The following is a 144,179-nucleotide window of genomic DNA, read 5'->3' as shown; positions in this document are numbered from 1 at the left end:
ACCAGCTCAGAGGTGCTCTACCAATTCTGTGACACATTTTAAATAACAGTTTTGTATTTGTATAAAATTCTTACTTGATTCATTCTCAGCTGCTGACAAATCATCGTTCCAAAGCGAAAGTCTCTGCAGTATTAATTTAATCAAAACCATTATTCAGAATTTCCAAACGGATTTTTTTTTCTCCCAGAATCACACAAATGCATAAACACTTCATCTACAATATCTACATGTTTAGCTGTAAGGGACTGCTGTAATTACTTTAGCCGCGGATCATGCCACGAAGTACTGGTTTCAGGCACTGTCCTCACGTGAGTGAAATTAAGATATATTCAGAGATTTTTATTATGGTCTACAGGGATCCTGTACACGCAGCATTCAAAAACACAACACCACAAGAATAGTACTGATCTTAGCCCACCCAGCGTGTATAAATATACAGTATCCATGACAAACCAAAACAAGCTATTTCATTACTTAAAGGCCTAATGATGCTAGATGGACAAGGCAAGAAAGGGATGGTAGGTGGGCAAAGAATTACTGACATACAGAAGCCGGTTGGTTTTCTGGGGAAAAACTGTGCCAGGTATAGAAAATACATGACAGAAAGCACAAAGTTGTGGGCAGGGGACAGATCAGAAGCTAGTAAACTAGTACAGGAAGGTGACATGGCAGTGAAGGCAGCATCTGTAAGGCCCTGAAGGTGAGGTTGGGAAGATTTCATGTGATGCAGCTAAACAGGAAGCTGATGAGTGGCATAAAGGGAAAGCAAAACTACTACTGGATCACTTCGTCTACTGTCATGTCAAGTCTCTATTAATTCACAGCTTACAGATTTACCAGCTAACACATTCCTGACTGCAGATTTCTAACTGAGCCAACTGTGCAGAAAGTTTTCAGTTTGGCTCCACTGAGAATGCCTTTCTGTTCGTAGCGCAGAGCAATGCAGAAGGAGAGGGCTCTCGTTTTCTGTCATTGCCTTTGTACGATGTTCGACACACTGATGGTGGCATCCTTATTGAAAGGCACCATGCTTTGTGCAACCCTGTGAGGGACCCAGATGCAGAAACAACCCCAGGGTTATGCTCTCCGGATAACGGAGACCAGGTGCGTTGTGGTCATGAACAGCTTTGCCACTGGGGAGAGGAAAGAGGACTGTGCCAATTGCTTTGCTCCAACAATATTGCTTCCCAGCCTATTTATAGTGCAATTTTAACAGCCATGGAGGACACATTATTTGGCTGCCCAACTTGGGGAACACAACTAGCAATGAAGGAGGGGGAGGAACAGCAGAGGTAATGGAAATCATAACACACAGGCTACAAGATCATGAGAAGTCTCTTTTGTAACTCCGTGCAGCAAATAGGGGTAGAGGGGGTGAGTTTGGGGTTCAGAGCATAATCTGGACTTAGTCTCAGCCAACTAAATGCAAATTAATTCCTCTGGGAGAAGTGGAGCTATTCTGCATTTATACCAAAAATAAACAAGAGCCGAGTCTCACCCAACATAACTACTTCTTCTGCTGATTTCTTTTGGCTTGTTTCTTTCTCACCCGACAAAATGCTGCGTAATGGGCAAATGAACATGGAGTTCTCTTGCAATAAATTGGATGAGTAAACAGAGAAAAATCAATTTCTTTAGGATGGTTCCTACTATGAACAAAACCAGAATGCCTAACGAGTGCTGGAATGATAGATGGAGTTCAAGGACACAGTCTATTATTACATTATGTTAAACTAAAACAGCTTTGTTGATTTCAATACATTTATTCCAAATTTTGCAGAGATAGAGAATGTGACTGGAATATATGCAGCCTACAAAGTTGTGGAGTAGGTTCTGGAAAGTGGAGGGATTTCTGCTTGTTCTGACACTTAGAACTAAACTAATCAATTATATAATACATAAGAAAAAAAAAAAACCCCACATTGCTAACAATGGCTATGCCAGATGAATTAATAGGAAATTTCTCTAATTTAGGAGGTTTAAAAAATAAATTCTTACCTGGATTGGAACTAAAGAGAGAGAAATGAAACTTTACAAGGACATTAAATAAATCATTTAAAAATAGCAAAACATGCTCTTTCCCATAACATGCAAGTGACCAGCAGAAGTCACGTGTGTAAGATATTCTCTAGCTCAGAGTTTAATCGGAAATTAAAATTAATGTTATATACAATAATTAGGACAGATGTTCTCCAACTTTTTTTAAACATTTCCCTTTGAAACAATAGTTTGCTTATCCTGTTTTATACTCTTCACACCTATTAAACAAAAAAACTTGTGTACATAATTACGAACAAATCCAGACTCCTGCTCCAAAACCCTACTTCCAGCAATTTATAAGGTTTGAGGTGGGCTGTCCGGCAGGATCCTCCATCCTTCTCAGATCCCTCACCATACAGCCTACCTCAAACCTTACAAATCACTGGACTGTGACAACAATTTATCAGAGGTACGTTAAAGGCAGAAATTAGCACCTGCATTAAGGCCTAATCAGGGCTTTTAAAAAATCTTCCCGTTGCCAAGCTGTTACAGAGTTGCCCCCTGGCAAATCTGAAGATGGGCACCAGACGAGAAAGTGCTCTTACCTGGAGCACTAATTCCTACAATGTTGTGAAAGAGCACTGTTCAGCTGATGAACTTCTTTTGTAAGAGAACATCTTTCATATCAATGCTAAAAAAAGCACACAAATGCTTAAAAATTCAGGAGCCATCCACTGACGTTAGGATGGAGTGTTTAAGTCACACCAGGAAGTTACCATTTCTGGGACATTCCTCACGGTGCAGATAAGGATGATTGGGTTCTTCAGTTTGCCAGTGGCTGATGTTTCTGGTCTGCAGACGGCAGGGGAGGAAGCAAGATATTGCTGCTGCCGATGGCGCATTGAAGCGGAAGAGGTCCTGTCTTCAGACTGCAAACATCTTTGTGGAGCGGACTTTGCAGAACTCCACTAGCAGCACAGCTGAAGATGGCATTTCTAACACACATTAAGGTCTAGTAACAGGGCATTCTCCAAAGCGCTGATTCTTATGTCTTTATTCCTGACAAGGAATAAAAGAAAGTCTGTATCCCTGATATTCCTGATCCCTTTATTCTGATTCCTCATGTCTTTATTGTATCCTACAGGGCAATATCAGAGGAATGATGGAGCATATCAAAACACGTGTGTGTATTTATTTGTTCATTATTTCACACTTTTACAAAACCACAATCTTGAAAAAATTACCTAGAAAGGGACTGTCTGTCTGCAGGCATATGGACCCCGAGGGTTATAGATGACTCAAACTTACAAATTTTTCACTTAATTTTGAAACTGAGATTTTCTTTTTTTCTATCCAAATGTAAAAAAAAAAATACTGCTTCTTACTTTATACCTACTCACATGTTTAGCTGTTATTTTAAAAGGAGTTCCAAAATTTCCTAACTGTTCACCAGTAGTTGTGGTTTCCAGTGACACCTCCTGTGCCAGTCCCCTCCCGAGTAAAAAGGGAGAAATCTCTATGAAATGTTCACAACATTTTCCCAGCCAGAGTCCCAAAGTCAAAACCCAGTTTTGCGAAGCATGTAAACACACATTTAATTTTAACCTCTGTTCCCAGAACATGTATTTAAAGTTAAAAATTGTGCTGAATGGAGATTGCCGTAAGCACATCTTCAATGCTCTGCTGAATCAAGTCACAAATGCTGATTAAGTTGGAAAGCTAATTCTTATCACAAGGAAGCTGAATACAATCTTGGAAGACATCTACATTTTAAGGTCAGATCCTAAGCTCTGATATACATTTTATATCTGTAACATCTCAGAAAACGTATAAACACACCTGACAAACTGGAATGCAAGTCTGTTGGCCACTCCTGGTTACTAGACAGGCTATCAGATTTGCATCACACACACGTATGTGCATTTCCTGGCTCCCCTCAGTACGTGACCTACTTGAGCTTCCTATGTGGAAGGTTATGGTTTAAGAAGCAAAGTTCACGAATCCCCCTTTTTATACACCCCACCCACAGACAGCATGTTTGTGTATAAAAGCTTCTGTGGAACATTTCACACTTGCAGCCATTGCAGCGGACATTTTGAAATTATTTGCACATGCCAACAGCTACCTGAAAGTAAAACCACGCCATTAGAGTAAATTCAGGACATTCCCTTTGTCAGCCACAGAATACAAAAAATTCTCCTGTGACTTTACTTTGGTGCAATATCCATTGGCTTAATGAGATTATACAGCGAGCAAACCATGGCAAGGCTGGATTCAAGATTTGCAGGGAGGCATTCAACGTATCAGCCCTCCACTAGGAAAAAATATTAATCAGCTTTGCAGGAGACCTTTGTATGTAGCACAATGCCTCCTAGATCACTGAACAAGTCTGTCCCATTGCCTACCACATATATGTAAAATACACGCTGCCTCCCATCCTCTGAGCACAATTTGAGGAGCAAAATCACCTCTCCTCCTGTCAACCCCGACTGGGCAATGAAACCCGTTATTACCTCACTGCTCGCTCAGCCTCCTCGGAGAGCAGTGTTCAGATTTCTTTTCTCCGTGGTACTACATCAGTCACTATTACCAGCCTTCAGCCTTTGCTAGATCTATTACACATCATTCTGTAAATATGTTCACAAAAGTTACTTTCCATCCCAGGTCAGGATTCAATGCGTATCAAGAAGACCTATAAAAGGAATAGAGCCATCAGACGTCACGTCATTCTGAAACAACCCCAAAAAAACAAGTCGGCATTTTGGAGGAGACAATAGGCTTTGAACGTGGTAATTACCAGCTATTCCTGATGACTGTACATAGGAAAAGCCACAACCTCTACTGTTCATGGAGGCTGCAGATGTAAACCCTTCATTATTGTTTCTGCTATATAAATGTTCTTTTGCTTTTCCGTGTATTTAACCTTTATGATGGCAAAGAGATTCAATGTTTAAATCAGCTTTAATTATACTTTTTCTTGACTGTTGCAAGAAGGTCCCTTGAGTGTCATCTTTATTTGTGTAAAAGGCAGAAGAATTTGCAAAAATGGGTTTTAAAACACTACTTCTGGCCCTCAAAAGTATTTCTCTCACAGGACACAATAGACAAAGAAATGAGACAGAGCGTTTGTCTGGAAAAAAAAAATAAGATGGAAAGAGTTTTCAGGAATCCAGTTAAAACACAAAGCGTTACAAAGATTACAGATGGCACTGCAACCTGAGAGGACTACACAACTTGGGCAGACCCCTTTCAAGGCTATCTATCTAAATTGCCTCTAGTGTCCAGGACAACAGAAGATTCGTAAGGCACAAAGCCATTTTTGCTTCTCTCCTAATGCACCCTTTTGTGGTGCATTAGATTTTACGTGCAAGATGACTGTATTTTTAAAGACACTTAAGCACCCTAATCTTTGGAAAACAGAAGCCCAAAGAAGACTTTTAAAAGTCTGGCCCATTATCAGCTGGAAACCAGATCAGATTCAAGAAATTGGTAAAGGCAATTTCAGTCACTTCTTTCTTTTCTCTGTTCATCATCAATACATCTTTTTCATATATTTGTCTAATTTAGACTGCAAGCTCTACTGAGCAGGGAATATGTTTTTACATTTATAGAGTGCCCCATAAATTTATGGCACTAGATGTGTTTTTATAATAATAAGTAAGAAAAAAAAAATCAATTATTTCAGTGAAATGATACTTTCCTCACACCAGCAATTGTTATTAACGCCTCCAGCAATAGCTGATGCTGGCTATATCAATATCAGAGCCTCAGAAACATCCTGGAAATTGTGCTCATGTGTTTCTGTAGTGTTTGCATTTTGGACTCTCGGAAAGTAATAAAGCATTGCAATACAAGATGCCTCTTGGCTCCTTGCTGACATAAAGGCACTCCGCTTATCAGTGAATTAAAGGCAATTTCTTACATTCATATGGCTAAATCATTACTGATACAAGACCATTACATCAAATGACTAAGATACGTGCAAGTGCAACGCACTCAGCTTTTGTTTCATTATAAATTTCTTTGAACACTGATATAACTGCTGTATCTCCTCTTGTATAGGCCTTTTGTCCTTTCTCAGCTTTTTTAAGTGCTTCTCTGGCCCACAGGACACACTGTGGTTTCAGGCATATATTTTACTCCAGTGGTATGCATGCAAAATGAATGCAAAATATGCAACCAAGATAAGCCCTGGCAGATCTGGAAAGCAGAGCAGAAGAAATCATTTTGTTCCTAAATCATTACCTTTAAAATCTCTTCCACTTGATAATTACACAACCAATAGAGGGAGAAAAGCACTTTTCTTTACCAGAGGTGTGTATTTTCCTGTAATCGTGTAGAACTCTCCAGGATGCCTACTCCCTATTCAAATCCTTAGAAATTAATTGTTTTATCCACCCATTTCCACAGGACAAGGCCACTAAATAATGAGACCCATAAACCTTTATAATTAAGGAAATATATGGATAACATAGAAACAGGCAGAGCCTTTGGTGGCATAAAAGGACACCTCTAGCTAGTTAACAGGAGTAGCCCATGCATTCCTGATCGTAAGTGCAATGATTTTAACAGCTGGTCTCACAAAATAGATCACATATAATTAATACATTTGAAACAAACTTGAGTTGCTAGATTGGGGCACTCTGTTCAAGCAGTGGGAGCATTCGTTAAATTGCGCATCAGATATCCATTGTCTGAACGTGGTACTGATAGTCGCATTGTAAAGCTGATTCTCTAATATTCTTGGGATGCAATGTACTGCATTTTTTTCATCATTTCCTCTACATGTAAGCTGATCTCCTGCGTTGAAGCAGTACTATTTAAAACAAAAGGGTTTGATTTATAGCCAGTCCCCAGCCTCATAAATCACACCTGCAGTGTGGTGCTCTGAGCTCCCTGTGTTCTGCCAGCATTTACCTTTTATAAATGATTTGGGTTTACCTCCCATTGTGATGGAGCCTAATACAATTGCATTCTTCTCTCCCAGCATTCACTCTTGCTGTTGCTCATTATTCCCACTGGGAATTCAGACCTAGTTTTTGCAAGCTTGTTAGGGGGGGAGGGGATTGGCGGTGGTGTGGCTTTTTTAAATTAAGGAATGTTGAATTAAAAATTTATGTTCACATTCTGTAGCTTTTTCTATCACTAGACATACTATGCAGTGGACTTTTTTTCCTCCCCATTGACTATGCTTATATTTAAGCTCCCATTTGCTAAGCTAATGATTTGGAACTTAAGCAGGACAGCAGCTTGAAATGTCCAATATACAGAATATTTGACCTTCAGAGTAACCCAGGTATGCACATCAGCTGATGTACAAACTGCATAAGGAGCTTAAATTCTCATTTAAAAAAAAAAAAATAGTCTCTTGGGGAACTCAAGTCATTAAGTGCAAGGATTTTATTTTTAACTCTCAGAGTCTACTGAAGTGTTCAAAAGATGTTTATATAATATTTTGCAATTGTGTCTCAAGTTCTCAACCATGTAACAGTTCTAGTTGGTCAAGCACACTTCAGACACTCGGAGATAACAAGACTTGCTCCTTAGAGCTGACAGCCTTAAATCCTGATTCAGGGAATTATTCCTAAGTCATGGCACCCTTCAACTGAGATTGATGGGATTTCTGCACATGCCTTGATTTCCTCTGTACCAAAACAATCAACGATTTAATTTGTTCAATTAATGACCATCATCACTGCCCTTTTTACTATTAAAGAATACTGCTGCTACCATACCTACAGCCAACAAAGAATTAATTGTAATTTGAGATTGGTAAAAGCCACAAAATCTAAGTTACATTTCTGTCACAAATACTCAGTACAGCTTAGATTCAGTTTTGGAATCCAGTCGTCCAAGCATTTAAAACAGAGTCTGTTATTTGATGAGATGGTTGCAAAATTTAGACTTGAGATTTGGAAGGCTGCAATGCATGTCAACTGAGATCAGGCTCAGACCTAAAGTAGTTGGAAAAATATTTCTGAAATGAATAGCAGTTATTCAGAAAAGCTACTCCTTTTCCAACATAACTCACAGGTGGACTGGAATAAGTGGACCTGTTCCAGTTCAATGAAGGATTAAGCTAAACACTTCTATTTTCAAAGCAGATTAAGTGAAACAAGAAGACATTTCGATTCCCGAATTAGAACTGTCCACACATGCACTTATGGAGGAAGAGCTTTTGCACTTTAAATGCAGACCTTACTTTCATCCAAATTAACTTTCAAATGAGGGCAGCAAGCCTTGAATTATTGTGTCCATTGTCTGAAAACTCATATAAAAGTATTTGTATGAAAAGTAGGCTTCCCAAGTTCATAGTGTGGGCATAAAGATAATCAGTTGTAACAGTTCTTGCTAGGTAATGACTAGCCTAATTTTTAGAACCTATTTTGGATTTGTAGTGTCTGATGTGTAAAAACTAGTGATTCCAATACGTGCTTCCAAAAAAGAACTTAGTGAATTAAAATGTTCTGAACAACTGTTTTAATTCTCCAGCAGTTCAAAACCAGACTTTATTCTGAGAAAAAAAAGCATCTATAAATTGACTCATAATTACTGAGAAGCCAACACCAAATTGTTAATACCAACATTTGTTACCTCAAGTTTAAATATCTTGGATTTGTAACCCAAATTTGATAGAGCCATGAGAAGAGATGGTAACTCTGCAAATATTATCCATCTGATATTTTATCTTACTGCAGGACAAGGTAGGAAAATCACTGCATGAACCTCCTCCCTCATTGCAATTATTGTTCTATCCACAGGTTAGTTTTACCATTGGATTTAACTGCAGTAGAGTCCAATTATGCAAATCCTGGTACACATGCATAAGGTTAAATCACATCTCGCTGTCTAGCCTTGTGCTGGCCCAAAAGCAACCCTGCAAAGTATGTAACTCCATGGACTGTTACAAGTCCTCTATTCCGATTTGTTTTATGAAGTACCTAGAATCACAGAATCATAGAATCATTAAGGTTGGAAAAGACCTCTAAGATCATCGAGTCCAACCTGTATATATTCAGCCTCTCATGAAAAGAGGTCCAGGATTATGAGCTTCATTCAGAACTAGCTTCACATGCAACCATGTCCACTGAAATATTAGAGAGTTTTATTGTGGGTTTGGTCCAGCAGTATTTCAAGACCTTCTTACCCAACTGCATGTAAGGCAGCATAGTCATGACGTATAACATATCCTTATACACTCATTTCAAACAACCCTAAAATTCCAATGTTTCTTCCTGAATGCAATGTCTTTATACAAGTTCCTATAAAAAATAAACCTGCAACAAAAAATGTTTTTGTAAAAAAAGAGAATTTTAGTTGAATGCAGAATGCCTGCTCCTCCATCAAAGTAGTCTTTTGGGTTAACTTTGAAGCTTGATCTAAATATTAGCAAATGTGCAAGATTTATTGTTGTCTTTACACAAAGCAAAAAGGCATTAAATATGCCCCAATGTCTTCAATGAATGAAACTCATTTCAGTAAATGTAGATATGTTTCAGTTAATGGCTTTGTTTATAATGTGAAGCAGCAATTATAAGCTATGTCTGGAATATTGATAGACTCATCCAATCACCTCTCAGATACTGGCATGACCAATTTAAAGGGGACTACTAAACTTATGCCTGCTAAATTTCCATTTGCACACACAACTGCAGTATACTTGGAAATGTGCAGTTTGATTTGCATACACAGCTTTGACTTCTTCACGGACAGTGCTGAAGACAGGTATCTAGAATTCTACTGGAAATTTGTCCCCCTGTGATTCCTTACATGCTAGTATTCTTGACATGGACCATCCAGCTGTTTTCTGAGTTCACATTTATATAATAAAAAGTCTTGCAACCCATTATGTTATTGGAATCCAAATGCCTGCCCCAAATGCTCCTGTAATAGACCTGATACTTTGAAAATACATTTAAATATGTAGACCTAGCAGAAGAGGACTGCCTGTTTCCACTTCTGCAGCTCATTTACCCCTGGGAGAAATAAATAAAGAAAATTTAACCAAGAAACTTGCAAAAGAAATATCTGATAGATCCATTAATATGCAATAATAATCAATAAGAAGGGCTTTCCTGGCAGTAAATGACTAGCTGGAAGAACCATTAACTGTGAGAAATTTCCAATCCAGAGTGCAATCTGATCCTGAAAACACTTATTCACATTATTAGTCCTTATTGTTACAAATTAATCCTGATTTGTGAGAGACAGATTTACTCATTAAAGTAGCATCCTGTCTAAGTACCATAACATACCTATTGTTTCTTAGATACATTAATAAAGTACCATTTTTAGACCATTTGTTAAAAAGTTCTGCAAATATTACTTACAAAATTATTAAAAAAAAAAAAAAAAAGCAGTTGCTTTCTTAAGAGCTTTAAATTTTAAAGTTGAGTTCTACATTCCCACGGATACACTGCTTTGGTCCTAAAATGGTCTTGCTTCAGCACAGTAAGCAGTAGGGAAAAGGGACTTACTCTCAACATTTCAATAGGCTTAGCACCTTCATCAGCTAAGTGCTCCTCCAGTGGTGCCCGATGCGATACACTTTTTATTTCTTTTTCATTCTGAGAAAGAACTATTTCTTGTTAGTAGTCCTGCAGTTGATCTCAGCACAATGTAAAAATAAATAAGCAACTGTGTCATTTCTCCCCAGTACACCGCAGGCACCTTTCTCTGGCTGGGTCACATGCTGTCAGGTGGTTGCAAACTACTTCCATCATCCCAGATCATTCGTACAACAGTAAGTATCATCACTGACCTCCCCTCCAGAAATGTGAAGTTTTTAGTTTATACACAGAACCCCATTTTCTAGAAGAATTCTTAGAATGATGGAATGATTATCAAAGCAAATAACAATCAAATGCCTTTGCTGTAAAAAAAATGAGTTATTCTCAGATGTTGCATCAATCCCATCTTACCCAATTGTACGTGTGGGGAATAATTCTCTGATGCTACAGGTTGCTCTGCTTTCTTGATCTTTGATGAAGATGATCCACAGGATAGGTCTCAAAGAAATTTTTAAGGAAAGTGCTGGACAAAGAGAGCAATTTTGGAAGAAAAACAGCCTATAAAGAAAAAAAATTTTCTTTAGATGCAAAGGAGGCAGAGAAGGGTAATGTATTTCTCAAAGGGTCAGTAATGAAATACACAGCTTTTCATCTCTATGTCACTAGTTCAGATATAGCTGAGGTTTGTCAGTGATCAGAAGCGGTGAGTCTACAAATACTGGTAGGCTGCAAAACATCCAAGAGGCAGATTATTTACATCAGCATAGGAGACAGAAGGGAGGCAAAATAGGATTAAATTAATGTTAGCTTTCAAAATAACATGAAAACACATCTCTAGACAGAATACAGTTAAGAGAAATCCTATCTTCAGGGTGACATGGACCAATGACCTAACAGTTGTTTTCTACAAGATGTTTTCAGATTTAATAGGACCATTGCTACAGTCAGGTCAAATGAAAATTTTCCCTAGGCTAACTTCTAAGATTGCTGCTGGTCTTTCAAACATTCATCAAAACTCCTCTATCATCTGGTCCATAAAAAATTAATCATCTATGTTAGCTAGGTTCAGAATGGTCAGCAAAGTTCTTTTTAATTAAAATATGATTGTCAAGTTTGATATTTAAAAAATTATTACTACATTCACTATTTTTAAGGTATTTCAAGTGATGCTGAATCTCAATGACTGTGAAGCTAGCCTGTGCATCCTGTACCACCATCAACACCATTGTTTTTGCTTTTTACTCTCTTCTTTCAAGTTTCATGTAGCCTCTTCATCCCTGGGGCTATGTCATCCTATCTACTGACTAGTACATTGGATTCTGATACTGCCTGGGCTTTCAGGACACTGCTGCAGAGCAAATCACCATCATGATCAATATCTGGGGAGCTGTGACATTGCTAGATGTGAGCTTGGCTCAGTGACTCCGTTAGCGCCATCAATACACATCCAATGGCCATGTGAGCAGCTATGTGATGTAGTAGCAGTCACTTCAGAAGAATCATTGACTGACTTAGTGCACAGACACAGAACTGACAATTAAATGAACTAACAGCTTCAATTTACTTGCCATGATCAATTCAAGCTACAGTGCAGTCATGCAGGGAAAAGTTAGGAGCAGCATGACCAAGCCTGAACCACAGCTCCCATTTTGTGACACATAGTCTCCCAATAGAGACTTTTTCTGTCAAGGGCAAATAAGACATCTTCAAAATAATTTTTCACAGTTAATCTTAAAGGTGCTCTTTCAGACACAAGGAAAAATATTTTGGCCAAGGAAACTATGGAACAATTAAGTGGAGCAGCTGCTGAGTGGGCTGCAGATCTTACTTGCAGCAAGCAGGGAAACCTCCTGCATCTAGAAGGGAGTCTACTGAGTATTTGCATATAACCCATACCTGGGTCTGATTCTTTGCTGCCTCGCATAATGGGTATTTAAATCTGAGCAAGGACTGTGAAACGTGGTCACTCTGAGCAGACTTTTACAGCCACTTTGCAGCCCACAGAGCAGGACAGTGGAGAGCTGCCAGCCAGCCAACACAGCAGCTCTGTGCCATTACATGCAGTAAAACCTACAACATTTACAGTATGTTTTTCCATGCTCCTCCTCATCCACTTTTTTCCTTCATCCTGGATACAAGAATGGTTTATTTACTTTTCATATTCCTATCCTGTCTGAAAGAGGTACAGCACTCTTTAAAACTGATAAAACACTAAGTCACACTGAAGTGGTTTTGTGAAACTCATCCAAGTTCTTCAGTACAATTGACGTGGTTTCCTTTTAACATAGATGTGACAGAGTTGAGTAGACTCCCTGGAGACTTCACAGTTATTTTCAGTAGCGATAAGAGCCCATCCCAAACATAACTTTCAATCTGTTCATCTCTCCTTGAATACTAAGTAGCGACTTTTCCTCTTATAATGTACTGAAACCAACTCTGTATAATAAAACCACCTTCAGCACTCCAATACCACCTGAATTACTTTCTAAGATATGTGTCCTAATGCCACAATTGCTGCCATTGTTAGATGTAGATCAGGCCAAAAGGATTGTGCACTGCCTTTTATCCAACCCTACCAGCATGGGAAGCTCCACTGGGAGATACACATTTGTGTCAGAGGCAGCATCTTGAAATTTAAAAGAAATACTAATGAAGAGAGGATGCACTCAGAGGACAACAGAGGTTTAATGCAAGCCAGAAAGTGTTGAGAGTCCTAAAAAAAAACCAATTAACTTTTAAAATAAAATGCCAACTTAGTAGTAGTTCTATGTAACAGCATCAGTCAAAAACAACAGACAGAATGTACACATTTTTTTTTTGGTCAGTGACTCATATTGTTACAGGCAAGTAAGAGAATTCCCCACCATTGGTCTTTTAACCCATTTGTATAAATATAGGATCTCTGCAAATGCAATGCAAATTCAGTTTTGGTAAAGCCATGGTTATTATGGAAATAGTAACTTTGATTTTCCCAGTAACTGTCTGCGCATAATCTCACTGAAGTCTTACACTACAACAATAAAGTTTGGAGACTGTTTTCATGGTGTTCATATTATTTTTTTCCTGGACTGCAAGATTATTCTAAAGAAAAGAAAACAATTAAGATGCATTGTTTGATTCTGATCACTCATTCAAACAAATGCATCATTTACAGAACACAGTCGTCTCACATTTCACGTGCTCCAAGTTTATATAACAGTGTGCCCCCTCTTTCCAACAATTTGCATGCAAAGTCGGAAAAATTTCTCTCCTACTAGGAAAAAAATCCTACCCACATACATGCTAGATCCCTTTTAATGTCTTTTCAAAAGGAGATGGGTCTCAGGATAAAATGCAAAGACATGAAAGGCCCAAAGACTGCATACAATTCTCTTGTGAAACAAGAGACATGATGCTCTGACAGCATAGCCAGCCTTTAAGCCTTACTATACGTCTGCAATCCAACCTGTCTTCAGTCCCGCAGCACAGCTGCAGTCCCAGGGGATGGTTTCCCCCAGGCCCATAATGCCAGGCTGGTTACTGGCTCTGACACCGCTGGCACCAGCCCTTTCACAATTCCATGCGTCTCAGCCCCTCTTCCGAGTGCACGTATCCGAGTGCCGGTGCCAGGGGCTGATCAGCCGCAGCAGCCGGCACAGAGCACCACGACGACAGTGTGTACCTAGAATGTAAAAGGGGATCTGAAGAATAACTTACTCTGACAGATAACAGAGCCAATTAAAAACAGTGACACGATGTATGCGCAGCTATACAGAAATCTATGACAAAGGAAGAGAAGTGCAGTGCTATCCTGCTATCTCTGCTCAGAAGAGAATTTCTACTGACTTTGCTGCGTATTTTATCAGTTGAAAAGTAGCAAAGACACAGTATTTTGTCGTCTTAAGAGATTTCTCAGTTGCATGACACATGCATTCAAATGATAACAACTTCAGTTTCCTATTACTATGAATGCATTAAGCTATGTTTAATAACAAGCACAGCATCATAAATATTCCTGAAACCATTTTGTTTATCTTCTGGCATTGAATTTGATATGACTAGAAACACTTCAAAATTTGTTAAAATAATTTGTAAGCCAAATATTATCATCATGGAAGCTCATGTAAGTGCTCATGCCCATGTACTGGAAAAATATTAATATCACATTATATTTGGCATGATTATTGGGTGGTAGTAAAACATTGTAGAACAGGTTGTAAGAACAATTTAGAGTGGTACCAAATGGTTGTATTATTAAATGTCATCATATTGCTTAAGACAGGAAGTACATGGTCTTTTTCTACTTTTTAAATTATTATTTATATGGACTTAGCTGTCCTCTGTTAAATAATATCATATAACCATTGACCCAAAAAAGCAATGGATCAGCTAAACAACATAGAAAGACTTAGCACCTGTGTACAACACAGCAGTCTTTTTGCAGTTTGTGTACCTAGGATGAAGTACCATATAACACCACCAGTGCTGTTCAGAAAGAAGTGTCTCCAAAGGAAATTAATTAGAATTACTTTAGCTGCCCCATTCTAGGACTGCAGCCTAATGTCGTATTTTGCCAGGAAACCAGTCCTGATCTCTTCCTATTCCTATTGCTTACTGAGGGCAGACAGGAGGTGCAGAGGGATGGACACTTTATTTTGCATGCATTATTGACTTCTCAGTTCACAGTTTACCATCAGTTTGACTTCAACGGGAGTAGTGACCAAAAGGAAGACAAGACTTGGTGTGTGACCAGCTCAAAAGACAGTTCATCCTCTGACTACTAAATATTACGTAGAATATTAAGAACTAACTTTTGCAAAACCCAACTGGTACAGACTTTGTTGCAAACTGCTGAAAGGTGTACATTACCACTGTTTACACTACCACCCATTTACTAGTGTTCACCCTACCTCCTATAGTCTTCACACGTCCTCCTTGGAGAGGCGGTCTGAATGCAACAGTCCCTCCTGCCCACTCAAAAGCTACACCACCAAGAATCAAAACAGTTCTCCCTCTTATTCTGTACTGAAGGAACTAATAATTTTTTTAATGGGCCATACAACTCACTGCTGACACCAAAAGCAACATTCCCAAGAACAAGATTGGGTAACAGATTTTGTTCAATGACTTTAAGCCTTTGAATGACAAGATGTCAGCAGCCCTGATCAAGCAGTCATAGAATCACAGAGTCATAGAATGGTTGGGGTTGGGAGGGACCTCTGGAGGTCATCTGATCCAACCACCCTGCTCAAACAGGGCCACCTGAAGCAGGTTGCCCAGGTCCACGTCCAGATGGCTTTTAAATATCTCCAAGAATGGAGGGTTCACAGCCTCTCTGGGCAACCTGTGCCAGTGTCTGAACACCCTCACAATGAAAAAGTGTTTCCTGGTGTTCAGACAGCACCTCCTGTGTTTCAGTTTGTGCCTGTTTGAGCCCATAGCCTGATAGAAAGATGACAGGGAACAGTCAGCTGGGGTACTGGGCAGAGTGGCAAGACAAGCAGACATTGCTATATGGGAAGTCAGAAACTACTCCAAACCTTTCTATGCACAGTTATAGGCTTCATACACGTAGGGACCAGTTTTCCACTCCTGCAGTGGTCCTGTCATAAGGTTTGTGATACAGCTTCTGTGACAAGCTCAACTTGCACCCTTCATGCTCTCCTATCCCTACCAGAAGATCAGCCTCAGTCTCTGTAGTGATGGGCACACTTAAATAAATTACAGCGAAACTTCTGCAAACTATCATCTAGAAAAGACCAAAAAGCTTAATTTTCTTCATTACGGAAGCTTGGAGGCAGGAGTTGGAATCTTTGCTCTGTTTTTTTTTCTCTGGTAAAATATCAGTTTAATGTTTTTGGAAAGATTTTGCCTTTTTCTTTTTTTTTTTTTTTGTGGGCATATCATCAAAGCCTATTAGTGTAATACTTGCTATCATTCATTTACTGGAGAAAACTCGTTAAACACATGTCACTTCAAAACTGCGTGACATAACATGAAATTGAAATGACCTTTATTTTGGCACACTACTGCACTGAGTTAGAGTATTACTAAGTCCCAAGCGTTGCCTGTTTACGAATGCCAGTCAGGCTACTACTACGGCTCTAACGTGCTCGGAGATTGTGCAGCCTGTGAGCAACTGTAACTAACTGCAAATAGTGAAGTAGCTGTGGGGGAAGATCCACAGCTTACCAGGGGAAAAAGCCACTACTTTGAGACAATGGATTAATTTGTGTTGGAAATTTGACCAAATAGAAGTGGAAACTTTGACCAATTACTCACTTTTGTCAGATGCTGTTTCAGTGTTTGGCCTCCTGTCTTGCAATCTGTGAACTTGCATCTTGGGTCTAGGTTACTTCTTCCCATCCATATGGTTCTCACACCAAGTCTGTAAGAGTGACAGCTGAATGAGTCACGGTCATGCTTAACTTCAAGCACAAAGGTGTCTAATTCTTAGTCTTAAAAATGCACATGACTGCATCATAAAAAGCCACAGGCTACAACACAGATCTTCAAAGCACTGCCACAGCATGCACAGATGTGTACGTCAAACCTCTTGCACCCACCGTCCCACTTTCAGGACTCAGGATAGTCAAACAAGAGTCAGATTTCCACTCATTTCCTGAGGTTGCGCAACAGCTCTGGACAGCATCAGATGGATGCTGTGGATCACTAAGTTTCTGTCCCCTGGACCTTTTAACACACATTCAGCCGTCTCCCTCTCTCATCAGGGGATTCCTCCTGAAGAGGTACTGAGCTCCAGGACAAAGACATGACTGATTCTTATATCTGTTCCAACAAGGGGTCCATGGCTATAGCAAATGCAGCATTTCACTGTGTCCAACTGAGGTTCTTCTCCTGAGGCCTAACAACACAAAAGACATTTTGTAATAGCTCCCTTTGAAATCAAATTAGTAATGTTTCAAGGCGTGACCCGTAAAGGGCTGCTGTCCAGAATCTACATGTGTTTGACAGATACCTCTTCCACCTAACGGGCCTCTTCAAGAACACAGATGGAATCAAGATGTGTGAACAGAGCCCCAAAAAGAGAGCCATAGGATATCAGGATACACAGCAAAGCACTCTATCTCAACAGATAAAAAGGAAACAATATCAGATACAGTGTGAAATAGCTCACTCCAGCTGGTAGGACAGATTCTGACACCATTATACAGGTGAGATTATTGCAGAGGAAGATGCTATTCCATATGGGCTATATTTTGCTAGCTTTTGCATAAAGTAAACTGTATAACCTTGTGCCAACTCCTTATAAAGGTCATACAAAGTCACAATCTCCTTTTCACACATGTCCATACACTGCAAAATGCTAAAAGTTACTGTGGGCTCTAGCTCTGTATACTCAGGTACCCTGGTGGGCTGGAGACTAGAGTCTTTACGGAGTAGCTTATTTTTACCTAGCTAGCTAGCCAGCCATTTGTTAGCTGAACTTATGCACAGTGTGCATTTGGTTTCAAAGGGCTAATAAAGATCAGGGGACAAGATTTCCGAGATAAACACTAGTGTACCTCATGGCACAGAAACTTGTGGGTCTTGAGGGTAAAACAAAATGAATGGAAAAGTTAGAAAAGATGAGTTTTCAAGTTTGCCATGATGTATTTGCTTATCTGCCAGAAAACTAACCACGCCATTGTCCTGCAGGGTGAATCTCTCTGAGCAGGAGTATGAAGATGAGAACTCTTTCCCATAGCATATGAAAATGGGAAAGCATTTGGTGGTTGGCCTTTCCAAACACCCAAAGGTCCCATTTGACTGTATAGAGAATTAATTTAAAGCAGGGCAACTTCCTAATGCAGGCCAAGCCTCAGATCCATAATTCATTTTCACATGAATTCACAGACAAGAAAAAAAAATCACTCTAGTATATCAAAAAACCCTATAGCAGCCAAATAAAATGAAACGTCTGCTGGCAGGAATTCCACCAGCTACTTCTTGTTGCCAAAGTCTCCCATTTGAAAAGGGGACACAACTAGAGATGAACTATGTGTACTTTACAAGATGAAACAGAGTCCAAGGCAAGGCCCCAGAAACAGGTAGGCTGTGCAATCTACACTATGTGTTAGGACCAGCCACTTCTGAAAAGAAACCAGATACTTTAGGCTAGGTCTAGGATCCAAGGCTAAAACACTACAGAGAAATGCCTGTGATTGACAATGGCAGAGTTCACTGATAGTATAACTCAACTTATATCAGACTCCCAGTGGCTCATTTCTTCAAGCTCTGCCTCTGCTAACAACAGGAATGGCAATCATTTCAGGAAATGGAACAAATTTGTGCCTTCTCACAAAAAGGACAGAGGAGCATGCAGGACTCTTACACAGTTCTGAGATAAGGTTATAGCCAAGATTTGGCCTATGTTCTTACATGTTAATATTTTCAGCTGCATTTGATTACTTAAAAACACCCTAAATCACTGACTAACACTCATGGTTTTCACACTGTTTTTCCAGGAAGTTGCTTTAGTGACCAGGAAACTGTCACATTGATTACAGAACTACATGAGAGTGCCATCCTAATAAACCTGGAGAATGACATCCTCATGAGATGTGCACAATGCAAGATTCAAATACTGATATGAAGGACCAACCCAAAAGAGGCAGGAATTCAGCTCACTCTCCATGTTCAAGCAGATGTCCCTGCTTGGACTGCGAAGGCGGTCAGTTGTCGCATTGACTTTGGTCGTTAACAACTGTCCCTCAGGCCAGGAGTGAGAAAACCAAACTACTACCACTAGAATTTGACAGTGAATGACTTTGCACATGAACGCTAGTGTGGCCACAGCGTACTCTCTTAGATTAAAAACCTAGTTAAACCTTTGATTAAAGAGTTAGTAAATGAATGGTAACCTGATCATTCTCATCATATCTTTAACAGCAGCAGAGCAACACCCTCCCATTGTATCTGAAGCAGTAACTAGTGTTCTCCATATGACTTGTAAATAAGCTTGGCCCTGGAAAGTGTGCTATTGGAGTAGTGGGTAAGTGGAAGCTTTAAAAAAATCTTTAAAAAACCCAAATGCATTAAAACTAGGACTAAAGTCCAAAGGCAATGATCAGTCTGTCTCACAGACCACCACTCAGGTCAGGGAACATGAGCTGATGCTTACACACTGAGTTCCCCCCTAGAGTGGTACCTCTTTCTTTTCAGTCTCTCATGACATATTTACAGCTTTGTCTCTCAGCAGTCCCTACTGAGACTCCAGGGATCCACACTGGCCCGTCATGAATGTTATTTTTCTTTTGCTACTACTGCTTAAAGCCAATAGAAGATATTCAGCAAGGAATTAAGAGTCTGTGTTAATGTGATTTCTGTCATCCCCATATATCCTGGATTAAGTTAAACATATTCTTTCTCCCCTTTCCTGTTTCAGCACTGCTTCCAAATGTATATGGTATAGAAGTAAGCTTGCATTAGCTACATCTGTACTAGAAAACTGAACAAGCCTGGGACTGTTCTTTGGGATTACAGCTACTGGTTGCAGATAGTTCCTATTCATACTATTTAACCCTCTTAGCCTCTAAAACAAGATGGTCAGGTACCTGTTCAGAGTGGGTCCCTGGTTGGAGCTAATCCCAGAACAGTGCCCGTAAATTATTTGGGAGAATCCTAGTTGGCCCAGGTCTAAAGCCTGCCAGGGACTCTTCTAACACTTCAAGTGTAGACAATGCAGTGCTTGGGAATGTTTCCTCACAGTTTTTTTTTAATAGTATAGACATTGCTGTAGAGAACAGAAAAAGAAACTCGAAGTCATACAGAATCCAATGTCTAGTGCTTTAGTTTTACAGTTGCTTTCTTTTGTTTTCATTTAAACTCCTGGTCAAAATCGCCTTACAACCTACCAATATCATATCCTACTGGTTTACAAAACTATTCAATGCTCCTATGAACACCTTGATTAGCTGTAAATGTATTATCAAACCTAATTCATTATACTAGACACAGGAAACACTATGGGTACGTAAATTATACAATCACACCCATAAATGATACAACCCTTTCAGACCAGAAGGGGTCTAACTGTCTTTCAGACCTCCATGGAGAAAGAGACCGAGTTTCTCCTAAGGGTGCATCCAAACTGTATCATTCAGCAGATCTAAACCAGAAATGGAGTCATATTAGAGAGCAAGCAAGCATCTACAGGTTTCTACTCTAGGACAGAGTTCCCCAGCTCTTGTGTGAGTGTGACAGGTCCCACACTAAGGTCACTGGTTATTGGGTTATTCAAGCATTCACTGTTGATGTAGAGTCAATCAGTTCCTGCTCAGATATGCAGCTAGGCCACATCACCCCTCAGTTTCACTGCCCTTTCTCAAACAGATATGCAGACACAAGGACAGTGGTTTCAAATCCTTACAGGAAAAGATCTTCTCTGCTCAGAGACAAAAATCCCTATCCCTCCCTGGTATCATTACTTAGTAACAGTAACTCCAAGGTGTTGAGACCACATTTAGCTTTACGGAATAAAACATAACAAGCTGTCAAAATGTGCATAAATAAATTAGAGTCATTATTCCAGCTTAAAGTTCTGAGGACATAAACAATCCTCTTGAAGTTCACTGTGACATATTCTGCAGCGGGAGCCAGGCATTAAAATTACATCCTGTATACAGAGAGCTGTAAATGCATTCTTTCTTAGGGCCTGGCACCGCAGAGCAAAATCAACAGGCCTGCCTTGGAATAGAAAATAAAGCAGTCCAGGGCCAATTCCCTGCCCCTGAGCACAAGTTTTATGGCACAGCCCATGTCCATATGGCTAAACTCTGTCCTTCTGCTCACTCCCCAAAGAGGAGTCCTCATCCGTATCTGCCTGCTTGGAATGGTCCCTGGCTCATGTTGCTGCCCTAACCCATATCCAGACACCATCGGGGAGTGTGCTGGCTGGCACAGGCAAAACCATGCAATGGAGCGTGCTAACAGTTAAACACCACAGGTCACTACATGCCACTACTCCTGGCCCTGTCCAGGTTATCAACACAGATACAGTCTGGGAGTTCTGCTAGGACATTGCCCTAAAACATGTTTACCTTTCCATAAGTGACTTCCAGTTGCATAATAAGAAATGCAGTAAGCGAGATCCAAAAAAGGCACAAGGAATGAAGACATACATACATTTTGTGTGTATAGGGACATAAAGGAGCTGTACCAGATAAGATCACAGATCCATTGTGCCTCCAGCACTAACCAACAGCACAAACTTCGGAAAAAGTATGAGATCAGGGTAAGCGTGCAGTGATACTTCCTCAGTACACTCTCCTCCAGCACTTTGTGACTGAGGGACTTCCTGAACCAAAAGTGGTATCTTGGTATTTAATAGCCCTCTGAGGATTCTTCTGAAAGAAAATGAACTCTGGATTTAAATGCTGCATAATTAAAGTGTCAGTGAAAATAGGCTTTAGCAATGTGAATTATAAACAAAGAGGAAACCTATTCATTCAGAAAATGCATTTTACACCAAAAGAACATCAAAACAAGGATGAACAAGGGTAGTGTCATTACAAGACAGCGTCAAGCTGAAAGCTACAATCTCTGAGAGCAAAATGGCACTGACATCTTCACAGAAGGCTTTTGCTTGGGCTTAGTGCACACAAAACAAAACCAAAACAAACTTCATAGCATATTCTAGGCAGAACCTGCTGTGACAGAAATCAAAACAAATGGCTAGTAACTCAGCAGCAAAATGTAGGATCTTTTCTATTTTGCAACCAACAATTTTTATAGCAAAATTTTCTCCTGATGTTTTTTGGTATGCCCCTTTAAGGTTTTGAAAAACCACCATAGCAGCTGCGTCTTTGAGTCCTGTTGGGTATTTCTGAGCTACTTGCTAAATCCATATTAGGAGCTGAGGCAGCCGTGGCATATGAAGAACTGTTCCATTCCTGAGTGGGACATTCCATGAGATAAAGCATTCTTGCATTTTGTCCAGCAGAAATACTGTATTTCCACTGAAAATGCCATACTAATAAGCTCACTAGTGATGTTTTTTCTAGAAATAAATAAGACAGAAAAACTTCTGATGCTCTCTGTCTGTCTCCCCTTTTTTTTCTCCCCCTCTTCCTTTCTCCTCTTCAAAATGGGAGCAAGTTGATCAAAACAAAAATCTAAATGCATTTTTTCCCCTAATAGTAAAGAAATAGATATTCCCTTACTTTTGTCTTGATGTATCAAAAACATACCAAAGGAAAATCATCCTGCTTTCCAAAACTTGTTGTTGACCATGGAGAGGAAAGACTACCTAGAAACACACCTAGCACAGAAAGGTTCTTGCTTGCTCTGTGCTTATTCACAGCTCGATCACAGCCATGCAGGTGCAAGTTTTAACATCTGTGATCTGACTCCTTCGAGACTTCCCCTCACCTCCACGTACTTTGTAAACATGACACAAAAGCATTCCAATATTTTTATTTGGGAAATTAGGGAAAACATATAGAAATTAATTTGGAGCAGATGATGGAGCAATTCTGACTAGGACAGAAATCAAGAAGAATGCCAAGTCTTCAGCCAAACTTGGGAAGGAGGTATAAGGTGCTGCAATGTGGAATTCCCACATTCTATATATCACCATCTGATACATATATTAGAGGAATGCTCGTTATGTGACTTGATTCAGTTCTGCCAAAAGCTTCCTCATCTGCAAAATGGTGACAGCAGTACTGCCAACCTCACAGGAATTCTGTGAGGACAATGAACTTCTTTGCAGTGCTCCTACACCAGGCAAATATTAAATGAAGGATAAGGGAGTCCATCACCACCCTATGGCCTCCTCATATGTCAAAGAAGTATATAGGACTCCTGGCATGAAAAGCAGCCCTATTCATTCTCACTTGTAAATACTGTTGTTATTGATTATCAGCTACTCAAAGGAGCAAAAACATAAGTCCAAGGTTTTGCCAGCAAAGGCTGTGAAGCAAAAGCAGTTGACGCTGTGATCAGGAGATACTGGCCAGGGCAACACAGAAAACACAACATCCAAAGACACACAGGAGTAGGATGGGATCAATTTATCAGCCAACAAACTCAATATAATTACCACTAGCTAGAAACATGCTGGCCGCAGTACTATTTAAACCTAGTAAATTAGATTTCCTTTCACCAGGAGGAACAATATTTGCTCTGGTTCTCTACTCTGGATTGATAGGAAGGTAAGGAACCATGCACGTCACAGGGGAAAGATCTGTGATCATTTTATCTAAGCCAGCATTGATCTGGCTTCCTCAGATCACTAATCAGCCTCAGATCAGAACACAACCACTATACCGATGCAAGACATAAAAATACACTGGTTACAGTTATATGTGTAAGATCAAATTAAATAGGGAAAGGGGAGGAGGGGAGTGCATGGCAAATAAATCTAATAAAATCAGATCAGAATACATTTGGGTTGCAAAGCATTTAAGCAAAAAATCTGGAAAATAAAAAGCGTGAAATGATCCTTTAAACTAACCAATAACTCTAGGAAGTCAGCCATACATCAAGGGCTTAATGTTCAATACTAGCTTTATAGGGAAGGGAAGTATTTTTATGCTGTGGAAACTATAGTGAGGGTAGCGGGTGACACAAGCCCCTCAAAAGCATTGCATTTGCAAAGGAGTTTCAAACATCCTCTCAGAAGGAACAGTTTTACATGACAGTGTCTCCAAGCCTCTTACACCCCATTAGTGATCTCCAGGTCTTGGAACATACATAGGAAAAACAGAGGCATCTCTACAAGGTATCCCTGGAAACAGGCTAATACACAGGAGGGGCAGCTTTACAGAAAGACATCATGAGGTTCCCCATTTCTTTTCCCCTCAGCCAACATCGTGGCAGGAGGAAGGGCAGACATAATAAATATGGGAATCCCCCAAAAAACTAAGAAAGGCTTTTCTGAAAATACTATGTGTACGTTATATCCTACTCCTTTCCCCTCTGGTGGTTACAGTCCAGATTACATAGGCACGCCTTATCACTGAAGACAGACAATTAAATATGGGAACAGAAGTCAAGCAAATGGTCTGCATTCTTGTGAAACCATTTCACCATTCTTCCACAAACAGGAAAATATTTAGCAAGAGGTGTGCAAACCGGGCCCAGATGCAAGAGTGCGATTGAAAGGTGGATGTCATCTGCTGAAAGCAGATCTAGACAGAAGGATTCAGCACAAAAAATATTTCCTTTTTCCTCCAGACTTAGAATTTTCTTCCTCTGGCCTGAAAACGTTTGTTACTTTTATTCTGTAATTTCAAGTGTTTTCTATTCACACTTCCAGCAACAAACTGTCAATTGCAGTCCCATATTTACAGTAGTTCTCAGAAAAACCTATTGACCACAGCAAAATATTCCCCTGCTTGCTCACATAGACCAAAGCATTTGAGCCATTGGAAAACACAGCAGAGAATAAAACATTCAGCTGTTAAAATCCATTTGTGCAGTTAGTTTCTCTCTAACAGCCCTTCAGAGTTTCAGTTCAGTGACATGAGAAACTCCCAAATCTGGAAAGCGGTCAGTCTGCAGAGAAAGTACTTTCCAACAGCTTTGATGTGTTCTGGTGGGACTCCACATTACTCCAGAAGCTCCGGGGACACACTGTAGTAATAAAGGGTTGAAATTTGTCCTTATATTTTTGCACCACTAGAATCCTGCATAATCCTCATTTTGAAGACTTAAGTGGGACTTAAGCAGTACATAGCCTCATACCAGGTCTTCTTTGTGTTGGCACAAATTTCACCCAGGCAAGACAATATTTGCTCAGGTGCAGTACCTTGGGTGAGAGTTAATCCCTTTCATTTCTGACACAATAGTTATTATGTACAATAACTAATAAAAGCCACTCTTGAGATCGACAACCTACACATTTTCAATTTCCTCTCATGTACTCTAGCCTTTCATAAGTTCCTTTGATCCTGCATAGGTGTCAATCTTCGCGTGCATATAGGTCACAAGAAAGTTCATCTCATGTTAATAGCCCAGTCACCTTCGGACGCATTGATTTTAAGCCATTTCCGTTTCCAAATTTCAATTTATCATCTTATTTCAGTCACCCATTATGCTCAAAGACGCCAAGTTACAGGGACTAATTTTGCTTGGACTGCCTATTAAAGAGGAAAAAGTCAAGTCAAATATCAAAGCTTCCTTCTTGCCTGGCCAGTTGGAGACACACACGCACACTGTACCCTTCCCTGTCAAAGGAAAGGTGGGCCATCTGAGGCAGGGTTTACTAGGGCTCCTAACCCTGGAGCAATACTCCTGAGACAGGGATTGGACAGAAATCACACAAAATGCAAAACTGAATCATGCAGGCTCAGGATGCCTGGTGAAATCTGCACCGAGGACTCGAATCTGGGGAAAGGCAGAGGGCTGCCTGATGTAGGCACCCCTAGAAGAGCTCTGATGAGGGCAAGGTGCCGCCTTGGGCTTCTGTGCGGAGCACAACCATCCCCTCTTCTCCCTCCAGCCCCAGAGGCTGAGCACAGCCCTTCACAAGTGTACAAACTGGACCTGCCGCAGCCTGGACCCTCCCACCAAAGTAAGACGTCCTCCATAGTTTTTCCCCTTTTTCCACAAACCACCAGTACCCAATCAATGCACCGAAAGTCCTGCCTTCTTTGCTGTTTCAAACAGGACCAGATGCTGCCCGTGACAGTGTGCAAGGCAAGAGGGACGGGACTTAATCTTTTCTGGGAAGGCAAACCTTATAGAAATGTTTGTTTTCACTCTGCTGTTCAACATTCCAGCTAGTGGGAAGCTTCAGGAACTTGTTCCAATAGCTTGTTTCTCCTGCTCCCTCCCATGGCAAATTGAAATCAATATTTTTAGATTCTTGTCATTCCCTTAAAGACACTCTCTCTCTCCCCCCTCCCCCCCCGCCTTTCCGAGGTCACACAAACTTTGCTTTGGACTCTAAACTATTAATTTTTCACATTACTCATTTTAGGTGTCTGAACAGCTTCTTACTCATCAGGCCATTGAAGGAAGTGTTCCTTTTTTTTTTTTTCCTTTTTTAAGACAAAGAAGAGATACATATCTCAACAACAGAAATGAAGTGTCCTCCGTGCCATTGCAACAAAGTGTGTCCAAGCCTGATTTGCAGTCCCCCCCTTGGCACGCACTTGCTGGCTTTGCTTCATGCTCACTCAGAGCCCTTTATTTCTGTAGGTATAGCAAAAAAACTGTGCCAATCAAGGAAATCTGGGGTGCCTTTTTATCCAAGTAAAGTAATTGCAAGGTATCATAGTGAAGTTGAATTCATTTCTCACAGGCCACTGAACACTGTGCCACATGTTAATGACTTTTGGTAGCCACTAGCTTAAGATCACTCTTAACTAGAGCTTAAAGGCTGCATAGCCCAGAGTCAGCCTCCAGAGCTCAGCAAGGACTCCTGTCAGCAATGCCTGGAAAAGAGATGAGCCATGTAACAGAGGAAGTGGCTTGTGAAGCAAGAAGCAGCCTTCCTCGTTTACCAAAAGTTCCCTTTTCTGCTCAGCTCCTCTCCCAGACTCGTTTGGACTAGCAGAGGAATATACCAGTGCAGCCCTACCTGTCAGCAGGGGAGAATGTTTGTACATCTGATTCCTCTACCAGAGCTTTGCTCTTGGATCTCCTCAGGCTCCTGATAACCTCCTGATGTTACCGCAGCTGTTTGTTTAACATAAACCCATAAAATTCTTGAGGTTGCCACATCGCCCTTTTCTCCTCTCCACACCCAGGACCTCCTCATCTTCTTACATACAGTAAATAATTCCCTGCAGGGTCCACATTTATTGTGATAACTAATAAGCCCATTAAAACTTCAGCTCTGACGCACACTATACAGCAAACTTCAGTGCACTGCTGTCAGGTAAGACTTTGCTGATGCATTCAGACTTTACCAATAAAATAATATTTGTGTTCCCGCAACCATCTACTGAAGTCTCCCAGAATGCCATAGCAAGAGCTACAAAGTATTTTTAAGGGGGGGGGGGGGGAAAAAGAGAAAATATTTTTCCCCATAGAGACTTCAGCAAGTCTAAGCTTATGTAGACAGGGTGGAAAGCGTTTTGCAAAGGCAAAAAGCAGATGTCACAAAGCCAATTTTGTCCAGCTTAGCTATACAATTCCTTTGGTTCAGAACAAATCGGATGCAAGTAGCACCATAATCAAGTATTTCTTGTTTGGCCCCTGGGTGGACAGAATACAGCTGAAATCCAGATGATCCACATTTTTTACGTCAGGTAAGCCAGGATCACATACAGGGCAAAACAAAGCAATTTGGAAATGCCCCTATCTAGACTTCAGGTCTGAAAAATATGCTGAGCTGCTTGTGCTTGTTTGGAAACACTCTTAAGTCTAAGTCAGCAAAAAGGTCTTTACTTGCTGCATTGCTTCATGCCTACCTGGGACAACATCCTGTGCAATTGTTTGTACAGCTGGATAGAGCATTCAGGACGTCTGTTTGAGGTGCGAGTCCTAATTCTCCTCCCCTGTGGACACTTGAGAATATATTCTGTGACAGACTATATCATGCACAGTTTCTTCATTCAGTTTTCTCTCAAGCTGAGAGTACCTTTTTGATAAATACATAGGCCTATGTTTACACAAATGCGTAGGCATACACAGCAAAAAGAGAGAGAATTAAAATACTAGTCAATTTGTATTAAGAGCCTTTGTTTTAATAATACAGATATCTGAAAGCATTTTTTTGTACATACCTTTCTGTAAGTCCACAGCCCATTTCCCAATCAAAGACAACATGTTGCCCATGCAACAGCAATAAAGCTGTCATACCGCCTTCGGCTGTAACTTGCAATCTGTCCGTATCCAATACTTCACTGAAAAAGAAAAGGTGCAGGTCCTAAATCTGGATGAATTGACTGGCAAAGGGCTATGCTACCTAAAGTTCAGCTCATTTTTTTCTTGGTAAAAGCATTTAAATCCTCTAATGTAGATTTATGTCATTTTGTCTGGGTGTCTTCCCCACAGAGTCTTCAGAAATTAATCATGCTTTCTCCACAATCATAGAAATATCCCCAAGTTAGCATGAAATTACTTTTCAATTTTTTTGCTTCATTTTTTCCACCTCTCCCCTCTCCTCAAAAATACCTGTCCTGGCTGAAAAATATCACACATGTATTTTACTCTTACGGAGAATTTTATCTGTGATAGTCAACAAGATTCTGCAAATGATTATTAAGACTGTAACATCTTCAGCATTTCTTAAATTGTTTTACAGACTTTCCTGCTGTTTGGTCAGACTCATGGACACCTGTAAATTCAATATCCTTAGACATATTTTCCTATTTCACAATTTCAAAAAGTTCCAGACTTGTGATTCATTTTGAGATAAATGGCCAGCAATAAACTACTCCCTCTTTTTTTTTTTTTTTGCTATGTTTCATGTTTCATTAGAAGATGCAAAACACCCTGACAAACAGGAACTGAAAAAGAAAATATTGGAGCAGGGAGCTGTGTTTGTAAAGATGTCAGTTTAATATATGCAAAATGAAAGATATTTTATAAAACCTGTTAATAAAAAATATTCCCAAGCTAAACCAAAGTCAACTGCAGCATTTCTGCTCTACTTTAAACAATATTAGTTTCATAACTAATTATCTCACAATTACTAATATTTTTCCTTGATGAACTCAGTGCTGCCCCATCCTAATGAAAGTGCTGCAAGGTAATACAGCAGTTACATGACAATGCAAATAGGACCCATTCAATTTGCACAAAAAAAGGTTGCAAGGAGCAATTAGCACTTCATTAATATGATATAAAATGCTAATTTGCCATGTATCCCAAGTGACTCAAAACTCCTTTCCATCCATATGTGCAAATAATAGTTAATATGATGCAGTGTGTGTGAACCAGGTTCATGGTGCATTAGCTGGAATCCCTGTGTCAGTTTTCTGTATAATAGCTATTAGTTAATATGAACAGTAGCTCATATTTAACCTATGACAGCGGTGTTAAATGATAAAAGGATCTGTTGGCAGCAATATCTCATAATTCCACCCCTGTAAAGTTCTCCCTTCCTTGCTATCAGGATGAAGTATTGGAAACTGACTTCTAATCTAATTTATAAAGCAGATTGGAATGAAGTGCTTGTAGCGCTCAACTCGGCTGCTCAGCATTTTGAGAGGCAAGATCATTCCTGGTGAATTGCACAGCTCAGGCATTCAAGCACTTGCTGGCAGCTTCTAATGATCAAAGTATTTGACTTAAATAATTGATTTATTTATACCAGTAAAGAAGCTCCAGGGGGTTGTGAATATTATGAGATATAATCACACCACTAGAGAATTAGAGACACTCAGATGTGCCTTGCGCCTGCTAATGCCCTGTGGGTGTGATTAGGATATCACACATCAAAGGAATTTGCTCTAAAATTTTTCATATAATAAATTAATAAAAATAATTTATTTAAATAATTCCACTGATTTAACGGGACAGATCTGATGCAAGATGCAGTACGCAGAGAACTACAATGAAGTGTGTTGATCTAGGACAGTACAGGAGCCCTGACCAGTTAACACCCAAGTACCAGCAGAATCCTCAGGCTAGCGGGTCCCTTACGAGGTATCAGCATCATCTCAAAGCTTACTGTCTGTGATGAGCATTCCCAGAGATTTTAGCCAACCTGCATTGTCTGAGATGGAGTAAAACAGTGCTCCTTCAACAAATCCTTTCAGGAGAGGAAATGTTGATTAACAGTGACATACAAGGAGGTACAGCATGCTGGCACAGGCAGGCTCAGCAATGGCTGCAATACCTCACGGAGAACCCAGGCTCTTCTGGCCAGATTATTTTTTAGGTATTTTAACAGCTATCTTAATGGTTTATATGGCTTGACCATTGAAGACTACAAGTATGTTACAGTCTTTAATGCACTGCTCACCCTCGCATACAAAGACAGTCGGGAAGTGTCCTTATTTCAATTGTACTCATAACAAATTGAGTTATACAGAGAGCAACTACCTTGCTCAAGGGCAGGCTAAGAGTCTGTGGCAGACCAGGGGATTAAACTTGTACTGAGTTTCTGCAGTATGCCTCTATTCCAGAAACACACTGGCTTTTCCACAAGGATATTACAGAGCATATCACAGCAACAGGCAATTCACATCATGTTATCTTTAACCTCGCGTGCTGCAAGGGAAGTATATAGATGTTCCACTTCCAGAAGAAGTACAATCAGGGTATTCAGCCCCCTGAGCTGGAAGACAGGGACGGCGAGCAGGATAAACCCCCCATAATCCAAGAGGAAGAAGTTAACAACTTGCTACGCCACCTGGACGCTCACAAGTCTATGGGGCCGGATGGGATCCACCCGAGGGTACTGAGGGAGCTGGCGGAGGAGCTTGCCAAGCCACTCTCCATCATTTACCAGCAGTCCTGGTTAACTGGGGAGGTCCCGGACGACTGGAGGCTTTCCAATGTGACACCCATTTACAAGAAGGGCCAGAAGGAGGATCTGGGGAGCTACAGGCCGGTCAGCCTGACCTCGGTGCCGGGGAAGATTATGGAGCGGTTCGTCTTGAGGGTGCTCACGAGCCATGTGCGGGACAACCAGGGGATCAGGCCCAGCCAGCACAGGTTCATGGAAGGCAGGTCCTGCTTGACCAACCTGATCTCCTTCTATGACCAGGTGACCCGGCTAGTGGATGAGGGAAAGGCTGTGGATGTGGTCTACCTGGACTTCAGTAAAGCCTTTGACACTGTCTCCCACAGCATTCTCCTAGAGAAGCTGGCGGCTCACGGCCTAGACAGGTGCACTCTTCGCTGGGTAAGAAACTGGCTGGATGGCCGAGCCCAGAGAGTTGTGGTCAACGGAGTTAAATCCAGTTGGCGGCCGGTCACGAGCGGTGTTCCCCAGGGCTCAGTACTGGGGCCGGTCTTGTTCAATATCTTTATCAATGATCTGGGTGAGGGGATCGAGTGCTCCCTCAGTAAGTTTGCAGATGACACCAAGTTGGGTGGGAGTGTTGATCTGCTTGAGGGTAGGAAGGCTCTGCAGAGGGACCTGGACAGGCTGGATCAATGGGCTGAGGACAACTGTATGAGGTTCAACAAGGCCAAGTGCCGGATCCTGCACTTGGGTCACAACAACCCCATGCAACGCTACAGGCTTGGGCAAGAGTGGCTGGAAAGCTGCCCAGAGGAAAAGGACCTGGGGGTGCTGGTTGACAGCCAGCTGAACATGACCTGGCAGTGTGCCCAGGTGGCCAAGAAGGCCAACGGCATCCTGGCCTGTATCAGAAATAGTGTGGCCAGCAGAAGTAGGGAAGGGATCATGCTACTCGGCACTGGTGAGGCCGCACCTCGACTCCTGTGTTCAGTTTTGGGCCCCTCACTACAAGAAGGACATTGAGGTGCTGGAGCGTGCCCAGAGGAGGGCTTCGAAGCTGGTGAAGGGTCTGGAGCACAAGTCTTATGAGGAGCGGCTGAGGGAACTGGGGTTGTTCAGTCTGGAGAAGAGGAGGCTGAGGGGAGACCTCATCGCGCTCTACAACTACCTGAAAGGAGGTTGTAGCGAGGTGGGTGTTGGTCTCTTCTCCCAAGTAACTAGCGACAGGACGAGAGGAAATGGCCTCAAGGTGCACCAAGGGAGGTTTAGACTGGACATTAGAAGAAATTTCTTTACTGAAAGAGTGGTCAAGCATTGGAACAGGCTGCCCAGGGAAGTGGTTGAGTCACCATCCCTGGAAGTATTTAAAAGACGTGTAGATGCGGCACTTAGGGACATGGTTTAGTGGGCATGGTGGTGTTGGGTTGATGGTTGGACTCGATGATCTTAGAGATCTTTTCCAACCTTAATGATTCTATGATTCTATATCCTAGGACCCACAGAGAAGCAATTACGGCAGTGACAGGAAACACAAAGGCATCCTTTTAGAGAAGAGATGTGCATAACCCCTGTAGATCCTTTCAAGGAATATTTGGGGGCAACTTGTGCCTTGGACAAACTAGTACTCCAGGTGCAAAATATGATGGCTGTCCTTGGGTTGCAGAAGGAATGAGTGAATAAGATTTTTTGAACCCACGTCTCAACTCCCCTGGGGTCAGGCCTAGCCTGTCTTATATGGCTTTAATGACCTCCAAAGATGTTGCAAAAGGACTCCAGAACTGCAATGCTGCTTAAACAAGTCACGCAAGTTCTAAGTAAAGAAATCAACAGCAATTATAAATTCCTGCAAAAGCACCATCTCTATCACTAACATTAGAAAGAGAGAGGCTTCAATGGATTCGTTCATGCCTATGGGAAAAGCCTGAGACTGTGTTGAACTCTTCCACACTAAGGCTTCATTCGCATCCTCGCATATCTGTTCTGATTTTGGCACAAGAAGCATTGTGTGTGCCGACTGGGCACATTATCAACTTATGCCACAGAATGAGGTACCCAGGAGTATATCACAAATCAGATGTCCACCATATCATGCATGTTTTTATTGCAATGAAATTATTCATTTCATTTGATCTGAAATCAGCATCAAATGCACCCAAAATTCAGTCTCTCTCACTCAGCAAGTTCAAAAGAAACTCTCCTGTCTCGGAATTTCAGGATTTAAATTGAGCCTGGAGTCACGCAGTCCACTACCAATTAGCCTGACAGTGCTACATGTAGCATGTTGTGTTGAAAATAAATGTACACATTTCTTTATGTTTATAAAGCTCTTTCCCTTTCTTCACTTCATTTTTCCAACATACACATAATAAATACAGCCTGGCCTACAGACACAGCTTCACTAAGGTGCACAACAAGAGGACTTTTTTCTCCCTAGCAGTAAAGAATACAGCACCATTCACTTGATGGGATGTGGCAGAGGCTATGAGGGTACAGCCCTCACATTTAGGTGGGGCTGAATCTGCCCATATGGTCTTGTAACATGATGTGTATTTGCTTTGTCCTACTTAGATGTTCCTCTTCTGCCTGGGTTCTCCCATGCCAATTTACCCTTGTAGAATCGAGTTGAATACAATTACAATGAGGAATCAGAAAAACTCAGAAATAGTCTTCATAACTAGGCCCACCTTTAAAAAATAAGTACAAAAAGTCAGTAAATCCCTGACATACTTATCATCATGAGAGACAGAGTCATGTCACCAACTCCGACCCCAATTTCAAATTCTTCCTATTTTCTGTGACTGCCAACTTGAGCTTCAACAGCTACCTGGTCTAAGGGAGTCCCACGTTGACTGGGAAATCTCAGATGTGATCCCAGCTTAGATTATAACACAGTTCAGTAATTCTGATCCTAATGACATCCCAACACGCATCCCACAGCACAGCTGCCTGTTAGTTAAAACTGCAAATACCAGTAGTCTATCCTTGAAGCACACTGTCAAGTTTGCAAGCAGCCAGTGAAGATCAAGGATTATTAACAACATCAGCTCTCAGAACTGAGGGGTTTTTTTAAAGTGTCTGTTTTGTTATCTATATTATCCATCACCTGTGTGTTATTCTCAAGGATAACAACAGCTACACCACTTTGAGAAAACCAACTACTTAGGAGCCCAGAGAAGTGAATCACCAAGAGAGAGCTCACACCAGAAAGCAGCCCCTGAACATCTCAGCAGTGAAAATACCTATTCTGATTAGAGACAAAACTTGAGAGTCAAGGAACTTAACAGTATATTAAAAGCTGAAGCTTATCTATATGCTAGAATTTTCCATGTTTATTTATAACTGCAAATATTATTTATATCTATACATGAAGGTCTGTAAGGGACTATGAAATTTGCATACAACATTGCCTTTTGCTTTAGCTGAAGTGGGAGGTGGATAGCATTTCTCAAAACCAAACCTCAGCAGAACAATAAGCAACACGGAGGGGCCTGGCATCTACTATTAATGTAACAACAGCATGCTGGCTGGCAAGCCATGACTGAGCTCAGAGGCAGGAATGTAATTACATGCCAATAGAGGTGTATGAATCACAGGACAAAGGTAACTAAACAGGAGCTTTCATGAGCAGGACCTGACCTTGAAGGCTTGGCTGTAGTGAATCAAGGATGGTAGTAACTAACACACGTTCTGTTGAGACAGACCACAGCCAATAGCCTGGGAGCCAGGAGGAACATTAAACTTGGGGTGGTAGTGGCTCATCTTCCCAAGGATACAAAGGTGTCATATTTGCACAAGCTGAGTCTCCAACTTGCCTCCATCCTCATCCTCCATTGCAGGAATTCAGTCTGAAGGTAACAGACATGAATCACCATGCCAAATCACACCCAAGTGGAAGATGCAAAGTCAAAAAATATCTAGAGTTGAGAGAGAAAAATTTCAGGGCATAAGAAACCAACAACAGATGCAGCAAGGGCAGTGGGCTTTGTAAATGAAAAGTAGGGGCCAGCTGTCCTCTGATGAGCGGCTTTCCCTTCTGCAGAAAGCCACCATTCCTTACAGCCTCTCTCCCTGCCTGAATTCAGTTAGAAGCCGCTGTCCTTCATCCCAGTGGTTGTGTCCCAGGCATTGTGAAATCTTAGTGCTGGCAGCGTTTGCAGCTGTAGGAAGTCAGATATAAGCCCTAGTGCCACCAGTATGCTGGTGGAGCCTGGCAGCCCTATCACCAGCTAGGGCCTTCAGCACATAAAAAAAACAGTTAAATAAACCACAGACTTGGTGATCAGCAACAGACCTGCCTGCTCATTCTGCCTGGAAATGAAATTCCCTCCTTCTGAGCTGGCTGCTAACACGCCACTCTTATCCGAAAAATACCTGACGTAACATGGCATCCTCCGCCTGAACCAGCCAAGCTCCTCAGCAAAAGTTTCAAATCTGGAACTTGAGTTAGATGACTGAATCCACACTTACTCCCCTGAAAAAGAGAGAAGGATTTTTAGGGGCACTGACCACTCAGCGGCTCTGAAAGACGAGCGGTATGAGAGATGTAAGTGCCAACGCGAGGCACTGCAGCTCAAAAGTGTCACTGGTCTGGCCACCCCCTAGTCATAGAGGGAGACACCGTACCTTGCGTGGCTGCCTGCTTTACATTCCTCCTCCCCACTTTGTGGGCCAGTTAGGCCTTCATTTTGAGTAGATGTTCTGCGAATTGAATAAACAAAATGTTAACTGCGGGGCCATATTCAGTCCTTGGTGTATGCTTGTAAAGATGGAGCCAATACCATCCAGGGAGGAACCCAATGACACACTTCCATCCAAGGTAGAAAGAACATTACTTATCTTTTTAGGGCTTTATACTGCTCCTGATAACATCAGCACGAAATTTGTCTTTGGTTTCAAAGGGAGTAGAAAGCTGCACTACAAATTTTAAACAGAGTTAGCAAGGTGTTTTTCTTAAATCTTGCCTTTTCCAATAAACTTACAAAATGAGAAAAGCTTCTTTGTAACTGATAAAAAGACAACAAACATAGAACTCATTACTCCTTAGCAGCCATTGTACATGACAGAAGCACTGTTTTCTAAAGGGCACCCCCCTTTTGATGAAGAACTGCAACGATTTCTAGTAAAATGTTTAAATCTAACTCCTCATTATTCGACGTTCCCCACCCCCCTGCCAGCCTGACAGCCTTGGAGCCTGTGAAAGGAGGAATGTAATGAGTATACATTAATGTTATATACTTTCCACAGTTCTTGTTCTGGTGTGACCAGATTTATGTACGGAGTAGTTTGAATGTAATCCATCACAATTATACATAGCGTTGCCTTCAACATTTCTGCAGGTAGCACCATCTCCAAACTCTCCTAGCTGCGGCTGTATGAAAGGAACTGAGATGTGGTGACACAATGTTCATTTGTTTTGGTGGCAAGACTCAATTAAAACAACATAACAGGGTTTAAAAAAATACTAATCTGTGAAAAAATGTGAAAGTGAGTTAAGTAAAACTTTCAAATATTCCCTTGTTCAGGACAAGCTGTGTGGGCTGACAGCTTCTCCCAAGGGAGCGAGAGGTCTTAGAAAAAGCCCTGCTGCGAAAGGACTGGCTGTTAAGGCAAATCCCCACCAGTCAGAGCCCTGAGGAGGGTGAAGCCCAGCTATTGATGCCCAAACACAGAGAAGACATTGTAAAGGAAATATGGGGGATGAGAATAGCAGTGGAGGAAACAAAATAGGGACTGCCGCCCACACAGGGGGACAACAAGCCTGTGAAAATAAGAAACTGCTTTTTCACTAGACAGATTTTTAAGACAGACAGACATGTCCTATGGCTTTCAAAATGCCACCTGGGCCGTTAGGGAACTCCATGCTATCACTGCTTGAGGCATGGAGGGAGACAAGAAGGTGGGTTATTAAAAGTAAAACAGAAATACAAGGAGGCTTTTTTGCAAGTAAGAATCATTTCAGTTGCTGCTGTCTTCGGTGGGGACAAAAAAAAAAAAATAAAGTGACCTCAAGTATTGCTGACTCCCCATTTTTATCCCAAGTTTTGCATTAGCTGGTGTTGTTCTCCGAGCCCCAAGATCGTCGGGTCTTGTCACCAGAGCTCTCATTTTTCAAAAAAGATTGCAGTCCAACCAAGTCATGTTTTAAAGCCTTTTCTTTTCACGCACAAGCTATACTCATGAATGTAATGCAAACTGTTAGAAATAAAGTCATTTTAGACAGTCTCAGTTGGGAGTGGGTGAGGGAGAAGGCCCATGTAAGGAGCTTTGAGTCTCTGGAGCTAAGAGTAGCTTCACAGAGTTAGGATTGCTGAAGGGAAGAAAAGCTCTCTCGTTGTTGGTATACGTTGTCCAGACCCATAAATGGACTGTAATTGAAGGCAATAATAATAATAATTTACATTTAGAGAGTGCTTTTCATTGAAGAACTTACAGGTAATTTTACATATCTGCAGTTCTCATATGCCACTACAGTTCTCTGAATAGTTACTCCTATAGCTGTTTCATGGAATACTGTACAGGAGCCCTGAAAGTCAAAATGCTATGCCTCAGGACACAGTCAAAGCTGCTAAGAGGACCACAAAAGCCTTCCTCCCAGACTCCAGGTCTCACGAAAAGTCCCCAACATATCTGTACAGGCAATGCTGGTAAGTGATATGACTATAATGACTAAAGACAAAAGAAAACATTGAAGAAGGATTCAACACTAAAGACAGACAAGGAGTTTCCTTATTTAGTACTGTAATATTGTATCTCTAAGTCTTTTGTACTGCTCCTAAGTTCTTCTAATACATGAACTGTGAGAGAACAAATTACTGGAGGCCTGCACATGAAAGAATATGTCCCATGTGTGAGGTTGGATTTACTTCCCCAGAACTTTACTCCTCCAGAACCTTTTTCTATGAAACAAATCCACTAAGGGAGAGGAATCTATTTGCAACCTCCATTCTTCACAGTGAATTGCCTAAGATGGAGGTTGTTCCCACAAAGTAAGCAGGGTATTCAGCTGTGGAAGTATAATTAAAAGACATCTGTACAGTTCTTGGAGTCCTCAAAGAGAAGATGTGGCCAGCAAGACCCTGGACAGCCCATTAGCAGCCTGGTTTTCTTATGACATGAACTTTCTTGCATACCCCATGGCAGTTTCCATTAAAAGCAGTGCTGCATTTGTTTAAATTTGCATTAAGAACAGTAATGCTTTGTTTCTTAGAAGGCAAAATCATCCCAGCAATTACTTTACTAGACGAGCATCTCTGCTTTCATTTTAAAAAGTAAAAGAAACTGTCTCTGGTGTGTGTGGAGAGCTGCAGGAACTACATGGAGTTGACAACACTGAATCTACAAAAGAGGTTGAAGGCAACTCACAGCCCTGAGACAATGCCAGCAGGGCACTCGTAGAGAGGTGACAACAGGACAGACCCATGGCCCTACAGTATCCCAGACAGCCCTGCCCTGACCCTCTGGTGGCCTCCAGAGAGTCTGTGAGAAGGGATGTGTGCCCAAAGAGCATTGCTCCTTACCCTTCCCATTTTCTACAGCTCCTGTCTGGGCCCAGTAATGCTGAAGTTCAGCGCTCTGTGCACAGTTAAGCAGAATAAAATGTTAGGTTTAGCATCAATAATGGCTAATACAGCTCACCTCCAAACACTCCCACTGAGCTGCACAGCTCCAAGTGCCCCGAACGTGACATCCCTCTCACGCGTACAATAGGGCTTTATCTTGAGACACCAAGACAAACCTGGGAAAGGGATGTAGCATGTGTTGCTTTAACATATTCAAAGTTTCTTTTGGATCTCCATCTCCTGTGTTGACACTTCTGTGCTCAGGAATTGACAGCAACAGCGCACAACCCAGTTGAGGTGATGCTGGATGGGCCATTGTGTTATGAAAATTATGAATTTGCCACATGGTGCTGCTTAGGAACTCCAGCCACAGGCCCCACAGCACTGTGAGCACTCTGTGAACTGTAATAAATGAGGCAGAACAGATCATTAGCTACCGGACTTACGACAGATCATTTCTTGTAGAGGCAGCATATATTTGTGTCAAAAATGGGTGTGTTCCTTTTGAACAAATCACTCAGAGAGAGACAGCAGTGTTTCTGTTTGCAAAGGCCTCACACAAAGAACTAACACCATTTCCAAATAACTACCTTAGTTGACCACACAGCAGCAAGTACTGCTGTTGATGCTGATACAAAGAAAAGTGCACTAACACAGGAAAAGTTTGGGAATCCCAGACTCTCCTTTCTCAGGTCCCAGTTGTTACTTTATTGCTATTACCATCTCGGAATCCCAGAGAAAGAGCTAGGGATTTAAAACAGATTATCAACATTATAGCAATTTGTGGAACTTGGATGTAAGTAGAAAAGTTGTAAGAGGGAAGTCTTTGGAGGAATTACTTGAAAGTCGGTCTGTGTGCACTGCTGGAATGCTTAATGCTTCTCCAACAAAGTTTCAGTTTAGTTTTACAAGCATGGCATCCTTTTCACATTAGCACATGGTATGTGAAACATCACCCTGTTTTCCCAAAATAGCAGCTCTAATGAGTTTCATGGTAGATGTCCTGCTGATCCAACATGGGTTTATGAGCAATACAAAGAATCAATAGGATGCTTGCGCTCCATGCATCAGCCCAAGTACAAGCACACTGCAGAATGCCTGCCTTCTGCCCACACAAGCGCTATTTGCTGGCTAATGAACAAGGAGACACAAATACAGTCATACTACAGCTCATGAATAAGTTCAGCTGAAATAATAACATAAGTTGAAATTGTCCAACAAAATATTTCAAAATGCAATAGACTGGATACAACTTTCAATTGGAAAAAGGATCCGGCGGTACATGGATCACAAAGGTTTAGCCTCTCTCCTCCAGTGGAAATACGAGAGAGAGAAGAGAGAGACAAAAAAGTAGCATGCCCTCTCCCTTCTTCCACTAAATGTACACAAGCCCCTCCACAAGCCAGCAGCAAGCTTGGGCTCCACCTGAGGGCATCATCTTGGCATAGGGACACACATCAGGCTTATACGCAGCACTGAATCCCTAAATGGGAATATTAATACTTATCCTCCATACTTTAAGGCTCCTGTAACAGGGCACAGGAGTTATGCAAAGCAACACAGCTCATGAGGAGATGATACCAATCGCTGATATAACTGGAACTTCAGGTGCACTGAAGATTAATTTCTCTGGCAAGGTGGACCACATTGCTTCTTATGGAAGTATAAAAAGGCAGTTGACATACTGTGATCCCCATTCCTAACATATGATCAGACACATCCTACTCTTGTCTTCAAAACATCACTATTTTGCCACATGACAAGAAACACTCACGCAACCAGAGAGAGAACTGGAATGACAAAAAATTGCCTTGGTCCATGACCAGGGTGAAGGTGCATGGCCATAGCCCCATCATGTGACTGAGAGAGATCCTGATAATGTGACTAGAGCAGAAGTATCCCAAGCACACGGCTATTAAGTCCACGAGTCCTTATACCACAGAGTCCAACATGCTGCCATCATACAAGGCAAGAGTTTTTCACATATGACAATTACACAAGAGGGAGTGCCCCATCAAAAAACTACTCCTTGCCTACAGCTGCAGGGACTTTGAGACAGCAGGGAGCTGCCCTCGAGCTGGATGAATTATGCAGCCCAAGTTGGATATGACTTGCAAGACCTTAATTTGGGCAAACCTACTGTAGAGGGACAGAGGAGAAGTATTGCATATATTGCATAGTTTCTAAGCTCTCCCCACCATCTGAAGAAGCTCAGCAAGGTGAACTGCTGCATTCCCAGCAATTTTTCCCTACAATATCTATTTCCCAGGAGGCAGGGACTGGGCCTAGTTAAAATAATCAGGTCCCGGCTCATAACATCTTGCCCTCCTTTCTGCACTGGGAGCACCATTATGCTGGTACGCATTGCTCAGCCTCTCACTACCACACGTACAATTAAGTTCAGCTTCTACAAACCCTACCTGTAATTGGAGCCAGCTGCAACCTTTCTGACACATACTAATTGCCAGTAATGATTTAAGTGCAGTAAATTCACATGCTGCAATTGTTTTAAATAAAAGAATCTCTCGTAGCTTTTCCCTGAGAAAAATCTGTTAATCTTTGCTGCTGACTTATCAAATCCTCCAGTCACCTGTTTGCCATCATTTTCATGAGCTGATAACGTGTTTATTAGAGCCATAATATGCAGGTGGAAGCGTAAAGGTCTCATTTGGTGGAGTACAAATTCTGTCCAATATATCTGTATGGAAAAAGCTTGGTTTCACCATTCAGCTGTGCCTCAGAAAAGAATAAGATCCAAAATAGTATCTTTTATTCTTTTCAAATGGAATATTATTTTTTTTAAACTCAATACATATCTCAAAATACCATTTGGATGAGTATGACAGGTTGGTTTTTGTTAAGCCCCCAACATCATCCCTTCCTATGGTGAATCTATCCAGTCTTAGTTAATTTCAGCTTAATTGTATTACCCTTTTAATTATTTTTCATATATATAAAAGCAAGTTCTACAAAACAATAAAATGTCGTGTTGATTCTACAAGGCTGGTTTAAGAGTTCTTTCCACAAACTATTTTAATTTCCTCAGAAGACATTACCTGAGATATTGCAGACAATACATTTCTGGCAGAATGAACCCCGTATCTCCCTGGAAGTTTTGCTCTCCCTTCTGCGGAGTTTGAAGTTTATGACTGGGTTTTGAGTTGGGTTTTTTGGTTTGTTGGGGGTTTTTTTTGGGGGGGAGAGGGGGGAGGGGTTGTTTGTTTTTTAAGGCATGATAGTGAAATTGCTACAGTTTGGAAATCAGTGCACGGGGTTTATCAGTCTACTTTTTCCACCAGTGAGTTACTCAGAGTGGACAATGACATAGCAAATGGATGTTCTGCTGCAGCTGAGTTCACTGGCTCTTCGGCTGGTTTATGCATGTGATGTACTGAACGCCCTCGGCTCCTGGGGCAGTGTGTGCTAACACCCAGCCTTAAATGGGGCCTACCCCAGGTATCTGCCATCTCCAGAAAGATGTTCATAACCCTTGCTTCCCCTGTGAGATTGCAGGAGAAAAAAAAATGTATGACCAGAATGTGAGGTGAGGATGTTCAACCAAATATCTTTAACTATATGAAAGAGAAGAGAAATAAGTACCAAAAGAAAAGTACTGATCAGCCACTCAAGGAATCAAGGCAGATTTTTCATGTGAAAGAGCAAGCCTGAATCCGAAGACAAGATATATGAGAAAGAAAAGAAACTGTAAACAAGAAGCCAAGTGAACACCTAAATTATGTTTGGGACAGCCAAACTTTCCAACTGCAAGAGGCATCTGAGTTAGAACTCCTTGACTTGGCTCCTGAGAATGTAAAGTAGGGGCCTAATTCTAGGACAGTATGTGGTTTACTATAAAACTAATCTAGCATATAATAATTTCCTTCCACAATTCCCATGACTTGTGGCACAGACCCAAAACCTCTTCCATGATTCACATCCAAACCTCCCAGGAGAGATGTGATGGCCAAATTGTTAGTTTTAGTGCATGAGTAGTTTGGGTGAAATGACAAATGCTAACACTCCGTCATACTCTGGAGAAGAGATGACCACAGTTATGAGTGGACGGCAGAGCTCCACTGATGGCTTATTATTAGCATCTTGAATATGCGTAAAAAGCGTTGCATTTTTTTAAGGTAAATAACATTTTCCTACCTAACCGGCCAGTCCTCAGGGACAATTTGTTAGTCATTCCGCAGCATGGGCCAATTCCTCTTTTCCAGAGAGGAGAGCAGAGCGTCTCAGCAGATCCAATAGTCCAACGAATGGGATGACGCTCCGAGGTGCCTTACAACTCCTAAAGTCTGCTTCTGTGCCCAGTAATCTCCCGAATCTGCATTTTATACAAACTCTGAGCCAGTGCTGACCATGCCCAGACTAACACCTCCTGGAATAGCTTTCCCTACTGCTGAAAACCTTGCCAGAGTAAATAATGTACCAGTTTGCTGATGCAGCCTATTCCAGAACTCCTCCTAGCTTTAACCTTTCCAAATAGTCTCCGAATCCAAAAATACAACTAATCTGTGGCTTCAACTAGTCAAATTATGCATTCCAAATTTCACGTTTGTTGTTAATTATCCCCTTTTTCTTCCTGTTTGCAGATTAATCATGGATCAATCCATCAAATCATGCAGAGAAACAAGTCCCAGCCTCATGGTCTCTGCTCACTACTCATTGCTCCTGATACAAGAGTGATCACTTATACCATATGTTATTTCCTCCTTGTCCCTGACTACATGGCTGAAACTCTTGAATTGGGGAGAATACTGACAAGTATTAACTAATATATGCACCTTTGGCACAGCTTTGCAGGAGGGAGAAAAAAAAAAAAGGTATTCCTACAAAAATTTGCGAGCATTCTGGATTCACCAGTATTTCTAAAAATAACTCCTAGATATCCCAGTCTTAGCAAACAAAAAAATTAGAGAATACAAAGAGGAAAAAGATGAAGAAAGAAATGGAAAAACCTTGCAACGTTTGACTGTAAAAGCTATCACTGGAGAGATCATATTATGCAGTTAGCTCTATCTAACCACCTCACCTAAAACTTGTGGCAGTTAGAGATAATTCAACAGTGGAAAGCAGAAAGGCAGAGGTATGCCTCAGAGGAGCAGCAACATCCTTTTTTTTTCTCTCAGAGCAGTTCCTACTTCACGTGTGGTGTCCCACACGCCCAGTGGACCACGAGCTCTGAGCGGGAGCAGCAAGCCAGTTATTCCTGTTTTTGAAGGGGAAGTGAGGGCAGAGAAGGAGGAGGCGAGAACGGTGGTGACCACTGGAGAAGTAGAATTTGAAGAGCAAGATTTCCTGATTGAGGTTAGGAGAAAAGATGACTAAAGAAAGAACTATGTCTCCTAGGATATTTTCCGACACCTCCCAAAATCGTATCTAAACAGTACCAGTCTTATCAGATAGAGGCACTGAGAAATGGAGGTGAGCCAGCGGACAGCCACGTGAGCAAAAGAGGGCAGGGGACAGGCAACACAGAAAGCTCACGCTACTGCAGAGCAGGGGAAAGCATACAGTGGCTACTTCCCAGGCAGCCCCTTAAGCATGGAGAAAGGGGAGGAATACCACAGAGACCAAGACGGGCCATGCCTGAAACCCTGGGTGCTAAACATTCAAGGACACAATGGAAAGGAGTTGCTTAGAGCCATTACAAACCCAGCAGTGCTGATAGGAATAAGAGTTCAGTCCGGGCCAAGGCACTCCAGCCCAGCTTGCCAAACTTGGAAGTGGATCCATACAAACCCAAGCAGCCTCTTACCCTCCTATCTGATGGGCTCTTAATGCAGTTCCCCTATCTCCCACATGTGAATAGACAGTTGTAATGTTATGTTCTTACTTGCTACAGAATACCAGAGCTGTAATAGCAGTGGAAAGGCTGGAGAGAATTCAGGACAAGGACCAAGGATTTAAGAAAAATGTCTGGTTAATTATCATTAATAAAAAACCCTTCACAGAGCAGTAAGTTTTTGTATGCTATTTATCATGTGAACTTTCCTTGCAAACAAACAACTGCTAGCCCCCTGAGGACTTTTCCAACAGTCACAGAAGATATCTAATGAGGCAATGTTTAAGAGACCTAATTATAAGAAAAAATAAACCTTGATAACCATCTTATCCCATGTACAGCTCAAATATGACTCAGAGTTTATTTTAATAATCCTCATAGGTTAACACAGCACAGTCCAAGCTGCACTGCAGCAAAGCAGCTACTGAGAGATCATGAAGAGGAGCTGGGAACTCACCCACAACAGGATGCCTGACCAAACGGAGGTGAAAGAACAGAGACGTGCTATGGAGGGCTGAAAATAGCAGCCTTAAGAAAGCAGGGCTTTGCATTGCAAACTAATATCATTATATCAATTTTGGCCACTTTGCTCTGATCACCTGTGTCAACAAGGCATTTCCTCTGTTCTGTACCTTGAGCCACATTGCTGCACCTGCCCTTGAGGGAGGAGTTATTGGATTAACCCAGCTTCCTCTTATCTGTGTTTACTCACCAAAACTACTCTGCAGAGAAAACTCCCTGAATCAGTCCCGAAGCTGCAGTTTCACTCATATGCAAAAACCCAGATGTAGCATTAAACATGCAGAGCTAAAAAAAAAAAAAAAAAAAAATGACCTCATTGTGAGTAACCACCACAAGCCAAGCTGGGTGAAGTCACTGGGGATTTTTCTTTCCAGCACGCCCACACCGCTGGGACTCTTTCAGAGGGACAGACACCTGCAGTGCTGCTGGGCACAGGCAAACCTTTCTTCACCACGTTCCCTGAACTAGGGGAGAAGAAAGTGGGTAACCAATAGAACAGACAAGGAAACGAGTTCAGACACGTTACTTTTGCTGCATGCGCTGGGCCAATAGCAAAAAAAAAGAAGAAGAAAAAAAAAGAAAAAAAATATGGTGGAGTCATAAGGAATTCTGCTTGCTAACACCACTGCTGGCTCTGCTCCAAACCCATGACCCTTACAGCATGTTACTGTAGGATTGCTGGGCAAGCTGCTAGAGTCACTGAAGCAAGAGAGAGAAGTCCCCAGATTTCCTACTGTGTGTAATTTCGTATAGCGTGAGCTAACCATAAACCCCCTGAGATACCTCTTGGTTTTAATCTTAAAATGGGCCCAAAAAAAGAAACAGAAGAAAAGAAAAAAATTTTAAAAATGAAAACCACAAAACCTTTAGCTTTAAAGCAAATAAATTCTGATGGGCAAAGATACCAGGCTTCAGCAACATTTTGTTACGTAAAGCAGCCGTTCAATCCAGAACTGGGAATAAAACCTCAGGGCTGACTGCCCAATTTCTGAGACCGAGCGAGATGCAGTTCCTAATGAGTCTTCCCACCAAACAATCGGCTTCTTCAAGGTGAGCAGAGATTTCAACTGAAGGATAAACAGGAAACTGTTAATGACAATCTTAAAAGGTTAGATAAGAAAACAGGTGCCAAAGTACCTTATATTTATCTACTTGGCTTTCACCTGCAGATACTTGTCACCACTTACTGCCTCCTCTGTGGACCTTTAATGACCTACCATACTGCTTACAGAAGCATTCAGGTAAGTGTTCAAGAACTGTAAACTTGTACCTACTTGTGAAAAAACTAAAAAAAGTTCTCCTTAAAGGCAAAGGAAGCTGGCCATTTCTCTCACCTGAAGATGGTGTTTCGCCTCTGCTGAGGCCATTCTCTAACAATATTAGCCTGTACTTATGTCAAAAACAGTGACTTGCATCTTAAACCCAGGAATCCAAAAGTTATTCATTCAATATATCTGCTGAACTTTTAACATACTGATTTCTAAGGGGCAGAGTTCCCTCCACAGCATCCTGAAGCTCAGGAAGGTCTCATCGTGACATAAGGGCCAATTCAAAAATCACCGAAGACAAAGCATACCAATGTAACTGCTGCGGGTTTAAAGTTGCATCTTGCAGCTTTCCAAGCCCTTGTGCCATTTCTGCTGAAAGATGAGTAAACTCTGGTCAAAACCAGCCTACACCCACTAGTATGCCCAACTGCAGTTTCAAAGAAATGTGCCACCATTTTCCAAAAGTGGGCAGGAGAGTAGGGTATCAGCACACTGAAACATTTTCTCAGCCTATATTTCTAACTACTTATAGCAGTACTTCTGAAGTCCCCTTCTTCTATCAAGTGGAAAATTTCTGAGATTCCAGAGGCCCACACGTGACTTGGCTAGAAAAATGCAAGGCCCAACCTTTTAGCACACAGGCCACCCACATGAAAAGATCACTCACAGGACCTGGGATAAGAAGTCTCAACTCACAAACAAATCAAGAGTTTGATCTTGGACAGGTTTGGCAGAGTTTAGAGTCACATCTAGGGAGTCAAACAGACATGCTCAGAATACTCTGGCCCTTTGCTGCTAAAGCTTTGTGATATGAGAAGACAACGACCAGTATTGAAGAATAACTCAATAACAGGAACGTAGAGTGATGGCAGAGGTACACTGGAATGCTAGACATTTTGAGTTGTAGAGGAAGAAGAGGTGGGAAAACACAATTTCTCACCAGGGAAAGGAAAATTAGGACAGAAGTGAAAAAGATTAGTTGACAAGCAAACAGCGCGCTCAAATAAAACCTGCTGAATTGAGACGTTCTCCATACCTAGAACATAGAATGTATCTAAGGTGTTGTGATGCCTTCGTACCACATCATTTTCTGGCTGTAAGTTTACATAGCTGCAAGGCAACAGTTTTCCCCGATAAAATCATTCAGCAAGCAGGTTTCTAGTGATTCACTCGACTTCTAAAATAAACACTATCACAGCTGATTATAAGCACTTACCCATGCTGTAACTGCTGTCATGTTCAGATACACAGGAGTATAACACTACCTTCAATAACAACACCAGGAAAATGACATTAGTTTTCTGAGTCAAGCAAGGTCTTACTTTCAGCTCGAGGGCATTCATCTGTCTGCCTGTAATATGGGAACTTTTGAATGTCATCTCCAGGCAAGCCCAATGTTCAGGAGAAGTTCTACAAATCAAAGCACAGCCCATATGATTTTGATGACAACCCGTTCATCCAAAGAGAAAAGTGCAGGATGCGTGCAATCCCTCGCCTCTCCCCAGCCAAATCAATACCTTTATTTCCCCCTGCAGTGGCTTATATATTGAAAAGAAAAATAACAGTTGCTATTAACCTTCTGCTTCTCACCCCATTACAGCTAAAATGTGGGCAACTGAATAATCTACTACTTCTTTTTGCTCTGTCTGGGAGATAAGACTGGTGGGAAGCAAAAGCGTATTCCCAGCTCCTAGCACAGGAACAAATAAGGGACCTCCAGTAAATGAGAGGGAAATGAGAGATAAGAAAACCCCTATTTCCTGGCAGAGGTGTAAATTGGGATACTCCAAGCGTAAGAGGGCAAAACTGCAGCCAGCACGAATGCCTGAAGAAGCAGTAGATGGGAGAGGAGCCTGGAGAGAGCCCACAAGGGGAGTGCATGATGCAAGGAGTTCTCGGTGCCTACAGCACATTCAGGGCTGGAGAATACACACCACGTGCTGATTTCCAATAATATTACATCCTTCCAAAACTAGTTAAAAGGGCCCCTCTGACAGCCTGAGAACTTTTTTACGAGCCAGGTTTGGTGAAAGCAGTGGGTTGAAATGAATTCACGAGGGACACTGGACTTACTCTGTGTCATGAGGAGAGTTGGAGAGGCAGAAACAGACGGGGTGGGCAAAGGTACAAGCTGACTGTCACACCTGGGGAGGGCCAGGGAGCACAGTGTTGGCCTGCACGTAAGCATCTCAGGGCCGGTGCTTGCTGATAAAGAGGTGGCATTTTTACCTCAGGGTAACTAACACGCACGTCAGCTACCCTGAGGTAAAAAAATAGCGAGGATGAGGCACTACAAGTTTTACCATGAGGTGACTTGCCAAGATGAGTGTTGTACCCCTGCCTGGGGTTGACCTGAGGGAGTTTACCTCATGGTAGAACTAATGTGTGTTGCCTTCACTGAGCTTTTGTATTCAGACAGTTGACATGTACCTTTGTTACCCTGAGGAAAAAGCACTCAGGTTTTTCTGACAGTGAAAATATGCTGATTCACATCTAGGTGCCCTGTTCAAGAAACTGAAACCATTTTGCACTGGCTCTGGGTGTCATCAGTATTTTTTCTTTACTTACTTTCGCTTAAAAGCAAATAAGTTGACTAATACACAGATGCATATGTGCACCAGACAACCTTCTGCAAATTCGGCTAAAGCTTTCCAGGCTTCCAGCTACGTGAACACTGAATGTTTGCATAGAAACAGTTTTGCAGTCACAACTACCGCAGCCATGAAGAACATGCAGGCATAAAAACCACCTTCTTATCCATGTCTCAGAGCACTTCAAAGGTCAGGAGCATTATCCCACTTGATTCATTTGTTTTCATTACAAGACAAGGTTATGGATTACGTAGTCACTCTGAGTTGGCACATGCAAAGACAGTATTAGCAACCAACACAATATACAATGCAGTAAAATATGGCCTGGATTTTCTTCTATTTCAGAGGTTTTGGTCATGTTTCCAAACCTTACTGTACTGACAGGAGGGCTAAAAAATTAGTATCCTGGTGAGAGCCAAGATTCTCAATGCCATTACCTTCATCCGGGAGCTAGAAAAACATGAAATATTGCAAGAATCACAATAAAAATCACAAGGGAAAGCAACGGACAATCTAAAGGAAGACCAAATCTGCCATGCCACATCAGGCCAAGTGTTCATGTCCAGCATCCCACTCCTAGCAGAGGTGTTTAATCACTACCTCAGATTTAGAGAAAGACAATAACCCCATAATGCACCTGGCCAATTATGAAATGCTGTATATGGATAAGGGAAAATCCTTCCTGATCCCTACAGAGACTAGCCAATGTCCTGAAATATGAGATTTAATTAAGCCTGTCTTATTACTTCAAATGTTACAACTATTCATAACATTTTCTAGGCCCTTTTCAATCCAGCACGGCATTCACATTTACAACCTCCGGTGGCATGGAAGTCCACCGGCTCAACCCCACGCTGTGAGGCACCTTCTTTGGATGAATGAAATTTACTGGCCCTTTTGCCTCATTTTCTTAATACAAAGCCATACCAGCCAGAAATGTATGGCTTTTCTGATGATGCCACCTACCTCAGAGTCACTCCCAAGTCCACACAGCTGTTGGCCTTGCGATAGAGCAGGGAGGGTGACAGAAGGAAAGGAGGCCAATTCAGATGATGCACCAGGACTAGCAACACAGCCCCTTCTCAAGCTTGCCTAGGACACTCTGAGTTTGCCTGCATGAGAAAAATTAGGATTATATCTATAATAGAACAATTATTAATAAAAAACATTAATTAATTCTATTACCATTACTTTAACATCCCCTCTGGAACATCCTCTGCTTTCTGCCTCTGCAATCCCACAAAAATTCACTATTAACATGTTGAAAGCAGTAGATAAGAAAGAAATGCAAAACCTTAGGTCCAATTATAAAGAGAAAAGGAAGGAAGGAAGAAGGAAGGCTACAAGTTAATAATTGTTCAGAATCTGAAGTCTACAGTAAAGAGGGAAATAGTTTTGTTCTGTTAAACAAACACCTTACTAATGACAGGGTCTCCTGCCCATTTCTCACAATCCTCTAGGTAAATTAAAATAAAAGGATTTGTAGGTTCAGCCTGTGTCTTACACAAAGTCAATTCTCAAGAACATTTCTTTGGGAGAGGAAGGAAAAAGGGGAACTGAAGGAGAAGTCAATTCGGAGAAAAAATTGTTGCAGTTTTGGAAATTCTCCTCCCTGACATTACACAGTACCTCATTTTGGAAACTCCAGAATAATGTTTCAGCAGTTCTGGAACTGAGTGAGACCCTTGGCAACGCCAGCTGACAATCTGCCCCAACCCTTGCTGCAACACTGCAGAGCCAGTGGGGCCAGAAGCTCTGCAGCCCATCAGCTGACCGCATGGACCACATTTGAACTGGAAATAGTTTTCTACATGGAGAACTGAAATTTCCCATGGAAATTTCTGATTTTGAAGGAATAAGGTTTCTTCCTGTAAATCTGTATGACAGAGAAGCAGCATATCAACAAACCAGAGCAGAAGGCCACCAGGGCTGAAGCACTTGCCCAATGAGATGAGGCTGAGGGAGGTGGGCTTATTCAGCCTGGAGAAGAGATGGCTTTGAGGGGGACTAATAGCAGCCCGCCAGTGCTTATGAGGAGGTTATCAAGGAGATGGAGGCAGGTTCTTCACAGTGGTACATAGTGGGAGGATGAGAGACAAGAAGCATAAGTTGTAAGAACAAGGGTTCAGACTGGATCTGAAGAAAAATATCTTCTTGCAATGAAAGCAGTAGAAATCAAGCATGGGAACAGGTTGCCCAAAGTGGTTGTGTGATCTCCATTCTTGGGTTTTCAATACCTGACTGGACAAAGCCCTGAGCAACCTGGTCTGATCTTTTAACTGACCCCACTTTGAGTAGAAGGTTTGACAAGAGACCTTCTGAGGTCCCTTCTAACCTGAATGATCCTATAATCTTAAAACTTCCAACCTGCTCCACCAAACACAGATTTAAGAACTGAACCATTTGGAGCAGATGAACTCATTCAGGTGCAAAACACACCATCCCCTTCCATTTCTTCTAAATTGTGTTTGAAATCATTCCACTTCTCATCATCATTGGTGCCTCTTGATCTGCAGTCTGCGTGACTAGAGAGCTCATCAAGTACTTCTTCTCTTACCTGACACTTGTTTATAAACATTTCTACAGCATTCACAAATGCTGTGCAAACAGATAATGAATCAAGGTTCCTGGAATATCCTGAGCACAGTCTGCAGCCACTGACTCCCTGCAAGGCTTGGAGAGGCTCCATCCCCTTCTTTTAGTTGTCTTGTTCTATGAATGATATCGCCTGTGATACTGAGGGTCCTGTTTGCCCTCCTGTAATGCAGCGTGATATCGGTAGGCTTTACCTTACTATCGTTAGCCATCTAAGAGTTTTGAGGAGCAAGTGGAGCAAATGGACCAATCCTTTTTAGGCACTAAACACTTTCCTTCCTGTTAGCGTCATGCTTATGAAATTTGTGAATATCAAACAAGTACATAGTATCTAATGAAACATAGACTTTGACAAGCTCTCAGCAGTCTTGAGATCAGCCTCTGAAATGTGAGGACGTTCAGCACACAACAATAAATACATTGGTCCATACAGTCCTGAGGTCATTAAAGTCCAGCGCAAAGTATATGAAGTCACTGCAAAGATTCTAATAAAACTTTACAGGCTTTGGAGCACGTAAACAGAGCAGGAACAGCAGATTGCTGTGTTTTTAGAGAACTTTGTGATCTTCCCTGTTTGGCAAAGCAAAATGTCAAGAATAGTAATCCAGGGAACAACAAATGCACAGCCTTCGGGCTTTTCACTGTCCTATACAACACGGTAGAGCACATCACACACTTCAAGGTACGGATCTCCGCAACACCTCTGCAAGGTAAACACAACGCCCCTCTTTTACAGATGCTGAGGTGAGGCACTGGAAATCTACGTGATGAAATCATACAATGAACAGAGAATTGAATCCAGGTCTTCCAAATCCCAGGCCAGTGTCTAGACCTGGTAAACGTTATTAAAATATATTTTCTCACAAAAATTAAGATGTTTTCATCCTCAGAAAAGATCTGCAAAGGTTTTAAAAAACTTCATTTTCTCTCAATTTACCAAGCATTCAATTTGTCAAAATTTAGACAAGCATTTGACTGAAATGTAACCCAATAAATGTTCAAATTAGGTCACTTTTGAACACTGTGAAATGGAATTACCTTGGAAATTTTGAATTGCATGTGCTTTTTCTACCTTTTTATTTCCTTTTTTGTACAGCAAGAATAAACTTTTGCTGGTTGAATAAATGCAGAGACTGGGGTGGTGGTGTCTAGAAACAACAAGATTAGACAAGTAAAATCTACCACAACACCTGCTGCTCTTCTAGATGCCCCAAACGTAGCGTTTTTAACAAGAATTACTGAGTCAAGAGATATCTAATTAACACTTAGTTCTGGTGCTTTCTGAGTCTGACCCAGGTGCAGCAGTGAATATGCTAGCTGAAGTTTCAGTTTTCTAGATTTCCGTTTTTAATGAAAAAACTATTTTTCTGTCAAACAACAGTTTTAATGGAAGTTTTTTTGAGCAGTCCCATTGCCACGCGCTCTCAAGCCCTGTTAATTCACCGAGTAAGGGCATTTAGTATCTCTAAGTACTCAATACTTTTGTACTTGACCCTCTGGGATCAACATAACATGATACTTAGAGCCAGAAAAGTAGTTCCAAGTAGCACAAAACCTAAGAGTGTTGATTCACATTCGCTGGCAGATTTAACTGGGATGGATGAAGCATTTACCATTGCCAGCTGTCGCCTCTGTCCCTCTGTTGGAAGCTACCATCCCAGGGACAGTTTAGCAGAACAAGTATCCCCTCTTGAGTCAGCAGGGTTTACAGCCTGAAACCAGCAGGAGCTGACACGAGTACAGCAGGCAATAAGCTCCCCTGGCCAGGGTGCAGGCACACATTCACGTTCAGCCAGCCCTGTGGCAAGGCAGCATCCCCAGCAGAGGGTAGGGAAGATAGCTGGGAGCCGTTTCTGCTTCAGCTATCTCTGATTGAACTCTGTCACCAAGCATGAGTCAACACCAAAGCCGGTTAGCTGGCTGCTAGCATATAGCACTGCTGGTTTATAAAAAGGAATGACCCTATAAAAATAGTTAGGGCTCAAACTTTCAGTGTGCACATCTGTTCTTGGAGACGGACTCTAAGGTCACTTTGAATCACGGAATGAAATATACGGCTAGTGAAATTCAAGAAAAATGACTGCCTTTCCCCTTGTGTCTGAACTTTTATCGGCTCATCTGAACATTTTGCAAAAACCAACAGAAAACCTATTACAAAGATTGCTGGTGCATGAAATGATTGAGAAATATTTGCAGTTTGAAAGCAGTTTCACTTCCTGCCTGATACCACAAAGAAGCTTTTTAATAAAGTTAACATCACTGTTATTTGTTTTACATCTATGTCCTTATTTTGTCTATTTTAGATTTCTTGAATACTTATATTAAAACAACACACACACACCCCGCTCCTAAAGCCAGAAGTTCATGGTTTTTCATTGTAAGCCACACTGCTGATAATGTAATAATGTTTCTAATAATAATACTTTGTGCTTACACTGTAAAGCAGCTTTCATCCAAATATTTCAATACATGCTAGCAATTTTAGTTAAGCTACCTAAATATATGCATACCATTTTACAGCTGGGCAGACTGAAAGATTTTGTGACCCTCTTTCCACAAGCATAGAGGCTGAAAAACTAGGTTGTGGAGTCCTGAGTTAAAATACCTCAGGAACCATTAAACTATACTGCCTGTGCAACACCTATTCACAGTAGTTAAGCTCCAGAGCTGGTAGAATACTAATGAAATTAATTTTGCGAATGCTTCTGTGCTGCTATTTGTGAGGTTGTGTTCCAATATGCAGACAAGCTGTTAGATAGTCATAAAATATATTTGTGAGTCCTGAAAGTAATGAATTTCAGCATGAATAACTAGCTAAAGACTGTCCTACGAAATAAAAATCATAACAAAAAGCTATCGTATGTTCCCTACTATTATTTTTGGTTACTTAAAATGTTTCAGCTACCCACTCAAAAAGCCACGTGACCAGTATCATAATCTTGCAGGCTATGTCTTTCTAGAAACTACTTGCACTGTGACCAGAATAAAAAGGCTAAATTTGCTCATTATATTTTTGACCGATACAGTTAAATACAAAACCAAATACCATTCTGACCCACAAGGGAATTGCCCCAGGCATGGCTGACCAATAGTTCTTGCTTTTAGTTCAAAAGGAGGGTCACCGGTTTCTATGACAGTCTCTTCCTAGGTTGTATCATTGGCAGTGGTAGCGTGGCAATTACCTGATTAAAATCACATGGCCAATCTTTGCTAACACGGTGATACTTCATCCCATGTTCTGCACCGCATCGAAGGTCATGTTTCTTGCATCTTCTTCTGAAGCCATCTGGGGGCACCTGCTGGCTGTTGGACTTGCTGGACCCTGGGTCAGTTCTTGCATGATACTGGCCATTCCTACATAACTAAGTAATGTGTTAAAAGTCTTTTTTTTCACCATTTTTTTTCTGAAAGGGAAAGTTAGACATGCATATTTAAACTCAGGGCTTTTATTCCTATAGAGCTAAATGAGTTGCAAGCCCCACACCAAAACACAATTCTGGTTAGTGACAAATGTGGGAAAAATGCAGTCATATGGGGTGTGAAGGGCAGGAAGCAAAGATGGTATCTGGGCCATTCATGTGTGCCTTTTCCTCCCATGCAAAAATTTAATTGCCCAAGGATAATCCCAGAATGAGATGAAAGGTGTAAAACTATAATAATAAATATATTCCTCCCGCATAGGTTGACCTGTGTAATTTAGATCCTTCCAGTGTAGCACACTGGAAGGTTTATGCACCAGGACCTGAAACAACTGGAAATAGCAGAAATTCTAGAGAAAAGCTTTTTCTGATGTGCAGAGGCTTCCTTCCCCCTCGGGGAGTCCTCATAGCAGTCTGAGGCTTCCGCTGCTCTCTGTCTCAGCTCTCACATTGCCTACTGCCCGCTGCCCACCACGCAGCAGGGAAAGGCTGCACTGCCGTCGGGCACGCAGGATTTGCAGCACATGTTTCCAGGTGGGAAGCGTCGCTATGGGACCTGCAGAATCCCCAATGCTTTGAAATTCTGCTTTTATCCTTCTTTCTTTCTTCAAGCATACAATTTCTTTTTCATTCCCTGATCCTGAACATGCACTCAACCACACAAAGAGCGTCAGGTCACTGGAGGCAGGGCCAGGCTGGCAGTAGCCCTCTGGGCATGCAGATATGCGTACACACACACCTGGCAGGATGACCATGTTTCAAACTGGAAAGCAAGACACGGACAGTGTATGACCATTCAAGTGGAATATATGAAAGGAAACCTAGAAATCAGAGGACAACCTTTCCCTGTTTCAGTAGGGAAAACAGGGTCAATTTATAATAAGAGACAAGGTGTTATAATGATGGAATTATCCCTGTATGGTACTTTTTTTCTGCCAGTTCCCAGCATTTCCAGTGTCTATGCCAGGACGTCTTCTATACCCATACCCCTCATCCTTGCACTGCGACCCACTAACCTTATTCTTACCCTAGTACCTTCGTATCCACCACTCCAGCTTCTTATAACTCTAAAACCTCCATACAGGCCTATCTATATATATGGAACATATAGAACATACATACCTATGTTCCTTTTCACCCATATGAAGAACCCTTAGCCACTGCTCTGAACCTCCTTTGCTCTCCAAATCCTCTTCTCTGCATTACACAAGGTTTAGGACCAAACCTTATATGTCCTTCTAGAAATAGACATAGGCACAAAGTGCAATGTTAAGAGTGCTGGGCATTGCATCTCTTCATGCCTACTTTCCACTAGACCTGAGCACTTTGTCATTCAGGGTATTAGCTCAGCTTCTCAGGTCTCTGGAGCTAAGAGCTAAGAGCTGCGGAGAAGTCAGGATGTATTTGTTCATGCTGTTTGGCTAACATATATAAAATATATTTGCACCCATCGTATGAAGAATGGATGTTACTATGTTGATGGGCACTATAATAAATAACAGGTTACACAATAAAACGAAACAATCACCCATGCCATAGGAATAACAATTGGTAAACATGCTGGCTCCCTTTTTATGGAGCATTTCAGATTTTGTCTGGGTTTTACTGCACTGCGAACAACATTTGCTTTGTGTTAGGTTACTCTTCTCTTTTTATTCTCTTTTAAAAGCAATGGAGATTTGTTCTATAGTTACTGAATTTTTATTCTTATCTTATATACCACTGCACTATCCATATAAATGCAGCAAGGTTAGCTGCTCAATTGTGACTAAAGCAATCTTGGAAATAACAGGAATAAAGTGATATGTTCCCCAACCCCCACTTCAGCACACAAACAAAAAGTTGCTAAACAGTACAAGCCAGCCAACATAGAAATCTCCAGCATTGTTCCCTTCTTGATCTTGATTTAAAAGGCAGAAAAATTGGAAAATGTGAGAGAAAAAAAAAAGGCATAGACAAGTACAGTTATGAGGACACAGAGGAATTCTCATATAGTGCATTCTATCCAATTTCCAAAGCTTTTTCTAGTGTATACCAAACACCTCCTCATTGATTCAACTAACAGAGGAAATCACATCTATTGATCCAGTTAGCATAGCTGCAAGTTGTATGTGGGTACACAGACACATATTAAACACATTTTGGAAACAAAAAGTAGTTTTTAGTACATCACCCCTCTCAACATGGCTGTAGCAATGCTGCCAATTGTGCTGCAGTTTAATATAGATTTCCTATGGAAATTAATTCCACATGCTGATGGCTTACTAGTTAATGCCTACGAGTTACTCATTTATCTGTTTTGCATTTATCGACTGTGAATTTCATAGAATACCCCCCACCTTCTCCTGTTATGAGACAGTGAATAGTAGCTCCTCATGTTTCTTCTATTCAGTAGTTTCCAATAACTGTCTTCTCAAGGAAATTTTACAGTATTTTAAATCTCTTTTTATACAGGTCTCCTAATTAGGATCATTACACTCTTAGTCTATTTTACTTCATACAAAGTTTGTGAGGCAATCAAATATCTTTAGTATAATTGATAAGCTTCTAAATTATAGAGTATACTGTTAATATTTTCTTTATCAATCTGTTTATTTGCAGATAAAAAGCAGTTGTTAGGTGAAGACACGTAAACACCATTGTTAAAATTATAGAGGACAAGCTGTATATTCGCTTCCTCCATGTGATCTCATGTATTTCTGTAGGACTGACTGAGTGTGTTAAGGCTATAATTTGGTTTGAGATCTAGTTTCGCAAGGAAAGCATTGTTAACCAAAGCTGGATCCTCTTACTCTGCTTTTTATTCCACTTTATTCTACTCCAGCAAGACTTCACCTGGGAGATTTGCAGCTCAGAAACAGCCTGAAGTCATTGTCTCACATTAAGGAAGCATATCTAGGGAGACCAATTTCCCTTCTGTATTATCAGTGCTCTTCATGTACATGATAATTATAGGTCAGGGCCTGATTCTCAGCTTACCACAACAATAGTGAAACTCTATTAATGTCCACTGAGTTGCTCCCAATACAATAGAGATTTCCAAACCCTACAATCAGTTAAGATAAATATTACTATTTTGTGAATGACCTTATGTGGATCTTGGTGACCATATGTTTGAATTCTAACATGCATCCTGGGCATAAATATCAGCACATTTTTTTCAAACAAATTGTGAAAGCGGTTTTGTTAAAAGCAACATTTGGTAAGAAGTCCTTTAGTGGATGAATGTCTGCACTTAACAGAAAGCAAGAAAACAATTGTTTCCTGTAATTGGACAGTTTGATTAGAGGCAGGTGGTGCAGAGCTGAGAAAACTGGAGCCACGAAGCCAATTTTAGCGTCAAGCACATTTCCTTTTGCTTTAGGATCCAGAAGCATAACATGTAAATTGCTTCCCCAAAAAAAAAAAAAAAGAAAAGAAAAGAAAAGAAAAAAAAGAATGTAAATTTAATTCCTATTTATTATCCCTACTGGTACTCTATCCATAGTAGAAGTTTGCAGCTTGGAAAGAGGTGCATACTTGATGTTCATAATATGCAATGTACACAGAATCACAGGTATAAAAATAACATAGACTTAAGAGCAAAAAAAAAAAAGGGTCTTTAAGATTTCCTTGAAAAGGTAGGCAAGAGATGTGGTGAGGATCTGTTCTTGTAAACCCCAATTGAAACAACACACCTTCACTAAACTATTATCAACTGTAGCTTTATTACTTATTTTTATTACCAGTGCACTGAGGAGTCCCAGTGATGGACCACTGTGCTGGGCACCATACAAAGCAGCACCTTTGACTGCAATAGAATTAAATATCATTCAACTCTTGCTGAGATTTCAGTGGGTATTAATCTCAATTACTGCACAAGTAAATACAGTAACCAGGTCTACTCAACCAGCCTCAGCACACATTAAGCCAGACACCATATCTAATCAACAAGAAACTAAAGTCCTGCCATGGGATGAGAAAGAGGTTGACCATTTTATACACAGATAATTTGAAGTATACAGAGTACCTAACATTGAACTGAGATAGAATTAATTTTCTTCTTCATAGCCCACTTCACATTGATCATTCATAAGAGTATGGTTTAAACAACCGAAGGATGAAAACCCCAGGGACAAATTTGCTGCTGGTGTAGACCAACATGTAACTTTGGTCAGCATTCAGTGTAAGAAATAAGTCTGAACAAAGGGAACTTGCTCCTCAGAGGATGACAACACAAGAACTGCCAGTGCCACCAAACCTCTCTGGAAGCTGACTCCTCATGCATTGAGATGGGAGATGCTCGTCACTCCCATTCTGACATGGTACAGAGGATGTGACCTCATCCCACCCGCTCCGACCGACAGCCCGCTGCACATCTTGACAGCAAGTGAGAACAGAAAAGCGATCCAAGCGGCACTGCGTTCACAGCACTTCTCAGCTGGGCCCTGCGCGTGGGAGGAGGAAGCCGTCTTGGTTAGCTGTCACCCAGTGCGACTGCGAGCGATTGCACACTCCCACTCCCACCACCTGCATCCTACTCAAGCGAGCTACTCCTCTCATCTGGACTTAGACGCTGTGTGAGCACAAACTCTCCTCCCCAGCACTGCTGGGAAGGGGATGGGGAAGGCCCGTGCGAATGGCGGCACTAAACCACTAAGCGCTGTGAGCAACGCAGAGGCAGGAAGGAACTGAGCTTCTCAAGTGCATGGCAAAACTTGCAAGGGCTATTCCTAGGCTTGTGAACCTTATGTATCACACACAGCTCACAGCTGGGCCTGACGTCCCCACCTAACCTCAGGCATGGCAGTGCCTTTGGGCAAAGCTTCATCCAGAAGCACTGCCTGGTGAGTTACCGTAACGAAATGCAGACAGATCAAGTTAGAAGTGTCACCAGTGTGATCACAGGGACAGCTGACACGCATGCAAAATATAGGAGGATGATTTGCAACAAAGGTAAGAGGCACCACTTACATGTGTGATGGGGCAGAATGAACTTCCTAGCTGGTGCTTGCATGAGAGACGATGGACACACATATAGATATGTTGGTACTATTACAACAGTAATATTTTCACAAGGAAGATAAGTACTGAACAATGTCTTTACTGTACTGGGCACAAACATAGCTTCAATCACCATCAGCCATGCATGAGCTCTTCTTCATCTATTCTTTCCCTCAAAGAGATATTTATTGCGGGCAACATCAGGCATACTTGCAGGGCAAGTGACTTTTTGTGTCAGTACTTGCACCTTTTAGACAAGGGCAACATGCTGTATATTACACCTTCAATATTTATAAGTTAGGCTTAGTAATAACATAAGAGTAACGGACAACAGACATTCCAAGTGGTTTCTTAATGTCAGAAAAAATGATCTTTGTTAAAGAAAATTACAAATTCTGAGAGATAGAAGTGAGGCTATATGAAATCCAGGAGTGCCTATGTGTCTCTGACCACAGTTCAGTGGTCAGTGCCAGTAACCTGTTAGTTCCAGCTCAAAATATTCTCTGGCTTTTTCTTAGTTGTCCAAAAATTATCCTTACTTTGGACATTAATTCTTCCAGAGCAGTCCAACCAGGATCCAGCAAGATGATTGTCAAGCCCATCATCGGTTCAGTTGTGACCAGACAAAAGGATTTGACGTAAGAGGAAGAGTCATTACCAACAACGTGGGAAATGAAGCACTTTTTCAGCATCTCCTAGAGCTCACACCTCCCTTGGCAAGTCTCTGTGACATCCACTAAGAAGAGAGAGAAAGGACCAGTTCTGATCATAACACTCTGGATGCTGGTCTGGAAGAGGCTCCCTAAAATTAGGAACCTGCTCCTCAGCACTGAATAAGCTTGATCACCCTTTATAATACCCAGTTGTTCCATAAGGTCCGTAAGTTAAATTCTAATCACAATGTCAATCCACTGGAATTCTTTGCATTTCCTCAGAGAAGTCAAAATCATACAGATTCTCTTTGGTCGACATAGTATTTCTCACGCAATCATGCTGACTATGAATAATCAGATCACAGTATTTAAGCTGTCTCACTATATTCCTCCTCAGTTTTTCCAGCACCCTCCCCTATTGGCTATTGTCTCTTTTCATACTACAGTATTTACCTAAATGATACAACAGCACAGAGACACTGTGTATACTTGTGCAATTGCTAGATGGACAAAATTGGAATAAAGTCAACACAGATTTTAAAGATATTTAGGCATTTAGCTCCCACAGCGTTAAGAACAAGACATCTCACAAAATCTGGTTGTTAGACTGGGACTGGAACAGAACTGCATTCCTCTGTACAGCTGGAATCTGATGGTCATGTCTGAAAAGGGTCTTTATCCCTAAAGCGGAGAGAAAGCAGGCGCAAATCAGCTGGAGATAAGGTCAACAGCTATGGCAAGGGAGGAGGAACTCCTGTCCTTAGTTTGCTAAATCTCCAGCACTTCCCAGTCCAGCCAGACCTTGTCCAGGAGCAACTGATACTGTGAAATGCAGTCTCCTCCCTAACCTACAACCTTCCAATTCAGGCACAAGACACATTTCTCAGCCCATACTGTTGCAACAAATACACACACAATACACACACTAATAATAACAAAAAAATACTCCTGAAACAAGGCCCTCTAAGAGACACATTTGTTCTCCCAGGAGGAGAGGCTGAGAGAGCTAAGACCACATGGCTGATGTTACTGAAGGTGCTCAGGTACTCCAGCGATGACTGGTGCAGAAACACATAAAATAGAAACCACCCAGCTGACAATACTCTGATTCTTTCTAGGTCATCACTGACATTACACTCTTACCAGCACCTCCCAGTTTTCTCATTTGGTCCCATTTGCCTCAGAATTCAGAGAAGCTTGTTACCTAGGCATGGGTATATCGACCTTGAGAAATTGAGTTTTCAGGCATTTCAATTTCATGATCACCTGTGCAGGTCTGATCCTGATCTTCTCTAGTAATTCTCTTTTCTCCCTTGGGAAATTTCTGCCATCTGTCCTCTTATTCCTTCCTGAAAATGGAGGCAAAAGTACAGCTTTTAGCAACATCCTCAGTAAATGCTTTCACTTTCTCTCACAGGCCCCATCACCCCTTTCAGTAGTCTGTTATTCCAAACGCACTGCAAGCAAATACATTTAATTCTCTTTAAAAGTGAGCAAAGGTTTCAATTACCAGTTTCATTCTTGTCCACCGCATGTATTTATTTCAAACACTTATGCACATTTCTTTTCGTTCTCCATCTGTCTTTTTTTATTTCCATTCGTTCTTTCTGTTGTGGATTGTCATCTAATGTAGAGCATTATAATGGAAGTCAGGTCTTCTAATTCAGCTGCTTATCCCTCAAACTTGTGGTGTGACCCTGTGTGTGTCATTAAGCCTCAATAAGCCTCAGTTTCCTACCTTTAAAAATGATGTTGTCTGTTTGAACCATTATATTAAAATTGTTTAATTGAATCATTTATAAATGCTGAGTACTATTTCTATTTCATGCCAATCATACCACCCACATTAATAAACTCCTTTGTGTTTACCTCTGGGCTGATACATTTGCCATAATCGATTGTTGGGCTCTGAGTTCACAGTGAATAGATAAATTTCACTTCATGGACATTTCCCTTGCTCTTGAACCCTTTCCCCTCCTGCATGACTTTCCTCCAAAAGTGCTTCATGAAACCACGCAGAGAAAACCTGTTAAAGAGAAACTGAATTTTTAAGCTGAACGACAGATAATGTAAATACTATGGTCCCCTATACTGCTAATTGTTCTCGTTCTTTAGAGGTTTCAGTGAAGAGTGTCTGAATGCAAGCATTTGCCCAAAGCATTTTCAGCACAATGCAATCACATTGAAATGAGGAAGGAGAACCTAGTACAGATAATGGGGGGATGGATCCCATCTATTTATTTGTGGCTCAAAGAGACGCAGAAAGCACGTAACACTCAAATAATGTTAACGAATAAAAAATTGATACAATGTGTTTTGCTTTGGTTTGTTTGGGGTTTTGTTTGAGGTTTTTTTTAACTTCAGTATGATATTATTCAAATTAATTGACAGAGATAGGTTACTCTTCTTTTAGTTTTGAATGGTCTCATCAACATTCAGCTCCACAAATACTACTGTTTCTTTTAGCAAAGCAAAAACGTCCTTCCTACTCAGAGCAACTCAACAAACCCTCATTCGGTTACTGCCACTGGAACCTTTGTAGACACAAGTCCAGGTAGCCCTTGTGCTTCAGGCAATAATTTGCTAGCACCTTTTACATGTTGAAGCTTAGTTGCAGTCCCCACATGCTCAAAACTCAACATTATATGCACGTTAGAATATTCAAGAAATGCAGGATCAGACCCAAGGATAACAGACCATGTGTTGTACAATTTATTGGGGTAGAAACATCTCAGTCATCATTTGTCCTTGCTTATAGGAGGTTATATTACCTCTTCAGCTCTGGTTGCTCTAGCAGAGAGAATTGCCGATCAGTTGCTTTCTATTATAATGTCAGATAGTGTCCGCTTTGGGCACCTTCAGTGACACTCATCTGTGGGAGACAGTGCATAAGGGAAAGAGTGTGAGGATTTTCATTATATGAAATATGAAGCTTGATCAATGGCTTGATCCTACCCACTGAGAGGGCTGGAGCAGAGATGAGTGCCTATTTCATGTCCGGTATTTGTCTCCTCTGACCAGATAAAAAAGGACAGAGAGAAAATGCAGCGATGATGCTCTGCCTCAGCAAACCTGTCAGGCAAAATGACCCACAGCAGGAGCGTTCCAGGAAACTTTGAAGTTCTGCAAACCACAACTTTTTCTTTAAGATGCACCTCACCTCTTTTTTTAGTGATTTTTTTAGTGATTCCTGACTAGACTGTTAAAAAGCTCAACACGTGTTCATAGTTTCCACATATGCCTCCACAAGGATGCTACTTTTGTGCCCCGGCCCCTTAGACATTTCTCGCTACCCAATGTTCATGATTTTTTTCTTGGATTTTGTTTTCTAAAACTTTTCTTCTCCCTCCAGCAGCAAAGTTACATATTCTTCAGGTCACCTGGTGTCTCAAGTTCTTTCCACTAGTTTCTCCCTGTCTGTCTGATTGATTCTCCTGCAGAGATCTCTGCCTGTCACGTCCCATTGAAGACGTATTAAAGAGCAGGTAGGGGCTGCAGAAGATGCTGACTTCTCAGCAACTACTTGGTTTGTTCTCAAAGACTAAGTGACTACTGTTTTTCATTCATCACCCAAAGATAATCATATACATTTACCAGCAAGAAGAGTACTGCTACTCAAATATAAGTGTTAATGTTACACAGACTGTTACATCTATCCAAGGTGGATACCATTTTCCTGTTGCCTTCTTTCTTTGACTTCAGGCCTTCTTTTTTCCTTCTTCCCTACATAAGGATATTTCCCCCTGTGCTCTGTTTCACAACAATGCAGCATCTTCCAAGAGATTAAGGATTGATTTGGCAACATCAGGCTCTTCCACCACATCTTCCCCACTGGTTCCTCACCCCTAGAGCTCAGTCCTCAGCCAACAACCTGCTGAGACTTTCGCCCCGCAGGCTGCTCCGTCTCTAGCCCACTTAGCTGGCTTCTGCTCTCCATATCTCCACCTGAGAAGTGCTGAGTAGCACAACTTGCTCAAACCTCTCACCTTTGCATTCATGCAGCTTTGGAGGCCTGGTCCCAAGGCACATCCTCCTGCAGTGCAATATCCACCCCCTTTAGACTCACACCTTGCAGACCTCCCTCTCGGAAAAAAAGGGAAAGGGTTTGTCTCACCCACAGACCTTACAGGCTCAGCCGAACCTCTGATAGAGGAAAATATTTAGAATATATATTGCTGCCATAAATTGTAGATAGTTAAAAGAAAAGGAACCCTGTGGAGATATCTGAAATCTAAACTCAGACAGGCAGCAATCTAAAATAAACTACAGCCGGTGTTTCAGCTTTGATTCTGCTGCTACCAAAGGCAAATGGCATAATTCCCGTTGATTCCAATTAAATCATAGACTAAATCCTCTTCTTACTCATCTTTCTTTTTTAGATGCCTCTATTTGCTTCTATAGTAAGTTTTCCTGCAATACGGTGTGTGTCTCATAACCATGAAAATTTTTCAGAGAAATCCATAGAAGTGCAAATCTTGTTTGTTTTTTTTTTTATAAAGAAAGTAGGTAAGATTTTTAACTCCCCTAATTACTGGCATGGAAGAAAAAGCAGCATGGTTTTGTGCCTATGGTTTAGTTGGTTTCAGTTTGCTCTGTAACCCATCCTAAAATCCAACATACTTTCTGTACATCTCTCTACTTAAGAAAAAAAGCACTCTCTTATAATACTAAATAGTGACATAGCATAAAAGCTAAAATGCAACTCTTTTACCCATTTTGCAGTGAGATGGGTGTTTAACCCTTACGCATCTAGCTTGACCTTGACATGCCTTATCTCAAAGCAGAACCCACACACACATATTTTTAGGCTGCACTATGCACACATGCGTACAAAGGAAGCCGTGCTGATGTGCGACATCCCTGCACTGGTGCTGCCATTCTTGTGGGACTTGTGTCCCAGCTCTTTGAGTCACTCTCCATTCTTACAAGGACAGTGAGAGGATCTTCTGGTTTACATTTCAATGGTGACACAGAGCGTGATACCGAATCTGTGCTGTGGGCAGTTCAGTTGCAACTGTTTTGAGAGATTTGGGGGTAAAGTTTCAGGTTTGTAAGCTCCCATGTTTCACTGGGCTTATAATCCTCTTTCCTGGAGGTTATTACCTGCTGTCCTTGAAACTCTGGCCTTCATGGTTGCAGAGAAAAGCCTGAAAACATGGAATCTTACAGTATTTTGAAGTGTGACTCATGACTTTTTACCATGAAGGGCACATACTATTGCCTCCTTTCAACTTCCCTTTGTCTCTTTGCATGCAGCCGCACCTGCAGATGTTCAGGGAGGAGTGCTTGCACTCATGCACCCTAAAAGCAGCTTCTGTGTATGCAAAAGTCAGCACCCGCGTGCACAGGTGTCACTATTCCCAACGGGCGGGCACAGGGGTTCTGCTTGACGGGGCCACATGTGTATGAGCAGTTGCCCCTTTGGGCAAACTAGTCTCTAAATACCACATTTTAGCAAAGTAGCATAGCTTCTTCCATGTGTCCCTTCCACAGCACATTTTTGAAAGTAGTTTTATAGAGTTAGATATACAAATGTCTATCTCGGACTTTTTTTTTCCCCCACTTGTACTATCTGATGCTACTATGCAGAGCTTATAGTTTTATGCCACTGATGGATCCTGGGATGAATTTGCTCTCTTTTGCTCATCAGAGTTCTTAAATTAGTCAATGCACATTGTGAATTTTTAGGACAAGATTAGATCCATTTCCCAAGCAGGGCACAGGGTACAAAGAGCTTCCCAGAAACAAATTACTGTCTATCAGGCACAGAAAAAGATGTAAATATCAAAACATCATTGTCTATCACCCCTCCAAGATCCTCACTTCTCCCCTTGGTTCATTTCTGCCTCTTATTTTTTTTGTGAGTATTATTGTATTTCTCGCATCCCACCCTCCATGATCAGGCCAGCCGCTATCTTCCCAATTTCCTTCTCTTTTGTGTCTTTTGCCACTCTCGCCAATACACAGCTTTCCCCTGAAGAAGGGAATGGAAGGGAGGATGACCCCTGTTTGACTCTGTGAACACGACTCTGATAGCAAAGGGAAACGGGGACCACAACACAAGCCAACCTTCTCTCGGTATCCTGCCTGAGTGACTGTCTCAGAGAGTGGCCATCTTGGGGCAGGAAATGCCTCGGTGTTTTTGTTCCACACAGCACCATCAGCGCCAGATCTCAAAAAAAGAAAAAAACAACGTGATATAATTCTGAGATTGCTGCAGAGAGGAGGATAGAGGATGCCAAGATGAGCTGGCATGGGATCCTAACAGCAAGGGGCAGGCAGCCTTCGCTCAGCTCCTTGGGGAGCTGCTGCCACAACCCCCTGGTCGCAGAGCCCCTTCCCTCCCTCCATATCTCACCCTGCACACCTACCCCGGATGGCACCTCAGGAAATGACAACCGTAATTGGTGCTCAGGCTATCTATCAGGCATAAACAATGCTGTTGATGAGGGTAATTTTCAGATGAGTCAAGTATGTTGTGTTTTACTCTGACCTTCACAGTTATTCCACACAAAGCCCAGAGCATAGTTAACTGTTTCTAATGTTTGCTGCTGAGAGCACTCAGCGCACAGAAGAAGAACCAGCCCGAGCAAACAGCCAGGGCGGAAGGGCTTAGAAGTGCCCGTCCTCGTTACCACCGAGCTTCCCCCGAGCTCTCTGGGGCTGGAGGGATGCGTGGCCTTGCCCCATACCCGATGTGGCTGGGATGCTGGCAGCCAGATGAGGACCAGGCGGCTTTGCCCTGCAGACCCCTCCCGAAAAAACGTCCCTCCTGACTTCACAGCATGCCGGGGTCATGTAGCAACACACAACCAAAAACCTTCTTAATTTAAATTCATCTTAAGACAGATTTTTAAAAGATGTACCAACAAAAATGTCAAAGAGCGCTGTCATTTTGCCTCAGAGATGGCAGAACGGGTTTCCTCCTTCTTCACGTCGAAAGGCAGGAGCTCTGTCCCTCCAGCAGAGTCACGGCCTGGGACTCTGCCGGCAGAAGACCTTTTGCAAGCTGGCAACAAGTTTTCTATATCAGGCGGATCACTCAAAACACCCTTGCTGTTTTCAGAGCAGTACAGAGGGAGCACAGATCCTCATTTCTCTTTATACTCCCTGGATCATTTCATCAAGAAATGACATTAGACGACAACACTGACACCGCAGTTGCCCCAGGGGAACCTGCCCAGAATGGCCTCAGCCACCTTCAGCATGAAGCTGCCCAAAGAAATCATCACTCCAGATACCTTTAATAACAACGCCTATGACTCAGATAGCACTTCTCATCAGTAAACGTCAAAGGTAGCTAAGCATCATTACCCCATACAGATGGGGAAAACCAGACCCGCTGGGCTAAGTGATTTGCCTGCAGCCCTGTAGCACCTGGCAGACCTCAGAGCAGAAAACAGGGCCAGGGCCATGTTGTGCTAATTCACGGCAGAGAGCCAGTGCATCCCACCTGCCTCGGAGGGGTTACAACCCACTTGCTCCTCTGCATGCATGAGCTGACTGTGACCCCACAAAATCTTTTGCCTGGAGACAGGATGAAATATAAATTTAACTGGTTATTTTTGCCATTAAATGCATCCCACCAGCCTAGTCCCACCATATAGTATACATGAACACAAAGCAAAACAGAATGTTAAAAATTAAAGTGTAAAAATGGCTGAATTCAGTAAAGCCAATAGTTGCATTCAATAAAGTAGCATATTTGTGATTATGGAGTTTTGTTAGACACATTTTTAAGATAACGTCTTACTTGGACAATATAGTTAAAATGAATGGTTAGGCTAATCAGTGCAAGGGTTTAAATAGTCTTAAGTACATTAGCATAATCACTCGTGAAGCACATGTAGTTTATAAATGAATTAACAGCTACAAATTAAAGAAGAAATGTCTGCTTTTTAAAGCATCTGCCCAATTTAAAGGGAAAAAAAAAAGGAAAGTTGGGCATGCTGATTTTTGCATGCTTTCAGCCTGTGCACTGTGGTAATGTCTGCTTCAGCCCTCCGCTCCTCAACCTGCCTGGCCCCCCATGGGGCTCCAGGAGGTAGGACTCCGAGCATGAACGAAGCTTTGCAGACCCCAGACCTGATCTCTAATCAGTTCTACCTCACTCAACTTCAAGATTTTTCATGTTATGTTGTGTTAGGGTTAAACTATTCTAGGTTTTTAAAGTATTTGTACCTTCCCAGAATTTAGAAAAGGTGTATTTTTGTTAATAGGATGATTTTACAGACCTGTTGAGTCTTCTGAAGTGAGCAGGATGCATGGTTCCCACTCTGTGCTCCCTCATCCCTGCACCTCTTTCACATGCATTAAGCAAACGAGGATGACTTCTTCACTGCTCCCTGAGGTCAGACACACCTCAGCCGACCTGACTGCCCATTCCCCTTGGAGTTGAGGAAGACAAGTGCCTATATGGCTGCTCTGCAGTCAAGAAAGGAGCCACCTTCAGCCTGTACTGTAGAAATCCCTACTAGAAAGACCAGCCCCATATCACAGCCTCCGTTGAGCATGCGAAGGTGCACACATGATGGGGATTCAGATGTTTAATTTCTTGGAATAGAAAATTAAGGGGTATGATTCTTGCAAAAAGTGACGTAGAAAAGGTGAATAAGAAATGCTCACTGAGAATGAGGGACACAAGACAGAAATCAGGAGACAGAGCCAAAACAAGGAGAGGTACTTCTCAACAGAACTGGTAGTTAAATGGAGGAGCTCCTTGCCAAAGGGTACTATGAATTGTACATGGTCTCAAGATGCAGTTAGACAAATCCACGAGACGGACATTCATTGGGGTACGAGACACAGACTTCTGTGGTGAAGGAAGGAAGGAAATTTTTAAGGAAATACTCATGCATTTGCCCTGTATACTCTTCCCTAGGAATGTGGTCAACCATTACCAATAGACAGAGCTGGACCAGCCATTTTGTGTTCTTGTATTTTTTACTCCAAACTTGCACAAGCATTTTCCAAAAGGGAAAGCAAGGGGGAACATTTTAGCCCAAGGAGGCAGGATGTTCCCTTAGTAGTTTGCTACACAAGATCGCTTGAACAAGCACGTTAACTTTCCCTTCCTTAACATCCACCCCACCCACAAAACGCACTGGCAGTGGGTGTGTTGGGGCTGTGGTAAACACCTCTTGTCCCCTCCCCGCCCACCCCAGCCTGCACACAGCCCTGACAGAGGAGACCAACAGGTTCATTGGTCCTGCTCATGCAAGTTTCTTTGTGGGCAATTGTCAACCACTGTGTGCAGAGCAAAAATTCAGTAAACACGTTGCCCTTTTGGCTATACTAAGACTACTTTTTTTTTTCCTATGAAAAAAGATACCACTAGAGTATATTTAGCCCTTCACACACACTAAGTCATCAAAGGTGAATTTGTATTCACCTTGTATTTTGGACGGATACGTTCGTTTTCTTTATCTTCCTGACTAACTGAGAACCACTGTGAGGCAGTAATCAGGAGCCTTGCACCACAAGTCCAACCTTCTGGCTCAACTCCCTAGTAAATTTACTGCTATTTTCATCTTAGGCTAAGGGCAGCCCAGTCACCACTCACACTGTGAGGTATTAAAAATACTTCCCCCAGTTCTCAGAAAGAGAATAATCTAAAGTCTCAAACTAACTGAACTGAAAAAGAAAAAAAAAAAAAGAAAAAAAGAGGAAGCCTTAACGTGAAGAGCTATTATTATGTCTTCTCACATTTTGCTGTAGCTAAAAGCATGAGTTGTATATATAACTAATGCACCACCCACCCAAGCAAAAAATACTTGCTTGAAAAAGCAAAGGCATGCCTGTCAGAACTCATCCTCTTCCATTCAGTTTCCATCGTATATTTTTGTTCCTGTGATAAATTAGCCCACTACTTCTCAGGTGATTCTAGCATTTCAAATTTTAACACAGGACATACTCATGTAAAATCGTCAGTGCTTCCTTAAACTCACTAGCAGGCTGAAATCACAGGGCACCTAGTACTCTGCAAAGCAAAACCGAAATGTGAAGGTAATGGGGTGAAAGTTTGAGGCCTGCCCTCCACTTGCACTCACACATATAAATGTTTCCATCCTGGCAGCTATAAACACTGTTTACCATCAAACACCTGCAACAGATTTCCAATACTCTCATGCTTGCAGTCTAGGTTAGGATGTAATCTGTTTTGTATGCTAGTACCTAGCAGAAACCTGAGACTGCCCTGGAGGGTTACAGTTTGTAGGTGGAGCTGCCTGGTCACATCTTTCTTCTTAGTATTCTCATTTCTGTCTTTCTCCTTCAAGATTCTAAATGTCCTTCTCGGTGTCAGCGCTGACTTAAATTCTTTTTTCATTAAGCATAGCTAACCTCCACTTCAGTCTAAGCTGTAGTAATTTTCTGGTATATACAGGCAGACTTTCCAGCCAGTGAAAAGGAACACAGAAAGATACACAGAGACACCTCTCAGTCAGTAAAATAGCGTGTTTGCACCAGCATCTTGCAATTTTAGCTCTAGAACCATGCTTACAAATATAGAGAGCAAAGTAAGCAGATTTCACTTTATCTTTTCATGGAAAGATGGCACAGTCTGTGAACAATTATACTTTTGGAAGTCAGTGGTGACAAATTCTTGGAATTTCTTTGAATAGTAAAACAAGGTTGCGAATTTCTAGACAAGACTCCAGACATTTAAAATATTTAGCAACTTCACAGGTGGTTTTACAAGGATATTCCAGTAGATCTTGGACCTCTGCTTTGTACCGTTACTAACATCAGGATAGAGAACAGGTCTTCTCACTAGTTCTGCTGCTTTCAGAACCTCAAAACAAACTCAAGTTCAACAGAGTTGGCTCAGCTCCTAACTTCCATGCACAAGGGAACTATTATCCTGTAAGATAATGTCCAGGGAAAACCATAATGTCATGCACCATTCCTGGTCACCTCCCCAGTCATCGTATGCTTCTCCATCATGCCCTTATGATGCACCCTAATTCCTCCTTAACAACCCACCACAGAAACCTGGGCAGAGTGGGCTGAGAAGCAATTCCATCATTTCTAGGGCAACAGTTTCTCCAGCACATCTGATATATAGAGCAAAGCTGCATGGGCTCCAAGGGAGAGTTTTAATAAGTATCTGGACTGAGTTAGAAAGGGTATAAAATTTAGGAGCAAGATGCTCCAGCAAGCACCATTATGTACATACTTTGCAGCTTGTAGCTGAGGTTAGCATTAACATGTTGACATACATTAACTGCTGGCATGCAAGGACAGAATAAAACATTCCAGAAGATCTCTTCTAAGATGAAGTATTTGATTCTGCTCTCTAGTGCTGCAAGGTATAATTGCATTCAGGTATTTATGAAGTTCATGAAGTTCAAAGCCATTCCAAGCCTTTGCTGGGTCACAAGCAGTGATGGATGTGATCATATAGTAGAAGAAAACTCTGGTCCAAGACTTCTGTACTGGTTTGGTCTGAAACCACAGACATAGCTCCGCTCAACATGGGAGGGGTCCCTGGGATTATTCCCTATGTATATTTTCACCATACAGAGCCTATGTTTCCTAGGTTTGGGGTGCACAAGAAGGCCTATGTGCTACTGAGCCCTTCAGAAAAGTGGGGTTTAGTTTCCCTATGCTGATTTTTCTACCTTTGTTATGATGTAAGTTTAACGCTTTTAAATCATGCAAATGTGTCTAGAGATTGCGATGGGTGTGTGTTTGAGAAATCCAAAAATAAAATAATGTAATGCAGCCAAATACTTAATTACCAACATGTGCATCTGTTGTCAAACCATACGCTAAGTGAGTGGCACTGCTCATTAGTTCTGCTTTCAGGAGCTACCAGGCGTTCGTGTCATCACTACCAAGAGTCTTCTGAGTCTGAATCATCTCCGGAAGGGACAGATTCTGTCACTCATGCAGTCACTGTTAACAAGAATGCTGATGGCGTAGCAGGTGTTTCCTCCACTTCTCTAAACCTGGAAAGGTTCTGGCACAGCTTCCCTCCAATTTTCCCTCTTCAGAAAGGAAAAACAATCTTTCTCTCCTGGCTCACATGAACAGGCAGGCATGTTCCAATAACTCAGGTATTGGATACAATTGCTCCTATTCTCCCTGTTGCCTACAACACTATGTGATTATCTCACCGTGCTAGGTCCTCAGGAAAGACTGCTGGTTTATCCAGTCCAATCCCTTTTCATGCAATAAAACCCTAGGCCCAGTGAAACAGAAGGGGGTCTGTGACCCACAACAGTAAAAAAGATCCGCTCATTGTTAACCTGACACATTAATTCTGCAGCATGTCTAAAATGCTCTTGCAAAGTCGCTGACTGATAAGTCCTTTCAAACCTTTAAAGGCATCTGATGTTCTGAAACGGACTTGGAGAACTTCCTGCACCCTGTCCACATCAAGCAAATGACAGCTGGGATCCAAAGAAAAGAGCAGAGCATCACTACCAAGAAAACAACACTCAAGTGCCAAAGAACAGTAATGGGGGAGAAAGGACCTGAGCAATCCCAAATACAGGTCACAGTCTGATGAAACGTTACAATTACAATAAAAGCTCTACAAAACTGGCTGCTCCTTGCAGCCTGAAAACCCCACGGCTTTGGATAAGGAACAAAAGGCATTAAAGAGCAGTAGAGACTGAATTTAGCTCCTGCTTAGGTCTTGCAGTACTGAGGGACTAGGGCTCACCCACTCCTTTCTGGGGATTACCCAGAGATGGGGCTGACCCCCACAGCTCATGCAGTCAGTGCAGCCTCCTGTGGTTTAGGGTGGGCTGTAGAAGGACGCTGCTTGCCTCACACCTCATTCTGGCTACTCTCCTTTGGCAGCTAGCTGTCTACCATGGTGTGCCAGAGCTGATCCAGCCCACACTGGGGATGCAGCAGAGAACCAAGGAGCCATAGCTGGGCGTCATCCCAGGTGGGGCTTTGCTAGATGCCCATTAAATCCCAGCCCAGTTCCACTCAGCTCTCCCACACTGCCTCTGAGCCAGCAAGGCACAACTTAGGTCTCTTCCCTCCTCATGAAATGCCTTGTGACCACACAGGTCTCTCTATGCAGGGAAAAACTCAGCAGTTGGCCAACACTGAATGTGGCCAAGCCCAGGCTCAGGCTGTGGCCAAGCCCAGGCATTTGCGTGGGCACAGCAACTCCAGGTTGCACCCGGGTTGCTACTGCTGAGCTGGAGAGGGCAGGGATTCTCCCTCCCTTCCTGTGCCCCACTTTTCTGTGCAACAAAAAGACCAAACCAAATCCTTTTTTTCAAATTGCTGAAGATGGCTCAGGCATTCCTTTTCGCTCATAATCAAATACACATTTTCTTTTCAGTACAGTGGCTCCCAAGAGCCAAAGTTCAAGCTGGAACATTGAAACTCACATGGCTTAAATCACCAGTGGGACACCTCTGGTGCTGATGCTGATGTACCCAGCTTGGACCTGTTCAGGGCTTGGACACTACTGAACTCCTATGTTCCAGAGCTCCCCTCTGCAAGCTTTCCTGCCCCTGCCAGCTGCTGCAACCAACACTGCCCACAGCAAATGTGTCACATGTAGGTAGGTCACTAAATATCATGCCCAAATGCAACACAGGACCAGATGCCATTAAAAAAAAAAAATAAAATCCTGTTGATGTAAGCACTATGCTTTTACTTCCCCAAGTCTGACAAGCCTCCTACACAGCCAGCAGCAAGCAGCTATTTCCCTTGTAATATCATCAGCCTCCAGTAATGTTCACTTGCCTGTTTTTAATCCCCTCTGCAGCCCTTCCTACCATGCCATGATAAATCCCTTCCCCTCTACCATTTCATGACTGCCCAGATCTTTTCCTCTCTCTCCCCACCACATCTGGCTTCTAGACTGTTCTCCACTTCTTTCTGTTAACATTTCCGAAGTTCATCTAGGGCTCGACAGACTTTTTTTCCCTTCTTGGTGGTGGAGGGAGGAGGAGGGGGAACCTGCTGCTCAGCTGGCTTTGGCAAGCCTGGGCAGCTCTAGCTGAACTCCCCATCCCTCTGCCAAGAACAGTCTAAATAGGAGCACCAGAAACATCTTTTAATGTCATTTGTATTAATATTTTTGGAATCTTCACATGCACACTTGAAACGGTTTTAAAAACATGAAAAAATACAGGGAAAGGGTTGGCAACCATGTGAAGCTCAGAATGTATCACACATGGTACTGTCAAAGGGAAGCGGCTACAGCAGGATGAGGGTCTAAGCCATTTGTATCAAAGGCCTATTTTTCCATCACTTTATTAAAGTTGTTCTTAAAAAAACAAGACTGCTCTTAGCCTTTGGACAGAAGAAACCATTCCTGTCTTTGCTCCTCCTAAGCAAGGTCTATCAATAGTGTACATGTTCTTGAGGAGAAAGAGACCCTGTCCCTTTGAGGTATGTCCACAAGGAAAAAAAGGCAGACCAGGATGAAAGGAACCTATGTGCCTTTTCCCTCTCCAGCTCCTTTCCTTACTCACCTGTTCACCCTGCCAGGGAAGCAGGGTGGGTCTCTGGAAGGCTCCTGGCTTGCTATCTACTCACATCATCAGGCCCAAAGAGCTCCTCAGAATTTCACTCTGTGTGCCTTTACCTTGGTTCTGCAATCATCAGAGATTTCCTGTGTACTCGCTGGACCACTAGCTTTAACATCTTACCGGATCTGATAATGGAGCACTCAACTAGCGATTTTAAGGAGAGTTAAAGCCAGCCAGATTCCTGGCACCTTCCTTCAAAAAATGTTTTTACAAATATATTAATGACAAAAAGAGAGCCAAGGAGAATCTCCATCCTTTCTTGGGTGCAGGGGGGAACATCGCCACTGAGGACGAGGAAAAGGCTGAGGCACTTAATGCCTTCTTTGCCTCAGTCTTTAATAGTCAGAGCAGTTATCCTCAGGGTATTCAGCCCCCTGAGCTGGAAGACAGAGCAGGATAAACCCCCCATAATCCAAGAGTTAACGACCTGCTACGCCACCTGGACGCTCACAAGTCTATGGGGCCGGATGGGATCCACTCGAGGGTACTGAGGGAGCTGGCGGAAGAGCTTGCCAAGCCACTCTCCATCATTTAAGAGGTTAACAGGGGAGGTCCCAGACGACTGGAGGCTTGCCAATGTGACGCCCATCTACAAGAAGGGCCAGAAGGAGGATCTGGGGAGCTACAGGCCCATCAGCCTGACCTCAGTGCCGGGGAAGATTATGGAGCGGTTCGTCTTGAGGGTGCTCACGAGCCATGTGCGGGACAACCAGGGGATCAGGCCCAGCCAGCACGGGTTCATGGAAGGCAGGTCCTGCTTGACCAACTTGATCTCCTTCTATGACCAGGTGACCCGGCTAGTGGATGAGGGAAAGGCTGTGGATGTGGTCTACCTGGACTTCAGTAAAGCCTTTGACACTGTCTCCCACAGCATTCTCCTAGAGAAGCTGGCGGCTCACGGCCTAGACAGGTACACTCTTTGCTGGGTAAAAAACTGGCTGGACGGCCGAGCCCAGAGAGTTGTGGTGAACGGAGTTAAATCCAGTTGGCGGCCGGTCACGAGCGGTGTTCCCCAGGGCTCAGTACTGGGGCCAGTCCTGTTCAATATCTTTATCAACGATCTGGACGAGGGGATCGAGTGCTCCCTCAGTAAGTTTGCAGACGACACCAAGCTGGGCGGGAGTGTTGATCTGCTGGAGGGTAGGAAGGCTCTGCAGAGGGACCTGGACAGGCTGGATCGATGGGCCGAGGCCAACTGTATGAGATTCAACAAGGCCAAGTGCCGGGTCCTGCACTTCGGCCCCAACAACCCCAGGCAACGCTACAGGCTTGGGGAAGAGTGGCTGGAAAGCTGCCCAGAGGAAAAGGACCTGGGGGTGCTGATTGACAGCCGACTGAACATGAGCCGGCAGCGTGCCCAGGTGGCCAAGAAGGCCAATGGCATCCTGGCCTATATCAGAAATAGTGTGGCCAGCAGGAGCAGGGAGGTGATCGTGCCCCTGTACTCGGCACTGGTGAGGCCGCACCTCGACTCTTGTGTTCGGTTTTGGGTCCCTCACTACAAGAAGGACATTGAGGTGCTGGAGCATGTCCAGAGAAGGGCTACGAAGCTGGTGAAGGGTCTGGAGCACAAGTCTTATGAAGAGCAACTTGAGGGAACTGGGACTGTTTAGTCTGGAGAAAAGGACGCTCAGGGGAGACCTCATCGCGCTCTACAACTACCTGAAAGGAGGTTGTAGCGAGGTGGGTGTTGGTCTCTTCTCCCAAGTAACTAGCAATAGGATGAGAGGAAATGACCTCAAGTTGCACCAAGGGAGGTTTAGATTGGACATTAGGAAAAATTTCTTTACTGGAAGAGTGGTTAAATGTTGGAACAGGCTGCCCAGGGAAGTGGTTGAGTCACCATCCCTGGAAGTATGTAAAAGATGTGTAGATGAGGCACTTAGGGACATGGTTTAGTGGGCATGGTGGTGTTGGGTTGACGGTTGGACTGGATGATCTTAGAGGTCTTTTCCAACCTTAATGATTCTATGATTCCTTCTCAGTCTTTGGCTTCAGAGCGGTGGTAGAGCCAGCACTATGGGGTAGATTCAAAATATCACCTTTCAAGGAGCACAGTCTGAGTTTCAGGCTGTTTTTCTGATGTCCAAAGCAGAGTACAAACCAGGCCATGAAAATGTCAGGTATGAGGGAACTGGAGACACTTCTCGTGCTAGAGGTGGGGCCGGACAGGGAGAGGGGTTGTTAAGCCTTGGACCTAGGGCACCACATAGTTCACAAGTTCATGCCACCTTCCCCTTCTTCCTCCCATACACCATGCAGCAGAAAGGCTTCAGCCAGTGCTGCAAGGGTGTCACATAAGAGCCCCAATGAGATAAACTAAGTTCCCCCATCACAGTCTGCCAGTGACTATCCACAGCTTGGGTCTGTGTCTCCAATACAATGATCACACCCATCTCCATGCCTGAACTCCAGTCCGGATATAGCCAGCAGGTCTACTTTGGGACAGTCTCCACAGCAACTTGCAACCCCAAGTGAGAAGCCCCCTTACAATAGCAAAATATAGGTTTTGAAGCATGAAAGGAAGCAAAATAATCTGTATGAGTAATGTAGATATATATGCACACTTTAGGAGGGAAAACAGATAAGAATCTTTCAGGTGAATTAGAGGGCATATACTTGCAGAGAAATAATGCTTCTCAAGTCTACAGTCATTTCATGATTACATCTGCTTCCCTGGCCAAGGAATGCTGGTTTCTATTTTTCCGTAGCCCAACCCTTGTTCCTAGCTTCTAGATGGGCTTTTGCATTTTAGTTGTCCCAGTAGGAGACATCATACTCATTCCAGCTCAGTTTGCATTTAACAAATTTCTTAGGCTCTTATTTGTCCCCTGAGATTTATTCTACCTCAATTAAAGATTACCAGCAATTAAAAATTGCTAGATTTCTGGTAGACTTCTGATCATCTGTCTCTCAGTTGCTATTATCAATATGGATCACAGAACAATTTATATTGTCACAGGCAGAAGAGAAAGACTCTATGAATTTCACAATTATTTAGAAGTCCCTCAAAGCTTGAAAGAGAACTTGTCAAAGCCTTTTAAATGTTTTGGCCTCATCTTGTGATTCCTCTTTACTGAGGAGAACCTTTCTGAGGTCCTTGCAAGATTGAAAAATTCCTTTTTCTTTTGTCAAGGAGAACAACACTTATCTCCTAATGAAAAACAAAAGTTGCCATAAAACAGGTGTTATTATTTGAAGGTTGGTTTGGGATAATGTAAAACTTGCCTTTGGCTTCTGTGGCAAAAGGCAGCCCAGTTCAGGAGATCATCTAAGTGTGTGCCTCATTTACGCATGTGACCTAATAATCTGCAGTACTGAAAAGCTTTTCTTGCTAAGAGGACAAGAAGGTTGTACACTCAGGGCTCCCCCCATGGGAACTGGGAGAGCTTAAACATGAATGACACAATCTGCACTTTTCTAGAAAGCAATGGGGTTTGGGGTTTTTTTCATTTCTTTCTGCCATATGCTAAAAATGACTATCATTTTACATTTATTATAGTATTTTGAGTTGGTTTTATGTGCTGTACATTCTTTCTTCTGTAAAACAAGATCTGTGCAGGAAATTTGATAAAGTCATTTCATGTCTTCTATTCATTGCTACTAATTTCACTTGCTGACAAATTAAATTCCAGTCATCTGAGTCAGCCTCTAATTTCAGATCATCATCCCATTTTCCCAGTGTTTTGTCAAATAAATACACTTGTATTTGTAACTACACACAGAAACCTACAAATGATCTACATGACACTCTCTAGCTTTGCAAATTAGAAGAAATTAGTTCTTCTATAGTAACTTATTTAGGTTTCATAATCACTTTCCATCCCACTTTCCAAAGCTATAGCATTACCAAACTTCTATTGCCTTCTGCATACAGAAGGCATTTTATTAGCTGAGACCCACTTCCCTGCTTCAAAGTTATTACAGCCTAAGAGCTTGGCAATGACAGCACGGAGAATTGCCCTGTGAATGCATCCGCATCATGGTCCGTACACGCACTAGTGTGTTGAGGCAGGGCACTGACCCTTTTACTCTTCACGCACAGTCCAGCCAAGCATACAGCCCTGCACTTCCCATCGTGCCGAAGGACTGCATGTCTCCCTCTGCTCATTAAGCAGCCAGCGATGGGCTGGGTGATCTGACCTGTTCCAGAAGGCAGTTCAGATCCTGGCAATGCTGTTCTGAGACAAACAAATAAAACAAGAATTCAAGCCAAGAATTCAAGGAAGGGCTGAAGGAACAGTAGGATGCGGCCGACAGTCAGAGGCATATGGGCTATTTGCACTAGGCAACCAAAGAGGGCCAGGGCATGGGCCCAAGTACTGGCACAGCATCACCCCCGCTGCTCGACTGTCAGTGCAGTCCTTGGCACGGACTTGTCCCACGGCAACCAGCTCTCTCTCAAACAATGCCTGGACACTTTTCAGCAATGCCAGGGACCATTCCCAATACACAGTTTAGATGGGCCACCTTGTTGGGGTGGGAGAGGAAGAGAATTTATGGTCAAAAGCCATGACACTCCAGCTGGCCTTGGGGCCAGCGAACAGTTCCCTGGCCTATTTTATTTACTAGTGTAGAAGTAATCTTGAATACCACAATTCATTCAGCACGGAGAAGTTCCCAGAATGGGCACTGCCTCTTAGGACTGCCCCGACTGCTCCAACATAGCAGACTCAGATTCTTTGTATTCTTTTGTTCCCTGAGATATTTCTGTAGATTCTATTTAATCTCCCAGGTCTTGATGCATTGTCTGGGCTGATTTTTAATTGACCAGAAAATTAGATGAATGCATCTATTAGGCCAGAGCACTATTTCTCCTTGATCTGGCCCTCAAACTGAGATTGTAGATTGCATCTCCAAGCAGCAATCTACTATCTTACAAAACCCTCCTCCTCTCTCATGGTCATTCTGTCCCTGAATCTAAGCTTCTCCTATTGGATTTAATTCCAAATACATTAAGTACAAGCTGAGATCAGCAGAGGCAAGTTATAGGAAAGATAAAGATCCTGTTTAACAGAAAAGCAATTTCTGATTGAGTTAATGCTACTCAGCAATTTCTATTTTCAAAGTGCATTACAAACATGAATTAATCTTCGCAATATCCAAGGGAGTTAGATATATAAGCATTGTTATGCATCTTTTACAGATGAGGAAAACAAGAAGACAAAATCACCTGCTAACTTAGGGTTCCTTGATTTTTGAGCACTCCCATTCCGAACAAAACCAAAGTGTCTCATATCATAGACCACATGAAAAACATGGCTTTCTTGTCACTTTTCCATGACACTGTGACACCAGTGTCCTGACAAAAGTTTTCACTGCTTGACAGATGCAGAAAATACAGAACAAGTTAGGAAAGGAACCAGGACAAGAAAACATGAGGAGTTGCTGGCATCCAACCTACAGCTCAAACCACTGGACAGCGTTGCCTCTCACGGCTAGAGAGATTCACAGCTCCAAGGGGAGAAAGGGTGAACGCGCTCTAGAGCAGAAATCTGCCTGCTACTGAGCATATGGTACATCTGCGTAAGGTAAAAGAATAGATACATATATACGTATAAACACTGGAAAAAGAAAGTGGCTGTACAAACGCTGACTAATAAAGATGAGATGTTTCTCTGAACGCTGCCCAGGTGTTCTTTGCAAATCTGATCCCATAGGGACTTTCTTATAAAGTATCAAGGTGAAACAATATTCAGCTTATAATGTTTTTTAGCAAATGCAGATCAGTCAGTTTTCCTGCTTGGGTGCTTATCATTTTCCCTCTCTGTGGTTGTGGTGGTTCCTTCTACCGCTCTGCTACCCTGTCCCACCTCAGTCCCACAATCCTGCTTGACTCTGCTGCTGCCCTTACCAGTCCTGACGCAAGAAGGTGTTTGTAACTAAATGCGGGTGATCAACACAACCTTTCTCCAGACCTTCCTTCCTTCCCAGAGCTGCAACCTTTCCTGTGCTGCAGTCTCTTGCCCACCTATGGCTGGAAATCATTATGCACTGGTTGCAAACAAACATGAATAAATTAGAGTAATATTCAAATAAGACGAAGAAAAAGAGGAGTAACAGGGAAGTAGACTAGGAAACCAAGGAAGAAATGCTAATTAATTCAAATAGATTGATTTGCCCTGTTTGCTCAAAAATTAATTACAAAAAAAAATTGTAAATTAAGAATTAAAAGCTTCCAATAAGAGGAGCCAAAAGGTTTTTCTCTGGAATCTATTACAAGTATCTGAAAAGAGACTGTGTCTAATTAGACATTATTTTGCATCAAGATGACCTCATATCATAATTAGAGATATGCTAAATTACTTGGAAATAATTATAATGATTGGATATCCTCCATGACTGCCAGTTTGGAAGCTTTTATGTTCACATTGATTCTACCCACCTCAGTTTCTTTTGGTCAGGAGTTGGATCTTTAGCAGGTATCTAACCTGCAAAAAACCAGCATTCTTCAAAACCTCCATCAGGTGTCACTTTTTTTAGATACTTAAAAACACAAGAGACACATGCAAATTTTCATGTAATAAAACCACAACGTAAACATGTGGCAGGTACCCAGGCATAGTTATTTGCACTCCATTTCCTAAGCAGGGCACTGTCAATGCAAACAGATGTTATTAATTTTTATCTTTACAACAAACATATCCGCAAACACTCCGGGCTTCTAAAACATACCGCTCTAGGACCAAGTTTAATTTTCATCTACATGTTGCAAAAATGTTAGCCCAAGCTCTAACAAGTGTCAGTTGCTATTTCAGTCCTCTGGTCTGGCTCAGTGAATCAACTGAACTCCAACTACTTCACAGGCTACAGAAAGGGAGGCAAGACAAGTCTAGCACACTGGGCTGCAGACATGCTGGGTTGTGTGATCTGGGTAAGAAAATGCTAGTCATGCTAGAAAACATTCACAAAGAAGCTAGGTCAGAAAGTCAGGTCAACGGCAAGGTGAGAAACTGGAATAAGCAGAGAACAGCTACAGGAGATCCTCCTGTATTTCAGCATCTTTCTGATCCACACGGAGAGCCGGATGGATCAAGCTGCAGTGAGCAAAAGACATTGAGATAAAAGTGAGCCTGCATACCCTAAAGTGCCACCTGAGGAAGGGAGCAGCTTCAAAGTTGCCCACAATGCTTTGAAAGGCACAAAGGATAAGGGCTTGCACAGCCACATCAGCCCCTGCATGGGGCCAGCAAATGAGTCCAGCTGCAAATCCGGCTGGACAGAACAAATACAAAGTCTCCTCCAGGAGGAAAGAAAATGACTGCATCAGCCTTCACGTCAGTGTGGCAGCAAAGTGGACAGGATGGGCAACTTCATTTTTGTGGGAACAGCTAATGGTGTCATAGGATGGGTACAGCTGGTATAACTGGTCTCAGGAAACACGATTACAACATATCTCCCTGCTCGGTGTCCAGTTTTGAGCCCGTTTCACAAGGCATGGATAGGGATCTTCCTGAGGGCCAGCATTCAAAGATGGATGGCTTTGAAGGGAAGGCTTACAGACGCTGGCTGTGGTCAGCTGGAGAGAAAGCAGACGAACTGAAATGGGGTCCGTGTGAAATAGCTACCTACTGATCTGGCAATGAGGCGGACGCGTATCTGCTCAGTGAAGGACTGTGCTCTTCCATCTGAGGGGTGGCAGCGGACTAGGGAAGATGGAATTACGGAAGCTGTAGGGCAAAGCACAACAGAGAGTTAAGAGGAGAGCCCATCACCAGCTCCCACCATCGTTGGCACAAAGGGCGGGAGGGAGGACAGCATGACCCCGAAAAGCTCCAGCAGACTAGCACCACCCAAATACTCAGCAAAAGTACAAGTCCACACAACTCAGGCCTGCAGAGGTATCTGGCACCCCAGTATCTGTGCTGTTCTGTGCCTTGCAATTTCAATATGCGGAGTAAAAGGTGGTATGATTTGTGCAATTATAAAACAGGCCAGTGTCTGAGCTGGGAAGAGAAGGTACGGTTCCCACATCCAGGCCCAGTGCCCCCATCCACAAAACCAGTGGGCTCTGAGTCTCACCACTGACGTGCGTGACTGTCGGCACAGACCAGCCACAACTGCCACATTCATGTCTAGCACGGCTCCGTACGTCTCGGCTGCTGCAGAGGTTCAGAAACAACACTTTTAATATTTTGTGGTATAGACTTACCCATTGTGTAGTGACATTAGCACCCATGAATAATCATAAAATAAAAAAAGGATAATTAATATTTAACTTTGCCAGAGGGATGTACTTGAGGGAGAAACCATGTTTTAGAAAAAGCAGCTGATATTTGTCAGCTGGAAAACAGGACTAATTAGATGCATCAGGCAGCGGTGACATGAAGTTGAAAAACAGCTTGTCAACTCTGAAATGACTTATAGCAAACGATTATATATAAAGATGTTTTGTTATACACTCACACACAGGTGTGTTCCTCATTTTCCAAATACTTCCTGCGCCTTTTGTTCCTATGATAAAACAGGTGCAAAGCAGATTTCAGGCTGATACATACACCATAATTATATTTTAGGTAGAGCAGATATGTGGTCCATTTCTTGTGCCCAAACCAACAAGGTGTTGAACACCGAAGCACTCTCCATTCTCACTGATTTCAGTGGAAGACGGTCAACAACTTATAGGATCAAAGGCTTGATGTGTGATTCACATAAGGGAAGTGATGTTGTAGGGGATGAGGCAATGAACCAGGAGGCCAAATTCATGTCTGTTGTAATGTTGGTTGACGGCAGCCAGACAGTTCATTGATCATAGCAAAGGATTTGCCCCAGGGTGTTTTAATTTAAAACAGATTGACATTAATCTGAAGAACAAATCACCCAAATCCTAAACTCTGATCTGATGCAAGTCAGATGCAATATGACAGCAACTCAATCTCCTGGGCAGCAGAGCTGCTAGCTTCAACTTCATACTCATTTCCGAACGGTGTCTGGAAGTTCTTGAACGCTGCTGGAATAGGCCCAGTGAGGAATAATTTATCCCAGGTAGAGGTACACATCCTCCAGGACATGCAAGAGCTACCAGGAAAGTGAAGTTTCAAGGGGGAAAGGAGTGCAGATACTGAGAAGGGGAAGGGGCTGCTTTAGGAAATAAGTACTTGAGTAGTGAATGAGCAATACTAATGCCGAGCAGGCAAAACAGAAGCATAAATTCTGAGACACCAGTTAAACTGCAGTCATGAAGTACTCTGAAAAGCTTATTAACTTATCTAGGAAGTTGAACACAAACTAATCATTTGGATTGAGCTGCTCAGACAATAAAAACATTTGAGATGTCCTGGGAGTAACTTGTTTAACACAGTATTTGAGCTGTCAGAAAAATAAAATACAGTACTTCTCTCCGTCCATAACAAAATCACACCAATACACACACTTTGGCACTAGAGAAGAATATTTAAGGCTGTACATAGCACCTGTAATACATTGCTTATATTTATAGTCCTGGTATGATTGATTTCTAAAGAAAAATTATGTCCACAGACAGCATGTTTTGTTCCTCCTCGTTACTCATATGCAAGAATGAAAGATCTATTACAACATACTCTTCCTTCCACCTGCTTTGATGAACTGCCTCAAAGCTCTCTGGGGAGACTGCTGCAAAGCCTGTGACTTAAAGCTTAGGCTCAGAGAACAGATACTGGATTGCAAGAGCAGACTCAAAGGTCAGTTCAGAGCAGCACGGGCAGCAGATTGCAGTTCCATTTCTAAAAGCAAAGGATACCGCTGTGGTACAGGTGATTCCCCTCAAGCCTATGCCCTCACAAAGAAAAAACTTAACAGATCTGCCTTTAGGGACAAACGTAAAAAGTTCAACTTGAAACTCTAACACCTGTTTTACAGAGACTCCTCCAGATTGCATATTATTTTAAAATTGTAGTTCACCTCAGCACCATTTCTCACTAAATCAGTTAACGATTTCTACGTCTGCTCAATTTTCCAAACAGCGTATTTTGTTCTGCTCAGGTTTGTGTAGCATGCCCATCGTTGTGATATCTCAACACCTCCCTGCAGTGTGACAACCCACTTCCCTGATGTGCATCTGTCACATGTTGATCTTTCTTTTTATCTCTCTTCTCCTCCCAGGAAGAAATCTTTATAGATGAAAATAAATATGAATATATGCAGTTCGCTTTTCAAATATAGCTATATAACGCATTTATACTTTCATACATTATATATAACTTTTTGAAAATATGGTTATTGATGTCTGCTATTATCTGTGCTTTCAGTACTGAAGGCAGAGTTGAAGAAATGCATTTTAGCAAAGTACCTAGGTTTCTGGTAGGTCATACATCTTACTGAAATTTATTCCACAGACTTGTGTAGGAGCCTGAGAAATTTTAGCAGTAGCAAAAAAGGGGAATATTTGTTACAGAGCCTCAGACAATCTATCAGGTGTTCATGCAATGCACAGATAAGCTCTGAGATTCAGACTGGACATAGCAGATATCCAAATTTAACAGCGAGGAAGATAACATTGAGACTAACACTGAACTTTGCACACAGCCATCTTGATAGCACTTTTAAGACTGCAGCACCGGGTGATTCACACAGACGTGTGGTCACCCTGCTTTGTGATCGTACTGACCTGGAGAAGTTGAATGCTTTGTCCTTTGTCACATGCCAGGCCACTGCAGGGTCACAAACAGAAATTAGGGCATTGGGACACAGCCCCGTGCTCTAATTATGTGGCAACCAGCATCTTGCTTACACAGACTTACGTGCATCTGCAAAGACAGGCGATTGACACACTTCCCATTGCGCTTTTTGCAAGCGTGCATGCAACTGCATCGCCAAATGTGCAGTACCTACACATGGCTTTGAATATTTCCTCAAACCTGTTTTCTTTTAACTCTTTCAAGCATGCTGCTGACTGTGGTTAATTACAGCTTTAGAGAAAAACCTATCAAAACACAGCAGCGTATTTCCTAGAGATACAGAGCTTTTAATACGCACATCTGCACAGCATTCATTGTTTTCCTGAGCAGTCCTGCACAAAACAACATTTCTGTCATTACATTTTTAATATAACAATTCCCACGGGAAACTGTTGATGAGGACTGGGATACAGATGAACAGAAAGCAGAAAGAGTGCAAGATGAAGGGCTGTTTTCAGCCCACAGATGAGTGATGGTTCTTGCAGGGGCTTATCATTAAATACAGACGAATGATAAATTCTGCCATTTTTAGTAAAAACTACTAAACTAACAGGAAGACTGGATTTGATGGAGGTGTTTTTTAAGTGAAGAACTGAGTATAAGAAAATGTTTCAGATTTCAGGTGTGGAAATCATCAAAGTCCATGGATATTACCGAGAACCACCAGAGCCAAACTGGCTCTTTTAGCTCCTTTCCCAAGCCTGGATCTGCAGAGGAGATCTCTGAATCCCTACAGATCACACCATAGGAGGCAGGACTTTGACACAGGGACACAGGACCACCAGCTATCAGGATGCTGTGGTGGCCTAGGAAATCAGCTGAGCCATGGCGAGACTATCCTAAGGCACCACAAACACTAAGTTTCATGGCAGTTTGTACTGTCATGTACATCACTTGTGACTAGGAGCACGTATCCTGTGAGTTTTCACAGTTCAGCTCACCATTGGTAACTCATTAACTCAAACGCTTGAAACTGTCTATCCACAACATTATAGTTTGACCTTAGGAAAGCCACTCACACCTGATTTTGTTAATCTACTAATTGCTCCCTGGCAGGTGCTGATCTTCCTTGTCTTTTTCTGAAACGGAGACATGGTGGATTCAGGTTTTACACAGCATTGTGCCCCAGATTCCCCATCAGAAAAGCGGAGATAGTAACATTTACCTACCTCAGCACATAGTTTGGATGCTTAGTTAATCCTTTCAAAGCTTCTTAAAATATAGATAAGAAGTAAAAAAAATAACTTTTAATACAATTTTCACTGTGTAATTAAAAAAGCACAAAAAGCTGTTTTCCCAAGGAACAAACAGCCTGTTTAAAAGAACTCAAAACTTATCAAACTATTCATTACTTTAAGACCAGGTAAAAAAGTAAGACCCCTTGAGTAGTTAATCTGACCTGATGTTTAATTAGAACAAATTCAAAGGCAACAACTCACTCATGATTAAAATAACATGGTTTCTGCCATTTCTTTTAATCAAGTTCAGCCAAATTTCATATTTTGTAGTGAATAATTCAATTGAGGGCTCTGAATACAATTTAAGAAGAGCTGGCCTGATGAAGGCTTGGGCAAAAGATGGCTGGCCCAGAAACTGTGTCACTGAGACAGAGTTGCTAACGCTACCCACATTCCCATTCACTGTGCAAGATGTGACGTGCACCCTGGTGGTGGTCATGTGAGTGATCAGATCAATCACTTGGATAGTCAAAGTCATATGTATTGACTCAATTGAAATCAGAAGGACTTACGTATGCAAAGGGAGAGGGTTACAGGCTGTCTGTCCACAGGAAAGGCCATCATTCAGGTCCATGCCTGCTCTTCAGTGCAATACCTTCCATCCAAGAAGTCTTGACTGTGGTAGGAAGTGTGGGAGACACACAAGGTCCTTTGTGCCAGGAAAGGTAAGAGGGTACGGTGTGGGGGAGCACAAGGACAGAGGCTATAATCAGGAACACATGCCCTTCGATAACAATAACTTATATGAGGTGTTTGTTGTTAATTATTAATATTTAAATACTATTTAACACCTTTAACAGTAATACTTCTGTAGGTATAGAGGTAGGACAGAGTTAAGATATGAAAGCCTTTGATAAAATTTTGCTTTTATCACACACATACAGCACAAGGTATGGCTGTGTAGGATTGTGAATATGAGACACAACACTATAAAGGTTTTGCTTTAAGAGAAAAGATGGCAGGTGACTGTTGTTGGAGTAGTAAGGGGTTTTAACCTTGTAGTGCCTTAATGCATTGGTCTGAAGTGTTTGCACACAAGATAAACAGATGTTTTACTATGTATCCTAAAAGACATACACAAGGTCAGGCTATGTTTTTCAGTCTATTTGTACCGTCAGTGTTTGAGTGTCCAGCAGCTTTGGTGACATTACAATATGATAGGACTGCAGATGTGATGTTCACCAATAGACTAAGTTGCTCAAAATATAACGTGAAGCAGCCAAGTGATGGTTATAGCACAACAACACTTACAACATTGATGCATTAGGAAGCTCACTTGGTTTCAGAAATATTGCTGTTTCTCCCATGGGAGCAGTCAGTTTTGTCCACAATAACTTTTACATGACTTAGCAAAGAATTTCAAGCCTCTATTTAACTGACCTATCTTTGGTTCACACTCTACATCAGCTTCATGCTATCTCTCAGTGGGAGAAATCATGAATGCTGAGGCAGAGAGAGAGGACAAGGACTGGAGAGAACCTTCTCCTGCTCCAGGCAACCATCTCATATAATCCCATTTCTTCAGCCAGGTAGCTGGATTACAGAATCCATTTTGCTTTGGTTTTTAATCAATCATGTTTCAGCTCAGAATGCCCCATGAATGTCCAGCAGAGAACCGATAATATAACAGGTAAGTGATTAAAGGATGCCTGTATATGGAAATAAAAGCCCAACCTTAGCTGCAGTAGGAGGGACATGATGCCAATGGGACCTGAGAAATCCACAACCCACCCCAGCAAAAGTCACCCTGTGACTTTTTAGTCATTTACACCTGTGCAAAGAAGATAAAAAAACCTCCTGCTTTTCTGTGATGAAGTTTTACATCTGCTTTTCAAAGGCATAAATGATTCCACAAGGCTTGCGGCATTGAATACTCATGGCCTATATATTTCTTACTAGCTATTATAATATATAAAAAATATTTTACTAATTTGACAGACTTTATTAGTACAGAGGTTAATTGCCTTTCTCTGACACATTTTCACTGCCTACATCTGTGTCATAACATTATTTGCTTCATTAGTTTTTAAAGTGGAACAGCTAAAACTCAGGTTATTGAAATAATAACGTGTCTATGACTGTGCTTCTGCACCACACTATCTGCTTGCAATTCAACTGATGAATCACCCATATTTCAAGCAAAGCTGGCCTTGCATTTGGAGGAATGCCAGGAAAACAGGTCAGTGTTATCAGCTGTAGGCACTGCTACCCCTTTTCATTTCCCTTGCCATTTTCCAAAACTAGTTCTTTCCTGCAAGAAGGTATTAAGAGCTAAGATGACAGCAGATGAAATATTCCTTGCTCTTTATTGGGAAACTTTATTTCTTATTGCGCCAATTTTTCAAAGTTTGATTTGTGGTTTTAGCAAAATGCAAGATTTGGCTAGAAGTTCTGGTCTTTAGGCCATTACTCAGAGGCGCACATTGGTGCCGACTGAATGATTAAGTAGGAAAAGGATTAGTTGTTTCTGCTGAAAAATCACCAGGAACCTCAGACATACACCAGCACCTACTGATCAAAGGACAAAACAGAAACATGGGTTTCCCGTTGTGAAAATGCGGCTGTCCCAATGGAACATCTCTATCTTGCAGCCCATGTCCAAAAAATGTCAGCAGATGTGTCTGAAGTGCCGACGTGATAGTCTGTGTGATACTGGCCCATTGCAGCAAATGATGAGAAGGCAAGAAGAGCACTGCTGCCCCAAGCACCTAACACCACAATTAAGGCCAGGAACAGAAAGCAGACATACAGAGAGGGTAAAAAAATGATGAAACAACATGGGCACACCGCTGCTTTTTTATTTTTTAAGATTGTGCTTGATCAGGAATTACAGGATGCGATAGCAGAGATTGAGCACACTGTCCCAGGAGGCCCTTCCCACCCTCTGTTCCCATGTGAGATGAAGGCGAGTCACGTGCGGCACAGCAGCTGCCTGGCTGTGGCTGCGTCTCTTACGGAAGGGATAACTCTCACGCTATGGATGAGTGCATGAGTCAGCCGGAGCATGTCCTTTCACTTTCTGTCCTAAATGTGCCTCTGTGCACAGCTCACTACCTAACTCTGACATGCTCATTTGGTATCACGTCCCTTCACCACTGACAATAAAATGCATTTTAGCACCCCTGACTTCACCCCTTTAATGATTTCTCTGTTACAGCCCATCTTCCATCGGTGATTTCTTCTCTCCTCTCTCTCCCTCACTGCTTTCCCTTTTTAACGTACAAGGGATGCTAGGAATATTTCCTGACCTTTTGTGCCTTCAGTAATATGAGAATACAGAAGAAAAACAGCTGGAGGAAAGCCCAGATGCAACAGCCTCAAAAAGGTGCCTCCTCATGGCCCACGTGGCTTGCCCTGCACGGCTCCTGGATGTGCGCAGTGTCAGCGCTGTGCTGGTCTGCTCACCCCAGGCTCCAGCCCCGGGCCAGCGTCTGGCAGGAGGGCGAAGCACAGTTGAGGGGGACAAGTCCCCCCACTCGTACACCCACTCCCCATGGATGCAGTTCACTTCAGAGCACGCGGTGTGGATGCTGCAAGCCCGTCCCGGAGTGACTTCGCTCCCAACAGCGTGGATGCACGCTGGCCTGTGACAACTTGCTGACTGGAGGGGGCTTACTCCTCACTGCCGGTCACAAGGGCGATACGGACAACCTTGAAATGCCGCTAGCCAGAATGTCAGTGGTCTCGTCCCAAGCTACGCCACAGCTTGCATGGGCTGGTTTTGTACGAGCTCACTCTGGCATAGCCTGGAAGCATCCCAGGAGAGCAGCACGGAGCTCCCTGCGACTGCCTACCCGGATGTTTGTCCCCAGCTCCGAGCAGCTGAAACACAACTATGCATTGCTATGGCTACACCGGGTTTGATACCCAGCTCAGCACTAGCTCAGGCACAGTTAAAAGCGCACCTTCAGATCACAGGATAAACCCAGCACAAGCAGCCCATCAACAGCGGCTGCTCCCCGTGCAGCTATTCCCCTGCACGCCCCTTCCTCCTCCTTCCACTCGCTGAAGAACAAAATCACCAACTACAGTGCACACGGGCAAGAAACATAATTACACATACACACGCTATCTTGAACCCTTCATAATTACATTTTAAATTGGTTTACTCAGAATCCTTTCAGCTAATCATTTTCACCCAACTCTAATCAACTCTAAGCACTAAAATAAATATAACAGCATCTTTACCTGGTGTTGCCCCTCTCTTCTGCCTTAAGCCCCCATACTCCAGTTTGTTGGACATTGGGAATTTGAATATGGCCAGTTTTAGGTTCAACTTTCATTATGAGCAAGCACCAGACTTTCATTCTAAGCCACCGAAATGCACTGGCAAAATTCACACGTGCAAACCAGGGGCAGCTTCCGTCTCTGTGGAATCCCACAAATATTTTCTTCAGTTTCAGTTCCTGTGCTTCTGGATATCTCATAAATGTACGGCTGAAACAGAATGCAAAAACTCGATGCAAACGGACGCCTGATTCTCATCCAGAATCAGTAATTATCTTATTTTCCCTTAAAACTGAGCCTGAACCGAAGACAGCTAAGCTCAGTCTGCGTCAAGGGAAGCAGTTCACAGCTTCTTACTTGCTATGCGAATGTTCTTACACACACAACTGTAAAATCTGCATTTTCATGAGCAAGTCAGCATTTCTTTGAGTTGTCTCTGGCCTATACTTGCCTGCCTGCAGCTTGCATTCACAGTTTAGGAAAGGAGGCTTGAAAATTGAACTTGACTCACCAGAGCTATGTATTTCCCATATCCTTCTAGCTGCCCTTCATGACACGACCAGTTTCTCTCTCCTTTACCTTTCTGGGTAAGTCCTGTGTTGGCTGGAGCCAGGCTGCTGGTGTAAAACCTTCAGGGCTGTTAAGGAGAAGGGCAGTCATTTTCCCTCGGTTCACACGCACCCTTAATAACTCTCAGCAGCGCAGCAGTGTGAATCCAGCTCTCGGCAAAGTTTTAATAGCAAAGCTGAAGGTGTGAAGCTTCATTACTTTTAAAATATACCACACAGTTCTGCATATTCACTGGTATACATAATGCTCCATCTTACAGCACAGAGTGCTTGCCAGCCACCGAGCTCTGTGCTTTATTCATACTAAGGAATTAAGTTTCCCAGAACTCTGTAAGACCGGCTACTATTTTTAGCTTCTCTTTGTGGGCGGTGAGGGAGAAACCAAGAGGTTAACTGCCTCGCCGGAGGGCTCGGCATGGGCACCATCATCTACCCCCATGTGGCTGTCCAGGACCAAACCCAGCAGGGGTGTCCTGGTCCGTAATGCCAATTTCTGAGGTTTCACTGGTCTGGGGGAGGTGGGAGAAGAGGTGGATTGCTGTGCTCCAGAGACAGAAAAACATGTCAGTATTTTAATCGCTGGACAGAAAAACAAGAAAGAAGGAAATTAAGTTTCCAAAAGACTTTTTTTCTGTCCACATCATGAGGCACCTCACCTACTACCAGCTGGCTCACAGGGATCATTTGCCTTTGGGCTTTGCCTTCTCTTGCCACATGCCCTCCTCAAGCAGCTGTGACCACATCACGCTCCCTTCAGCACCGACTCTCACTCCTTGCCTCTTCACAGGACCCGAGCGAGCTATTTGCCCTCAGCCAACTCTTGTTTACTGGTTCCGATACAAAAGACAAGCGTTCATATGGCATACTGTATCTAGGAAAATGTCATGCTTCATACATTCAGTTATCAACCACTATGCCAAGTGCTTTATGTTATCTACAAAAAACAGACTTCAGAGGGAAATGAACTACAGCAAATCAAAGTCTGTTACTGGGAAAGAGAGGAGAGTTGTAAGCCAAGCTTGCAGCATTCTTCCAGCTGCATAACTTTCTAAATAACTTTACCCAGCCGAAGAGTCAATAAATGGTCACTCAGTTGCAATCAAAAATAACAACTCACCTGCTGTTACCTAGAAGCGCTTTTCTAAGCCCCTGGGGCACAACACCCCATGCATAACTGCAGTGGACGGCAGCGCGCTGGTTCAGAGACAGCAGCAAGAAGGGTGGAAAACACCTCACACCTCCCACAGCAGCTGGCAGGAAGCAATGAGAAAGTCCCACTCATTCCACCCAAATGCCTCCAGATGCCACTGCCACCCACCTCCAAACTTAAAAGCAGGGCAGCACTTAGGTTTACCCTCCTATCCACACACCCAGGGCTGAGCACTGCTGTGAGTGACTGCTCAGCAGGACCGGGAGGTAATGTGCACAGCCTGAGCCCTGATTCATTACAAGGAATTCATTACTCCCCACTGTCCCGTTATTTCCCATCTTCCCTTATTTATACACACCGCAGCAGCACCTGGACCAAAGTGCAAGGGCTTCGCCTCCATACTCGATAGCTGCTCCCTGCCTGCAGAAATCCTCTAGTCTCTGCAGCCAGTTCTGCAACAGGTTTGAGCCCTGCATGGGAGCAGAGGGCAAGCAGCCCCAGTTACCTCTGTAGCCAAGTCCATACTCACCACCGAAAAAATAGCCCAGATATTGTTGTCGTAGTACAAACCAGTTCATTCCTGGTTCACACAAATGGAAGAAATGGAATTTTTTTTCTAATCTCGATGCTAAAACATTGAGAGCCACTGAATAAGAAGTGGCTTTGAAACATGCCAGCTTTTCTGGATTCAGGGGAAAGGGATATGAAACTCAGAAATTAAACCTCAGTCCAAGCTTTATAGCTGCTTGTTTGTATTGGGTCAAGACAAAACCAGGGGCCTGGATTCATTAAAACTTCAGTGGTTTGGACTTTGGATTTGCATCTGGATTTGACAGTGTGGGTGTGCATATATCAGCAGTGAGGAAATTACCATAGGAAATTAAAGGCACCAACACACAAATCTGCAGCCAGTAAGAACAATAAAGAGGAACTGTTTAAATGTATCAGGAACAAACAAAATCCTAACAATGGGATAGCTCCACAGCTAGATAGGAATCTCAAAATTGTCAGTCATGATTCATAAAAGCAGAAGTATTCAATAAATATTTCAGGTTTGTATTTGGAAAGTAGCAGGATGATGTATTCTTATCTCATAGCGATAAGGAAACACTTTCTATTCCATCAGTTACTTAGGGGAAAGTTAAACAGCAGCTATCAAAACTGAACATTTTTCAATCAGCAGCACTTGGTAAGTTGTACCCCAGCATATTAAAGAAATGTGCCAAAGAGCTCTCCAAAATATTCATGTTGATTTTTCGCACATCCTGGGCCACTGGACAACTTCCAGAGGACTGGCAAAAAGCTCATGAGGCATCACTATTTAAAGAGGATAAAACAAGCAGCCTGGGCAATCACTGATCAAGGAATCAAGTGGATTGATGGGAAGTTGATGGGAAACAGTCTTTTCTTCCCTCACCCTTTCTCGACTAGCACTACCTACCCAATGCAGCTCCTGGCCTGGAGATGACACTGCTCAGCAAGTCCCCTCTGCCCCCATGTCTCATTTGCATTGCAGCTTCACCCTGCTCAGACAGGCTCACATGGGTCAGAGTTGAAAAACGCTTAAAAGATGGCAGCATAATTAATAGTCATCAGCATGGCTTTGTGGAAAAGTCTTGTCAAATGAGCTTTGTGTTGCTTTTTAGTGAAATTACAAGTTTAGTTGATAAAGGTAGCTGTGTCTACGTCGTGGGTTTCAACATCTGTGAGGCATTTAACGCAGTCCCACACGGCATTCTGATTAAAATAATTAGCATTATCCAGAATGAATGTACCTCATAGTAAATCGATTAAAAGCTGGTGAGCCAACAGCACTCAAAAAGGCAATCCTAACTGAATCATCCCCATCTTCAGAAGATGTCTAATGGGATCCCACAGAAACCTCTTCTTAGCCCAGAGCTGCTCACTATCCTTAGCAATTATCTGGAGAAAATGAAAGCTAGACGTGATTAAAAAAATTGCTGGAGTGGTAAATAATGGAGAGATGAATAGTTATACTGGCAGATCTGCATCATTGGGTCAAATGGATTCACTGGAACCTGAGTTTTAATAAGCCAAATGCATCAATGCCTTAAAATCTGTAACTCCCTCAATACACGGCAGGAGCCCTACTGCAGGCACAGAAAGATCTAACAAGTAATTTCCATCTTAGCATTCTGTGGTGCTCAGTTGGACTGGATTTTTCCTAGGTAATTCTACTAAAGTGACCAGGAGAGAAGGAGGCAACAATGCTGAACGTTGAACACAGAGTATTCACGCATGCAAACCTCTCCAGGCATCCTCAATGTATTCCTGAGATTGACAGGTTCTTCCAAAAGGTGTTTCAGAACAAGAACCCAACCCTCAACCCCAACTATCATCATTAGGTTTCAGAATGAATGCTGAATGGGAAAGGATGGAAGCAATCCCTCCTACCATTTAGATGGCAGGAAGACATCTCTGCTTTGCTTCTTATTTGAGAAACTGTGCCATGAATGTTCAGTCCCCCAGAAGCTCAGCAGTGAACTCCACTGCGTGAGCACAGTTTCTTCTTCCTCTTGATTTTCCATGTGGTCTGCCTCAGCCTTTGGCCTAAGCACTCCTGCTTCCAGGCGTGCAGTTAGCCTGCATGGTTGAACAGGACATGGTCATGGCCTTATCCATGCCCTCCCTATGCTTAATCACAGAGGAGGCAGCTACTGATGGTATGCATCAGGACTTAGCAAAGAGCATGCAAGAAGTCACAGGAACTTCCACACTGCCCCATGCCCCAGTATAAGGATCTATTACATGCTGACTCATAAACCTCATAAAGGTTTAAAGTGATTTCTTTTTTCTTTCAAAAAAAGAAAAGAAAAAAGGAAATTCTTTGGGCAAGGCTTTGAGCTCTTCTTCTTTCACTGTTTCAAAGCCATTTTTTTGCAGTAGGCTGGAGCCCCAGCGTCTCGGAGCTGATTTCTGCCCCACTGAACACTCATCTCACTTGGGGCTGACTGGGGCGCTGCCGGGAAGGGAGCTCCCACGGAGGGGAAGGCAGGGTGGAGAGAAAACCCTCACTTAATAGCCCTGAACTCCAAATGCTTGGTTCCCCCAGAGTGGGTGCTCCCCAAAATAGCCCTGACAGTAAACCTAAAACCTGACCTGACGGGAGCAACAGGAGCAAGGGACATGTCCACTGAAAACTGACCCTCTGCAGTTTCTGCACCCTGCTGCAGCAACAGGGATGCCTCCAAACTGAGCTCAGCCCATGCACCGCACTTCAGTGCCATCAGTTCCGTCACAGCTTGGAGAAGCAGCGATTTTCCAAAAGGCTTAGGCAGAGGAATTATCATCCTGTAAAATACCAAATTCTGGATCCAGAGCAGGGACTTGTGCCCTCAGCTGCTTGAACATCTCTGTGGGACAACTCGGCAAAGGAGGGAAGAAGGATACCAAATGCTGGGATCCTTGTGCTGAGGCAATGACTTATAATTGTTGCTAGAAACAATTTCGTGCTCATCAAGTCTCAACCATAACACTGCAACATGCAAGAACTGAAATATAATTAATACCGTGTCATAAACAGGAGATGTATTTCTTAGAATGACATTCTTTAATTGCCATGACACTACATATGAAGAAATCCTGTATATAAAACTGCAGAGCAGCCTTTGCAAAGCTTACATCCAAAAAATAATGCATCGAAAGGCTCAGAAAGCTCACCATTGCCTGTGTGCCTGGCAGAGCTGACTAAAAGACCAGTAGCAGCTGGCAGGAAATGGGTAAGAAAGCTGACCACAGATAAACTGTAGGATGCTAAAGAGTAGCAGAAGATATACTCTGGGAGAGGAAGCCAAGCTGTCAGGTCACACTGTAGTCTAGTGCATACAGTACATACAGTCCGCTATTGAAGTATGCGGCCACCAGATAATGGTCAGGGGACACAGCTGTCAGGCGACGATGAAGTAACTCCAAGGAGCCCGAAGCAGAGTGTGGTACAGCTGCGGATGTTTCTGTTGAGCAGGATAAAGCTTGCCTGTCTCAAGGGTACCATAGCAAATTCAGTGTCATGTGAGCAGCGCTAAATAATTAGGTTCACGATGCTTATTTAAATTAGCATTGATCGAAACAGGATACCGGCGAAAGCTCCTTGGAGCCGGGCCTGAACTGTGCATACATGGAAGCACACAAATACTTACCACTTAGCCTAAATAAAACAACATTCGTGTTTCATACTCATTTTGCAGGTAACGCTGCGAGCAGCATCAGGGAGGGTTTTTTCTCTGTGCCGCAGAATTGGGAAGTCGGCGGCTGTGCGGAGGTGGTGAGGGATTTACCGCCGCTTCAGTGGGAGCAGGACAGGGCCTCAGGTATCATTTAACATTGGAAGGCTGTGCCCAGGCTGGATGCTGGCATATCCGCTGTGGAGATGTTGAGCTTTCCTCATTATATGAAGAAGGTAATTATGGGTCATTAACCTGCTGGGTGGCAAACGGTGCGGCGTACTAAGTGGATCCAGGAGAAATGTGATGACAGAGCAGGGCACGTTTTGCCGGTTTTGCCAAACGGCCAGAAAGCGGCTGCTGGATCATACAGGGATCAAAGAGCAGGAGTTTAAAATACACCGAGTAATGGCTTATAAACACTGGTTCTTAGTCACGCAGCTCTCCAGGAGGGTATTTCAGATGATCCATTGGCTGAAACCTTATTTCAGGCTCAGGAAGCTCCTAAGGTGGAGGAAAAGAGCCTCATCCAGACCCACAGATGTGTTTAACATTTGCTCGATGAGAGAAGGCAGGGACCCTGACAGGTGACACTGGCCTTTGGACGCTCCAGGAGACGCCTACGCTCACCCCCAGCGCCCGAAGGAAAAATCAACCACGCTCCAGCTGTGCAAAGACGTTTCGGCACGAGGGCGAGCCGCTGCCTTGGCAGCACCGCTGCAGCCAACGGCAAGGGGAGGCCTAGGAGCCCGCCGGTCAGCCCAGGGCAGAAACTGCCCTTCAGCCTTGAAGCAAAAGCAAGAGGAGCGAGCTGCCGTGCGGTAACGAACGGCTTTTCCCTCCTCACTCTGCAGAATGAGAGGAGTCGATGCACTAACTAATGTGACATTTGCTTTGGTTTTGTTTTTTTTTTTTAAATTCCAAGCATCCTCTAACTAATGGAAACGACGGGGCTTTGCACCTGGGAAGGCCGTTGTGCATTTCTCTCCGATAGGCAGGATATCAGGGTTAGCTAAATATGAGTTCAGCTGCGGGACTGACTCACCGCTTGTTCCTGGAACTGTCTGAAGGAGGGGAGGATGCTGTGGGCAGGCTCTAACTGTATCATCTGGGTTAGGGCCGGTAGCAGATGGTCCTAAAAACATACTTCCATGTGGGTTTAAAATAGCGCAGCACCCACAATCAGCTGAATGGGGAAATGTGAAAAAGGCTTGTCACACAAGGAATGCTGCTGTGAAGATCTGCAGTCAGGAGGGGATCCAAAGCTTCACCAGCCCTCGCAGAGTGGAAGTGCCCGAGGCCCGACTCTCCTCGCTTCACACCGGCTCACACCACTGTCCCGTCCCACCAGCCCTGCCTGGGGGATTCTGGCCTTCCTATCATATTTCATGCAAGAGAATGATCTTTTTTTTCCCTCATCATAAAACAAAACGAGGAAACTTTCCCTTAAAGCAGCTTTTCTAGTTAAGTGGCACTCCCTGTCCACTGCGGTGCAAAAGCTTGAGCCTGAAAAACTACATTTAAAAAAAGAATCCCTTCTCCTTTGTGAGTCAACCTGCTGTACGTGTTGGCCAGCAGCACTGACAGCCCTAAATAGTCCAAGTCTATAGTTACATCCTGCTGGCTGCTCTGATGCCACACACAGAGTAAAAGAGGTGGTGACAGGGGAGGAATCGACAGTTAGCTCCAAGGTGCCGAGAGGCCGGCTCTCCCACACAGGCAGCTGAACTGCCCAGCGGTCAGTGGGGGGCATCCCCGAGGAGCGCCGGAAAGATCCCCCGAGCGCGAGCCATGTGGCACGTTTTCACACTGTGCAGCAGCCCAGCACACTGGCAGCGAGGGAGGCACAGCAGCACGGGGAGCACTGCAGGGCTGCCCTCTTCCTTGCCCCCCACCCGAGGTCGACCCGGTGTAACTGGCGATGTCTAACCTCACCTCGGAGGTGCTCATCTCCCCCGGCTACCTCTACAGCCAGCACACCAAGACCCCTTCCCAGCGCGCATCCTAGGACCTGCCGGCTGACGTCTTCTGCTTGAAGAGAGCTGGGGTGACTTGCTTCTCAAAGCTTAGGTTAATCCCCAAAACTCTCAGCGCCCAAGGGAGCGGGCTGAAGTGAAAACCAAGGAACTGCATTGCTGTTTGTGTGCCTGGCTTCCTTGGGCCGATGGAGACAGAGACGTGGGGAAGAAAAGAACACCCTGCTATTCCCCCAGCCTTCCCCCTATCCTCCCTGCTGTAAGGGCTGTTACTGGAAAAAAAGCCTGATTCCTTCTCAGGCCCCATATTTGTGTCTCAGTAGATGTGCAAACACACCAGCAAAGGTTTCTTGCGCCTTCCCCTCTCCTCCGCCTCCTTTTTGCCATGCAAAAGCACCCTCTTGGTGCTTACCAAGAGCGACCTGGGCTGTAACCTTTAGAGGAAGAGAAATATCACAGGCACATCTGGTTTTACAGCTAATTAACCACAGTTTTTTAAATGGGCAGAAGTGGCTCAGATGAACAAAAAGAGATCCCTGAGAAGCCCTGGCCCTTACGGGGGCCTGGCTCTAGCTCCTAGCACAGTTTGTGGCAAACGTCCCACTGACGCCAGACGCGTCGAGGTTAGCTTGAGATCGCACCGATTGCTGGTGCAAACGGGTCCAGCCCCATTTGCTCCACCGGAATCTTGTGCGACTATGCAGCAGTGAATTTGGCCCTCCATTTAAAGCACGTTTTGAAAAAGATTTTCCTAAGCATTACCCCAGTCTTAAAAAGCAAACGCATGGTATCTACATCTTGCATTTTGTTTTCAACATCTCCTGTAAACTGTTTTTAGCACTGCAAGAAAGCATTTCAGAACACATTTTAAAAAACTATTTTCTGTGTTTGGCTTGACTGGGTTTTTATCAGTACAAAACTATTAGTATAGCACTGGCTTGTTACGCACTTACTGCCAATACAATAAAGGCTGTAAAAAGAGATGTTTTAGATGAAGATTATTTATTACTGCCAATGGTTGCAGAGAAAGTGCTCATTTGGGCAGAGTGGCTGAGGGAAGGAAAGGCTGTTCTGGTGATTGCTGCAGCCTTCGCTCATTACCTTTTCCAGAAAGCATTAAGCTTCCCTCCTGCGCTTGCAGGACATATCCCACAATTTTATCAGGAGACAGTCTCCAAAATCTACACTCAGAGATTTTAAGAGATGGGAAAGCTATCTGAGTTCACACAGGGTTGCCCTTTCCACCCATGTTTTCACATTTTGGTTCTAGTCAGCCGCAGCAAAGGAGCTTCCCTCCACGTTCACCACCTACTAGACCCCACCGAACAGACACAGCTGCGCAGGAATGGTCACTATTCTTCTGTTCAATCTGCAGTTGCACAAATTAGGCATAGGACTTTCTAGATGCAGAGGAAGGCACAAAGGTACGGTCTTAAAATATCTGAATGGCACTTCTGTTTCTGCCTCCAAGTACGCAGAGAGGAAATTCTCTGAAATCTCTAAGAGAATCTCTTTCCTTGTTGCTTATGCAAAATATATGCCCCTTTAACTGGAAATGATCACCTCCCCGGGACCCTACTTATTTTTACTGCCTTTCTCATCTCCCCCCAAGAATTCAACATACAATAGTGAAATAGCAAGCCTAACACATGCCACAGTCCGAGTACATAATATTTTGCAGTAAATGTAAAGTATATATATATAAACAGAAAGAGCATGACTGTGAGAAAGAATGGCCCTACCTACTTACCATTCGTGTTATGCAAACACCTTTCACATGTCTTTGCTCACTGAATGCAAACAGTGAGTATGCGTACAGCCATGCCCACAAAGCACACATTCCTCATTAAAATCCATGCAATAAATTTGTATCTGATTGACTTTTAAATCCTTCACCTTCCCACAACTCCATCTTCCCCAGATCTAGTGATTCAAATCCTGTTCACTTCTTCAGGCAGCCTGTCACAGTCAGGGTCTTCTGCCTCCATTAACAGAGAGCATCCTCCCATCCCTATGGAAGTTACTGGCTTGAACCCCAGAACTGGTCACATCCAGTCTCACACCATCGGCAACAAGGTGAAGAGGTGATAGATGGAGTTTGGTATCATGCAAAGGGAATAGACCGCACTTTCCAACAAGGCGCTATTTTGTTGGAAAATCAAGGCACATGAGGACATTAACATGCTTCATTTTCACATAGGGGAAAGTTTTTCTCAGGTTATTTTTAGAAAGATTTACTGGTTTTAATTTTGGTAGTTGGATCCTAAAAAAGGAAGCATGGCACATGGCCTCTTAAAGAGTTGCAAAACCCACTCTCAATAAAATTTAATATGCCCTGCCTTGGTTTTCTTTAATGTGCGCTGTGTGGAGTGCAGTGGTATAACATTTTTAGCATCAATCATTTCGGCACACTCCTGAGTAATGCGACTACCCCACACCTCTGCAGATAGGACGTTTATTCAACAGCACCATTTATTTTCTCTGCGCTATGTGCACGTGTGCATACCCATGAACACGTGTATCTCTGGCAGCTTTTCCTTGCTCTCGGACGTTACTGCCCAATGCAGGAGTCACTAAGTGCACGGAGATCAAGAGAACTGTGCTGACACAAACTCACCTAACAGACCAGATTGTCTTCCCAGCAAAACAGGAGCTCTGATGAGTACATCTGGTATTTACTCTGGGTGTGTGCTGCTGCGTGTCTGTATGTATGTCTAGCTATATTTCCCATCCACTAATTTCTGATGGAACAAGGATGGCCAAATCTTCTGCTGCAGTGAACTGATGGAGTCCTGTGTAATTTGACAGAGCTGTAACAGGTTACATCAGCTAAATGACTGGCTCAGATGCTCTGGAAAGCTGCTCCTGGAAAGAATTCTGCTGCCGTATCTATTATGTGAAAGCAGTGCTGCTATAGATTGTATTATTTACTGCATATATTGTGTCACTGGTGCAATCAGGAGAGTGCAGTACACAATGAAAAGGAACAGGACCACCTAGCTCACCAAGTCCAGTCCCTCCAAAATCACATTAATAGATGTTCTGCCCAGAATGGCCTCTGAACATTTTCTCCATAACACACACACACACACAGAGACACTAAAGCACAGACCACAAAACACTCCTGACAACCTGAGAACAAACTAAAACTGTTAGGACACAATGCTAAAATAGATAAAAACCGGAGCATACCACAGGAAGCATGAGAGATCGAAGTGTCACCAGTATCCTAGGTCCCAGAAGTAACACAGAATTTGCTACCATCCCCTAAAAAAGAGTTTATTTGGGGTACCACCATATATCCTGCCACCTGGAGCTTTGGCTTCGCGAAGTTAAAATGTGCACAACAGGAGAGTGCACCCATCGTGGCTGATTATTTATTCAAGTAGATAGTGACCACTAACATTTTGGATAACAACATAGACCTCCTTGAACTGCAAGCCCAACTTTCTATAGGGTGGGTTAAATACCAAGACTGTACAGAAGAGGACTTCAAGAAGAAGCCCTTGTTAGTCAGTATGTCCCTTGTTAGTCTTGTTAGTCAGCATGTCACTGCAAAACTATATAAATAACCTCATATTCCCCCATAGGTAAGGTTATAAAGCAGCAATGTGAAAAGTACTACTGATTTAAAGCAAGCATCCCCGCTTTCCTAAAGCTAGTTTTCCTCTAGGAAAAGTTTCTCATTAAACACAGAGATCCACAACATTTGGGTTTTTAGTAGAGACAGTCAGATCGGTACAGCTTTGAACCTCCCATATGAGATATATACTAAGCTTTGCAAAGGAACAGGTGGATTTGAAAGCAGAATTAGACACTTCATATTTAATCATCCAGAGTTATCACCTAAGACTGATTTTCAAACAATTGGATGCAAATTGGCCACAGGACATGGTTAAAAGGAAGTTCATAGAAAATAGAGCACGTGAAATCTGGAGCCAAAATACATATGGCCTAATTTAAAAACAGGATTAAAGGAAATTCACAGAGTCATTTTGCTGCCAGATTTAATTAGTATGTTTAATATGTGAGATCACCTGAATCTACTTTTACTTGTTTTGTGTCCCATTAGGAGTTTCACAGGAGCAGTAATATGATTGAGTGGCCCTTGTGAGGGATGAAGCTTAGGCTGCTTTGAAACAAATTGAATTAATTTGAAATGATTCTTTCCAGGTATGACATTCTTGGAAACAGATGTGGGGATAAGGAGGCAGGGCATCAAAAGTACAGATAGACAGACCTATAACCATACCCGCTTTTTTGTATATACATTGGCACCTTTTTAAATATTTGCAAAAATTATAACACTAGAAAGCCTATTCACATAAGATTACAATTGACGGTACTCTCTAGAATTAGGTTAGCATTTGAGATACTACAGTGGCAAGAGGCCTCACACAAATTTTCCATCTCTACCAGTTCCCTAAGATGTGAAGGTTGTGGGGACTGGGTCATGGGGCTTCTTTTGGAAGATGTTAGAGGGTAAATTTGCACCCAAAGGCTTCACAGTGGATGAAATGGGCCAGATTCCAGGTTGCTGGCTGAGTTAGAGCCATGGTGGAGGAAAGGGGGCCTTATTTTGAGTGACATTCACAGCCTTTCCACTTGATTTCACTATCGTTGATCGATTTTACATGGAAGTCATTCAGGAAGATAGAGCATGGAAGTCATGCTCTATCTAAATTGGACAGATAGAGCAGATTTTATACTGTTTCCCAAACAAATGGTATCATAAATGGTTTAAATAGTACAGTTTCATAGCTAAAATACAATATAACAACAGAGGAGATGGAGGCAAGGGTAATAAGGATAGTATCAGGGGAAAAAGAAGTTCTGAGACTGATTTCCGGAGACTCAGGAGATCTAAAACACGCACCCAACTCTGCAAGCTACAAGTGCTCAGCTCGCCTGAAAACAAGCCCATGCATATGCATTCTCATTTTAACCTACAAAAATATTTCAAAATCCAGGCCCTGATCTGGCAAGATGCTGAATGTTTTCCCTTTTCATCAGACAAGCCTCTAAAGAGATACTGAAGCGTGCGTACTGTAGAAGCCAGAGCACAGCCACAAAGGCTAATTTACCGAGCCAAAAAGCAGTCATTGCTGCAACTGCCATGCAGACGTACCCACTGCCTTCAGCAGAACTTCAGTGAAGACTGAGGGCACTTGTCACTTCACAGGGGGCACTCAGTGTCTCCCAGGCTCACGTTGGGTCTACATATGGATGAACCGAATATTTTTCGCTACAAACACTCTTCCCCTTCCAGGCCTCCTTCGCTTTCAGTTTTGAAGGGTGAATTCATTGAAAACATCTGCACTACTAGAAACATTCTGTGCTTTTTCCAAACCTCATCCCCGTCGTGGCTGTGTAGTAACAGAGAATAGACAGAGCTGCATAACGCGAGCCTGCAAGCAATGAAGTGCAGTAGAGCGGGGATGCTGAATGCTGGAGCTTTGCCTCCTACACCTAGGCACTACCGAGGCTCCGCTTACCTTCTGCGCTGTATTCTGCTCTCCGCCGTATAGGCAAAGGGTTTCCACAGCAACTGCTACATCACATCGCACTGCTCTTACCTGGGTGATACAGAACACCTCTTAAATGAATTTCGCTCAGCAGTTTGTCTTGTTAACTTCTGCACACCTACGAGTTGCTACATGCTCCCCGTGGTATCAAGGCCAATTCTGGAATTGTTTTGGGGGGATCTTACGTAATATGTATTTCTCTTTCTTTTGTCCTTTTTCCCCCTTTTCTTTTCACATTGCAGCATTGCAGCGGCGAGGGAAGGGCTCTGTAACCATGTCACAACAGCTCGGTAGCGGCCCAAATGGGACCGATCCTGTGTCATTCACAGGCGGCAGAGATGTACCCGGGCAAAGACTGCGAGAGCATGTTTATGGCAGTAAACTTTAATGAGCCACATGAATTCTTCCAACAAGGGAAGGGAAAAGATTTATTTTTGTTTGGGGAATAAGGGATGTGGACCAGCCTCCAGCAGGCCTACCAGGAAGGCGTGTGTAAGGGCTTGCGTGGCCATCTGTTTCTCCTCCTTATCAGCGCTCCGGTGCCAGCTGCCTCTGTGGCTGAGCCGTCCCACGTGCGGGCTCCCCTGCCCGGCCCTGCGCTGCCGTCTGTCTGCTCCTCGCTAATCCCACGTAACCGTATGTGCCTGCTTCCCACCGACCCGACTTGGCCACACCCCACCGTAAACCCCCTATAAATCACGGGAGGGGAAGCTGGCCGTCCCCTCGATGGTGCCAGTTAGCGACGCCGCTCCCTTCCCTTCAGCGGCTTCCGAGGCAGGCGAGGGGATGCTGCGCTCGCCTTGCTTCCCGCCTCACCTGTCCCCGCGGTTCTCCAGCACGCCGAACCTCCATTTCCTGCAACGCCATAAACACGCGGTCCAAGCCTGAACAACTACGGGATTTATGTTTGCTGACGTAGCACCCACATCCCAGCGCTGCCGTGCCCAAACTGCAATCAAAACTGCAAAAGCAGCCCAGAAGTCGATACCCCGGATAGACAGGCAAGACACAAACCTAGTACCAGACAGACAGGCTGACAGGCGAGTTTTAAAGCTGCAGCCACCTGGGAGACACGCGCGGTGATGCAATCCAGCAGTGGCCGTTGCCAAAGCCGTTCTGACCGCGGAGGCCAAAGGCGGGCAGAGCGCCTGCAGGGGCGCCGGGGAGGGGAGCGGGGTCCGCGGCCTCCATCTGCAGAGAGGTGTGAAAACAGGCAGAGCCCCGGCCAAACTCCCTTTGGGGTGTCTCGCAGCGCTGGCAGCGTAGCTCTCCGCTAAGCCTTGTGCTCAGAGACCATGAACAACTGGGATTGAAAAAATATGTATAACCTGGCTAAAGGACAGCAAGCTGCTGGGGGAAGGGAAGGGGGAGGCAGGGGATCACGGGAGGCTGTGGATATCTGAAGGACGCTGACCCCGGCGAAGGCGTGGAGGCCTACTAAGAGGACGAGAAATCATCTAGGATGCTAAGTTTCACGTTACTGTTCTCTGAGTGAATTACGGGATGAAATTAAGAGAAGAACAATGAAGCCCAGCCAGGCAGGACAGGCTGGCAGACGCACCGGCGTTCCTTCTCGTTCTCATCCCAGTACTTCCGTAAGGAGGGTAGCAGGGAGGAAGGCATGGGGGTTGCTCCCGTGGCTCACCCAAGGAGCAGCAGCCAGACCTGGCCTTCTCAGGTCACTTGCAGAGGTGGAGAGGATCCATCTGTATCATTATAATATCTTTGAGCCCAGGAGGCACGGCCACAGACCAAGCATGGACACAATTCAGAACAAAACGATGATGCCGCTCCCTGAAGAATCTAAGTGTAAGAGGAGTAACAGCAACTGGATTTAGTCTCTCCGCCAAGGATTTAGAAGTTTACAGTGAGTTGCCACAGCACTTTCACTAGCTTTTCAGCCTCCTCTTTAGCTTTACTGCTTTCCAGCCAACAAATTAGTCTGTACAAAAACCAATATTGAATGCAATTTTCACTTTAACCTACATGTTGAACTTCAATGTCTTCAGTGAACCCAGGGTTAGAGATGGACTGATGGACTTTTCAGGGTGGGTTTACAAACTCAAATCTGGCCCAGCTTATTACGGACTAAAATCCATAATAATAGCAACTTCATAATTTAACTGTTTGTCTGCCAAATGCACTACACAAAGGCTATTTCCTACTAGTTCCCTAGTATTGCTACCACCACAGCAGGCTGTGGCTTTGTGACCGACCTCCATAGCAAGACGAAGGACTGAGCTGGACTGACAACTGAATTACAGGACCCTGTTAGAAGCACTTGCTTTTATTCCAGTGTTGAAGGCTCTGGCAAGGCAACGTGGCAAAGGTCACACCATTATCACCAACACTGGCTTCCAGAACAGAGAGCTTCTCTTTCCTGGGGTGTCAACTGAACTTGCTATTACAAACCTTTGACTACCTCTTGGAGAAGTAGTCCGTCCAACTTATTTCTCATTTTAACTCTTAAGTGGTGATTTGTATTACAGACCAAGCTATGATCCCAACCCCCTTGTGCTAGGCACAGCACAAAGTTTTTTGAGGCATTTTTTGCCAAGGGAACCTGGAAATTAAAAAAAAAAAATTATTTAGGAAGAAATGAAATGGAGAGGAGAGGAGTTATTCTATCACTGTATCAAATCTAAATTCATATTGAAGAATACATTCTCACCTGAAGAAGCGCTTACAAAGCCTACTAGACTTCCTGGGGACTTTGCTGAGACTGAGCACTAGAAGTATGAATTATTTGAAACAGACAGGCTAAAACTTCCTGACCAAACATCCTGAACAATGTACAAATGTGGATTTGAGTGAGATATGAATTCAGGCTGGATCCAGTACCGCGGGGGTCAATCCCATGTCATACAGTACAAAGCATAACTTTGAGATTAAAGAGAACTGAAAATAAATCCTTGTTCTGCTTTGGTAATTTTCATTTACAGAGATGCAAAGCACAAATATTTATAAACAATATTCCTACAGGACTTGGAGGGTATTGTTCCCTTTCAAATAATTACTATTTAAAGAAATTCTGACCTCACTTAAAATGAGATGCAGCATGTGAGCATGCAGAGCTTTGTTGGAGAAAATAAATACTATTAGAAATAAAATTAGCGTTGGAAAACCTCGGGCAATAATCCCAACCAATCAGCCCGCCAGGCTTGAAGGCAGACATGCAAGGAGAGCTCAGATAATGCAGTGATGCATGATGCAAAAGAATCTGCTTGCTTGGGTAAGATAGAAGATCACTATTTAACACCACCAAGACAACACCTCCAGGCTCTTTTATTTAAGTGCTGAGCTAACCTGGCTCTGTTTAGCTCACAAAGTCTGTTGCGACCGGATGATGATGAAGTCAGAGGCAAGATAACTGGAGATTAACCTTTACAGATATTTCTGTTCCTGAAATTACTTCCCTTTCTATACTCTGCCACTGGCTCTGGCTCACAAGTTTCTTATTCCCTCTTAATAAAGTTAAAAACAATTCACACAGCTGAGGATTGGGCCCTGAATTTTTCTTGCCCTTGATATTGGTCTGTTAGAAGCAAGTAAAATTAATGGTGCTTATAAAACCTCCAGAAGGTCAGTAAGAGGTGCACAGAGCACCCTGTGACTTGGTATTAAAAGGAAGAAATTCCAGTCCTGGTTGCTCAGCCACCTTAACTTCAGAGATACAGGAGGCATCATATCTATGCAAAATGCAAGGGAGGAAGGGGATGTATGTGACGGACTGCAGGGGGTAGGTAGTTACTCAACAGTACAAATAATAAGTAGGAAGAAGAGTTTATGAGTACAGCCGTGGAAGAGGTGCTTTAGAAGTGCAAGGAGGAAATGCAGCTACAAGCCCATTGAAATATCGGTGCTGTCTACACGCTTCTATGGTGAGTGTTATTCTGAGAAGGTGAGGAATGCGAGGCAGGGGGTCTGTGGTCTATGGTTTGTTTTTCCATCAATACATATGTCTGACTTCGAGTAAAAGATTAACGAGACAGCTAGCAAACGTCCTAGGAGACAAATGGATAAAATGCTGTTTGTACATGTCAGATGAGGGAGGGCTCATTCTCGTCTCTCAGTCTCTGAATGAATCTGCTAGGATGCACACCTGCACCAGGAAGATTTCCTTGACAAGGTAACCCTTTCCACTGCAGAACGCATGAGCACATCAGCATACAGCTTACCTGACACGTACATTCTTTCGGTCAATGTGGTTTGGAAAGAACCTTCCACCTACTTTTTTTCTGCAAGTGACGTACATTGCTGTATGTTACAGAAAAGCCCCAGGTAAAGTAAATGGAAACTCTAACCAGCAGCTATGCACCTGGTGTTTTTGCATTTCCCAACAGATATTACAGTTGCTGGAATGATGTGTGAATCTTCTACAACACCTCCTATTGACAATTTAGTTTAGGTGTGGCATGAGAGAGATCTGTGTTATTGATACTGATGACCCACAGCCTGTTGCAAAAGAGAAGGAAGAAAGGAACTGAGGGAATTTATAGTTTAAAAAATACCCCAAAACCATAAAACCCCACAAATATTTACATTCTATTACCTTTGACAGCAACCACTCTGCTACAGGCTGAAAAGATTGCAGACAGGCATGCGGACACTTTCATTTTCCAGCTATGCTCATGGTGGTGGACAGAACAGCTAGAGTGTCACTAAAGCTCATCCTTCCTAGGTATCAAAAACTCTGTTGCGTTTTCCTCTCCTCTTGGCAATCTGTGCTACTGGTGATCCCTCAGAGTTGATGGTGTAATGCCGTTGGCCTGAGTCCCGCTGCAAGGAATGCAGTGGCACCCAGTCAACCACCAGCACTAACCACAATCTCCCTGCAGATCTTACTAACCTGGCAGCTCAGCTCTGTGTAGTAACACCACAAAAAATGGGAGCACCTTTTCCTTTCCTCACTGTCTTCCTCCCTTTTTTGTTCTTTTTTTGCTCTTTTATGGAAAAATCTGAGGGAGTTAAGCAGATTTCCTAAGGAGAAAAGTGACCCATCACTTATAACACTATCATAACCTTCAACATCTCTCATGTTCTGATTTCTGCTTTACCTGAACCCTGTGAAGTGTGAGTCACATCCATTTTCCTTATGCCATGATGGGGAGGAATGCTGATATATGGGAACTGACAAAGCATCAAGAGGGAACCGATGTTCACCTCTTCATCCCAACAAAATCTGCTGGTGAATCATAGCGTAAGAACTTGACCTCACCCATGAAGTTGCTGGAAGATTAGAAGAACTTCCTTGTGACTCTTTGCTGTGCCTCTGACTGCCAGATTTATTGGCGAGAGATGAGCAGTTAAACCACCCCACTAAGCTAAGGGAGAATGAGTTCAAGTCTTGTCAAGGGCCACCCTTGACAACCCAGCTCTAAAAAACATAAGCTATCCCTTTCGGTGAGTCAAGAGCAACCGGTCCTACTACTGGACACATCAGACAGATGTGGTCAGCTGAGAAAAGGGACATAGTCAATCATCCTGGACCCTTTCATACTAGTGACATCGGGTATATTTTTGTGAGAAAAGTTTGGAGCCCTGAACGAGACGGTGATGTTGCAGGAAGTTAGCCCCCAGTAATGTTTCTATCTCACTTAAGTCTGCCAGCATGCAAGGAAGCACAGGATAAGCTTGTCCAGAAAAGCTGGAAAACAATTAGAAAATTCTAAGGCCATCTACAGCCACCTCTGAAAAGCAGGAAAAGGGAACACCATGAAATGGAGGTGATTTGTTATGAACTGAACAGCCTTCTGTATTCAAGGCTCTTTGTCACCTAGGGATTAAAATGGTCCTAATACTTCAGCTCTCTTTCCACTCTGAGTGCAGCTCTTGAACTCTTGAGGATTTGGCCCGTAGTCACTGCCAGGGTGCCGTGTCCCTCCTCCCTGAGAGTGCTGCCAGAACGCAGGAAATAAGACACATGCTGGCCCATCCTGTACTGTACTCTTACTTCTATTTTTTTCCTTCTTTGCAGCTGCAAAATACAACTGAGCAAGTTAAATTCCACTTCCCTTGAACACGGAAGCAAGCAGTGCATTTTGTCACATGGTCACATCAGCAGACCGCAACAACAAGCGCAGTCACCTGGTGAAACAATCCACTCGGAGATTTGGAAGGAAAATTTCCTTAGGGCAGGTGACACTGGACAGCTGGCAGCCCTCTACTTTTGTTCTGAGAATAACACCTACGTTGTAGGGCATGTTGCCAGAAGCTGCACCCACCTGGGATGTAGCCAGCCCAGGATGAAAGGGAACACCAAATCCAGAAGGGATGATTAGTTTTTACTGATGTTGTTCAGGACACAGGTACCTGGGAACATGCTAGTTCCCCTTAGGTGTTCCATACTGTTCGGTAAAGTCAGGGAAGTAAGAAAGTTAATCAGGTCAGAGCCAGGCTTGCATATGCTTTCTCCACAGGGATTACAACTATTTGCCAAATATTCAGATTGGGTAATTGCTACCTGGATTACCAAGGGTATGCAGCCCAAAAGAAAATAATTGCTTAGAGTTTCTGATAGATTGCATCACTCCCTGCCAAAGTATACGGCAGAATGAGAATCATCAACACATGATGTAAGGATACAAGCCTGCGCGTAGTTCAGAGGGTAGAGCTGAACCCATCGCGGCTGGCTGAAGCAGAAGAAACATTAACCCCCACACTCAGTTTATAGGAAAGCAATCGGTTGATTCTGAACTCCAGAAGCATTTGTGGAATCCAGAGGTTCCCCGAAATAACATTCCCTTTCTTAGGACACAGGGGACCAGCATTCATCCCTGCTCTAAAATGTAAATTTGACCAAAGCTAATTTTACCCCAGCGTCTGGCTATGAGATCATTGTTCTACCAGCATACAAGTTTAGCCTCATGCTGCCACATATTTTATGACCAAGTGCAACTTGGAGCAGAGCCTGTACTGTCCGTCAGGGGTGCTGCTACGTGATAAAAAAATCCATCATCCATTGTATTTAACTATAAAGCTCTGGTGAAACTCAGGTTCCGTCTGACAAAAATGGTTAGGTGCTACCAAGATATATGGAAAAATTAGGCATCCAGAATACTACAACATAATCGTAAATGTATGAGATTCCTGAACCGCTTTGGAGGTGCTTTTCTTCTCTGCAAGCAAACAGGAATACAATCCAGGGAACAGAAAAGAAATTATTCAAATTTTCACTCTATTCCAGTCAGCCATGCATACAGTGCTGACTCAGGAGCAAGCATTAAAAAGCAAGAGCCATGCGGGAACTTACAAATCCAATTGTACCTCTCCCAAGGGGGGTCATTACAACAGTGTCAAACAGGCCTTAAGCAGGAGGAATGAATAGGTGGGGGGAGATTTGGCAGCGGGGGGGAAACAGGGCTGGTAGAAAAGCCCTCAATAACAACAGGTCCAACCGACAAGCGCAGCCTTCAAACTGAACTATGATCCTGAGGTTTTTAAGGAGGAAAGTGATAGCCCATATCAAAAGTTAATAAGGAAGACATGGTGCAAAAATAACAGGGAGAGAGAGAGCATTAAAATATCCAGTGCAGGGCCCACTGCTGTGTGCCATTAGAAGATTACACTCCTCCTTGTTCTGTTAGGTTTATAACTAAAATAGTTCATTCTAGACATAACTGCAAACAAGCAAACAGTGTCAAATCTCTAAGAAAGCTGGGAGATGGCAATATTATTAGCGCTTATTCAAGGTACTAAATCTGGACATAGATGAGATATTAATTAAAGGTTGCATTCAGTGCCTTCAGAAAATGATTATTCAACACAGCAATGACGTTTTGCCTAATTGTGATGTAGTTTTGTGTAATGTGTAATGTGTAATGAAGTTTTATCTTACTTTGCAGTAAAGCTTAGACCAAAATGTTAGTGTAAGAAAAGATCACAGAGCTTTAATGATGGGCTGAAATTTGGGAAAGACGCGTGTGTATTAATATTTGACTTCAGAAAGCCTGCAAGTCACTTCAATAACACCATGCTTGTCTTCTATATGAGATAAACAGCCAAGAGCCTTTATTTCATTGTTGGGTAGACCATCAAATTAGTGTCTAAATTAAGGATCCGATTAATCTCCTTTAAATAAGTTATCAGTACAAATAAAATCATTGCAGTTTAAGACAATCATGTTTGGTTGGGTTTTTTTCTCTTATTACCATTAAGAATAGGGTTTCTCATCAATGCCCAAATCGCAGCTCCCTTAAACTGGGAGGTATCCAAAATTCAGATCTTGTAGCAGGCCTCCCTCTCCTACATATGCATAAAAATGCTTCTTTATCTTTTGTGAAAGTATCTTTTTTCTTGAGACGGGAACTACAAATTCCACTCCTCCCATTCACACTGAGGAGAACATTACTCCCTAAACAGCGCCACTTAATCCAAAACAAATAGCAAGGTATCTAAAATATCCCTTAGTTTACTAAGGGATGTAAGACTCGGAGAGAAAGTACCTCCTTCTTGGGACAAAGGAGGGAGAGAGGGTGGATTCGAAGGGACTGTATTCCAACGGGTCTAGCTCATCTCCAAGTATCATGGTCAAATTTATGAGTGTTTCCACAGAAAAAAAAAGTGTCAGAAGGACATCCCGGGTTGGAATGCAGCAGAACTGATTCCCACAAGCCCGGGAATGTTGCTGGTTTTCATGATGGGGCTGTTAATCTTATAATAAAGTAACTTTTGAACGTATTTTGCACTCGGCGATGAGCTCTCCTAGCAGTGACCTCAGTGTGAGCAGCCCTCCCTAGTAATAGGGCTGTGGAAATATTGCTGGAGGCAGGTCTTGCACTGCTTTCTTTTGTCTCTCCACTTAGTCTTTGCAGAAAGATACTACCAGAAGCACAGAAAGGCTGTAAAACTGAAGACATCGTTTTAAATCAAAAGGCTTTTAGTGGTTGTATTAAAAGGGCTATCTGTGTTCCCAATAGTGACTACAGCAATTATGTGGTGAAAACATCTAGGCAGGTGCATAATTTAAAAAGAAAAAAGACATCCCCCCTCTTTAGGAGAGGTCAGGCTTTGTATTTCAGAAGGTCTGTTTGACCAAAGAAGGAGAAAAAACGAGGGCAGAGTGAAAGAAGGAGGAGTGGGGTAGGATAGAAAAAAGACGAGATGAGAGAAAAGAATGGGCTGGGGGGAAAAAGCAGGGAAGGAGGATGACAGAGAGAGATGACATCTGACTTGGACAAGGGGTGAACCACAAACCTAGTCACTGCCAGTGTCCAGGAACAAAAACAACTCCTTTGTCCACCAGCAGCAGGGCAGCTGCCAGTGCGGCGGGACGGCGTCTTCCCCGCGCTGCTCTGCCCAGCACATCCCCAGCCCGCTTCCAGACCTGCCCCTTTCGCTGTGCTGTGCGACAAAACTCGGGGTGTTCTCGCAGTCCCTGTGGTTGTGGTTAGGAAACTGCCGCATGTTCGGTCTCAATAGAAAAAGTATTTTAATACAAGAAAAACAGGAAACTCAAGCACGTTTTGGGTCTAATTCAATTTCAGTTCCCCGATTCCTTTATTTTCTATGGACAAAAGGCATGTAACAAAATTATGAACTGGGACGTGAAGAAAGCAGAACTGTGCACATGACAGATAAAGCTGGCTCATTATGTGAAAACTGAAGCCATGCAAAATATAAATTCAGAGCAGATTAAAACACCTCTCATCCAAAAACCAGTTAGGACCAGTCAAGCAAATCCCGGCACCTGGACAGAGTTTGAGCAGAACGTATATGAACTGGCAGAGGCCATGGTTTCACAAGAGTAGACCAGATTATGAAGAAATGCAAATATTCTTTCTTCATTTTAAGCTGAAAGCAACCTCTGGTTTAGGAATCTCCAGAGACAAGGTACAAGGTACCAGTTCAATGTCAGCCACCCTACACTCGCTTTGCAAGATCATCAGTGCATTTTAGTGCTAATGTACTAAAGCATGACACTAGCTCAAGATAACCACATTCTATTGAGAAACATAACAATAGAAATAATGGAATAAGCACTTCATGCAATTTGCTAGGAATGTAGTTTGGACACCAACAGCCAAAACAAACTAAAATGGCAAATGCAAGGACTCTGTTTTGAAATGATCTGCAAACAGACTCAGCAGCTTTACAGGGGGTCATATTTTCCACAAGGATAAACTGTCCTTGAACAATATTTTCAGTGTTCTGGGTACTAACATGCTTTCTTTTCATATGGATTGTTCTCACCTCCGCTCCTTTTCCTTGAACAAATATTTACTGTGACCAATAAAATTTTGCTCTCCATTTATGAGTTAAAAGGCATCACATTCCCACACGCTGTTTTATATACCCATACACAGAGCATATGTGCCCACAGAAAATGACATCTCTAAACTACGTCTGGTGGAATTATTTTTAAGCAATCATATTCACTGGAGATTTCAGTCCTGATTCATCAATACATTTAATTCACTGTGGTATTAGATCCGTGAGTGAGAGGAATGAAGCATTCAGCTCAAGAAAGGCAGTGACATATTTCACCAGAGATAAAGAGTTTCTGTGAGTATGTGAGTGATGCCTGATGCAGTGCCCATAAGCATGGGAGTAAACACATCTTCACAGGAAACTACTGACATGTTTAATTTTAAGAAAGCTACCAAAAATATTTTTAGTGAAATTATTTAAACACTTCTAAATGTGTTCAAGGGTTTTACCAGGTCAGAGCTTACGTGAGCAAATTGCAGCATGTGAGATGCCAGCAGACTATTAGTGATAAGCATGCTAGACTACTATCTGTTATTCATTCATTATTCACCTATCATTATTTGCTGCTCATCGTCTTGAAAGTTTCAGTAAACGAGTCAGGAATGGAAAGCATGCTTACATGTGAACCAAGAACGTCCAGCACAAAATATGTATGAAAAAGAAAAGGGTAAAAATTTCACAGGTTAACATAAACTGGAGTGCGTCATCTAAACCTCTTTTCTTTTTTACAAGGGTGACACACCCTCGGCGCACTGGGGCCCACCAGAGTTTCTGCTGTGTTTATATAGCTTTGGGGAAGTCAGGGACCGTGCTCCCCACGCGGGTCCTTTTTGCTGAATTCCCCTCCAGGAGCACAGGGGCGAAGAGGAACACATCTCTCGTGAACACCTGCAACCAGCAGTTCCTTCCTCAGGCACTTAAATAGATTTTCCTCACACTACGGTAAAACAAGATACCATCTGTTCCCCTTCATACACCCCAAAATATAAACAGTGGTACTAACAAGAAAGAAGGTGAGTGCGCCAGCAGGTTCCTCTGGGATGCAAAAGCAGAGCTACATAAAGCCTTAAGATCTATGCTGGACTTGGGTTTAATTTGCAAATCCCAACTGCTCCGCGGTGACCCCCAGAAGAGGCTGAGGTCTCTCACATGCAGCAGGCACAAGCACCCTCATACTCAAACACCTTTTTTTTGAGTTGTTCCTAGCCTTACAGATCTCTCTCAAGTCTTCTTGTCTTTACAGGGGAGGCTCAGAGGCCACAGACCATCTGAGACAGCCTGTTGGATGGTCCCTTGGAGGAAGAGGTGCACGCACACAGACAGCGACACGGATGGATTGTGTCACTATGTAGTGTCTCCCAACAACTTAATTAGTACTGGACCTAACTTGGTTTAGGGCCTAGCTAAGCCTGCAGTTTGAAATTATTAGCATAGGCATGCTTTATTTTCTGTTTTACACTTATGTTGGTTGTGGACAAGTTTTGGTTTTAGTCAAGATAACCAGGCTTCAGGACAAGGTGTTGGCCGCGAGGCAACCACTAGGCTGAGCCTGATGGTGAGGGAAGCGCCGACTTCCCTGTGGGTGGAAGGAAGAGAAACGTATCAGCACGGGCCCTTGGTCAAAGCAGAAGGGAGTGGGAATTCCCTTCCAAAAAGAGACGTCCGTCCAGCGTGAGCAAGGACACATTAAACAGCTCATGCTACCTGCTCAGTACCAGGAGATGCACGCCGCACAGCAAAGCCCTCAGTGTCAAACACCAGTGAAGTGTTAAGCAGCGAGAAAATAGTCTCAGCCACCAGCACGCTGGAAACTGCAAAAACTATTGGCTTTGGCACACGTGCAAAGCATATATGCCCGGGTTGCCTGGAATAGCAAGAGATACAAAATGCAGGACTGCCAGAAGTGTTGGTGAGCGGGACTGGGGAGATGCTGCACTGCTGGGCAGAAAAAAGGATATAATCCCATGTGCTGAGCTCAGAGGAAATCCAGATGGTTTCCTGATAATCTTGAGAGTGAGAATTTCAGATCCATCAGGCCAAGAAAGGGGAACTACATGAGGACGAGTCATATCACAGCGTTTAGGAGACTTTCTTGTTCACTGGGTTGCTAGGTTGTAAGGTGGTTTTTGTACTTAGCAGCAAGCGTTTTCAATACTAACACCTGTATGACAAACAATTTGATACTGAAAGCTGTGTCATCTGAAACCTTACCTGTCTCATTTGAGCAAATTTACCTCCTGTCAAACACCAAAGATCTTTACTTTTACTTTACATTGACTTTATTTCCAAACTTGTAAACCCTGCTTTGCAGAGAAAACACCTTTTCATCTATTATTTGGCCACTATCAAGCAATTACCAACAACAGCTCAGTACGAGTCACACTTATCTGCACACCATGCAACACATACAAAAAAGTCTCTCTTTCAACTAGTCCCAAATCAAGTCACAGTGTTGGCTTCAGGGGCTTTTCAGGCACTTCTGAGAAGAGACAGTAGGCTGAGTTAGACAGCAGTGGCAAGCAGCGAGTGTGCAGGTGAGAGAAGAAAGGGACCGCTACCTTCATCTCTGCCCAGCATCCCCATATGCCTGATCCCTTTCAGCCTGTATGAATAAGATTTCATTGATTTTCATAGAAGAGATGCTATTGAACAACTACTAGGAAGTCATTACGCATTGTAAATAACTAAAATAGAGATATTGTTGTCAAAATACTCTGAATAATTGCAATTTGTGATGCATGAGCTTTGCTGTGCTGGGTATGTTAACTTACTAAATTGCAAAATTAATTCAGCCACAAAGGGTCTCCCAGTCAACCGTGCAAATTAGCATGGTTCTGTTGCAATGTTTTATATTTCAATACTGCCTTTAATCAAAGGATCTCAAAATACATTTGTGATCCATAATTAATAAGACATACTATATTTCCTTGAGATATGTAAGTATGATTATAGCATACACTGCACTCTGTAACACTGTTAAGTGAGCTCATGCAGTAGCAATAAGCTCTGACCGTTGCCTTGGTTCTAGTTTACAAATGTGCTAGTCGTGTGAACATGCATATATACATGTGTCTCCACTGTTACTCTTTCCCTGCCCGTGCAGGTACAAAAGATACAAGTTGGTGGGAGAATATAAAACTTGCGACAGTCTTTTCCCAGATGCCTAACTCTTGCAATTTTCCAGTGGGATCCTCCAAAGGAGGAGCAGAAAGGGAAATGTGTTGCTGAAATGCGAGCGTGTTTGTGTACACATGTGGATGCATGAGCTGCAAATCAGTACATCATACTGCAGAATCATGTTAACATCTGAGAAACAGGCAGGTAAGCCTAAAAATTACCATTCAAAAACAACTGCATACCTAACTTGTCTTGCTAATCACACAGAAGATTATTCACGGTGAAAGAGATTTAAAAATCCAATTTAGTTTTAACCATGTATTCTTATTTAAAGGCTAGAAGGAAAGTATTATTTTACAGATAGTGATCAGAGACACCAGGAGACTTACTTTCCCACAGTTGCATTGTAAGTCTGTGGCCACATTGGCAATTGCATCCACTCAAATTACTATTAATTCTGCTTACAACATCAGTGCCTAAGGAGTACTGAGAATGGAGCGCCTTCGGTCTTGCTCGGCTCTGCACACACAGAGCTGCAGCCAGGCCCTGCCTGGAGCTCTCACAGCCAAACAAAGAACGATGGAGGAAAGGCTGGAGGAAAGGCAGTAACACAACCAACAAATTGTGTGATAGAAACAACTTCAGAGGAGGTCCATTCGTAGTTTTTTCTTAACAGGGTTTAGATAAAGTGGGGTGTGTGGACCTAAAAGAAACTGGGACTGATGAGGAATGATGTAAGGAGAAACAGGCCAGGAGAGCTGAAGATAAAACAGAGCAGAAAAGGAGCAAAAATGAAGTGAAAGGACTGCAGGGAGTGGGAAGATGCAGTCAGGAGAGAGACAGAGCTCCAGCGAAAGAAGATGGGGCACAGAAAATCCTCCAGAAGTGCAGCAAGCTCTCACAGCATCTAACAGTCCCTATTTCATCAACTCTGGTAGCTGTTCCTCTCTGTGGTTCAGAGGAGGCACCACTTGTGTCCTAACATCCTCTGAGCAAAAGAGCTCCCTGCACAACTCTGTGTTGAAGGAAGGGGGAGGGATGGGCACTGGCCAGAGCCCATCTACTTCCCCATCTCCTCACAGCCAGCTCGGCCCCGGCTGCCTCTGCAGCTGCTCCACCAGCTAGAGAGCTCGGCCACAAGGCCAACCACAAGCCCCACTTCTTCTCTTGCTAGTTGGTTCACCACTGGTATCTCACACAACAGGCCTGTGGTGAGCATGCTGCAAACACATTGAACACTCCTGCTTCTCTTCCACATCCACACCGTTTCCCTTTCTGGTTCAGATGAGCAGAAATATATGCAACAGATGATTGAGGAAGAGAGGAAAGAGGAGAAAAGATGCATGTTTCTGGCTCATCACCTAGATGGTCTTTTAGGCAAGTGTGCTCACAAACATGCAATCCCTCTAAAAGCTGTTCCTATTAAACGCAACTGAATTTGAAGGACAGGCTTCTATCTTCATTATTTTTCCCTGAAAGCTTTCAAAAACCCAAAATTTCTAAGTCTGCTCTACCAGAGGGTTATGTCGTGCACCCTTTTTCTGCAGACAAAAGGACACGGGCATACAGCAGATCATGGTTTATGATAGCTGGAAGCAGAAGATGGAGGCACTGCCTGTCCCCCATGGGAGGAAACGATGTTCAAGGGGATGGATGTACAACCATTTCTCGTGGTATCTTGCCAATCCTCTGCCCCTGGGTCTATTATGATTAATCCTGATCCACCACCTAGAGTCTGTGTTGGCCGTTCATACTGTTTTTCATGGCGAGTAACCATAGTAAGCATGTGTAATGGATCTCCACCCACATTTTTGAAGAGTTCTGGGACTGCTGGAAAGATGAAGCGAAGTTAAACTGGGCCCCAGACCACACCATGTAACCGAGTCCCCCGTGGATCCGCTCTCTGCTGAAGGACTTGTAGCAAAGGTTTCCTCTCCCTTGCAGGTATATTAGGAGTAGCAGCAAGAAAGGAGTTACAGCAGGGTAGCTTCTCAACAGGCAGCAAGTAAAAGAAGATGTTTTCTGCTCCTAAACCACTCTGAATCCTGTTCCGCAGCAAGTTTCCAGAATCCTTCAGCCAGTACGACACAGCTCGCTGCCTCTAAAAGAGTGACCTTCAAACAAGAACATCAAAGTTAGGGCAAAAGGTTTCTGAAACATTTCAAACAGTTTCTTGTGAGTCATCATTAAAATGGCCATTCGTGGGTAAGAACAAAACCCTGAGTAAAAGTTAGCCCTTTTGAAAAGCCATGTGCTGTGTTAAACAAAATCATTACAACACAAGCCGCAACCTATTTCCAACATCCAGAGCCAGAGATCATATAAAACTATCAGATTAGATTTGTATTGTAAAGTTTCTACTAAAATAAAGTCACGCCTGATAACACTGATATACTACACACAATACGTAGGTAAATCAATATTATCGTTACCCTCCTGAGTGCAATACTCAAGCAAGGTTTGGTAATCGAAGCAGACTGCATTTAACAGAATATCAGGAATATTTATGACATCTTTAAACAATTGCAAGCCTAACAGCTACCGCCCCAATGATTCAAAGTACAAAAGCAGGATTTTGACAGCACTCCACGGAAAGAGAATTTCCTTTCTCCTTTTGGCACATCACTATCAGATCCCCTGCATGCAACCCAGCCCTACAATAAATATCCAGGCCACATACAACACAGGTATGCTCCCCCAAGCACCCAAAGTGTCAGCTGCTGCAAACTACCATCGCTTGCTTGACTTCAGCACAACTGTCCGCAGCATCTGCGGATCTGGCCCAAGGAACATATTCCATCAGCAACTGAAAAGCACCAGTTTTAAGGTAGCTTTTGACAGATTAACAAGGTTGGTGTTGTTTTTTAATGAACATCCTCTAGTTCATGACAGGTCTTCAGCATTTTTATATAACAGCAACCATTTAAGCTCATCTGCAAGGTGTTCAGGCCAATGCCAACACACAGTATTGCCAGACACTGGCGTTCGCGGCTCATAAATTATTACATTTCATTCACCAAACTAAAGGTCTAGAAACTCAGTTGAGATTTTACACTTCACCCCACAGAAGTGCAGATTATGAGCTGGGGCTGAGACTGTGGCTGTGACAGAGAGGGTCTGGCTTCACAACAAGCCCCACCGACTCTCACACCTCCCTCCTCACCCAACTTCCCCAGACAGACGCTTTGCTTCCACACTGACACTGCTGTGAATGTGATGAACAGGCTCTGGTTTAACAACAGAGTTTTCTTGTCTTTCTGTCCAGTCGCTGAAGTGGGTAGGTCAGTTGGATCAGAAGTTTAGTAAAGTTTACAAAATAAAATCTGCTATTAATACAGTCTGGGTGGTTTTTTTTTTACTAAACCAGTTCATAAGAAGACTCGTCTACTCATCTGTTCATTCTCAAGAAATGTAAACTCCTTAATTCACTGCACATTTAATTGGAAAACCCATGGCCCTGTGATCTATCCAGAGCCCTACCACCCAGAGAAGCACTGCAATTTGATGACACATTAAACAGTGTCATTAGTGGGAGCAACTTCTAGGTATAAACACTGAAAATCTTTACAAGCGCTGGTCAATTGCTCGTTGAAGAAACTGCTGTTAGAGGGTCCCCCCTTCAGCTGGTTGCTACCATCCCTCTGAAGGAGGTAGCTGCCCCCACCCCAGAGCTCCTCTTCATTCCTATTACAAAGGCTAGCAGGTTAATTTAACCCAATGAAAGCTCTTTACTTTAAGCTGCCCTGAAGCAGATTCTCACTGTCTCTTTCCAAATGGCACTGCCAGGGCAACAGCGTTATTAAAAAAAAAAAAAAAAAAAAAAAAAACCAGCAACAAAAAGGAAAGAACATCTGAAACCAGGGTGCTGTTCTATAGTGGATGTCTACCACATCCTAAAACACAAAACATCATTCAAAGGCAAAACCAATCTTTGCCTGCCAATACCTTTCCTTTGAAAGAGATTAAAGAAAAAGTAATTGCAGTGAAAAACTACTCCTTTACCTAAACAAAATCTGGGGAAATTCTAGGAAAACATACCTTGGAGAAAATGAGTACTTTCTGGAAATAAGGTATTGGAAATTACTAACAACTAGTTGACTTCTGTTATGGTGATGTTAGAATTTGAAGCTAAGGAAAAAGCAAATTTCAGCAGATAGATCTGAATTACACTTCTCTAGCGCTCAGACCTGAATGGTAACTTGATAGCAGAGTTCGGCCACGTCAAATTTTTTGCCTTCATTTTTGTTTCTTTCCTGTTAAACTCTGAAAGGCTGGTTTATGTTCTTCAAATTTTTCTGTATCACTGCCCAAAATGCTGAGTGTTCTGTTCATATACACAAATTCCAAATTCAGTTTCCAAGGCTTTCTTCTGGAAAATGCCAATTTCCTCTAAAACACTCCTTTTCAATGGGAAAAAAATTATTTCTGAGCTTCTTCTCTTTTCTTAGGATGGATCTCATTTCAAACTTGCAATAATTTGTCACCTTTTATTCCAAATGTTGGAATAGTTAGTCAATTAGCCAGATATGAAATAAAGAGGAGGAGGCACTTCTATGGAGCTTGCATTGGTCTATAGGTTCCCCCCGTAGCTGTTGATGAAAATCACCTCTTGATAATGGCAGTGTTGGACTTTGCAGGAAAGGAGGCTTGAAAGGCTGGGAATAACCAGTAGAGAATAAAAACCTTTTCAAAGAAATTAAGACTTCTATTCCACTCTGCCAGGTCCTTACTGTCAGCAAATCTCAACACAAATATAAATTGTGCCATTCAATACTAGTATAATTGCTTCATGTTCCCCTCATCCTTCTTCTTTTAACATTAGTCTACAGAAAAAAAACAGGTAATTTCTGTTCAACCTAGGCATGGAAACCCAGGCTGCGCTATGCGGACAAGCAAGGATCTCCCTGATTTCAAATGGGAGTCTGCAAAACCCAACGCAGGCCGTCCCCGGATGAGGTTCCCCTCTCCCCTGCGCAGACGTCCCTCAGCCGTGACCTGCCTCTTCCCTGCTGCTGCAACCCTGGGTCCTTTCACACCAGAAAACAGCACTTACGCCAAATTGTGAAGTGGTTTTACGAGGTGGAAAGGCACCAGCTAGGGGCTAAAGAAAGGCCAATAAACTCCTCTAACTTGTAACAAAATAACAGATTTAAACCAGGTCAACTGAGGTGAAGGGCAAGTGCATTAATCGCCTGTATTAACGAGGCTCTGTATGCCTGCGGCAGCACTCAACTGGAAAAGACAGTACGTCTTGCTGTAAATAAGACAAATAAAGAGCAGCTACAACAACAAATCTTCCCCCAATTTCTTTTACTTTTCATTAAACGAGTAATCTGATTTTTATTAAGTCCTCTTCGAAGTCCGTACGGGCCACCCTTTATAACTACGCCTGTTTACACCACCTATATACTCTCACACATACATTACAGTCTGACGAATGCCTGGAAGGGAACTTCAGCCAGTTTTGTTCTTAAGTGATAATCAAAGAAATCCTCCGTCACGTGTTGCGGCAGTGTGAGTTGGCCATACCAGGACGAAGAGTCATGCAGATGTTACCCAAATGCTTCCATTAACTTAATCTTCCTCAGAAGAGCCCTTCTGCTGCCAAGTACTTAAGAGTGTCACTTGGGATTTAGATGCCATTTTTGTTCACGACTGAAGACTGGTCATGTGTAGGAATCCGCAGCCCTGATAATAGGGTTTACAGAACACCATGAAAATAGATTACTGGCTGCTGAAAACATTTTAAAAAGACAATGTTACCTTTTACGAGCCTTAAAGTGCTTTCTGGCATGGAAGGCTTAATGGTTGTTTATTCCGGTATGTTTTCTAGAACCCCAGCTTAGAACAAAATAAGGACCACCACAATAATTAGCTAAGATGCTGACCGTGTGATACAAGAGTCTAGATCATTAAATGTTTTCCTTCACATCATTTTAAAAAATGAAACGGTATTTTGTGATCAGAAAATGCATCAGACTTTTTCAATTGTCCTAGCATATGCTGTTATCTCAGTAATGAAACCAGTTTTACTTTTTTCCTTTTTTAACTCAGTTGTTATGTGGGAAGATGTAGTAGTATAAAATAGCAGGAAATAGTATGAGTAAATTTAACTTGAAAAGTTTAGTATGTGTTTTAGAGAAAAGATTAACAAGTCCTATTTTTTTAAACTGTCTTTTTATCTCCATTTTTTTCATCTTGCATTTGCTTCAGCCAAGCAATTCCAACAGTTCAGAAGGACAGATGTTCCATCTCATTCTATTCCCAGACAAGTCACTCTGTAAAATTACGTTTCTTTTGAAACATTAGTACAACTGTTTAAAGACCATCAGAAGTTTTAAGGGAGAATTGCAGAGGAATAATCAGCAATGTGTTTGGATCTAGTTTCTATACTGGATTTTTTTTTAGTTGCAGAACCACTCCTCAGCGAGATACAGTTTCAAATTTATTTTCCACCTTGTGGTTCTTCCTGGTTTGCATCTATATAAGTACCACAAGTCTCATTGCGATCCATGCGCTGTATGTATTTGTGATATTCAAGGGTGATGTGTTCAGGGATGTGTTCAGTGAACCAAGGCATACCAATACACCTCACAAGGAGAAAAAAATGATTTAAAATACACTACTATGCTGACTGGCCAATCAAAGCCTACTCAGTAAGGACATTCAGATCACACAGCTGCTACCGTATCATCACTGCTAATCTGCTCAGGCTGATACACTTCTACAACAAGACCAGAGAGCTAGAAATCTTTGGTCGATGCTCTCAGGAACCACACACCTGCATTGGCTCTTCCAGGTTGGTGATGGCAGAAGAATTAAATACAAAGTCTTGAGAAAAGCAAATAAAGATTTAGAAGCAGTCACTTAATGAAGTGAGCAACTCTCATGCACAAATCACTCCATATGAGTGCATCTATATTACTGCTTTAGCTGAGATCACAAGGACCCTTTTGAGTCGAACCTCCCAATCATCCCCATTTACTGCACTTGAGCTCACACTGCAGGGTGGTCTCAGAGCCAAACCAGAAAGATGTGTTCCCAAGAGCCCTAATTTACTCACTTAGATTACTGACATTCAGTCCACGGGGCTAGACTAGCATCAGCCTGAAGCACCCTCCTGGTGCACAGCATGGGCACCAGGTCCAGAGCACCGGCAGTTCCCTTCTGCAGAAGTGTTGCTGTAGGTCTGCACTGCTCGCTAATGGGGACACGCAATCTGTACTGCGTCGGATGCAAGGCACGTCACTACTAGGGCCTCGATTTCCAGGTTCTTCACAACAAACGAACACTGATGCTTGTGTAAAATGGAAATAACACCTGACAAGCATCTTATATGGTTTAAGTAAGACTGCACAAGTTTTAGGAAAGTATAGAATTAGGCCCAGTATTTCAAATCTTAATAATAACTTGTCAAATCAATTGACTATAACTCGTATGATCTATTAAACACATATTTGAGTCTGGCATATAAAAATAAATTTCAAATTAGGCTCTCAGAATCCTATTCAATATAATGTCTTCCTAGGCCAATTATTTCTCAGAAACACAGACTCAAGTTCACTGATGCTGCCAGTGTGCATTTGTTTCTTAAAGCCCCAAAGCTGCAAATACTTACACACAAAAAAAACCTCTTCGCACATGAGCATTTTATCTAACCCCAGTGTTGCCTGCACATAGTAAACTTTAATGCATACATCATCATTTCGAGATCCAGACACAGAATCAAGATCAAGAATTTCACAGAGAAAGGCTCAGGCATCCTCTTGCTCCGTTACCAAGATTCACCATATGAAATGGCGATAGATGAGTTCAGGCCAAAATATCCCGCTTAAGCCAGTTCAGGCAGCCTCAGAGAGACGCCCGGCTTTATCCACCTTCCCGTATCAGACGCTGCTTGTTCAAGGCACACCGAAGAATTTGACTCCCAGCTTTTGAACTTCAAAGGCACCGCTACAGATAGTAGCAAGGCACTTTAACGTTTAACTTAGGCTTTTTTTTCTCTAATTGTAGCTATTTTGGAGTTAATCACCTAAGACTCCTCTACTGTCAACGGAAAGAAACAGGACCCTTCAGGGTATCACCTTTATGTGAGCTGAACCCCACTTTTACGGAAGGACAGTTGACTGTGAAAATAACCAGATGCAACAGCGGCAAAATTCCCGCTATCCTAACGTCAGTAGGAATTTTACTATTGATTTCAACACAAACTAATGAAGTGAGGTTTCTAGGCAATTGTGGATACCCTTTAGTTATTTAGCACTGTTTACAGCAGCACTTTGTCTTCTCTCCTTTCTCTAGGAGGAATTAAAAGAAAAAAAAGAAAGGATGGTGATGTTTGAGTGCAGAAATAGAAAATGGTTACTGTGTTAGCCCCCCTGAAAAGCAAGATAGCACTCAGTGAAAAGTGTATTAGGTCAAATCCAATTATTAGGAACTCCAAAGAGGTCAATGGAATTGCAGCACAGATTAATTCAGTCCAGTGTTGCAAATTAAGAAAATTGAGCTAAATTCTGACCACTGAAATAAGACTACACATTTAGCAGAGAGGAAAAAATAAGCTTACACCGCAGAGGATCAAGTCATGCTGGCTCTGGCAGTGTAAACCTCTTACCAAATGCAGTGGACCTACTCCTCTTAATTTGGAGAAGCAAGATTTGGATTTTTCTTTTTACAGTTACATATAAGAATGTGATCACATTATGAAGATTTTCTGTCATCACAAAAGAGAATACAGAGGGTAGGGGATATTATAAAATCACAGTATTGGACTGTATCCCAAAACAAGGATTATATTAAATAAAAAGGGAAATACAAACTTGTTTCCTGACTGTGGTGCTTCAGTTTTACTTAGATAACTCTAACAAAAGTAATCACTCATGCCTGATTTACAAATGTGCACATACGGAACATGAGATGGAAGATCCAGGTAGCCTTCCAGGAAAAATGTGGAAAATACATGCTCCCTAATAAAAGCAAAGACTGCTTTTACTAATACACGACTAATTTTTTCATCTAATATCGGTACAAGAATGGACTAAGATAACCTGTGGCCCCAAAAACACAGAAATAGCCCCTTTCTTCACTCATTTCAGTGCGTTAGACTTTCCTCTCTACAAAACCTATTGCTCAGCTAGAAAGCAAACTTTCATCTAACATTACCTTGCGCTAGTTACAGCTAATGCTCTACACTTAGAAATTGCAAACTACTTCCCTTATCATTAAATGTAACAGAGCTTATGAACTTTCAAAATCCTGCAGGTATTCTTAAGACTCTGCATAATTGGAAATGCAAACTGGGATCCTTATAGCTATCCAGCTGCCCAGCTCTTCCTGAATTCCATCGAACATGGTACTTACCTACTTTTTGACTTACCTACCTACTACCCCCCCTATGTGGGCCCCAGTCTCCCCCAAAATAATCCATCAATACTCACAAAAAGAGGATACCAATGTGTGTTTTCAGGCTGAGCTCTGAATGAAAAGTGTGGGAAAATCTTAAGGAAAAAACTTCCTGCATGATGATAGCAATTTATCTTCAAGTATCATCTGCTTTTTAAATTTTCAGACACTAGAAGACTAAAATATCACATAAATGTTACATTTTAAAAAAGGAAAGTCCTGGACGTATCAGAAATAAATGGAGTTCTCAGGGGCAAATTCTGCACCCTTTCAGTGGGAGTCAGCCTGAGGGAGTAGGAGTGGAGTCACATTAATTGGTAACAAAGTCATTCAGTTCACTACTAGACTGGTACTAATTTTGTTATCAGACTATATAGAAAAGTGTAATTATTTACAAATAATTTCACAAATAAATTGTCTGAATTTACACATGAATAATTCAGCCCAAAGTTAAATTTTGCTCTGGAAAAAGCATTTTTTGGTCGCTTATAAAGGCCCAGACTTTAAAAAGAGTGACCAATGCAAACATTGCCTTTGTATGTTCTGTTGATCTTATGTGAGAATTGGTTCAACATTAACAATATACGCCGCACAAAAACTCATACGGGCTGAACATTGCAAGGCTGCCAATTTAATTTGAAATGACTTGACAGAAAATCTCTAGGCCACCAAATGCTATTATAAAGCACTGTATTCTCATTAAGGGTCTGAGCCCTTTTTTTTCTCCCTGAGGGCAGACTCCTCGTGAGGCTCTCCCTCTGGCACAACATGTGATAGAGCTAATCTGTCTTCACTTGGACAGCATTGCGGATATGCAAACCCAGGTGGCACTAATAGGTTTACAGTAATAACTATGGAATTGGATACAGTATGTTACACTGTGAGAAATTCCCACAGATCAATTTTTGTGGTGAAGGTTAACCAACAGACATAGAGCTGTAATATTCTTTTTTCATGGGTCTGTTAACAATTTTATGGTTTTAAAAATAAAAGAAGAGAGACTTTCCTACATTTGGACAGAATATAAATATTTAACTTTTCAAACATATCTACAATATATGTGCATAAAAATGCTCTCTTGGAAAGACAACTTCTGTTGTCAGTTATTCCAGCGCAAATCTGGAGGAATTCCATTGGCTTCAAAGAAAGATACCAATATAAATGAGAGCAGAATACGCCCCAAAAATGTATTTAACATAATGTCATGCCATACCATTTTGTTCGTACATTTTAGTGGCACTTTTGTAACTTTATTATTGGAAATTACAATGAGAATAAAATTAGCTGCATAATTATAATGAATGCACTATACAACTGAAAATACCCTTGTTGTAGTAAAGCATTATAGGCAGAGACATAAAATTGTGATCTGACCATTTGTGGTCATTAGAGATCCCATGGTACTCTTTGTGAGATTAGGGGTTTTAATCTCAGTGTGCTGGCCAAATTCCAGCATGAGTAATTACATTCTCTCTACCTAAATTCTCTGCATTTTACCCTAGGTGGTTGCATTTCCATGGTGCACGAAGTGTTCCTTGCACATGGATTTTAAAATTCTGTAATACCTGTTAGCATGAAAGGTGTTATACAAGATGTGATATCCCTGTTACAATTAAGTTAGAGTACATTCATTCCAGAAAACAGAAAAAGCCATCTGTCAATCAACTACAACATTTAATGTACTGATTAAAAACATCATTTCAGCTCAAGAGGCACTCCTGTATTGTGGTATGTTATAGTCTTTGCAGTCATAAATTCCATACCCACGTTAGCTACCACAGATGGAACATATTGAGAAGTTAAACACACAGCACTGGTGACTGAAGAGGATGTATACAACCACACTGCAAATTCGCCCAGCTTGTCAGTCCCCAAACAGCACTATTACCAGCTCAAGCCAAAGCATCTGTCTTGCTTGAGACTAACAAAGAGATCTGCTCGAAGACTGTAATCATCTAGGAGAGGGGGTTCTGAAATTGAAAACAAAGCCAGGTAAAAGAAATACATTTCTCAACACGCAGCCAACTGAGCACTTGAAAAGTAGGGTACCTGTCTACCTGCAGACAGGATGATGGGCGATTGCCTACCCAAGCAATTTACTTCTCCCTCAGATGATTCAGGTAGTGCCTCCTACTTCAACACCTACACATCCTCACTAGCACGCAAAGACATATGGAAAGAGGGATGATGTACTGTGCAGCACTGCAAGATGGTTTTCCAGCCCAGAATGTCACCTCATGTATGCCTTGTGCCTATTCTGCCATTTTGGTTCATCTTTCACAAAAAGAAATGGACTGGAAGCAAAATAACACAGCATCACAAGAAAAAGCAGTCATGAAAAATACTTCCAACTCTTCCTTTCATTCACCAGCATCTCTTTGCCACATTTTTGACACAGTCACCTTTTCCAGTAAGAGGCTTGATATTCCTCAAACACAGAATGAAATCATTAAAGTAGATTTGCGTTTCATACACTTAATTCATCTACTAAGGAGTAAAAAAACCTTTCAGGGTTGTTCTAATCATTGATCCATTAAGTCATGGGCCAGGTCCAGAGATGCTCACTCTAGTAGAATGGCATCTTCATTTGGACTGAGACTATTGCACCGAGACTAGTCGTGTACAATTCAACATAAATAATGTCTCAGAGTCTAGCCTGGTGAAACCAGACTTAAATATAAATATATATGTTAAGTGGTTAATAGACAAATCACTTGTGTTGAGCGGCGCCATGTGTAATGATTGACACTAAGTGCAGTTGGAAGCAGGAAATCACTGATTTTCAATTGATATTTAAGCAGGAAATAATTTACTATTGATTGTTATTAGGCAGACACAGTTGTACTGAATTAGTGCAAAATGATCTGATACATGAAAAAACCTACCATTAATCAACACAATATTAACTGAATTTAACTGCATACTTTAAACAGTTCTTCTAATTTGTTTAAGCATCCCACATCAATCTACACAGTCTACTTACACAAGATGCAGTTTACTGCTAAGATTAATGTTGTTTTCTGTATTTACAAAAAGTCTTATGTGTGGGCCCTCACATCAGAAAGAGACTTTATACAGCGGTTTCTGCTAAAAGGTTATTTGACAACTGATACCATGCAACTGCCACAGCCAACCCTTTTTCTCTCTAGAGAAAAGTGGAGGTATTTCAGACACAACATCTGATAACAATTTCAATAGCCTGTCTTTTTAATTTTGAATCTTCAGATTACCATACTATATCAGTAACATTTTTGTTTTGATATGGGATCATATTCAACCTGTATATGGCTAACTTAGATATCACAACCAGTGTAGTGTCCAAGTTCAAGAGAATAGCATCCCCTTCAGATCACCCATAATTCAGAGCTTTCAGACCTGACTCCATATGCAGGCAATAAAGAAAAGTTAAATGAAGGTTGTGGAACGTAAACGCCCCAAGACTGTATTCCCATTTATGCTTTGCATTGCACAGACACATTAAGATCTGAACTGACCCTATACAACGTAGGCATCTCTGTGAGGTATCCAGTTGGAATACAGTCACCCTTTGATCCCTATCTTGCCAATAACGATGGAAAGACACCTCAAGAGCATCATTCCAATTGCTTCAGATATAAATCAAGTCTGGAGCTGCCAATCTCTTGATGAGGTAAGCCAAATCCAAGACAAAAATGTCATATTCAGGGCTCATGTCCTGAACACATTAAAAGCTGAATAAAATCAGAAATAAACTATTATGTATGATGAAATGAGACATAGAAATGGTGACTTGTCCAAAACCCCTACAGACACGTAAGGAAGAGCAGGAACGGTTCTCAATTCTATCAAGCTCTGGTCTGGTATCTTACTTTTAAGATGCCTTCTTACCACACACGTGCTGGCAAAGACGCAGGATCCTCAATGTCTTGTTGATCTGGGGCTTCAGTTTTAGCAACATCTTTGAGCAACAGAGGAAAAAAGTATTTTCCATCAAGAATTAAAAAAAATTCAGTAGGAGATTTTTCCTACTTTACTTCTAAGGAAAAGGCCTGGCTGGATCTTCCAGCTTCAGAGAAAGGTCTGACTGAGTTTAAAGCCAACTAATAAATTAGTTAATTAATGAATTGGCAGCTCCTGAAATGGTTGCCACATTTTCAGTTACCCACATCCAAACCCAGCCTTTTATCTCAGTTCTTCTTCCCCTTTCAGTGAAATTTCACATCACCTGTTCCTACAATATCACAACATTAACATCTGAATTTCCTTTATCTCAAACAGTTCTCTTTTCTCAAAAACAATATCCAATCTCCTGTATTACATAGATTCTTGAAACTACACCTTACGCAGTTTTATTCTTCACCAACTCATCTTCACCTCTCCATCTTTTCTCCATTCCCAGACATCAGTAGTCATCATTTTCCCCAGTTACGCAACCCACTAATCTCTGGACGTTTCCCAATACAAATCGCAATCCTAAAATCACTGCTCTGCTTTGTTCTGTACCTGCTTATCTTCCTTTACAACTTCTTTCCCTCCCTCTATCATATCTGTCAAAAAGCACAAGTTTCCCAACCTCTCCTCCCTCCTTACAAGCTATCTCTAAAATGCCCCACGTGAATCCTCCCATTCTCATCTTTCTGCCCCCCTTTTAGGCTTTGCTCTCTCTTTTGTTATTCACCAAGTTACTTTTCTCCTCACTTGTCATTCACTTGCAAGTGCATTTCTCCCACAAAGCAACTTAATCGTAATGCTATAGAAAGATTTTTAAATCTCCATTAATAAGAAATATGAATATTCAACCCGTGTATTTCCCACAGCTCAATACCTATTGTCTCACTCAGCCAAGTCTAGTGTAGGCTCCATGGGGCAGTAGCATTTTCTCCTTGTATATCTGTAGAGTGCCAAGTACTCTCCTGAAGCTCAGCAAATAATAAAGCGGTTGTGTATCTTAAAGGAACGAAAGAACACAGTAATAATGACCATACGCATATGCAGTAACTTTTCTCCAGATGGATCCCAAAGCACCCTATACCATTTGCCAATTAACGGTACAAAATGAAGTATTTACATAGGAATCATTTCACCCACGAACAATGGCATAACGCCAGCCATGCCTTAATTGCATGGAGTTACACAATACAAATTTGCGACAGGAAGTGAAGACTCACGTCATATTTCCAGGGAAAATTAAGGCTGGCGTATTATAATTACCAGAACTGGTCGTAAAATGCAAATAAATTCTCAATTAAAAAAATGACACTTTTTGCCAGAATTTTGGAAACATCTGAACCATTTTTATCTGGTCACCGAAGAGAACAGTTAAGCACACCCCAAACTCTGAACACTTTCAAAGATTGCTGTAATTTTTAAAAAAATGCAAAAACTGGTGTACTCCTGAACAGCTTTAATAATACTCGAAAGTGGAAACTAGCCAGGACCTGAGCCCTCTTCAACAATTGTTGTAGGACTTTACTCATCATAAACTGGGACTTCAGATGGCAGGAAATTTTAGATTTGTGGAAATCTAAAAAAAGCAATTTAACTCTGCATTCACATACCCAGATTCAAATTATAACTTAAATTAATTATATTAATAAAAGCTGAAGTAATTCCTGCTCATTTTTTTCTGCACATCAACAAATTCACAGGCAAGTTTACCACCAATATTTAAACTGAAGTTCCATAAGTAAAAGCAATGCTTAGTTCTCAAAAGACTTTTAATTGGGTCAAGTCCTGGCATCCGTCACGTCATTCAGAATGTTTTCACTAACTTTAACATAGCTGGAGTTTCACCCACAGTCCATGGGATGGAGGACTGAATAATGAAAAAAATATTTTGAATAGATTATTCACTGATTGCTCAAAATTTATGAATAATTTATTTGGAGAAGAGTATTCAACCATACATAAAGCTGGTCAAAGAGGGGCAAATGTGTTTCTGAGTCATTTATTCAACAATTAATTGAAAAAACCTATTCACAAATGTCATTCAAATAGCTCTAGACTATAGTAACTTGGTTTGCAGTTGACTCAGTATGTCTTTTAGAAAAGTGCCAGGTTTTCATGCACACTAAGCTTTCTTTCATTATTTGAGATCCTCTTGTTTCTATTTTTCCCTTTACCCTAGCAAAATAACCTCTTTTTCCAGTACCACCGCCACTGTTGCAGGCCTGACTTGCTTTGACTGCAAGCCCAGTATGCAACTGCGGTACTGGGCTTTAAACGATCTCTCCCTTCGCCAAGAAGCCTGAAGGAAAGAAAAACCAGCATATATACGTTTGAACTTCCGAATACATACTAGGTGGGGAGCAGAGAGGAAATCCACCTCAAAACAACAGCATGAGTCAGAGGAAACGCAGAAGAGGTGAGACAGAGTAGGTAGCCACGTTCCTCCAAAGCCCCTCTTCCACCCACGTCCGCGCTTGGACCCGTGTGCCCGGGAGCACCAGCGCACAGCCCGAGCGAATTTCCATTCTCAAGCCACAACGTGATTCATCGCAACCACTGGCCAACTAGGTTGCTGTTGAAAAGAAATCCTGGCATTTGGTGCAATTATGCTTTCTTAACTATATGGATGTTAAATGCAGGAAATTAATTTTGTTATCATTGTTTTTCCAATATGCATTTAAAATGTAGCATTGTGAACACTGGCTGGTGGTACTGCCGCAGTGGGGTTTTCTTAGTGCCTTCAGCACAGCATAACGGAGCACACTCATCTTTCAACAACTTGACACTTTTTTTTTCCAAATGCAACTTAAACAATAAAGGTCAAATTTAAAGACACAGCAAGACAAACAGCTCTGCTTTACTGTTTTTTTCTTAAGTTATTCACTAGCATTTAGTGAGGATTTCCAGGGTACTGTAAACCATCGAGGTTAAACAGAAATGAACTGCTAAGTAGAATTTACCTGAAAAGGAGGGGGAAGTGGAAGAAGGGCTGTATGGCGCTCTGATAAATATGGAATCGGTCCTCTTTGTACGCAAGGTGTGCAGGAATCGGTGACTTATTTCTTGTGTTCTGAGTAAGAACAAAGGCAAAGTGAAGTGAAAGAAGCAGAAAAGATCAGAGCGCAAGGCTGTACAATAGCTGTTCTAAAGCAAAAAAAGCCAGTATTTTTCATCCAGATATGCTTTAAAATAATGGCACATAGAACTAGGTACAATATTTTCTTAATTTAGAACTTTATAATACAATCTGATTTGGCATCTAGAATATATAATCATCACCAGAATGTAAATGCTATAATCCTCGTGACAACATCTATTCTACCTACTCTTTTTGCTGCTATTTTGGCTTGATTCTAAGCAATCGTACCACACCAAGTATTACTTTTATTAATAAAGGTTAAGCATAGCTGAGTACTGCTTAGCAAAATCTTATTTACCTGAATAAATAACTCCCTAGCAAATGTGCATGTTTCCATTTCCACATAATGTACATCCATTAACACCCACTGTGCAATATAAGTTATCAAAGAGCTATGCGCCCTGTATCTATTGAAAGAGATTTATTTAGCAGGCCATGGTTTTGTAGGTAAGTACTTTTTGAAGCCTTAGACTGCTTGTCGGTCTGTACCAGGGGAGCGAGGTCTGGAGCTGGAGAGAATCCCAGGTGAAGAGTGGGTGGTGTGGTTTACGGTGCAAGTCACTCCTTCAGTGGCATCTATCCATCTGAGTCACGCCTGAAGCCGCACAGTGCCAAGGACAAGATACCGCTGGAGGTGCTGCCTTTCGGAGATGTACGGCCCAGCATTAACCTACATGAAACCAGCAGAAGGATGAGGTCATGGCTGGGAACGAAAGGCGGCAATTCGGGGAACCCACCGATCACTGAACAGCCCCAGGGCTTAGCACAGGCTTGGCAGGATCTCCAGTCGTCTGACCTCACCGATCAGCAAGATGGGAGAAGGGAGGAGATGGAAGGGTGTTTTTAAGGAAGATGAAAGAGCAACTGACTCCTGACAAAAAAAACCTTCCCGAGACCCCTGTGCCTAATGTCAGCAGTTAGTTTCTATTTTCACATTTAATTTGGACACTGCCAAACCAAAGTCTCCCAGGCACAACCTGTCACCACGCTGGTTTCAACAGTGTTAAAGTGGGATACATTTGTCCTGTTGATTACATTTTAAATTACCATCATCTCCTCTTTATGCTTGTAGCATTAGACTGAGATTTCTTCTTCAGGATTTATTTCAAGCAGCAGCCCTGCCACACATTAGAGCGTTCAAGCTACTGACCAATTAACCACCCAACCCCCTGAAAGAAAAGAAGCCTTTTTCTTTTTCCCTCCCCTCCCCAGCAGATCAATGTTCAGGTCCCATCCTTTCCCTATTGAAATGACCCCTATGTAAATATCCCGTTACCTAATATTTACCACACTGGTGCAGAGTCCGAAAGGTAAATTTGGAAAGAGGTGATTTCAGCCCTCATAAACAACTAACCAAGAAATGCTTCGGGAGCAGCAGGCACGTAGGATTCGTTAGCTGTAGCAGGGCTACAAAAGCCATTCACAACATCCTTGTTGACACTGCTTTACTTCTTCGGGACTCTGCTTGCTAATAATACTGCAAAAGGATTAACCAAGGAGTTTCACAGAAATCGCCACAAAATGCTTTACCATTTATAACCCCACTCTTGCTGCCCTGATGCAAACTCCTTTTCAAATCACCAGTTACTTGGAGCACACAAAGTTTCTTCCTAAAACAGAGGAAAGGGGCAGAAGGCAGAACAAATTCACAGCAACAAACAAATTGATAACAAGGAATTGAATTCAAAACCTCCATAGAAAAATTACAAAGGAATAATGGAAATTAATGTCCACCTAAGCAAAATAAATCATCCCTCCCAGGTCACAAATTCTTGATGCTACCTTGCCCTTCTAAGCAGGGAGCAGGATGGCATAGCTACCAATTGGTAGGTAAGGTACCAAAATGCTTCTGGAATAGCAGTTTTGGTATCATGACAGCTGCTGCAGCCTTCTACATTCAAGTAGCAGAGTAAAACCAGCTCTACTAAAATATAGTTTGTATTTATCCTTCCATGCTAATGTTTTTAAACTACATTTTTTCCAAAAGAAGGCAGATGCAGGGGCAATGGCTCTAACCAGGGTACCTCGCTAGAACTGAAGAGAGAAGAACCTCTGCAATAGGTGGACGTGCCCTGTGAACTGCAAGTGCCAGGGATGAGCCTTACTTCCCAGCTTTCAGAGGGTTCCCCCTTTTCAGACGAGGGGTTATTCAGCACATCGTTGCAGTAATGCTAAGGCATTTTGTAAAAGTCATCTACACATGAAGAGTTTGCCTGAGTGAGGAGGCCAGGATTGGGCTCCTCTCTATATCCTCTGTTCCTACTTCAAGCAAGCATTTTAGTGCATGATCCTACTACATTACACACCTCATTAAAAAAAAAAAAACTCTGTTTCTTTTTGCTTTCATGAGCAATTTACATTTCATTTGTGATTTTTAAGCAGAAAACCCTTGGCACCAATTTTACAGATGACATACTGAAAAGGTTGGGGGTTTTTGTTGCTTTTTTTTTTCCTCTTAAAGAAAATAGGATTAGAGGTAGAGGCTTTTATATTCCACCACTTCTGAGACATATGTTCTGCTCTCCCACCAGTTATGAAGTGATTACTGGAGTGGCACAAACAGATTTTTTTTAACAAAGTGAAGGTGTGATTTTCTCAGGTTCTGTGAGAACATGCACACTTATTTTTACCAACCCAATCTGTTTTCCAGTAGTTTAATGTCCGCAGGGTTTATAAGGCTATCCTAGGTGTCGGATTCAACGCAGCTTGCAGGGTGCTACCTGACTATGGAAGTTTAAAGAAAAAGACACAGAGAAAGCAGAAATGATACAAGACTCAAAGTTATTTGGAGACTGATTTAAATATACAAAAAGATTGACCTTTTTTGCCGCTTGCCCATATACGGTTCTCTAAAGCTTGAAGGCCCTCATATCATAAATACTTGCTTCGTTTTAGAAACCCCACTGAAGATCTATCCCTAAATAATTTACATATACAGCCTGACTTTTAAAAGTATTACTGTTACTCCACAAAAAGGAATTTCATCTTATAAACACTTACTGCCAGGAACAGTGATTCCCATGTGGGAAATGGGACTTGATTTCTTGCACCTTGCCTATTTAAGCTGGCCATAAAATGCTACCAAAGGAACAAGTGAAGAGACCTGATTTGATATCGGTTCACACCCATTTTTCAGGTATATAAAAACCGAGACAAGGAGATTTCCCTACAAGGAAGTGTAGGGAAAGGGTTCACACCTGAATTGGACTGCTCACCTATTCCAGATTCTCAGCCAAAAATCCATAAACACACCGACAGAAGACAATCACCAAGAGACTCGTAAAGCTAAATTTTGGTCTGTTACACTGGGACAAATTTAGAATAACCACTTCAAATGCAGTGAAGTTACTCAGGACCAGAGGAAGTGAGAACAAAATTTGGCAAGGACCGTACAGGGAAGTAGTCAGTTAACATTTAATCCTTGGTGAAAATCCTCAGGTCTAGTGTCTGTACAAAGAATTTACACTGGTTTAAAAAACAGTTTATCTGAAAACCTCTTCACGGATGTATTTCTAACTACTGATACATCAGTTTAGCTTGTAATTTAGCTACACAAGTGAAACTGTAGATTTCCAGCCTGGTTGAAATCCATACATTTGAGCTTCTGCAAAGTTTTGAAGCAATTTTAAGTACAGTACTTCTGAAAAAAATGCCTTTTGTTAAATCACTGAAACTTTATAGGTAGACACAAGTCTTACATAGGACAATATGCCTTAAATATGTTTGTGCTCAATGGCTTTACTTTGTCAGTGCTATTGAGACAAGGGGTTTGCAGGGTATTTTGTTGACACAGGACAGCTCAGCCTTCTTAATCAAGATTTTTCCCAAGAACAGTCTTCATCCTTACCTCTACACTGACGGATCGGACAGTGAGGTCAAAGTCATTAGTCCCCGACAAAAGCCTTAGCAGGTCCCACTAAGCACACTCGGTAGGATTTTTTGTTGTTGTTGCTTGTTATTTTGGATGAACAGTACCCCCTCCTTGCAAACCGGGATTTTCAGTGCAACCTCATACAAGTTAATCTGGCCACACTCACAGGAGCAGCAAGGTCTTGTGTTCAGCAGCAGAGGTGGTGGAGACCCTTTGGTACAGGGGTACAGGCACTTTGGACCCCTCTGAAATGCAGCTTTCATGAAATCAGAAGTTTAACTGTAAAGTTGCAAGGAAAATGGAAACTGGGAAAAATTCTACACATCGAAACTTAGAGAACAGATAATCCTTTTGTAGGAAGTCTCTAGAGATAGCCTTGGTCATTTCATCTATAGACCTCTTACAATGCCAAAGGCACTTCTGACTTCAAAGTTGTTCTTATAGCTTTTTGGTTTTCCCTGCTTGCCTGTTACAGTATTTCCTACTACTGAAACAGCTCCTCAGTGATGTTATCGTGATGTTTCACTTGGTTTTTTTTCACATAAGCTCCCCATCCCCTCTTATCCCATTCCTTTCTTTCCTGTTGGCTTTACCAAATTTGTATCAGACAAAGCTACGAACAAATAAACATTCCCCTTTTAATAAAATTTACTACATATACTGTATTATCCCATAACTATACAATGGTCATCTCAAACGTCTTGCATGAATTGTAACAAGTTATTTTTATTTATTTTTACTATCTGCTTATTACCATCATTAAAAAAAAACACAATAGAAATTAAAGTGCAATAATCTATGGCAATGCAAAATGTTAAGTATCTACTTTAGATCCACAGAGGCAAGGAAATTAAAAGAGGCTTAAACTCTGAGCTAATGCTTCATCCCTAATTCATTCTCTTGTGCCCATATATTGAAGTCTCAGCACAATGAATCTGTGAAAGGACACATTAATGTGTTGTGGAACGGGTGTACAATAAATTGATAGGGAATGTAATGTAACTCTGATCAGAGACTGGCCCAGAGATTTCAGTGATGAGTAATACCAGGCAAAGAATTTACATTTTAATTCAGGCTTTCCCTGAATTTTTGGCTTTAATTCATACTCCAAATACGTTTGGGAAAGAAGGCTTCTGCTGAGGCATCCTATACAAGGCAATGAATGTCTGACAGCAGTTAGTACTTTGTGATTTAATTGCATTGGTATTTCTTAAAAATAAGAGGTCATATGTCACCAAGCAATGCCAGGGTCTGAACCTCTTCTCTTAAAGACTACTAAAAATTACTAAGTCCCATTTACAACAGGAGGAGCATACTAGCCCTAATATTGCAGAGTATGTTTGTACTGACAAAGGGCTCACAAGATCTCATAATCCTATATTCCAACGAAGCAAAAATATCTTACATGGTATTAACATCAAATCAAACAGAAACTCATGCTCTGTGATAGATTTTTTTCAAGAAGAAAAGCTTGCTTTTCAAAGTTCTTTCTGCCCCAAGCTTGCTTTTTAGATTTGCTATGAGATGAAACAAGATTTTAAAGAGTGGAGATTCAGAAAAAATACAGAACCACTGTAATCTTTCCACTATAAATATCCATGCTGAAATGACAAAGGAAAGTAGAAGGTGTATGCAAAATCATTGCAAATAAATTGCTACATGTGCCGTCTCTCGTAGAACTGCCGAGCAGTTTTTATTACATTTTTGTTCATTGGAGATTGCTATAGAGATCTCCGCATTGCAAGTAGCCACACCATTTCAGTGCTTTGCTGTTTTAGAAGAGCAGATTTTCTTGATTAATAACAAAAGGTTTTGTTGGGATCAGAGCTGTTTCCCACCATCTCTATGCAAACCCGGCAACACAAACTGTGTACATTAGCATTTCAAGGAGCCTCCTATTAATGATGGCAAGAAAAGCTCCTCTCGGTGGGTAAAATCCATTTTGTCCTCTCTTGTGACATCTGTTCTAACTTTTAAAGCCAGAAAGGAAACTAGATAATGCCAGAGAGTCTTTTGATTTACTGTATTGGCACTTGTGATGATGCTTCAGACTATAAAAGCATGTAACCCTAGTGGACATACATGACTGTGTAAATGTGAACATCTGCATATTCCCACAACATAGGGTGAATTGAAGAAGTAATTCCAAAGTTCTTTGTTAAACTTTTAAATAGCTCTTTTTTCCAGATTTCTTAATTATGCTTTCAATTACTTCTATACCATACAAAATTCAACATTTTAAATTGTATTTTTATGTAAATGTTTACTGCTACATATGTTTTTTGAATTAATTTCATTTCCCGAAAGCTTTTCTTTTTTTTACATTTTTTTGTGAGTTAAGACATTTAAGCAAATAGAGCTGGAGAAACTGAAATATGGTTAAAAAAATAAAACCCCAAACACTGTAGGGTAAGAAAAAGTAAACTAAACCCTGCAGATTTCTTACCTTTTTACACCATCTGTGCAGTATTGCTCTTAGGCCTTTTACATTGGTCATCCTGGGAACAAAGCTGAAGGCAGATTCCAGCAGTTTTTCCATTCACTATTCATTCAGAGGTTCATCAGCTCCATATGGATCCAGCCAACTGCTGTGTTAAATCAGAGCCTTTTCCCAGAATTGACATGGTAATGAAGTCATGGTATTGCTCACAGAAAAGGCCTCCATAGGTATTTTCCTCTCTAACAAATCCAGCCTTTTCACCCCATTCACTCCCTAAAATTATCTCATAACGTTACAACATCTGTGAACTGGGTTTTTGCCTTTTAATGTCTAGCATGTTTTATTACATGACTATGCATTACATACTGGTTAACAAGACTCCTACACAACCAAGGAAATAAAATAAACTTGCACTCTTCTCTTTCCAGCTCAGATTGTTTCGTCCCCTTTTCTTTTAATTTATATCTGCTATATTTATTTTTCTCCAGATAGAGCTGTCCAAAGTAGTGATGTACAAGATGAACTTCAACTTCTCTGATTTCTATCAGAAAGTGGTTTTAGAAATATTCCAGGATTAAAAATTTTTTAACCACAAAATGGTAAATCCATCAATACAAAAAATTGCTAAAGAGAGATTGTGTTAATGGCAACTATGTTGTAACAGTTTCCTTCAGTTCATCAGAAGTATGGATCTGAACTTTAATGGCAGTGGTTCGATATTTGTTTAAGAATAAATATGAGAAAGTTTATTTTGTAATACGCTATCTGCAATGAATATGTATATGCCTTGATATGACAACATGAGGTAGCTTTATTGGAAAACTATGTCTTTCTCATAATAATAATGTACTTGAACAGATATGATCTATAAAACCAGGTATCATTATAGACGCATATGTCCAAGGTTAGCCATACTGACTAAAGAGAATAGTTAGTTACTTACAGTTAGTGTAGGTTTTTGAGATGGTTTGTCAATATGTATTCCACTTCCTGTCTGCATGTATCCCAATACTTTTTTTTGTATGAGTCAACACTGTGTCCTGGTAGACTCTAGCATTTTGGATTGGAAAGCAGAGACGATCCCCCTCCTGCACCTTAGAATAACATCCATCCAACTCCGTAACTTAGAGGGAAGCAGTATGGCTTAAAAACGGACAACGGCTCAGGATCAGAGTTACAGTGGATTTATGGGGCAAGTAACTAAAGAGTCGTCTTAGAGAAACTGTCTGTGGTATCCCTCTCAAATCTTGAGTACCTTCACAGTTCTGGTCCCTGCATCTCAAGTTGGATGTAGTAGAGTTATTGCATGTCCAGAGAATGGCAACTAAAGCAATCCAAGGGATAGAGCAGTTGCTCTAAGAAGGAATGAGCAACTAAAAAAGACTAGGGCTCCAATTTGGAGAGGAGGTAGTTGAGGGAGGAAATATTTTGTAGAATCACAAAGGTGGTAGAAAAGCTGAAAGCAGAACTCTTCAACAACTTTTGCAATACTAGAACTAGGGGTCACTTGATAAAACTAGTAGGAGATTGATTTAAAAAGGGTAAAAGTACTTCTTTACACAGCACCTAGTGAACTTCTGGAACTTGCTGATGCAGAAGGCTGTGGAGGGAGACGGCATCTGTAAGATCATAAAAAAAAATGAGATAACTTGACGGACCAAGAGTCCATAAACAGATACTGAAAGGGCTAAGCAGGGCTACACTCTAACATCCCTAATAAAACTGTTCTGGGTGCTAGGGAAGTCAAGGGGAATGGACCGCAGAAGGTGGCCAGGCTAGTACGGCCTTCCTCAATAACATCTCCTGTTTCTGCTTTTGGAGACAGAACACCTGGGCAGCTGGACATTGGTCTGACACAGACAGTGCCATTCCCAAGTTCTTTTTTACATCCTGTGAATGTCACTCAGCCATCACTCAGATCCTTGAGTACAGTGTTCCTTCTACATAAACAATGACTGTAGGGCTGCTCTACCAAACTGGCATCAAACACAGACCTGCTATTCAAAGTAAAGCCGTCTAAAGGTAGATGGAGCATAAGACCATGTCATAGAGAATCAGGAACTGCTTTGAAGCAGAAACGGTGAGCTTTCTTATTCTCATATGACACAAATATTTCACAGTGTCTCCAGTAATAGAAGACACACTGTACAAGTGAGCAACAATTTATGGTTGTCTTATGGGGGTGCTCCAACTGGGTATGAGACAACCCCCTGGGAGATGTGGGGACACACATAGTCACTGATACCTCAACTAAATGTTGCAGTATAACTAGGTGACAGCATCTGTGCTGGATTAGTTCCTGGGAAAAAGTGTTCTTGTCTGTGCTGAGTGCAGTAAGGTGCACCATCGTGATTCTCGAGATGTATTTGTTACTCATTTGGAAAAGGAGCAACAAAAAATACTGGTAGGACACATGTGCTTCTTATGGGTAAATTAACTCAGAAGTATCCATTATTAGTGGGACTAGTAAACAAACATGTCTTTAATCCTGACATCTTTAAGTCTGTCATATTTAAGGATACAAAGGTCCAAGTCTGAGGATATTCCTTCTACACTTTTGATTCCGGAGGGCTAGACAACTGCAAGGCACAGTGACAGCTCCACCAGCACAGTTTTTCAGAAACATTACCATGGGTGCATCCAAACCTGTGCTGGGATGAATGACAACAGTCCCACGAAGAATAAAGGAGCACTTGATGAGCATGTACAACATCCTTAAAATACTTAGGGCAATTTGGGAAAAAAAAATCTGTTTGTATAGAAATAGAAAGAAATGCAAGAAGAAATAACATCTGCAAAGAAACACTGCAAAGAAAAAACATATGGAACTTCTATAGTAGATTATGCAAAAGAATACCCTTCCCACAATGACTTTGTTTTACCTACCCATGAAAAACAGCTGCTGAGTCAGAGTCAGCCCATCCATTTGTCCACGCCTTAGCTTTCAAGTTAACTAAAGTTTCTACCACCTAACACAATGTTAACTGTTCGAGCAGGACATACAGAGCAAAGACAAACACCACGCTACCTACGGGCCTCTCTGGTCCCTCTGAATTCAGACAGGACCCCATCCTGTGAAGTGATACTGGGCCGTGACACAACAGCCGCTGCAGTAAAAATGTGGAACTGAGACCAAAGCCCAGATGAGTTTCAAGTCCTGGTTAGTAAGTCCTGCTGCGGCAGGCCGCTGTGGCAGTCTCGCACACCAAATGGATGGTTTCTACCAAGGTTTTCTGCATGCCCTTTGGCAGCAGGCAGTTATGAAGAGGAAATGTGATCAGCATCCTCAAGAGATCACACATGCCGTCTCTGAGACACAGTATGACTCCTCCTCTCCAGGCAGCAGAGTTTCCAAGTTGGTTAAAACCAAGCTCTCCTGCGTAGCAAAGATGTTGCCTCGCCCCTCAGAGAGCAGCGGAGGGCAGGGGGGAGGGACAGACAAATCCTCAGTGCTGGTGAGGAAGATGCACTTACTCCGAGTCTCTGAGGACAGATGCTAAAGAAGTTGGGTATTCTCTGTGTCTGGGACACCTACTGACAACTGATCTCATCCTTTCTTGGAAAGAGCTTTTTAACTATTCAATGCACTTTAGACCTCTTTATTCCCAACTCAGGCAGAATAGTTGTTTAAAGGCAGCCTGGGATATGGATGTATTGCATTGTGTTGCAATTGCTTCCTCAATATTTGCAAAGGGATTGCTTATCTATTATCTAGGTATTATGCATCTCCCCTACTTGCTATTTCCTACAGGCTACTATGAAGAACAATACAATCATGCTTGAAAGTCTTTTAACCCACTATACAAATATTCACCTCTGTGAACAGCTCACACCAAATATTTACAAAATCACTATACCTAATATTCTGAGATTGCG

General features: G+C 42.4%; 2 long non-coding RNA genes across 2 annotated transcripts; both read right to left on the bottom strand.

Moving 5' to 3' along the window:
• Positions 1–61,431: 61,431 nt before the first annotated feature.
• On the bottom strand, positions 61,432–63,121 carry LOC142081317 (uncharacterized). Its single transcript, XR_012673303.1, has 3 exons — positions 62,936–63,121; positions 62,034–62,190; positions 61,432–61,513 (listed from the first exon to the last, which is right to left on the bottom strand). It is a non-coding gene; the product is annotated as an uncharacterized LOC142081317 (long non-coding RNA).
• A 1,477-nt stretch (positions 63,122–64,598) lies between these two features.
• LOC142081316 (uncharacterized) lies at positions 64,599–134,695 on the bottom strand. Its single transcript, XR_012673302.1, has 5 exons — positions 134,448–134,695; positions 133,814–133,923; positions 131,731–131,818; positions 130,794–130,863; positions 64,599–66,336 (listed from the first exon to the last, which is right to left on the bottom strand). It is a non-coding gene; the product is annotated as an uncharacterized LOC142081316 (long non-coding RNA).
• Positions 134,696–144,179: the final 9,484 nt, after the last annotated feature.

Source organism: Calonectris borealis, chromosome 3 (genome assembly GCF_964195595.1).
Source record: "Calonectris borealis chromosome 3, bCalBor7.hap1.2, whole genome shotgun sequence".
Classification (NCBI taxonomy): domain Eukaryota; kingdom Metazoa; phylum Chordata; class Aves; order Procellariiformes; family Procellariidae; genus Calonectris; species Calonectris borealis.
The sequence above is the reverse complement of the archived record's forward strand: the minus strand, read 5'-3'. Positions and strand labels throughout refer to the sequence as shown.